Source organism: Lathamus discolor, chromosome Z, assembly GCF_037157495.1.
Source record: "Lathamus discolor isolate bLatDis1 chromosome Z, bLatDis1.hap1, whole genome shotgun sequence".
Lineage (NCBI taxonomy): Eukaryota > Metazoa > Chordata > Aves > Psittaciformes > Psittacidae > Lathamus > Lathamus discolor.
In genome coordinates, this window is record NC_088909.1 from 23810388 (window position 1) to 23951517 (window position 141130).

General features: G+C 48.0%; 6 protein-coding genes across 14 annotated transcripts in view; 1 reads left to right on the plus strand and 5 right to left on the minus strand.

Annotated features, from left to right (window-relative positions):
- Positions 1–477: 477 nt before the first annotated feature.
- On the minus strand, positions 478–2981 carry NRN1L (neuritin 1 like). Its single transcript, XM_065662555.1, has 3 exons — positions 2868–2981; positions 1030–1189; positions 478–914 (listed from the first exon to the last, which is right to left on the minus strand). The coding sequence occupies exons 1-3, from the start codon at positions 2926–2928 to the stop codon at positions 641–643; spliced, it is 495 nt and encodes a 164-aa protein (XP_065518627.1). The 5' UTR covers positions 2929–2981; the 3' UTR covers positions 478–640.
- A 1114-nt stretch (positions 2982–4095) lies between these two features.
- EDC4 (enhancer of mRNA decapping 4) lies at positions 4096–46323 on the minus strand. Its single transcript, XM_065662223.1, has 29 exons — positions 46111–46323; positions 42013–42169; positions 40583–40694; positions 39396–39495; positions 37725–37914; positions 36529–36676; positions 35919–36023; positions 34880–34989; positions 34208–34291; positions 33459–33554; positions 32338–32440; positions 31693–31873; positions 28640–28712; positions 28122–28213; positions 27299–27495; positions 22644–22732; positions 21679–21832; positions 20520–20983; positions 18401–18502; positions 16673–16825; positions 15418–15454; positions 14256–14436; positions 11801–11956; positions 10985–11100; positions 10157–10322; positions 8794–8980; positions 7326–7545; positions 6458–6621; positions 4096–4977 (listed from the first exon to the last, which is right to left on the minus strand). Exons 1-29 carry the CDS (start codon positions 46187–46189, stop codon positions 4782–4784), a joined length of 4212 nt encoding a protein of 1403 aa, XP_065518295.1. The 5' UTR covers positions 46190–46323; the 3' UTR covers positions 4096–4781.
- A 3961-nt stretch (positions 46324–50284) lies between these two features.
- On the minus strand, positions 50285–85456 carry NUTF2 (nuclear transport factor 2). Of its 5 annotated transcripts, none has more exons than XM_065662775.1 (6): positions 85351–85437; positions 84580–84687; positions 72009–72126; positions 69858–69929; positions 66619–66717; positions 50285–50832 (listed from the first exon to the last, which is right to left on the minus strand). In XM_065662775.1, the coding sequence occupies exons 3-6, from the start codon at positions 72105–72107 to the stop codon at positions 50719–50721; spliced, it is 384 nt and encodes a 127-aa protein (XP_065518847.1). In that variant the 5' UTR covers positions 72108–72126; positions 84580–84687; positions 85351–85437; the 3' UTR covers positions 50285–50718. The 5 variants fall into 5 exon arrangements, with proteins under 5 accessions (XP_065518847.1, XP_065518843.1, XP_065518848.1 ...); XM_065662771.1 differs by having other exon boundaries at positions 84533–84687; positions 85351–85436; XM_065662776.1 differs by having other exon boundaries at positions 84580–84642; positions 85351–85429.
- Positions 85457–91047: 5591 nt separating this feature from the next.
- Positions 91048–94019, minus strand: THAP11 (THAP domain containing 11). The gene has a single exon (XM_065661490.1). The coding sequence runs from the start codon at positions 93835–93837 to the stop codon at positions 93103–93105; it is 735 nt and encodes a 244-aa protein (XP_065517562.1). The 5' UTR covers positions 93838–94019; the 3' UTR covers positions 91048–93102.
- Positions 93886–117069, plus strand: CENPT (centromere protein T). 4 transcript variants are annotated; one of them, XM_065661487.1, is made up of 14 exons: positions 93886–94286; positions 94834–94954; positions 101031–101136; positions 103787–103920; positions 105345–105375; positions 107148–107290; positions 107754–108002; positions 109722–109790; positions 110521–110568; positions 110671–110730; positions 113354–113444; positions 114235–114390; positions 115156–115260; positions 116714–117069. In XM_065661487.1, the coding sequence occupies exons 1-14, from the start codon at positions 94110–94112 to the stop codon at positions 116871–116873; spliced, it is 1650 nt and encodes a 549-aa protein (XP_065517559.1). In that variant the 5' UTR covers positions 93886–94109; the 3' UTR covers positions 116874–117069. The 4 variants fall into 4 exon arrangements, with proteins under 4 accessions (XP_065517559.1, XP_065517557.1, XP_065517561.1 ...); XM_065661485.1 differs by having other exon boundaries at positions 110521–110730; XM_065661489.1 differs by lacking the exon at positions 107754–108002 and having other exon boundaries at positions 110521–110730.
- Positions 117070–126326: 9257 nt separating this feature from the next.
- NDRG4 (NDRG family member 4) overlaps positions 126327–141130 on the minus strand; it is an 18504-nt gene continuing 3700 nt past the window's right edge. For both annotated transcript variants that reach the window (XM_065662592.1, XM_065662594.1), the window contains exons 3-16: positions 140676–140720; positions 134442–134547; positions 133059–133179; positions 132735–132797; positions 132479–132539; positions 132131–132217; positions 131996–132052; positions 131513–131616; positions 131013–131069; positions 130866–130917; positions 130212–130259; positions 129952–129987; positions 129817–129868; positions 126327–128591 (exon numbers count right to left, since the gene is read on the minus strand). In XM_065662592.1, the coding sequence (XP_065518664.1) occupies positions 128437–128591; positions 129817–129868; positions 129952–129987; positions 130212–130259; positions 130866–130917; positions 131013–131069; positions 131513–131616; positions 131996–132052; positions 132131–132217; positions 132479–132539; positions 132735–132797; positions 133059–133179; positions 134442–134547; positions 140676–140720 (1044 nt within the window). In that variant the 3' untranslated portion in view covers positions 126327–128436. The remainder of the gene's footprint in view (positions 128592–129816; positions 129869–129951; positions 129988–130211; positions 130260–130865; positions 130918–131012; positions 131070–131512; positions 131617–131995; positions 132053–132130; positions 132218–132478; positions 132540–132734; positions 132798–133058; positions 133180–134441; positions 134548–140675; positions 140721–141130) is intronic.

Genomic DNA, 141130 nt, shown 5'->3' on the forward strand with positions numbered 1-141130 from the left:
AAACCCCTTTTTTCCCCTGCAAATCCCAGTTTCCTTCATGACCATTAATAGGACTGAACACAGACAGACCAAAATAAAGAGAATGGAAAAGAGGATTTCTTTCAGAAAATTGCCTGGTGCTGCTGGAGTTGCCCATCAGAGGACAGGCTAATGTCTGCTGGAAGGAAAAAAGAGATGCAATCTGTGTTTTCCCTTTAAAAAAAGAAAACATTTGACCCAGCTCTAAGGGAATACCCTTTATGCCTGCCCCTGAAAAGCAGCTCTCAGGGAACACGGGGTGGTGGGAATCCCTGGTACACCCCTTCCAAGGCTATCACAGTCCTGTGGGCTCCCAGCATGGGGGGACAGAGCCACAGCCCCGCCATGACCCTCCCTGGGGAGCTGGTCCAGGGAGCATCTCCTCTCCAACCTGCGGAGCAAACCTGGAGTTTGGGAAGGGCATGGGGGGCATCCCTAGCGAGAGGCAAGGAGGAGAAATGTAAAACCATCTTTTAATATAAATATAAATATGTCTGAAGGGCTGCTGGAGAAGCCCATGCCCTGTGAGGGATGCCTGGGGGTAAGGTGGGCTCTGCAGGGACCACAGCCAGCACCAGGAGAACCAACACAGGATGTCCCTGGCACCGGAATGAGCACAGGGCTAGAGCTGGGGTACCAGCAGCAGCAAGACCACCTGGGCCAGGAATGGGGGGCACAAGGTCGTGGCCAAGCCTTGCAGCGTGGCCTGGTTGGTCTCGGCAGCCGGTGAGCTGCGGGCGCTGGCCAGGCGTCCCCGGGCACTGCACAGCTCCTGCAGGTTCCCCTGGAACTGGTTCTTGTGGGATTCCTGGCGCAGAGACTCCCAGATGGCAGCTGCTTCCTCAGGGCAGCTCGACAGCACCTCGCTGGCACAAGCGTGGAAGTCATCCCAGGACCTGGGGAGATGGACAGGAGTGGGGGGCACCTCTGTTGGCCGGTCACCATCTGGGTGACTGGATGATAATGCTGGGTCACCATCCCAGCAGCTCTCACAGGGACGGGGGCACTCACTTGCAGATGGTGTCCAGCTCCTGCACCTCCTCAGCACCCTCATCCTGCTGGCGCTGCACACTCTGGACCATGCTGTCTCCCAGGCTGATGAGGCAGCTGGCAAAGCCCTTGTAGATGGTGTCACACATCCCAGCCTTGCTCAGGGGCTCCTGGCTCACAGCTGCGGGTGAGAGGAAGAGACGGAGATGAGCACCTACAGATCCCCCCACAGTCATCACCTGCTGTGGGTGTCACTGGGCAGCAGTGACACCGTGCTCAGAGTGACCATCGCTCCTGCCCAGCAGCCCAGCAGGGAACAATACGATGACCCCACAAGCGATGCTGCCATTCGCCACAGGGGAAGAGTGGGAGCCAGCTGCTTTGCCCCAGCCTCCCTGGAGCCATCTGTCCCTGCCCTGATCCCCCACCAGTGAAGATTAATTTGTGACTACAGCAGGGAAAAAAAAACAAGGCTCAGCAAGCTGGAGTCCCTGCTTATGCTTGGGTGGGAGAGAAGGGGGACAGGGAAGGATAAAGAGAAGTGGAAGGAGTGGGGAAACAGAGCTAGAGAAGGAGGACAAAGGGAAGAGGCACAGAGGCAGCTCCTTCTGCTTCAATCTGAGAAGCCCCAATTCCCTGCTCTGCTCCACAAAGGATTCACCCCTGGGACTGGACAAACCCCAGTGCCAACAACCTGACAACGCCCGCGAGTGCACCCGCAGGTGGGGGGAGGCCCAAAGAGCGGCGTGGGGCTGGTCCCAACGAAATGCCTGGTGCCAAGTGCCGAGGCCAAGTCACGGGAGTTGTAAAACTCTGGGAAGAGCCACGGGCACGCACCCGGTTGGTCTCTGCATTGAGGGCGCTAAGAAGGGGTGAGGAGTCCCGGAGGAATATCCCGCGGGGAAGGTGACCCAGAAGTGGACAGAGTTGCCCTGCGGCTGCTGAGGCAGCCAGGATGGCTCCAGGGAGCCGCATGCTGAGCCCCGTTGGCATCCCATGAAACAAGGCCCCAGGCTGTGAGCAACACCGGGAGCGAGCCTCAAACCTCAGCCCACCACAGAGTACAGGGGGTGCTCATGATGAGAAACCTGCTGAGGCACAGCTGAGTGTCAGCCTCACACCAGGCACAGGGGTCACACATAGCACAGGTATCGATAGTGGGATCTCTTGCTCCTCTTTCGACCTTTTCTCAGTAAGAAGCTGGGCAGGGCAGGGAAGGCAAGGAAGGAGAAACGAGGAGGACAAACCACCTCTGTTAAACCTCTGCAAAACCTTGTAGGAAACCTGCTCCCAGCTCCGTGAACGAGAGAACCACAAGTGGAACACCCAGGTGGAGTTTTCCTTGGGGTGCTGCAGAGCATCGCTGACTCCCAAGCGAGCACCAGTGCAGCCACCGCGCTTCTGGAGGAAAGAGCTTGCTTGCATAGTCCACTCACCGAGCCCTAAAACCGCTCCGCGACTGGTCCTGGCCCTGATTCTCCGGGCCGGGATCCTCAGAACTCGGCATCCCTCTTCGGAACAGGGCTGCCACCTGGTACCGCCGTGCCCGGAGCCGGAAAGTACCTTCATGGGCTCCGGGAGGAGCGGGAAAGCGCGGCGGGATGCGCTGGAGGTGCAGGATGTGCCGCAAGTCACACGCCGGCTGGAGACGGGCGGGCAGGGAGAGCCCGGCACCGCTGAGCAGAGGGACCCCGGCAGCGCAGCGAAGCCGCTGTCCCCTTTGCCCGGCACCGCGGGACGGGGCGCGGCGGGGCGCGGAGCCTCGGGGTAACCGGTCACCCCGCTCCGCGCAGAGGCGATCCCAACCCCCGCCCCGCTCCCCCCGCTCTGCCCGGTCCGCAGCCGCCGGCGGCACTCACCGAGGGGCAGGAGCAGCAGCGGGCACACGGCCCGCAGCAGCCGCCAGCAGCCGCCGCCCATGATGCGGTCCCCGCCGTGTGCTCCGCGCTCCTCCGCCACCGGCAGCCCCGGCACCGCCTCCCGCCCTCGGCCCCACCCCGCGGCCCTCCCTCGGCGGGGAACCAGAGTCCCGGAGAGAGGAGCCGCGGAAGCCGGGCCAGCGGCGCACGTCCCCCGCGGACCCACCTCCTGGCAACGCCCGCGAGTGCACCCGCAGGCGGGGGGAGGCCCAAAGAGCGGCGTGGGGCTGGTCCCAACGAAATGCCCGGTGCCAGGTGCCGAGGCCAAGTCACGGGAGTTGTAAAACTCTGGGAAGAGCCACGGGCACGCACCCGGTTGGTCTCTGCATTGAGGGCGCTAAGAAGGGGTGAGGAGTCCCGGAGGAATATCCCGCGGGGAAGGTGACCCAGAAGTGGACAGAGTTGCCCTGCGGCTGCTGAGGCAGCCAGGATGGCTCCAGGGAGCCGCATGCTGAGCCCCGTTGGCATCCCATGAAACAAGGCCCCAGGCTGTGAGCAACACCGGGAGCGAGCCTCAAACCTCAGCCCATCACAGAGTACAGGGGGTGCTCATGATGAGAAACCTGCTGAGGCACAGCTGAGTGTCAGCCTCACACCAGGCACACGGGTCACACGTAGCACAGGTATCGATAGTGGGATCTCTTGCTCCTCTTCTGACCCAGTGGGAAAAGCACATCTCCAAACCAGCCCAGGGACACACCAGCTGGTAGTAGCAGCAGATGTGGGCCCTTGGCTGGTTGGTCCCTGCTTGGCCTCCCAGTCTCAAGCCGTCCCCTTTGCCAAGTTTCCCCCGTCAGAAGCTGGGCAGGGCAGGGAAAGCAAGGAAGAAGAAACTGAAGGAGGGCAAAGCACCTCTGCTACTCCTCTGCAAAACCTTGTAGGAAACCTGCTCCTGGCTGCATCAAAGAGAGAGGCGCAAGCAGAACACACAGGTGTTTTCCTTGGGGTGCTGCAGAGTATTGCTGGCTCCCAAGCCACCTCTGACTGATGCACCCCTCAAATTTAACCAGAGACCATGGGGAAGACTTAAGAATAGACTTGCACTGCTGGCAGAAAGAAAGGGTACCACAGCTCCTCAGCTCAGATGCCAGTCCAGGCTCAAGCACATACCTCAGCCCATCCACTCCTCCCTCCAAGGTGCAACAGAAGCAGATCCCCGCTTGACAACTTTTCTTCAAAAAGGTGTTTATTGAACTGTTTTTAATGTTATTTCAAGAAAAAAGAAATCCAAAACTTAGGTAACAAGAAAACCCCTGGTGTATACCCAAAACTGATGAATGTGAACATCTGCTCCAAAACAATAGAAGCCCAGGGACTTGTGCAGCTTCCTGGTGCTGGACTCTCCCAACACAAAGGATCTCCAGCACACACAGATGCAGACCCAGCCCTGCCTGCACTGCAGATATGGAATTAATGAAAGCTGTGTGTGCTCTGCTGCTGTCCTCTCAGCTACAAACCCCACCAGGGAGCAGGAGTTTTGAATCCCCAACTAAAATACAGGTATAAGTTTCTGGTCAATGAGGCACTCAGATCCCCAGCTGTCCCTTCACTCAGGGCTCAGCATGTGCCTCCTTTCTCCTGCACTCATGGGAGCAGATTGCAAACTAAAGGGATAAGAAATCCACCAGCTCCTGCTGAATGCAGCTTACACTGCCAGGCAGGCCGCAGGGACGGATGGATACGTGAAGAACATACTTAACTCTCTTAAAAAGAGGCTATTTAGGAAAAATAAGCCAAGTGAGCTTTCAGCAACTATTTGGAACTATACAGAGATAGCATTTGCCTTAGAGACATCACACATGTTGATAGATTTCCTGGCAAGAGCTCTTAACATAACACATACGTGGTTAGTGACTACTGGACCTGCTCCAGAGCGAGCAGGCCCTGGAGCATCATCGTGAGGCGACGGGCCGGCCTGCTCAGTGTGTTGTGGGGCTCCACCTGCAGGAACTGGAAGAGCTTCTGCTGTACCTGGTTCATGACTGACCCCATGTGGTCTCGGGTGATGGGGTCACTGTGATCCAGGTGCATCACTGCCTCCTCCAAGTAACTGAAGGAAAGAGACCAGGGTGAGAACCAAACCAAGTGCATGATCCCAATCTGATTCGGTTCATTTTAGGGCAGAAGATGCACAATTCTGCTCACCCACCCACCCAAGCTCAGTGCAGCATGTTCACCCATCAGAAAACAAATGTTCCTGACTCACATCACAGTCCACCTATCTCTTCTTCAATTTGTAAGGGCAGCCCATAGCTTCCAGCCTGCAGTATGTGCCAGATAACCTAGCTGCCTGTGCTGAAGCCAGCACACTGACTGGCAAGCCAGAGCTCCCTGCAGTGCAGAGGTGGCACCTGCTCAAAAACCTGTATGCATCTTCTTTGGTGCCTTTTTAGCATAAACAGAACTAGTCCTCATTAATGACATTCTCTGTCGCCCAGAGTGGCTGCCTTATCCCTAGCGATGTTCAAGGCCAGGCTGGATGGGGCTTGGAGCAGCCTGGTGTAGTGGAAGGTGTCCCTGCCCATGGTGTGGGGTCGGAACTAGATGCGCTTTAAGGTCCCTTCCAACCCAAACCAGTCTGGGATTAGAGAGTAAAAATCCTTAGCAGCGAGTCTTGGTTTATATAGGGATACATTTAAGGTCTTCTTCCAATATGCCTATCCAGGAAGGGGTGTGGGAAAAAGAAATTTTACCAACAAGCTGTTCTGAAGTTCCAACAAGCCAAAAACATTCAAACCACAGCCTGAATACAAGGCAATGCAGTCACTTGAACAGGTCTGGGCTAAGAGATCAGCTTGAACTTAACAGCAGCAGCTCATCTGTAACTTAGAGCTCTTTTTCAGTTTTTCTAACTGGCTTTATTCCTATTGTAAATTGAGTTAGAAACTTAAGTCATTTTTTCCATTTTAGCCATGGTCAAAACCCACAGGTAATTTAACAAGTTAGGGTTTTTTAGGTAACAGGGGTTTGACTGATTCACTAAAAATGTTCATGGTAAGGCTCAGCAGAGTCACTGCTTTGTCACACAAGCTTTGTTTGAAGCATATAACAGACATTACTGCCAGTAGCTCCTGCTGCCACCTCCCACTGAACGTGTCCGTCAGTCACGGCAAGAAACTGCCAACACAAAGCTCAGCAACACTGTAAGGATTAAGGACAGAGCAAAGTTGCTCTGGATACGAAACCACCTAGGAAACACAACACCATCCTTCCTTTTGCCTCCACAGTGGAACTGTTCCTTGGTTAAAGTGGATTGTTGCACAGACTGCAGATATTCACAGACTACAATGCAGGAGGTAACAACACCTATAGCTGGGTACCCCTTCCACTAACTATTGGGCAAGCAAAGCTCTCTATGGCAATGCCTCCAGCTTTTCCCAAGTCACTTTTGGTTGTTCACAAGCCAGTAACAAGCTACAGAAGCTCCAGCTTTCATCAAAGCACCACCTTTCCCTTTCAGACAGTGAATTAAAAGCCAGAGCCAGAAAAGGTCTGCACAGGTTTAGACCTGGCACCCTGATCATACTCACTTCAACTTCAGTTCCGTACGAGTACCCAAATCAGAGGAGAGCTGCTGAATGAGAGAGAGCAGCACAGGCTGGGACAGTGGGCATGGATGCTGCCCAAATACTTGCTCAGTATCCACAGTCTCACAGACATACAGAACCAGATTGAGATCAGCTGCTGTTAGAGCCTGCAAGGAAAACACAGGTAGAAATAGAGAGGAAACAGCAGGCACGTGAGAGACACAGGACAGAGCAGAAACAGTCCTCTGCTTTGGGGCAGCTCAAAGGCTTGCCAGCTTCCTTTGGGAGAAGAATTCTCTGCAAACCCTGCTGTACCTGCAAGCAGGAGTGTGTTCAGGCTCTCAGGGGACCCCTGTGTCTGTGCTAAGCAGAGCAGACTACAGCCAGCCAGAGGGGAGCAAGTTACAGCTAGCAGCACGGAACAGGGCCATATTTGCATCCCCTGCCAGCCCATTTTACCACTATTTCCAGAGGAGTTTGTCCACAACAGCTCAAACAGATCTGTGTACATATTCAAAGGCAAAGGCCAGGTCAGGCCTCAGATGGCAGATCTGCCTGGAGAAGCTTATGAAGCTGCTGCTCTTCAGGAGTGCACCATGTGCCACTGCTGATGGAAAACACTCTGGCTTACTGGAGCACTGACACTGTCCTGACAGGGCATGGTCAGGGCAGAAAAACTTAACTGCCACCAAATCATGGAATCTGCATGGCTCTGGCTCAACCTGCATGAGAGTGCAACCGCACCCCTCAAACAGTCTGTTGCCATGGGTCTTTTCAGGCAACTCTTGTATAAGTACACCTCAAGGAATCCTTTCCCCTCACCTCCATTCCCCAGCAAGCAGCAATGCCTACTGCCAGGCAGCCTATGTACCTGCTGGAAGGCTTGGTTGAGGCGTCCCTGCTGGAGCAGCTGTAGGATGTGAGTTTGCTGAGACTGGAAATCCAAGTGACTGGAGGGGACTGGAGTGCCAGCTGCCGAGCGCATTGCCTGGACGATGCTTGAAGTGACTGCTGCTTGCTGCTCCTTCATAGCCAGGCTCACTTCTTCTTTAATGACTCGCTGTACTTGAGACAAAGTAGACTCTTGCATGCTAAAAAATACCCAAAAAAGAAAACCCAAAGGCATTTCTGAAAACAAAGAACTGAGAGACAACACTGCACAAAGCTTGTCCTGGTGAGAAAGCACCGGCTTGCTTATTTATTGTAGCATGGCTCCCAAAGGGTTAATAAAAGTGACTCTGAGGCACAGGCATTGGAACCATGCTGCCAAGGTAGCTCTGTGACCAACAACACAATGGCCCAGGGTGCATGTGGAAGATGCTAGGATTCTGTGTGGGAAAGTGATGTTACAGGGAAATAAGTTTCTCATTATGCAGCCATCTTTAATGGCTCTGAGTTACAAACAAGGCTAAGCTACTAAGTTCACCCCCAAACACGCTCAGTGTTCCACATCAGATCTGTTAGATGCAGCTTCCTCACCTGCAGATGACACCTTTAGAACGAGAACACACTTTCACTGAGCCTGTGACTTCTCCACAGAAGACCAGCTCACAGCACCAGCTTTATTATTGCTATACCTTTTCTCCCCCTAAAGAGCTTGATCCTCCCCTCTTAAAAAGTGTACAAAGCATCAAACCTGTTCTACCACAGGGAAAATAACAGGACTTCTCTGGGAGCAAGCATAGCCAATGCAAGACCAGAATTTCGTCTGGTAGCCTTCCTGGCACGTCTGGTCTGCTTCAAAGATCTCAGTGTGCTCCGACACATGTTAAAGTAGGCAGGGGCATTCTGCCCTGCAGCTGACCATCAGCCAACCTTAATGTCTGGCAACTTTCCATCAGTCTCATGGTGTGAAGGTGGTGAAGGCACCATGGCAATCACACCCTGGAACCAGAATGGCCAAGCATGAATTGCTGCAGAGCAGCTGGGAGGACACAGTAGCCAGCAGAAGCTGTCAGTATGTCTGAGGACAGAGTGCTAAGAAGAAAAGCCTTCAAAAGACCTGTTCTGAAGTGATCTGCAGGAAGTATTTAGACCTGAGTGTGCTTAGGGGCTTCCTTAGGTCCTTCTGTCCTCCATCATGCATGTGGGACCCTGTGAAAAGCAGACCCTGGGCTCCCACATGCAGTATCAATACAGGTATGGTCTTTTTTTTGTGCTCTACAGGACAACAGACACACCAGCCTACGTGCTTTACCCCACTATGCAGAGCCAAGAAGCAGCCCCACAGTACTTGTGGTGAATGGCTTGTTTCCACAACCAAGCAGGGAGAGGTTTTTGTTGTGCACACATGTACCTCTCACTGACATCTCTTTCCACAAGCCCAACTGTCAACTTACTTGCCCATAAGGATACGCAGCTGATGCTCCACCTCAGCATTGACACTGGCTGTAACAGAGGAAGCCAGCTTTTCTGTGGTGCTCTGGAAGCTGCTGGTGAGCTGTCGAATTTGATTCAGCAGCAGGTCCTGGGCCTCCTGTTCTTGTTCATTTTTGCTCTTCAAGTGAGTCTCAAACTGCTGGACATCTGCAACAAGCAGGGAGGAAGACATTTATGCCTGTGGAGATGGTCAGGGTAGAAATCCAGCTACCAGGCTCTACATATTCTCCAGCAGAAACAATTACTGGGCCCCTGTATGAGAACAGGAGAGAGGAGAACACACAAGCCTGGTCTAGGGCTGTGTTACACTAACCAAGAAATCCTGCCTCCAGTTTCCCCATTATGAGACACAGCAACAAAACCGTAAGTTCTCTCATGACAGACCTTTACAGGCGCTCTTTGTTCAGGGCAAGACAAAATACCCTCACTCCCATATTCATTTCATCCACAGTGTGAGCTGAGGTCTACATTAGTGATAGAGTTCAATGTCAATGAAGAAAGAGGAGGAACATTTCTGACCAAAGAAAAATCATGTCTGTAGAGATCAAAAAGCTGTATTTTAAAGTATTTTATGAACTGGTCTGATCAAAAGGGAGAAGATAAGCTCTATGCACTTGTGGGAAATTTGTGAGGAAGAGGAAGGTTGCAAAATAAAGAGCAGATGGAGACATTCTGCAAATCCAGGGGCAATACAAGTTGCCATGCTAGCACTAGCCAACTTCATATGCCCTCAGAAACCAGCTCTGCGGAGTAATACCTGTCAGGCCCCTCAGGCCAAGGAACTGGATCTCAAACATGGTAACAGGAAAGATCTTCAGTACATCAGTGCACAGTTTTCCTTATTTAAGGATATACTTCTCTTTTTTCCAGCCTGGCCATGCCTGACACTGTTCAGCCACTGTTTAACCTCTGATCATCCCCATACCCTTCTCTAAACCTTCCCCAAGCCATTACCCCTCTGAGATGAGGGCTTAGCTGTAGGACTGCTACCCGCTCCACCATCAACTTTCTGATGGCAGGATGTCTCATCCTGACAGCTAGACTTCACTACTCAGTTGATGATGTCATAGATTCACATAATGAAGCCAAGTGTTTTACTGCATGGGCTACAAAGACCAGAGGTGAATCTCTGTCCCAACTGCACCACTCACAAAAATCTCCTCGCTTCCACTTCCCAAGTGTGAAACAGAACACACAGATGGGCTAAGAGTTTAAAGAGTTACCAGAGAAACTCTGAAAGGCAAAGGCATGAGGCCAACTTGTTGTCAGCCACTAATGAAACAATACTGTGCAGAGAAAACTCTGAGAAGGAAATCTACTCACATTCCTGTGTACCCTCCTTGAAGGTGTCATTAATCTGCTGGAACATGGACTGGCAGCTCTTCTCAAAGGCTGGCAACACGACATTCTGAAATGCTTCCCTGTAAGATGACTGGATTTGCCCCTGCAGGGCATCAGTCATTGTCCTCACAACAGCATCTGTAAGGTTCTTAAGCACACAGAAGAGATTCCAGAAAATTAACAGCAGCATGCTGCAGGCTAAACACTAGAGGTCTCTGTAATACACCCACACCAGATAGGGACAGCGAAGTGTCAGAAGCATGTATTCCCTCAGCTCTTCCCACAGGCAGATCTGCTTGCTGAGGGGTTGCCTGAGCACATCATGATACCCCTGTAGTGCAGCTGTACAGCAAGGGAAGGTGGCACAGTCAGGCATAGCTCCTTTCCCCTTCCCCTGCTTCCCTCCCATCAGCCACCATTCTTTGCAAGAGAAGCTAAGTAACAAGCTTCTGCTTCCTACATAATGTAGAAATGGAGAACAGAGGGGAGAGCAGAAGAGCCAGTCACTTCATTTCACCACCTGGCTGATTGAGCTGGCCTGAGAAAGCACTGCTACAGTGAGAAACTCTAGTAAAAAAAAAAAAAAATGAACAGCCTGGTAAATGAAAGAAAGAGCTAATGAGGCAAAGCAAGGAGGGGAGTATACAATAAGCTTGCTCTTCTGATGAGACCAGGAAGGAACTTTGACCCCTGGGCAGCTATACTGACCTTACCTGGAGATACAGGTGAGGGGAAGAGGTATGAGAAGTTGCTATCCAGGCAGGTGACAACTCAGTGTTCCAGGAAAAGCTACACTCTGGTTCTCCTTACCTTTGATTTCACTAGCTTGGTGATATTTTCTTTCAGTGTCCCCTCAACAGCAGCGAACTTGGCAGCAATAGTGTTATTTAGCTGGCCAGCAATAGAGTCCATGCTCCTGGAAATGCCTAAACACAACAAACATGTCACAGTTGCAGCTTTAAGCCTAGAGTCACACTTCAAAACCCAGAAAAAAGAAAATAGAGTCAAACTGTTCTTGGATATGACACAATGAGAGGCAACGGTCACAAGCTCTAGCTTGGGAAGCTAAGGTGGGACATTAGGACAGACTTTTCACAAGGAAGGTGCTACAGCTCTGGGAATCAGAGAGGCTATGAAATCTCCAACCATTAAGGTTTTCAAGACTTGCCCCGACAAAGTCACAGCTGACCTGATCTAGAATAGTGGGTAGCCCTGCTTTAAGCAGGACACTAATGGCTGCAGAAGGTTTTCCCTCCAGCTTTTCTTACATGGATGCTGCTAGCATGTCAAGGAAGGGCAAAGACAAGTTAACTTTCCTCCAGTCAACTCACAGCTTTTCCAAACTCATTACCCTCTTTTGCCTTCCTCCACTGAACAAACTTCAGAAGCTTTATGGATTACAGTGGCAGGCCAGACCCCACTCCCTGGAAAGCCATCCCCCTCTGTCACATTCCTTCCGAACCACAATTCCTTGTCTCACACAACAATGGGGCTCACAACAGTCTGAAGTGCAGTGACTAGTCTTTATGTAACTGAACTCCTACTTCATTTAATGCCAACACATACACAGCATGCTTAGAAACCCTAGGGGGCTTCCACCTTCAAAACCAAAGCAGCAAGACTCACACTGGGGTATGGTCTTCTTCATCTCCTCACGAACGGTCCTCTCCAGACGGTTACACACCATAGTGGAAAGGGATTGAGGGAGCTGCTGAGACAGATGCTCTTGGAGCTGCCCATTGCGCTGCTGTACTTCTGTCAGCAGTCGGTCTAGTCTCCTCTCTATTAAGAATGCATGTTAAGGAGCACAAACAACAGATTTCCTCTCTATCGTCAATACCTCTGTCCAGAGATGGACACTAGCCATACCTCCAGAGGCTCAGCAAGAGCAAATTTACAGCTCTGGTGAAAGAAGTGTCTAATTAAATATTGCTCATTCCAGTAAACAACAGCATGCTCTTAAATAAATTATCAGGGTGAGAGAATAGCTCTGGAAAGCATGACAGAAAAAGCAATACAGCTAAAAGAAGCTCAACAGCAGTGTTCCCTACATACTGTGGGTTAACTTAGCTGCTCCTGCAGGCAGCTCAGTCCCCTGCAGGTAGTTCAGTCCCCTGCAGCCACTCACTCACTCACTCCTCTGCAGTAGGATGGGAGAGACTACAGGAAGGGTAAAAGTAAGAAAGCTCACGAGTTGAGATAAAGACAGTTCAACAGCTAAAGCAAAAGCCACACATGCAAGCCAAGCAAAACAATTAATTCATTTACTGCTACTCATCACAGGCGGGTGTTCAGTCATCCAGCAGTGCTTCAACAGTGACTTGGGAAGAAAATCAGTCCCGTCTTCCTCCTCCTCCCTTCGCAAGCTTTTACTCCTGAGCACAGCGTCGTAGGGTATGGGACACCTCTTTAGTCAGTTCAGGCCAGCCGTGTCTCCTCCCTACTTCTTACCCACCCCCAGCCTGCTCACTAGTGGAGCAACATGAGAAACAGAGGTCTTGAAAGGGATCAGCAATAGCCAAAACATCAGTGCGTTATCAATGTTGTTTTGGTCACAGATCCAAAACATACCATCAGATGAGCTGCTATGAAGAAAATTAACTCCATCCCAGCCAAAGCCAGGACAATCCAGACAGTAAGAAGTCCCATATCCATAAAAAGCAAATTGGTAGAAAGGTTTCTACAGCATGGAATTGGTGGCCATGAGTGACATAGTGCACAGAAGCAATTCAGGCTTAATCACAGGAGGGTTTGGGCTGGAAAGGATCTTAAGATCATCTACTTCCAAACCCCTGCCATGGGCAGGGGCATCTCATACTAGACCATGTCACCCAAGGCTCTGTCCATCCTGGTCTTGAACACTGCCAGAGATGGAGCATTTACCACTTCTTTGGGCAGTCAGTTCCAGTACCTCACAACCCTCACTGTAAAGAACTTCTTTATATTCAACCTGTACTTCCTCTGTTTCACTTTAAGCCCATCACCCCTTGTTCTACTGCTACAGTCCCTGACAAAGAGTCCCACCCCAGCATCCTTTTAGGCCCCCTGCAGATACCGGAAGGCTGCTACGAGGTCTCCATGCAGCTGTCTCTTCTCCAGGCTGAACAGCCCCAACTTTCTCAGTTCATCAATAATAAAAGCTAGTCATACCTCTTGAAGCAACCAAGCTCCCTGAAGGAGCCAACACACAAACACTGAGATGTATGTACATCTTAAACATGAAACAAGAAAAAGAAAAAAAACCTAAAAACAACCCTCCAAAACAAACAGTGAAAAGAATTCAGCTGCTGACAGAATTCAGTGCAGGCAGGGAATCTAATATTACAGTATAACTCTAGACTCCCAACTGCAGTAGAAGGCTATCTGAATTACCTCTGAAAATATCAGCCTAATGGTCAAAAAGGAAAATCCAACACTCATTAATAGAGAAAATAGAGATCATTGTCATGCCGTAGAAGTTAAGAGTGGTTGCAGCCTGGAAACAGGCTAGGGCTTCTTAGTATGGGGAACACAACCACATTCAGTGTAGTACAAGATGTATGGTGAATAGTGAGTTCCTACAACAAAAAGAATTGGGTATCAGGTTTGAAAACACCAAAATAAAGTGCTTTTCAGACAACACATTAGGGACCTGTGGAGCACCATAAGTATATAGGGGTACAGACAAGATAATTCTCTATTCAGCTACGCTATTTCTGGTGCAAGTACTGGCTTGCCTTAAGGAGAAAAGGAAGGAAAGGATCATCCGATAATTACTTTTGTGCAACTGGCCACTGCCTGACATACGCTAACGTATTACATGCACCTCTAGTTTACTCCAGTTTTGCAGCACTTACGGTTCTAATGGTAACAAGAAGATTCAGTAGCATGGAGAAAGTGACAGTTCTTCCCCATTCTGAGTTTCTTGCCCTTTGGAAAGGACTGAGAGGAACTGAAACAGTTACACTGCAGACAGGTAATTTTACTGCACTGATTACCAGTTCTACCAAGACGCTTGAACTCTGAGCCTCCTTCATGCCTCAAGCCGGCCCCACAGTCTTCCACTTCTTATGTGCAACCCAACATCTGCACACAAGGATACGGCTCTGCTCTTGCTGGGAGTTAATCAGCCTCTCCATGTGGCCCATAAGGCTGCTCTGAATAGCACTGATGTGATCCATAACTCTTTGCACCAGCTCCATCTGGTTCTGATGCAGCTGTGAGAGCTCCTGCTGTTGCCTCTTCAATATGCACATCACCTCCTCCTGGAACTCTGGTGTAATCTGTGTGAGAAGAGGACACTGATTCATTTCTAACAGGATCAGAAGGCAGTCAAGCTTTCCACTAGCTAAGTCAACCCCTGTACCAAGGACTGAAGTGCAACACACAAAGCAGAAAACAAGAAAGCAGCTTATTGCCCATTTCTAAGGCTTTTGTCCCAGTAAATAAACTGATAAAGCAAGGTACACAAGGTCCCTGCATGGAATTCATAAATGGTTGCTTAGAATATTAACTGTTTAGATTCAAGACTCGCTTCAAACCTCTGGCAGCTAAAAGAAAACAGAAGGAAACAGATACTATTCACTTTTGGCCACATACTGAGCGCATGTTTAGGCTTCCTAATGTAAATCACATCCTCAAATACTTAGGAAAGTGCTGTGCAATCAGTAGGGTAAGAAGAAAGTTTCCTCGAGCACTTTTTCAGCTCTTTTGCTTATTTATGAATAACCAAACAACTAGAGAAATACACATTTATAGTTTGTCTCTTCACATGCTCAAAACATCTAAAGGAGGCACATGTACCAAGGGCAGTTTAGGAAGCTACACAACTTGCAGAATATTTTCTGCCAGATATGAGGGTATTATCAACAGGGATAAGAAATACCAACAGGCCAGTCCCACTGTAAACCTTATTTTTCTGGGAACAGTTTCTCCTGCTGCCAATGCATGTGAGTCATTTCAGCAAGGAAGACGGAATGAGTGGGAGCATCTTTGATTATACTGGGTATCTCTGTGTTCTCACAAGCTATGCAGAGGTGAGAAGGGAGCCACCTGCCTGCATAGCACTTGGATAGCTCCTTCACTGCCAGAGAGCAGAGCACTGCCAAGTCCTGGCACAGCTCCATCTCAGCCTGCTGGGGCATAGCAGGGGCCCACAGGGCTTCAAGGAACTGGGATGAATTTTCTCTCAGGCTTCTAGTAGGACAGCAAATAGAGCTGAAGTATCAGGCCCTTGGGACAGACTCAGTGCAGCTTTGACTCACCAGGCTGTTAGATGATCTTGGTGACTGGTTCATATCCCTGGAAATAAAAAAAGAGAGAAAGTAGTAATACAATTACATCAATTAACTGCTCTTATTAGCCAAGTCTTCTGACAACATAGATCACACATTTTACAGTTGCTTTAGCTTCTATACTCTAGCTCATACTTTTATACTTCAGTTTGCCTAGTATAACGTGAAGAGTGAGATGAAAGTGATGAAATCCTAGTCCTTACAGCACTGACGCTTCATGATTTACATTAACCACAGGCCCCAAAGTTCCCTATAGACTAGTCCCTTCGCAGGGAGGAGATTTAAACTAAGACTTAATTAAGACTGTTACAACATAAAACGCATGCTGGTTTTTCAATTTTGTTGAAATTCAAAGCCAGGGAAGGCTCTGCCAAACAGCTTTTGAAGGTCTCCTGATATTTTCCAAATTAAAATCAAGTGCCCACTTGTTAAATATAGAATTAATGAGCTTCAAATCATCTAGAACGATTCTAGCTCTCAAGAAGAAACTAGTGATGCACTCCAGCATATACAGCAGAATAAAGAAAAACACTAAACTAATCCACCAATATTGCATGTCTCCATCAAAGTCACACATCTATGAATATTCAAATGCTATCAGAAGCCAAGTAAACATTTATTGTTCCCAGACAGCCTCCATTCAGAAACCTTAAAAAGGAATAAGGCAGGAAAAATGAAAGTAATTTCAGAGGCTGAGTTTCTGGGTGTCACAGCACAGGACCACAGCCAGAGATTAAACGCCATAGCCCATCTTTATTGTTGTAATCTGCACAGCTAGACATCCACACCATGGAACACAATAAAAGGAGAGCACCCTGTGCTGCTTTTCCCACCTTAATGCAGACATCTTGGTTCAAGGGCAGACTTTCCAGTCACCAATTTTCACTTACAAGACATTCATATGGGCATGTTGAGAAATACACGAAAGTAGAAAGCAGGTAACAAACAACAGATATTGCTGAACAAAGGCACTGTGCCAGCGTTCAGAAGGCAATTAAAAGTCGAGGCCATGTTCAGGTATACTCACACCCTGGGTGGTATCCAGTGTCTTACCAGCAACGCCTTCTGTGGCGTTACCGCCATTTGCAAAAAAGGGTGAGAGCTGGGAGCACTTGGGCTTTCATGCCCCAGCCTCAGACCTTGGCCTTGCCACTAATGGCTAACCAGGTTGCGGCCCTGCACAGCTGGTCCCGCAGCCACATGTATACTGGCAAACCCAGTGTACCTGTCATCTTTCTTGCCCTTCCTCTTTAGTTTTGGGGAAGCTTGTGGGGATGTCTTGGCTTTCCAGTCCTTCACAGGCAGCCTCTGCGTAGATGCTTTGGCACCAAATCCACCTGATGTAGAAGCCAAGCTTGCAACTTCATCATCATGGTCACTAGAAAGGAACAGCAGGAGAGAGAACTTCACTTGCAATACTTGACAGCATTAGCCTTCATTAATGGGAGGGGATTTACACTCAGCTCTTAATCCACATGTGGGCAGTCACACAGCTAAGCAGCTCTCCACTACAACCTTTAACAAAGAGATCTCCATAGATCTCAGCATGTGCTGCTCTGTTCTGATTCAGGCCTGCTCAGGCTGAGCTCAAATGCTGCACAACAAGACTTTAATGTGCATTTGGGACAACTGCGGTTGAGTGTGGGGAAATAACACCTGTTCTTACTGCATATGCACAAGGATGTGACACTGGATGAGCACATAGCATATCTTTACAGACGGAAAGCACTTCACACTGCAAGCATTTCAGGAAGAGAGGAGAATCAGGTTGAGCCTACGATGTACATGATCCTCAGTACCTTGGAGGCTTTCAGCTGCTGACCAGCCACCCAGTACAGGCTGGCTGGCTGTGTCAGTCTGAATTTCAGTGTGCCATATGAACAAACTCTCAGCTGTCAAACAGGGTTGAGCTTGCCAGGCACACATAAGGTGTCCACAGAGCTTTACAGTGGCTCATGAGTGAGAAAAGCAAGAAAAGTTTCTTGCCAAAAGCAAGAAACTATCCCCTCTACTCTGCTCTCATGAGACCTCACCTGGAGTACTGTGTTTAGGTCTGGGGCTCCAAACACAAAAAGGATGTGGAGTAAGTCCAAAGAAGGCCATGAGATTATTCAAGGACTGGAGCACCTCTGCTATGGCCAAAGAAGGCCATGAGATTATTCAAGGACTGGAGCACCTCTGCTATGGAGACAGGCTGAGAGCTGGGCTTGTTCAGCCTGGAGAAAAGAAGGATCCAGGGAGACCTTAGAACAGCTGAAGTGCCTAAAGGGGCTACAAGAAACCTGAAGAGGAGCTTTTGACAAAGACCTGTAGGGACAGGACAAGGGGGAATGGTTTTAACCTTTTAAAGCCTTTTTAATGGCTTTAAGAGAGGAGATTGAGAAGAGGTATCAGGAAGAAGTTCTTTCCTGTGAGGGTGGTGAGGCCCTGGCACAGTGTGCCCAGATAAGCTGCAGTTGCCCCATCCCTGGTAGTGTTCAAGGCCAGGTTGGATGGGGCCTAGAGCAACCTGCTCTAGTGAAAGGTGTCCCTGACCATGGCAGGGGGGTGGAACTGAATGAGCTTTAAGGTCCGTTCAAACCCAAACTATCCTATGATTCTATGAAACTAACTCCTGATATACCTTCACCATCGTATCTAAGGTACAGTATTTGGATACCGACCCTTTAATACATTTTCACTGGTAATTAAACCAAACTTGGCATATACTTTTCGAAGCAGCACAGTCATATCTTTCCCTGCAGAGAGTAAACTGGACAGTGTCCAGAGACTGATCTGGTGAGCAGCTGAAGTCATCAGAACATTACAGAAGCTGGACTGCATAGACACATGAAGTCAGGAAACAAAGCAAAGACATTCACCCCACATGTGAAGGCTTGCTGGGGACAGAAGCACAAATGCAGCCTGAACTGACTCCATGCAGGGCGAGAGAGGGGTCTAGGCACTCTGGTACCTTTGTTCTGCACTAGCATCCTGGCTGTCATGCTGCAGCAGGTGGTAGCTGTGTCGATGATAGGAAGAGCTCTTGTGCTTTTCTTCAACCTCATCCCTCGGGCTAGAGGAAGAAAAAACCAAACCATCATGAATGTCTCTTTCAGCTTGGATATTTGCTCACTTCACTTCTCATGAGAGATCATGATAGAATGTCTAAACTAAACAACCCCCCACACCTATATGCACAGATGTAGAAAGCAGCAGGTGTTGTGTAGAGCCACTGAACACTCCAGTTTCTCCAAGTGTTTTCCTGGGGGTCTTAAGAAGGGATAAGCAGCTCAGCTATGCTTCAGGCACTAACCAACAACAACCTCCCAACAGATGTTCATGCGAAACAGGTAAGCCACTACTCAAAGTGGGCAGTACAGTGCACTTCAGTGAACAGCATCTCATCTTGGATTTGCTTTTCCCCATGGAATACTGATCTCTGGGACAAAAAAATCAGTGCTTTCCACTTCTTTCAAGTGTCTGAGGAAGTGTGTGAACTACATGGTTTAGCTTTACCAGACAGAAGAGAATTGCAGCAGTGATTCCAGTCTCAGTTTCATAAAGACTTTGAAAGCAAATGGCATGTTCTTCTATGCTGTAAACTAGGTCTATGTGAATTCAATTGTAGGAAGATCTTTAGACAGAAGTGAGCAGTTGTTACTTTCACAAAGGTGGCTGCCTCATCCCTGGTTCAAGGTTGGAAGGGGCTTGGAGCAACCTGGTCTAGTGGAAAAGTGTCCCTGCCCATGGCAGGGGGTTGGAACTGGATGACTTCAAGGTACCTTCTAACCCAAGCCATTCTAGGGTTTATTCTATGATCCTATGACTTTACTGAGCTACAATGCCAAAACCAACCCCAACCAACCAACCAGAAATCTCTCAAAGATATTCTGATATGAGGAGTCCTGAAAAATTCAAAGACAGACTGTAAACTCCTGTATTTTCTCAACTTTAAATTAAGAGCAAAAGCACTGTGTAGAGACACAGCTCCAGTGCCCTCCCCAGAGCTGTCAGAACTGTTTCCTGAAGCAGAATCCTCAAGTGTGGAGGCACAAAGCAAGGCCTTTCTTTCTGATGCGAGGGAACAGTCACTGATGCTCTCAGCCTGATAGTCCTGTTCAAGAGAGAGCTGCTTGCACACAGCCTTTGCCTAGACACTCCGGAGATACAGGTGCCCCTTGCTGCTCCCATCCCACTACAAGACAGAGACATGAATTCTGTGATGAATCCTAGCACCACTCCAGTGTCATAGAATCATGGAATAGTTAGGGTTGGAAAGGACCTTAAGATCATCTAGTTCCAACCCCCCTGCCACAGGCAGGGACACCTCACACTAAACCATGTCACCCAAGCCTCAGTCCAACCTGCCCTTGAACACTGCCAGGGATGGAGCACTCACAACCTCTCTGGGCAATCCACTCCAGTGCCACAACACCCTCACAGTAAAGAACTCCCTCCCTATATCCAATTTAAACCTCCCCTGTTCAAGTCTGAACCCATTACCCTTTCATAGTTTGCTCCTGGTAAGCAGGCATATGTAATGTTGCACCATTCTGCATGCCTGCTCCACAGAGACTTTGCCATTCATTTCTGACTTTTAAAGTACTTTATTTGTATGCTAGCTGCACAGAGCCAATCCTAGAAGAGAGATGTACGATTAACCTATAATCAAACCTGGCAATCAGTTATGTGCTAATTGATTAAACAAGAGCATGCAGGAATGCATCACCAGGGGCAGAATTTAGCTTGTATTGGGTTTTATTTAAAACAATAAAAAATAAAAAACCCCATCTCATGTCTCTATTCCCAGGTGAACATGAAGGCCAATAAAGTAGACTTTCACCTTGTTAACAGAGTTCCTTTATGTTACAAGGGGTATTGGAGAGGGAAAACTGTTAGAGCTTGCCTGGGAAGTTCAGGGCACAGCATACACAGACCAAGCACACAGGAAAGTTGAATGATCAGATCCCTTAAGGAAAGGAGGGATGGAGAACAACTCTGAATTAAGCTCAACATAAGAGCTTTCACCAAGCGAGCAATTTGTCAAGTGCAAAGAAATTGCTCTAAGCAAGACAAACCCAAGTGATTACCTGTCTGCCATGGTATTCCGGGTTTCTCTGGTTATGTCAGGAGCTGCTGGCCATGGCTGACTCACAACACTGTCGGAAGATGCATTTTCCTGAGTTAAAGCAGTCTCCAGTAGCGATGGAGCATTCAGCCTGTCCACCTCCACTGGAGGCACGTCCAACGAGTGGTGGCTGTGCTCGGAATTGTGCCGGGTGCCTGGAGACAGCAAATGCAAGGCTGAGGCAGCAGATGCCATACTGTCTGCGTGATGGCTGGAATCCAGCACCTCTGCAGGAAGCCCAGAGGGAGCTGTCGCAAAGCTACGTTGCAAGGTCTCAGAAGCAATCTCAGGAATATCCTGGGACATGACAGTGGAAGCAGAGGAAATGACGTCTGGTGAGCGTTCACGGGTGGGAGAAGCCTGGGGCATCACCAAGGGCTCCACCTCCTGCAGTTCCAGTGCTAGAGAAGGGTTTCCCGACGAGACCTGAGCACAGAAATCAAACAAGAGCCTTTAGGATAATGTGGAGACACCCCAAGAGACCCTGGTGACTTACAGCAACCACCCCTGGGAAAAGCCTTTCCTCATATGATCTCTGTGCTCCCATTCTGTTTGCCAGATGGAGAAATGCCCCAAGACTTGTAAGAGGCTCTCAGATTGGCTAACACACTTAACCCATGCTAGTTTGAACACACCTTCAAAAGAAAGTGGAATACCAGTTCTACTTCCCTGCTCTGCTCCAGGATCCCTTCTCTTTGTGGGGAAAAAAGTTAGTTTTAATAATGAGTATCTCCTGGACTAAACAGCTTATTTCAATTTCAAGCTTTGGTCATAACCTGCTTTACATCATACCTGAAAAGAAAGATTTAGGAATAGGAAATGATTGTTTCAGACTTGTCAGGCCAGCAAGGAGGAAGACAGTACTTTCCAGGTAGCACTGTCTCCTAACACAAAGGCTGACGACATTCAACCATTGCAACAGTGACAGCACAAGCTAGAGCTGTCTCTTGTTTTCAGAGAAATGCTGTTTTACATGAGGTCAAGGTCCATTAACACAGGTAAATCTCTGTTCCAGAGGGTAGCCACTGGCCCTCTTAATATCCAAGTAAGTTTAATTTCAGCTTGTATAGGCTCAGAGAGAGAGCTCTCTTGTCCCAGGAGGAGACTAAAGGGAGCCTTACTGGAAGAGGTGCCTTTGGTGTCAGCTTGTCAGAAAGGCCTGGGATAAGAACTGAATGGCTCCTAGGGCTAGTCTGGAGACCGCTGCTACTGCTACTCAGTGTGAGGCTGGTGTCCAGCTGCATCTTGGGGCTCACAGTTAAGTCTTCCGATGGCCTGCAGGAAACAGACACAAACAAATCAAGCAAGCCAACCTAATGATACAGATCTGCAGACACTCAAGGTGAGGAAATGGAACCCACAACTCAATGGAGGAGTCCACCACAAACAGCACTAGTGCTCTCCAAGCCCTTGCTCCTTCCACCATGGTCAGCTACTCCCTCTCAACTAGCACCTGCAGCTCACAGTACCCAGGGAGAGACTAAGTAGAAAGGTCAAAATAAACAAGCAAAGAAAAGAAGAAAAAAAGTAAAATGAGGGAGAGGATTGCATTTCTTAAATTTGAGGTGTCAATAGAAGAAGGGACCAGATAGACAAGATGTATCTTCAGTGCCCACTGTATGGAGTTTAGGGAGAATCAGGCCACTATTGGATAGGTCTTTGTCCTGTTCCCACCCCCCAGAGGTGAAGTTTTCACCTGATATGCAGCCCAACCCATTGCAACACTAGTAAGATTTTCCTAACAGCCCCAGTTATCTCCCTTGTCCTTGGTGGCTGCATGTGCTCTTACCTGTAAAGAGCAGCCCTTTGGGAGAAGCATGTAAAGCAACAAAACTGAGATGCAGTAAGAGAACCCTTCTGAGGCACAAATGAAACACTATTGCTGGTCCCTTGGATGACAACAGGCATGCTCCAAGCTGCACTAGAGATGCAAACAGTTGCCTATACAGGGACACTGGGACTCAAGCCAGTTTCTAACTCAAGTTAGTCTCTTCTACAAGATACACTACAGCTCTGCGCCACCCTGAAGGACTGTATCAGTTCACCTTCACCTGCAAATGTATTATTTAATACACATGCTATTTACCTGGGCATAGAGGCATCTGTGACAGAAGTGCTACTCATGGCTGTGACCGAAGTCAGGGAACTGACACTGCTGCCTGGAGACACAGCAATCTGGAAGAGAACACAGCAGTAGGGGTGTGACAGAAGAGCTCAAGAGAACTTTGCCTGAGGGTGCTGGCTCCAGAACTCCTAAAGAGTCTTTGGTGAAGAGGGAATAGAAAAAATAATAGGTCAAGTGGTACTGCTAGAGTTCTCAGGTGATGGTCGAAGGCAAGCCCTAACACACCAATTACATGAACCATGACTGCTGTTATTGCGGAACTGATCTCCCAAAAAGTGGCATTCTGCAGGGCTCTGCCCCAGATTCCCATTTTGCTCTTTGAGCCTAGGCTGCTATGCCAAGGTTTAGTGAGGCGAGAGTCTGTACAAGGTTTAGGTCCTGCACTGCTGATACACTGAGGCAGAATGCTCTTAACATCTGTGAAGAGCACAGTGGGACATGCTGGCCACAACTGCTGCTTCTGGGTACCAAAACACATAGAGAGCACACAAATACTCAGCTGGGAAAGCTGGAGTGGCCAAGTTTCTTAGGCTTAACAGTACTCATGGCAGAGAGAACAAATTGAGCAAAATTAAAGGCTCTGTCAACCCTACAGTGCTCCTGGGTGCTGTTGCCAGCCAGAAAAAGCCTGCCATGAAACAGGCAGCAGTGAAAAGCCAGGTTTAAACTGAACAGTTACACTGTCCAAACTGAAGACTGAGCTGCTCCTTGCAGCAAAGAGTATGCGCAATCATCACTCCAGCAACAACTTCTCTCCTCCCCTGGGACATTTTTGCATTGGGAAGGATACCCACCCACAGGAATGAAATTAACTCCTGCACTCCGCAACTTTGCCAGGAACAGCAAAACCTTTAAGAGGAGTTTAATTTATTCTTTAGTGCCTAAGTTGTCACCAGTGTGGTCTCTCATTAGTCAGCTCAGCATGACCTCGCTTTCTACATATGTCCATGTGCCATCTGTCCTCATTCAGCCTCCTCAAGCACATATTCCAGCTGTGGTGACAACCATGGTGTCCTCCCTTGGTGGTGGAAGCCCTGCCTTAGGATGTGCACGTGGAGTGCTGCTCACAAGCACTCTCCTGCTTCCCTGTAAGAACCATATCAACACAGCAATTAACTGCTGACAGTTAATTTCTCACAGAAAGGCAGAGAAACCACAAAGAACACAGCTTCTCACCAGTGGAATCCTTGTCCACATCTTGTCATTAAGACGCAGATCACTTTTCTTAAATTAAAAAGTATTTTTCAAAGTTCATCCTTTATGTCTACTCCCATTCTAAAAGCACACAGAGAAAACTCCACAGTCACAAATCCAGTACAGAGGGAGAAAGGCAGGCTACGAAGCAAGAACATCTGAGTGCCTTTAAGACTAACATGACACCTGGATGCAGAATGGTCAACAGCATTTTTCTCAATTCCTTTGCAGCAGAGTGCAGGCCACAGTTTGCTTTTACTTGAAGGGGAGTCCAGTACACTTGGAACTAACTGCCCCAGGGGTGGAAACTCAGCCCTACCATCTGCCATTGACTGATCCAGACTGCACTGGAACAGGGGCAAGCTCCAGAACACCTGCAACACATTGATGACATTATTGTGTGGGGCAATACAGCGGAAGAAATTTTTGAGAAAGAGAGGAAAGTAATCCAAATCCTGCTTAAAGCTGGTTTTGCCATAAAATGGAGTAAGGTCAAGGGACCTGCACAGGAGATTCAATTTTTGGGAATAAAATGGCAAGACGGATGTCGCCAGATCCCCACAGATGTGATCAACAAGATAACAGCAATGTCTCCACCAACTAACAAGAAAGAAACACAAGCTTTCTTGGGTGCTGTGGGGTTCTGGAGAATGCACATCCCAAATTATAGTTTGATTGTAAGCCCCCTCTATAATGTGACACAGAAGAAAAGTGATTTTAAATGGGGCCCTGAGCAACAACAAGCCTTTGAGCAAATTAAACGACAGATAGTTCATGCAGTGGCCCTTGGACCAGTCCGGACCGGGCCAGATGTAAAAAATGTACTGTACACCACAGCCGGGGAGAATGGTCCTACCTGGAGTCTCTGGCAGAAAGCTCCAGGGAAGACTTGAGGTCAACCTCTCAGCTTTTGGAGTCAGGGATACAGAGGATCTGCAGCCAGGTATACCCCAACTGAGAAAGAGATACTGGCAGCCTATGAAAGGGTTCGAGCTGCTTCAGAAGTGATTGGCACTGAAGCACAACTCCTCCTGGCACACCGGTTGCCTGTGCTGGGCTGGATGCTTAAAGGCAGAGTCCCCTCTACACATCATGCAACCAATGCTACAAAGAGTAAGCGGGCTGCACTAATTACACTGAGAACAATGGGTGGTGGGACTTTCAAACATTGGGATACACATTTACCAAAGGCCACCCCTGGCTGGTCAACCCCAGAGGATCTGCCAACAGGGCTGACCCAGCCCAACCAGAACTTTTACATAGTGTAGAAAAGGATAAAGTTCCTGTGGTGCACATAAAGAATTTGCTAGGGAAGACAGTCTGGGTTATTCCTGCTTCAGGTAAAGGCAAACCCTCTCGTGGGATTGCTTTTGCTCAGGGACCCAGACATACTTGGTGGGTAATGCAGGAAGATGAAGAAGTCCAATGTGTACCTGAAGGGGATTGGATTTTAGGGGAAAACAGCCAATGGACTCATTTGTATGCTATTGCCTGCTATATAACACTTTCATAGCCCACCAATTAGATGTATTCAGATCACCAGTGACTGGCCCTGACTTCCCTCTGACCATCATCCCAACAAAGAATGAACTTTGACGAAACCAATCAAGCTCAGCAGTGACAAGTTCCACGGTGTCATCAGCAGGTGACAATCCAACACTGCACACTGTCTCTCCTGCTCTGAAAGACTGTTATCCTGGGCTGCATCAAAAGGAGCGAGACCAGCAGGTCGAAGGAGGTGATCCTGCCCCTCTACTCTGCTCTTGTGAGACCTCACCTGGAGTATTGTGTGCAGTTCTGGTGTCCTTAACATAAAAGGGACATGGAACTGCTGGAACAAGTCCAGAGGAGGGCCACGAGGATCATCAGGGGACTGGAGCACCTCCCGTATGAAGACAGGCTGAGGAAGTTGGGGCTTTTCAGCCTGGAGAAGAGAAGGCTGCGTGGAGACCTCATAGCAGCCTTCCAGTACCTGAACGGGGCCTATAGGGATGCTGGGGAGGGACTCTTTGTCAGGGACTGTAGTGACAGGACAAGGGGTAATGGGTTAAAACTTAAACAGAGGAAGTTTAGATTGGATATAAGGAGGAAATTCTTTCCTGTTAGGGTGGTGAGACACTGGAATCGGTTGCCCAGGGAGGTTGTGAGTGCTCCATCCCTGGCAGTGTTCAAGGCCAGGTTGGATGAAGCCTTGTGTTGGATGGTTTAGTGAGAGGTGTCCCTGTCCATGGCAGGGGGGTTGGAACTAGATGATCTTGAGGTCCTTTCCAACCCTAACCATTCTATGATTCTATGATTTTATGACTGGATGAATTCAGCAGCTTTACAGGGATTGGTCCAGGGACTAAGGAATGGTATCTCTCCCTCTGTGTGTGGGTGTATGGGTGCATATGTGTATATGCATATACATATATATATATATGAGACAAGAGCAATGGTATATATTGAAAAATGTGGTATCTGAGCATGATGTGAATGGTATGGAATAAGGGGTGGATACTGTCCTGGGTTCAGCAGTAGCAGTAATTTTTCTCCTTAGTAGCTGGTGCAGTGCCGTGTTTTTGACTTCCAGCCTGGGAACAATGCTGTAACACCAATGTTTTTAGTTGCTGCCCATTAATGCTTATTCCTACCAAGGACTTTCTGAGTCTCATGCTCTGCCAGGGAGGAGGGGAAGCCAGGAGGAAGCAGAGACAAGACACTTGACCCAAACTGGCCAGGGCACGTTCCATACCACAGCACGTCATGCCCAGTGTATAAACTGGGGGAAATTAATGGGAAAGGCTAGATCACTGCTTGGGTCGGGCTTGGTATCAGTCGGCGGGTGGCAAGAGGTTGTGTTCTCTTCCCTTGTTACTTCCCTTATTCATTATTATTATTGGTGGTAGCAGTAGTAGATTTGCATTATATCTTAGTTACTGGACTGTTCCTATCCCAACCCATGGGAGTTACATTCTTTCAATTCTCCTCCCCATCCCTCTGAGCGCACCGGGAGAAAGAAGGGGGAGGACCGAGTGAGCAGCTGCGTAGTTCTGAGTTAACGGCTGGGCTCAAACCATGATAATTCTTTGTCCATTTTCCTCCATTATATCACAGCTCCAAACAAGACATGTAAACCAGTAAGAACAGTCTGCCAGCTCAGACACAGTTATTTAGCAAACCCATATTTTTACACCACACAGCTACATTAGCAGGTTTGCCGCTGAACACAGCACTTGGAACACAAGCTTAGGCCAGCTTAGCATTTTAGACGTGCCACCATGTCTTTACTTAGTTTGGTTACATGCACAGAGTTTTCTGTGTGCTCTGCATTCAGCTGACATAGCCTATCAGAGTCACTGCAGCCTAGAAAAAGTTCCCAAAAGCATCAAAATCCAAACCCACCCCTTGTACCACCAACAGCAACTCTGATTTCTGGTTACCTGTTGAAGAGATGTACTTGGTGTCATGAAAGCATCTGGAGTCATCAGTTTAGGTTTGGCATCATTTGAGAGAGAAAGAAAGTCTGCTGGTACAGGCAGATCAGCAATGTGCTGCAAGTCTGGTTGAGAGCCATGCACTGATCCTTTTTCTGATCCCAGCTCTTCTGTGCTTAGATCAGCCATGTGGTCTGGAAAGGCTTCCAAGGGAGAAATACAAATCAATTTACAGGATCTTCCCCCAAAAGCTAACGCTTTAATTCCACAAAGTATGAACTTATGTCATTATCAGACATACTTGATTCCAAAAAGAACAAACAAAAAGACCCTGCAACATCCTACTCAGATGCTGTGTTATTCTTACACGAGTAAGCTGAAGAGTGGATTTTATCAGGCTTTGATCATAAGAGATCTAAGATTCCTTTCTTCCCTAAATGTAAGGCCAGTTTAACAGCCACATGCCAGAATGGTGAACGAACTGAAAGACACACTACACACCACCCAGTCCCTTCTGCTCCCAGAGCTCTGGTGTCACTCTAATATCTTCTACCTGACAAGAGACAAACGTCAAGTTGCTGGCACAAGTGCAAAATCACCTAGGAAGGTTCACTCAAGCGTGCACAAAGCATTAGCACTCCTAGCCTAACAGGTCCCTATGCTCCATCCTCACACATTGTTTAATCAAGGACTGTGCTTCACAGCTAGCTCATATTAAAAACCCTTTACGAAATGACAACCACTATCACAAAGAGGCACCTAAGCTGCCTCCCTCCCCCACAACAACCATCTTTAAAGGCTCAAAGATAAATTTAACTCAAATCCTCACCAAATTCTTCTTGAGAGCCATGGGAAGGCATGGATGCACTTGTGTCAGGGCTATGAAGAGGCTGAAATCTAATCTGCACATCCTGTAGGGCCCTGAAAAAGAAACAGGCATCTCCAATTAGTTTATGAACCACCAAGGAAAGTCAAAAGCTTAGAAGATCTCTCTTCATTGAACCGATTCTCCTTGAATATGCTTTTAGTGTTTTCTGCCTCTGAAGTAGTGGAAGCTGATCCTTGTTCAGCTGCGTCACCAAGTTGTTCTGGTGCCCAGGGTATTAGATGTTTCCCAGCACTTACACATGAGCACAACTTTTAAGTCACTGTATACTCATGATGACAAAAAACTAGGTTGCCACAACATCATGCAGGACTACTTCTTGGTAATGCCATGTTAACCACACCACTAGAAGTTTCTACGGGGCCAAGCAGCTTTTGTTATGAACAAAAGGAATTCGTAAGTTAAATTTCTACAGGTCAGTGAACAGTTAGGAGAACCACACAGCTGCTACGCATACTCACTTGGTGTGTACACAGAAGAGTTTTATCAGCACACCTGCTGCTGATTCAACAGCACCAGCTCCCTGAGCACCTTCTGGAAATGAAACAAAAGTTAAACAGGAAGTTGGATGGAAACTGCAGACAAAGTACTAGGAAAACACCATAGCAAGTAGAAGCAGCAGTAGAGCACCAGCACAACAGAGCTTCCTCACTTCACTTCAGAGGTGATTCACCCTGCTAAAGTAAAATATAACCTGCATTCCTGTTACTTTTCAATGTGAGTATTCAAGTTTGCTCTAATTCAGCCAAACAAGCCTCAAGAAAGATAAAAGAAAAAAAGGATGCCTCATTAGTTAAGAGGAGAGGTCTGAAACTGCCAGCAATTTGTTCTGGCTGTTGAAGTAACTGGTTTGACATATATATTTAGAGAGACACACCAGCTTATGTCAAACAGAACTTCAGACTAGGGCTCAGACATCCTTCCTGATGCATCCTTCCTGCAAACAACTCTGGTTATGAAGAGCTCTGCAGTAACTTCACATCAGCCAGCACTGTCAACATCCACTCCACACCAGTATCAGTCTCACTGCTAAGAAAGCTGTGTAGAAAGCTAAACCCTATTAAAAAAAAAAAATTACCTGGCACTCCAACGTATGTTGTCCTCATCATGTAAGCACAAATCAGGGACCTGATATTTTGGTCCCAGGCTACTCTTGACTTACTACTTGTATCAGTAATTTTTACTTCTGCATTTCAGAGCAATATGGCACTAATATTGTCAACAATGTAAATTAACTATTGCATATAATAGTTATTAGCATACACATATAATAGTTATTAGCATATTACATATAGTAACAGGCATAGGGAAGCACACAGAAGCAACTATGTTGGAAAAGACCTTTAAGATCACCAGGGAATTGATTCTCTTGAAACATGCTTTTAGTGTTTAGTGTCCAGCCATTTCCCAGCACTGCCAAGGACACCATGCCACGAAGGGCCTTGTTTATTACATGGTCTGTGAACACTTCCAGGGACGATGACTCCACCCACTGCCCTGGGCAGCCTGTTCCAATGCCTGAACACCCTTTTGGTGAAGAAATTGCTCCTAATCTCCAATCTAAACCGCCCCTGGTGCGGCTTGAGGCTGTTTCATCTTGTCCTGTCACTTGTTGCTTGGGAGCAGAGACCAGAAACCTCCTGGCTCCATCCTTCTGCCAGGCAGTTGTAGAGAGATAAGGTCTCCCTGAGCATCCTCTTCTCCAGACTAAACCCCCCCAGTTTCCTCAGCCTCTCCCCATCACACTTGTGCTCCAGGCCCTTCACCAGCTCTGCTGCCCTTTTCTGGACTTGCTCCAGCACCTCAATGTCTCTCCTGTAGTGAGGGGTCCAGAACTGAATGCATGATTCAAGGTATGGTCAAGGATTCTTTCTAACGGGAAAGACGTTACTCAAAGCATGTTGCCAAATTTTACTAACAGAAAGGTAGGAGACCAAGAGCAAACCAAGAGTTGGAAGAGAGGCACCAATCAAGGAATGGCTGCATGGGACAGTTCTCCAGAAGATTCAGTATCATATTCATTATAGTAACAGCCAGAAGAATGTATCTCCTGTGTGTTTCAGAAACCTCTCCCCTAAAAGTTTTCTTGTTAGTTTCTGTTGCAAGATTTGCGATTTGGAAAAATATCCCTTCCAGATACAACAGAAAAGAATCCCACCCTTTCCATCAGTTCCGACTGTGCACTGTCCTCACATCTGACAGAGCTCAGAGGCAACCAACTGGTTTCTCAGACTATGCGCTCACACCTCTGATGTTTAATAACACAGAGAGAAGCTTGTCTTAATTACTCAGACAAACAGTCACAGACATATCTTGCCAGTTCTTCTAGGAACTCTTTTGCTCCTGTGAGCTTGCAAAGGGTGGTGGAGTGAGGGAGACTCATCCCTGTGTTGCCAGAAGTTGTGCCCTGTGTTCTGCTGGGGGCAATGACTACGAAATACTATGTGATTGTATCATGACTCAGATACTAGACAGCTGATATTGTACCTTAACCAAAGCCTCACTTGCACTCACTTCAGCCTGCACACCTCTGGAATGCTTCTTCAGTAACAAAAAGACATCAGTCAAGTTTCTGAGTGGTAAGCGGCAATGGCTCCAATCTGGGTTCAGACTCCAGGTTCACAGTATTTTCTTTACGAAGGGGTCATCCCTGGCACAGGGCACCAGAGCAGAGTCAGAAGTGTCACATTTAGAGTCCTTGAACATGCAGCCAGGTGAAGCTACAGGTGACCTGATTAGCCACTAGTCCTGCTTCAAGCAGCAGGTTGGACCAGAGACCTCCTGAGGTCCCTTCTACACAGCTCTACTCTGCTTCCCTGAAGTACTGTAGCTGCACAGGGTATATTTCATACAAGAGAATAACCACCATGGATTTGTTTAGGTTGAAAAAATGCTTCTCAGTGGTTCCAGGTGATACGATGAGAGGCAACAGGCATAAATGAAAACATGGGCAGTTTCACCTGAACATGAGAAAGAACTTTTCTGTGGGTGACAGAGCATTGGAACAGGTTGCCCACAGAGATTGTGGAGTCTCCTTCCCTGGAAACATTCAAGAGCTGTTTGGACACAATACTGACTAATGTGCTCTAGGGGACCCTGGCTCAGGGATGGCTGGATTAGATGACCTCCAGTGGTCCCTTCCAGCCTCAGCCATTCTGTGATTCTGTGGGAATGGCCTTAAAATGACCTTAGGTTAGTATCAGAGTCCAACCACTAACACAGCACTGCCAAGGCTACCACTAAACCACATCCCTGAGCACCACATCTACACATCTTCTAAATATCCACAGGGATAGTGACTCCACCACTGCCCTGGCAGCATGTTTCAACACTTGACAACCCTTTTCAGTGAAGAAATTGTTCCTGAGTCTAAGCCTCCCGGTGCAGCTTGAGGCCGTTTCCTCTTGTCCTATCACTTATTAATTGAGAGAAGAGACCAACCTTTCAGGAGAAAGCCAGAACCAGCCAGGAAAAAAATCCTGATATCACAGCAGTCAAATCTCTTCCCACCTACCTACACTCAAATTGTCACTTTCCTCTTCTGGTGGGAGCACCTCAGTGTGCCTTAAACGACAGCGGCTCACTGCCTGTATGCCAAAGCTTAGGACGGGGTGCGTAAGGAGGAACTCTGAGATGGAGCTGAAGTAAGCTTTGCCCTCCTCTTGGTTCTGCATCAGCTCCATCACATACAAAACCTGGAAGAATCAGAAACAGGAAGTCACTGGACTTTCAGAGCAGACCATGCATACATGTGTGTGGACTACAAAGCCCAGCATCTGAACTCAAGTTGGAACAATGGAAATAACATGAAGAATAAAGCCTGTGCCATTTAAACCTGAAACAGAACACCCAAAGGAGCTTCAACAAGCACACTACTGAGCCAGTGCTGATCCGGGACTCAATCCTACTGTGCCAGACACAGATTTCTCCAAGTGAGAGCTTTACTACAAAGTAAGAAATAAACCTGAAGGCTCCTCAGGATTAATCAGCTAGATTGTTACCATTTGCCATCTTACACTGAAATAGCTGAGGCCAACCTCTGCATTTTTAGCTATTAATGTACAATTCCTAGACCTAAGCACCAGAACCAATCACACAGAAGGCAATTTCTCCTTCTGTTGCCATTACCCCCCAGCCAGCAATAGAATGAACCACCTACTTTTCTTTGCACATCACTCAGTATCAGATATTCAGCTGAGAGGTCTAGGCAGACTTTCAGGCTGGGAAGAATACTCATGGAGCTGAAGATATCAGGAGAAAAGCTAGATCCACAAACAAAAGGGGATGGAGGGTGGTGCAGAAAGCAAGGTAGATTAGCACAACCAGAACAACTGCAATTAAACTTTATTAGTTCAAACAAACAAACAAACAAACATCTTAAGTAGTTTACAGCCACATTACAGTGCACCCACCCACTAGAACAAGGCCAACACTCCCAAAATCAGTGCTGACTTCAGCTAAGAGGGAGATCACACAATAGGATCTAGTTAAGGATTTTGAACATTTAAATCAAAAATGACAGTTTGTCTTTACTTAACATGTTCCACAAACCAAAATAACCCATCTACATGCTTTGGACCTTCTGTAGTAAAAGGTGGAAAAAGCAGCAGTCAGCTGAATGCCATATTCTTCTCGCTTTAGAAGGGCAATTCAGAAGTGGCCTTAAGTGTGCCTATGATCCAAGAGGCCACGATCCACCATCAGAAAAGAGAAAGCAGGGAACATAAGTTGAGTGAAAGAATGGACTAAAGCAAAATTTGAACTTCTGGATGTATATGGCTCAGCAAATAAAACTTGTATAATTGCTTAAGGTCTGTCAACACAGCAGCTTCTGATTATTTAAATCAGAAAAAGCAATAATGGGAAAAGATCCTAGATTGGTTATTGAATCTCTATTATTTTTACAGAAGCACTCAAGGTGTGCAATTTTGGCATGCCTCTTCTTATGCTACAGGTGTGTCTGTCCTCTGCAGAACAAAGCAAAAACAACAGCTCTTGGGAACACCAAAGAGACTGCATAGAAGAATCAACTTCTGCGGCCTTGTCAGAGGTCAACCTGACACCACCACCAACCTGATGCTCAACCTGCCACCACCCTGGCTGCCATCTCTCCTATCTGTTGAAAGCTAAGGGGAGGCTCTAACTGGGGCTAAAGAAGACTACACTGGGGATCAAGGATCACCTCTACAGAGTAAATATACCTGGAAATTGAGAGCTTTGTTATGATCCACTGCTCAAAGTAAATCCAACCCTTCAGGGAGTCAGCACATCAACACCTACCGAACAGTTTGCAGACAGGTCCAAGACACAGTGCACCACATCTTCAGCTCCCTATTCTGATCTGCTCCAGTGATGAGAAATCTCCAGAAGGGAACCCTGCAGGCACCAAAGAATTAAATTCTCTTAAAGAAAGTCTGGTCCTTCCCTTAAGGACACTTCACAAAAGAGCTCCTCATAAGCCACCCATAGCTGATTGTGCCCCACCATGTCTTAAAGTTCACAGAAAATTTCTGCGTCTGAGGCACAACCACAGCTCTAAAACATTAAGGCCACAACTGCCTACAGAATAAAAATTAAACAAACACACACACACAAAAAAAAAACCTGACACCCCTCCCAAAAGAAAAAAAAAAAAAACACAACCCCACCACAAAACCAAAAAACAACCCAAACACAAAAAAGCCCTAAAGAAACAAATCCGCAAACCTATTTCTTAATCAACTGCAGTTGAAATTTGGCGGATAATGGACCAGTTTGAACTGACCATATCATAAACCTGAAAGGGCTCATCAATTTACAATTTTTGTTGCTTTTGTGGAACTGACACTCAAATTGTCACTTTAGGCTGTGCTTCACAGCCTTATCTATTTCTCCCTCACCAGAAAACTGATTACAAAGAGGACAGGACTTGCCCTTGACACAAAGCTGAATTTTGATGAGCACAATGCAGTTACAAGGAACCCTCCAAAGGCAGAGTTAGAAGACACTACTAAATTTTAATACTCCAAAGTACAGGATTGGGGACTTACTCTGGGTCTTGTTTTTTATGATTGTCACAAAAGAGCAGGCAGGAAAGAGGCCTACCATCATGGGGTTTCCACTCATGAAGACACCTAGCAGAGAATCAGAGAAAACAGCCAAGTGTGCAGCGATTGGTAAGCAAGGAAGATAGTATGTGGGCACGGAACACACTACTCATTGTCCAAAACCTGCGTTTAAGTCAGCAGCTACCAAGAGTTATCAACTCGTAGGTGTGTACAGCCTTATAAAATAAGAAGACCACAACCCATGCAGGCAGAATTGTGACCAATAAATAAATAAATGTTGCCATTTGGTTTGGTGTCTTAACAAAGGTACAACAGATGAAAGAACTCAACATTGAGAGGAACAGCTCAGAGAACCTTTCTGTGTTTACAGGGACAGTGCAAGAGAGTTTGCCTACAGGCTGTCCAAAGCACAGAATTCCTGTTGCCAGACACAGCTCCTTGCTTATTCCAGAAGCTCACCAAACCCTGTGGGATAATTCATGATACAACTCTTCAGCATCAAAATACTTTACAAACACCCTGTAAAGTAAGTTCACCCTGTATCTTCATAGTCTGCCGAGAATGACCATTGCAAGTGACTCTGTAACAAGGAGATTCTCACAGAAAATGCTGCTCTCTGTTCCAAGATCCTTTATTTTCTAATTCTCCAGTTACCTTGGCTCATCCTGACCCTCAATATAGATCTGCCAGAATTTGACAAAACCATCATGGCTTGCTGTGGCCAGCACCGTTCCATCTGGAGAAAGTGCTCCCTCACTCAGGCACTACACAAGGGAAAAAGAGACACAGAAAATCATGTTATAGCATTTTTATTTCACAGGAAGACACTTAGAGTGTCTCTTCAAACAGGAATCTAACTAACAGTTTAACAATACAGGACAGAGTGATTTCTGACAGACATATCATCAGGCAGCTTAACCCTTCACAGAACTATGAGGACTCCATTGTGCTTTTGTTTTGATAATAATTAATATTCACATTTTCCAGACAGCAGATTTAAGTACAATGGATTGTGCTACTGCTGTTCCCCCTGTTACTCATATTATGAACACTTTGGTTTGGGATCTTCTGGCTTTTCACCACCATTATTTCATAATCATTGTTTTATTTAAGTGATACAATTACTCTGTCATCATCCTGTTTGAGAAGTGAAATTAGGCTCTCTCCAGTTGTATCTTTTATATTCAAAATACCATCTACTGGAGAACCAGCTGCAGTCCTGGTGAGGCACTGTATTCACAGATAGAACTGTAGTCTTTGGGAAATCATAGAAGAATAAAGATGACACTGGGCTTAATTTTCACCTTCTCATCTAGCAGTGAACCACAGCAGTATTAAGTGTTTCATATACTAGGAGGTATGACAAAACAGTTGAAGCACAGCCCAGGTTGTCAAACAGGCCCTTGGAAATACAGATTACTCTTATCAATAGCTATTTTCAAAGCAAATGACTACTCATTCACCTTGGCTCTTTAAACAAAAGCTACATACCTATAGTACGTGTACAGTGTACACAGCTAGCAGGTTGCAGTAAGTATGGATGGGTAAGAAACTGGAGGTTTTTTTTACAGCCAAGTGTCCTAAGAACTGCAGCTCCTGAGACACCATAACCCAGAGAAAACCTGACTGACCGCTACTGATCCGTAGCGGTCATCTACAGGGTGACAGTAAAGAAAACAAAATAGGTTCATACCGTGCTGTGGCCTTTCACTACGATGAAGCCTTCTTTGATATTAGGCACTTCCACTGGCCAAGAGCTGTTGTTCATTCTGATAATGTCCAAATCCCACACCTCTGCCTGGAAAAACAAACATGTAGGCACAGAGGTTTATTTCTACAACTACTGGAGAATTTCTTATATCCTTATTTTATATCCTGATATACCATCCCAATGAAAAGTATGTGACATAAACCTTCCTATTCCCACCTGATTTGGCCATTAGACGCTTCTCTGCCACCTAGCTGTACATACATACAGCTGTAGTTGCTGCTCAGCAAACCCCTCCCCTAGGTACTGGCTCAGCCTGAACAGACGAGTGAGGCCTCTGGCCTTCTGCATTGTTTCTAGTGGTCTTTGCTATCCAATGTCCAGCAGAAGTTACCACTTTCTACCCTCCTGAGGCCCCGAGAAAGAACAGTATGGCCTCTCAGAAGAGAAGAATCCCACATCTCATATTACAGCAGGATCCCCAGTGTGGACTAGACAAGAGCCTTTAAAACTCTAGTCGGATCACCTCTTTCCTTCAACAGATTCTCTCCCTCTAAGGATAATAAGGGATAACATTTCAAGTAGGTTTCCTTACCCTGTCCTCATGCAGCAATGCCAATGTCTGACTTCCCTCTTCACCACTCTCCTCATTATCATCTGGGATGAAAGGGCACCAGATGATTCTTCGAGAGGTGTTCAGTGGGGTATTGTCAGGCCGCTTGATGTTAACCAGGATCTCCTCTCTGATCACCATGGTTAAGGAACATAACGTGCTGGCTGTGTTACTAATGCTCAGCAGTAACCCATTCAGGCTTTGTCCTCTGTTAAATACTATTAAACCTCAAGAGTTTTTTTGATCACTGCGATTCAAAAAGAAAGCAGGCAAAAAGATTCTGCTAAGAAAGCAGAGAAGCTGGTGTTTCTTCACTGGCAGGAGAGGTTAAGCTTACAAAAGTTAACAGGTTCTCATAATTTTCCCTTGCAGGCTGCAGACAGGGACAGGATAAGCACAACAGGCACACAATCTGAACATGCAATCTGCACAACTGCTGATGGACAGAATAAGTGAGTGCAGCCAGCATCACAACACTACCACAGAAAGACAGCAAAGCTTCAACATTGCACAGGCTAAGCACTCTAGTCCACCCCTCCAGATCAGATCTTATACTACAACCACCCTTGCTCCACTTGCTCTTGAAATTATGATACACAATTAAAAATAAGAAGTTATAACCTATGATGAGATACCCCACAGACTGACATGCTTCCCAGAAGGACTGGGCAATCCCTCCTAGCAATGAAATTATTTAGGGCAATGAATCAAACAAAGAAAATAAATTTCACAACCACCAATGAAGGATGAGAGATCTGGAAAGACGACAGTGAGTGGAAAAAGACATACTTAAATACTCTTCCTCTCAAAAGTAACTACGGAGAAGAGCTAGAATTGGATAAACATGAGTAAAAAAAACTCTGTCACAGTTGAGGTGACACTGTTCACGTGTAAGGCCAGCTTGTAACTGATATTTATCACTGACTACTTTTGTCTGGACTAGAAGGAGCACCGAGGTGCACTCCCAGAATTTCAAGTTGAGTGCTATTTCAGATGATGATTGCACCAAATACAGTCACAGGTTGACTGATTCAATACTCTGGAAGGGGCAATGCTACCAACATTTCCTCTACAAGCTGCTCTTCCGGAAAGGCTACAAAAGAAGTTGCAATTTTGATGTTGCATTCACATCTACCCATTACACAAAGACTGAAATGAGGTCTACTTTGACAAGATACTGGATTTTTTCTTTATCCATGGTCAGGCGCCAGACAAAAAGGTTGCCAGCCTCATCCAGGCACCCCAGCTGGTTGGAGTTAAGATGAGCAAAAGCCAGATCAGCCACACCACCTGTGAATCCTTTCAGCAAGGTCCTCTCAGCAGCACTGATGCTCAGGACCCGCACCATAGCGGAGCCATTGCTGGCAGCTGCAGGAAAGAGAGGGAGAAGTCACCATTTATCCATGCAGTTTCCCTCCAGGACTGCCTATACTTTTAGCCCCCATCCTGCCATCAGCTGTGCCTGGCAGCACTCTGATACCCCATAACAATAGGTACCATGTTAACAAGCCCTTTCAAGACAGGCACAAATATTCACTGCACTCTTCCTCTGCGGTGCAGAAGATTGCAGTGGCAGCATCATGAGCGATTTTGCCTGCCTTGCCAGAGGCATCTTAATTCTCCACCTCATCTGTTTCTAAAGCACTGCAAGTTCCAAGTTATTCTACTTAAAAAGAAGGCAACAGGAACGGATTTCTCATGATTCCCAGGATTATTCTCATAAAGATGCCTTCATTAAATGTAAGGCCTAAATCTTGTTTGTGAGCTCAGGATAAAGCTACCAAGCCTCCAAGGCTGACCTCTAGTGGCAGTGAATTAAGTTTAACTGCAATTTCATTTTCAGTAACTGGAAAAAAGGAGTCACTGGGAGGCAGTTATCGCAAATACATGTTCTGTAAGAGGAATTTAAAAGGTGCAAACACTGACCTAGCAAAAAGCATTGTGCTTTAGCTTGCATTACTGAAAAGACCATGCTTTAGAGCATGTACATAGCAAGCAAGGTTTCTAGCTTCCCCATTTCAGACAAACATTACTATAATGCAAGCAGTCCATCCAGCTTTCCATTGTACTACTGCACCCAAACTTTAATGCTTTAAAAAGAAGGTGAAACACCCTAAAACTGATCTAAATTAACCCTAGCTAAAAAAAACCCCACAGCAGCAGAGTAGCAGATTTCACAGAAGGCCACACTAATGGGTGCTAGCACTAAAAGAATATGAAGAGCTGACAGAGCCCCAAATGCTGTGTTTGTACATGAGAGCAGAAAGAGACACTGCAGATGACGAAGTGCTCATTTGCTTCATATATGTTGTGAAACAATCTTCCAAAGCATGGTTCTGCTTTTCTCTCCCTTTCCACTGCAAAATACACTGCATTGCTCTTTGTCTCCTCTAAATTTAGCCTTAACCTCAACTCTAAATTTATGCAAGCAAATCCATCACAAACATTTACCTGCTCAAATTACCACAGGGCTGTTTCTGTGGTTAGCTACTGAGGAGCTTGTTCACTGGAGAAATATTTAATCAGAGGAGTAAGCTGAACAACAGATTACTGTCCAGTGAAACCAATGTAGTTCAACCTTTCCTCCATCCCCACGGAGTCCTTCTCTTTCTTTTATTACTAACTTCACAGAAGGTTTCTCATTGAAAGCTCTCCTACACAACCAACTCTTCATTCCCCTGTAGCTCCAGCTTCACTTATATTCCCACTAGAACAACACCCTGAACTGGGTATCGCAAGATGTGTTTCAATTACTGCAAGTTACCTCCTTATGATGCAAACTTTAACTCTTCTAGAGATATGCAGAGCAAAAGAATACAAATCACACCCAAGACAAGAAGGTATCTCACCTCTAATGGCATAAGCCAGGTAAGAGTTTGAAACTGCTATCAGATTGCCATAATAGTACTTCTGCTCCCAGTCATATCTAGCAACAGGCTGTATCTTCACCTGCTCAGGATAAAAAACAACAAAACACAAAAAATGTCTGGAATTAACTTTTTCCTAAAACAAACCCACCAAATATACATTTTCCTACAGGGAAGATCTGTAATGCTTAATAGGAAACTGTTGGAAGCAGTAGTTGGTAGGAAGAACTGCACACTGAATGGCAGGTAGCACAGCCCTAAACATTCAAAGTTCTGGAAGGAGATGACTATTTCCTTCCATTGCAAAAAGGAACACAGCTCACTGAAGTTGTTATGTTGCAGAACACTACTCTATTCTGCAATTACAACAAAGCAGACTTTACCTCTTTATGAGAACTGGGTCTGGATTCCCAGTTCTTGGAAAGTTTTTTGAAATATGGAAACACATTTGCTGCATGGACACTTCCTCTTTAGCTTTAATACTGCTTTCCAAGAAACAGAGTCCAAGTCTTATTCAATAATTCTTTGCTCACAGAGGCAATGTTTAAGAAATACTATGAGAATTATGGCAGTGATCGTCCCTTTCACCCGTATTATCTATGAAAAATGACACATTTTTCATATGCTAACACGGTACAGTATTCATTTACTGTCTCTGTGGTCCCTTAATTCACTGCACAGTAAATAACAAAATTATATAATACAGAAAAGGGCTGAGAGATCAAGACCAGAGTTTTCTCTCCTAATTCCTAACATTTGTTCTGAGCACATCTTAGTACTCTGCTACAGCACCAACTCTGATCTCAGCAGAACTTGCAGCCCTGAGCTGCCAGGTGGAGCTCTCAGCAGGACTAAGGCTTGTAAACCATCAAAAACAACCCTCCCTTCACAATGAAGATCTGCCAGGATAGAAACAATCAGCAGGGAGAGCTTGTTTGCGAAGGAGCAAGATCAGAGGATAACTTGCCCAGATGCTGGAATAACAGTAACAATCAGCTATGAGATACACCTTCAATTTTTCCCCCTTGTTAAGCTCTTTGACAAACTAACTTAATTACAGATTCCTATAACACAGGAAGGATGATAATTACAGTTTAAAAATATTCAAGCATGAGCTGATGTGACTAAGAAAAAAAATAGAGAGTACCATACTTCCTCTTCCTCCTTACCTTGTTACTCCCTCTGGCCTTACTGGTGATGCTGGAATCACTGCTGGCCACTATTTCTACATCTTTTGCTGTTATCACTATGCAAGTGGAACTGTCATCACCAGAAAGGCAGCTTTAATTAAAACAAAGGAAAAAAAAATAATCAGATAGGACTCACAGGAAGAGAGATCAGAGATTTGCTACTCATAATTTTAACAATAAGGAGTATCTGTGCAACTAGGAAGTCTGAGGAGAACAACTGAAAATAAAAAGAAACTCAGGAGTGTCCCTTCCCCATGTGCCACAGGTTTGAGAGCATCAAACACCTGGTTTGTTCAACTTAAAAACCTCCAGTCTGTTGGACTTGAGCGCAAACCTACATTTGGTTGAGGTAGCCATGAGTACTACCAAACATTAGAAGGTGCAAAGAGACCAAAGCTAAGCAGTTGAACCTCATCAACAGTGCATGCAGCATCCTCTCTCAAAACTGTGAGCAGAGAACCCACGCAAAAGCTACTCACATGAACTCTAATGTTAAAAGTCAGTATGTGAAGCCAAGCATTACACTAATTCATCTGATGTGAATTTGCATTATTACTCCCATGACAAATCCGAAGTATTCTACATGCATATATTCTCTAGCATATAAGCAGTAAAAGCACAGGTACTGTCCAAAACACACTGGATATATCCACGAGTCAGCCAGCAGTTAAGTAAAACCCTAGCTCAAGGTCACTTGTCCTGTTTTAAGTTACATGGAGAGAAATATCTGGACAAGTGCAAGGTCTACCATACTGCAGACTGATAAAAGTAACCCCTGAGGTAACTTGCAGCCCAGGAGTCCAGCTGGAGGTCTACATGAGAATGCCCAGTTTCACCCAGTGCCTGTTAATTAACCTCCATCCTTACTCCTGATGTCCACAACCAGTCCCGTTGCCCTTCTCTCTACACAGCTCTGCCAAAACTCTTCAGTTCCTGAGCTGAAAGGATGGCAGGCTGTGCACATCAGCCTCACAAAAGCTACGAAAGCTCTAACCACCAGCACTGACCCACAACTGTCACCTGAACTCAATGTGAAGCTTGTCAGCTTCCCAGCATGCTTGTCCAGGCTCACCAGAACCAACTTTTCATCATTTTCTAGTCACTCTCAGCCCTTCTTCGATGTAGCAACAGGACAAAGAGTAATAGGTTTAAACTTAAACAGGGAAGTTCAGGTTAGATATAAGAAAGAAGTTCTTCCCTGTGAGGGTGCCAAGGATCTGTCCAGAAAGGATCAAGCCCAGAAAAGCTGTGGCTGCCCCATCCCTGGCAGTGTTCAAGGCCAGGCTGGATGGGGCTTGGAGCAACCTGCTCTAGTGGAAGGTGTCCCTGTCTGTGGCAGGGGGCTGGAACTGGATGACCTTTAAGGACCCTTCCAACACAAACCAGTCTGGGATTCCATGAAAACTTACATGACTTGTTTCTCCTGCAGGGCTCCCAGAGAAATGGTCCTATGCACTGGCTTAGCCAGAGAAGGTACATCTCCAGCCACGACAGGGTCAGGCACCAGAAGTCCATTCAGGTCTCCATTATAAGAATTTGATGGTCTCTGGTTCTCATTCACCGAACCTAGGGAGAAGCATGACCAACTGAGCACAATATCCACTCAAAAGAAATAGCACTGTGTGAGATACATTACCTCCAGATGGTTTTTTGTCAGGTTCTTCTAGTCTATCAGGTAGAATATGCTAAATCTGTTGGGAGAAGTATTCTTCTCTGAAAAGGATGTGTTAAGAGACCTCCTGTGTAGGAAACTTTTCTCTACAGAAAGTGAAGTCGTGGCTCTTTTCTTACACAAGCAATTCCAACAGACCAGAAAAAACACCAAAGAACATGTACAAGGAACTTGCCAGGTTCAAGGAGTAAATAGTCTTGGATGAGAAAGACTAAGCTGGCAATTCAGACTACTGAAACAAGTGCCAGACCAAAATGTTCTTGAAAGGTCACTTCCAACCCTGATGCCTGCAAAGAGATATCCAAAGTCCAGCAGTGAAGTAGTTAGCTGCACCATTTAGGGTTGGCTGGACGTAATATATTTGTCGCTTCCCAAAAATGCCTTCTGACTTGAGACCTGACCTCGAAGTCCAGATGTTTGAGTACCTTACCTATGAAAACGTGCAGCTATGCCTATAGGATTCCTTATACTCTTCCCTTGGTTGACTAGTCACCTGGGAAGTTCACAGCTCTCCAATTCTGTGTTCAACCCCTTGTTCAGCATTTCAGCTGTGCTCTGAAGAGTGCCTGTGCGCTGACCGCAGCCTGGCCCAGCATAAGTTAACTGGTGTCCTCTGTGCCTTCTGAAGGCTTGTAGAAAGGGATAGATGTAACAGGAGGTTAAGGAGACTCTGCTGTTTCACTAGCAAGGTAAACAGTTGATGATTCACACAGAGGAGCCCACTCCATTAACACTTGCACACTTAATTCAAAGCTTCTTGTTTCAGCAAAACCCTGGCTTGAAATTTACACTGGTTTTGAAAAGTACAATTTCGAATACTGTTGCCAGGTAACGACTGCTGTGGAGCTCTTGCAAAATGGCTGCACCAAGACCAGGAGCTCCACTCTGCCCCGCACACTCAACAAACCCCAACATGACTGCAAACAAGAGGCACATCCTCTGAAAGTAAGGCAAGCTTTCAGTTACCAAATAGGCTTTAACATAGCAGACTGAGTGCTGCTGCCTACAAAAGTAACTGCAACCATTACTCATTTGCCAGAAGAATATTTAAAACTTGCCTGTTTATGAACAGAGTCATTATATCACTAACTACTGTGCTAACAAAAAGCCTGTGCAGCAACAGCATATCCCACCGCAGAGTCCATTTGAGTGCTCGCCTCACTGCATGGAGACAACAGCAGAAGCACTCAGAACAAGGAAACTACAGGCCAGGGAACATGAACCTGTAAGCACCTAACATGTTTGTGCTGTGCCTACAAGATTAAGATTTGTCCCTTATTCCTGTAGCATATGGTGGGTGCTTGTCCTGTTGCAGCTACTTCAACCAACTGCAATCTATCCTTTGTTAAAAAAAAGGAAAACATTCACTACAGAAGCAGCATCCAGGCCATCAGAGAAAGATGATGCATTCTTTGTTCTATTTGCAGCAACAGGAATGCCTCACATAAGTATCTCTGCTCTTTTAAGGACAGCAGGGTAGTGACTTTCACTCCATGGGGAAGAGAAGGAGAAAAAAATTCCCCTGAGGCTGATGGGCACAACAACAGTGCACCGAAGTTCAGGAAGGGGCTTAGCCCATCTGTCTTAGTGGGAGCCAGACAAGCACAGGTGCAGCCTGAACACAATCCTGAAGGCATAAAAAAAAAGTGAAGGGGCTCAATGTGTAGTAGGTAGGTAAACAAAATCAAAATGTTAACCTGGTAGATACTAGGCCTTCAAAGGGAAAGAAGTGCAGTTGTGTTCAGTGCCTTTTTAAATTGCAGAAACAGAGGAATAACCAGAGCTGAGATCCTGAATTCCTGCTCTCACCATCACCTGCACCAGGGGACTCTACTTTGCACTAAACAAAACACTTCCCTGATAAACACCACATGAGCAGGGGCAGCCCATGGAACACCTGGTTTTCAGCAGAGATTTCAGCATGCTTGGAAGGATCCAGCAAGGACACTCGTCCACAGCAGACTGGCATCAGCAGCCTGGCATCAGCAGCCTGTATATGTGCCCCAGCTGGGAGCTCCATAGCTTGATCATGCAGCTCCCCCTTGCTTAGGGCACGGCATGGGAAAATGGCAAGGAGCTACCAAAGCAATGGGTGATATTTGCAAAACTGGGAGAAAAACTGCATCAAGAGAGAATGAGCAGTAAATAACACTTTCACAATTGTCAAAACCAGCAGAACTAACAAAGCACTGTGAGAGTTTAAAATCTTTAGAGCAGGGTGTGCTTCTTGTCACGTCTAGAGAGCACCCAGAGTAACATAACACTGTTCACAGGGACCTGCACTGCAAACCTTTCTTCATGGCAAGCAGCTACACTAGCCTCTGCTGGGTATTATATCTGTAAGTGAAATCCAGGCTATAACAGAAACCACAACTAGAGAGAACCTTGATCACAGCAACTTGATGCCAGACAAGACCAGCTCTACCCATGCAATTCATGAGGATGCTTCTATTCTCTTTCATAAGTCTTGAAGGACCACCCAGTTTCCCTTTCCTCTGACATCCTAACGGGATTTTCAGAGGCTTTCAGTTAACACACATGTACCCTTGCTCTTCATCTTCTTATGCCCAGTTCTTTCAAACCTATCTGCTATTACCCAGGTAGTGATTTCTGCTGAGAACAAGCACGGGTTCCTTACCGCCTGACTTACTGTCCAATAGCTCCTTGTCCTCTCTATTGTCTTGGGCACTAGTGATGACAGAGAAGGCAAAATGAGAATCAATAAGAAAGAAGAAAATTTAAAAGAAAGAAGTCACACTCAGTAAATACCTCCTTTCCTTCAACCAGCAAGAGAAGCTGTTTCAGGGAAAGGCAAATCACCTTGTGAGAATAGAAACAACTCCAAGCATTTCACGAACATCATGCATTTTTCAGCTCAGAAACTGCTTGTGAGAATAGGTACTCCCCCTCACTGCTCTGACTTCAGTTTTTCAAGTACAGAGCCCTCCACAGCTGATTCTTGAAGCCTGCTGCTGTTCACCACAAGTGTTTTATAGGCAGAAGGGAGTCCACTGAACTTTGAGCAGAGAAGTAGAATAGCTCAAAGCAAAGGGAGAACAATCACAGCCACTTTAAGAGAGATATTTGTGACCAAAAAGCCTGTGGGAAGTTCTTCCCTGTGAGGGTGCTGAGGCCCTGGCACAGGTTGCCCAGAGAAGCTGCGGCTGCCCCATCCCTGGCAGTGTTCAAGGCCAGGTTGGATGGGGCTTGGAGCAACCTGCTCTACTGGAAGGTGGCCCTGCCAGTGGCAGGGGTTGGAACTGGATGAGCTTTAAGGTCCTTTCCAACCCAAACTATTCCAGGGTTCTATGATTAAGATAGCACTGATCCCAGAGAGGCCTGCCAGCCCCTTCCACTGAGCCCAGCAAGACACCTCGGGAAAACTCAAAGTGCTCTTAATAACGGAAGAAGGCTTAGGTGGAGAAAGTCAGCGCTGTCGGCTTCCAGGGCGACACCTCTCAAAGAACAAGAGCTCAGAGACCAGCAGCAGGAGGAGCGAGGTTTGTGTCCCGACTGCTCCCGCTCTGCTCAGCCACGAGAATCCTCCCGCACCAGTGAAGCCCCTCACACCGGGTATCTGCTCCTCACCTCGCCCGGCTGCGCTCCCCAGGCACACCTCGGGGGCAGCGGCAGGGCCGAGCAGGTCCCTCGCCCTGGGAGAGAGGGGACCAGCGGAGGGCGATGGCCTTTGCACCCTGAAAGGCAACGAGCCCGTGCCTGGCAGAGTACCGCAGGCCCAGGACAAGGCAGCGCGGCCCTGGCGATACGCGACGGCCCCGCCCCGCCCAGGCCCGCCGCAGGCAGCCTCCCGCTCCCGCCGGTGCCGGCCCCTCACCTCCCGGCCGGTCCAGCTTGAGGATGTCCCGTAGATGTTGGGTCGCGTCCTCAATGTCGATGCTGGAGGAGGAGGCCATGGGGCCCGGCCCGCGCGGAGCACCGGAGCAGCACAGCCGTCCCCTGCGCTGCCCGACCCGGACCGGACCGCCCAACTGTTTCCCGCACCACGGCCGCCGGGCTGCCTCTGACCGCCGCCCGCGCTTCCGCCTCCGGCCCGACTCCTAATGCGCCGAGCGGAAACCGCCGCCGGGATAAAGGGTTCCGGCCGCGAGGCGGGAAGAGCCCGAACCCCGCCCCTCCCCTCAGCGCAAGGGGCGCCGGGATCGGCGCCGGGATCGGCACCGGGCGCGGCGCGGGAGCCGGCTGCCGCAGGGCTCAAGGGTCTGTCCCGCATCGCTCGAGGCATCTCGTGGCATCCCAGCCTGATCGGTATTGGAAGGGACCTTAAAGCTCATCCACCCGCGGGCAGGGACACCTTCCACTAGGGCAGGTTGCTCCAAGCCCCGTCCAACCTGGCCTTGAACACTGCCAGGGATGGGGCAGCCACAGCTTCTCTGGGCACCCTGTGCCAGGGCCTCAGCACCCTCATGGTAAAGAATTTCTTTCTCACATCCAGCCTGAATCTCCCTCTTTCAGTTTAAAGCGATCACCCTTGTCCTGTCACACAGAGCCTGTTAAAAAGTTTTTCCCCATCTTTCTTAAAGGCCCCTTTTAAGAACTGATAGGCTGCAATAATGTCTCCCCAGTCTTCTCTGGGCTGAACAAGCCCAACTCTCTCAGCCGTTCCTAACAGCATAGATGCTCCCAACCTCAGACCATTTTTGTTGTCTTTCTCTGGTTCCTCTCCAACGGGTCCATGTCTTTTCTGTACCGAGGACTCCAGAGCTGGACACAGTACTCCAGGTGGGGTCTCACCAGAGCAGAGGGGCAGAATCACTTCCCTTGACCTGTTGGCCACACATCTCTGGATGCAGCCTGAGATAAGACTCACCTTCTGGGCTGCAAGCACACATTACCTGATCATGTCCAGTCTTTCATCCACCAGAATGCCCAAGTCCTTCTCCTCAGGGCAACTCTCAATCCCTTGTTCCCCGAGCATGTATTGATACTGGGATTTGCCCTGACCCATATGCAGGACTGCAGTTGGCCTCATCGAACCTCATGAGGTTTGCATGGGCCTACCTCTCAGGCCTGTCCAAGTCCCTCTTGATGGGATCCTGTCCCTCAGGTTTGTCAACTGCACCACTCAGCTTCATGTCATGTAGATATTAGGTTGTCATTTAGATTGGCTATTAGGAAAACCTTCTTCCCCAAGGGGTGTTTGGGCATTGGAACAGGCTGCCCAGGGCAGTGGTGGAGTCACCGTCCCTGGAAGTGTTCACAGACCATGTAGATGAGGCCCTCAGTGACATGGTTCAGCGGTGGCCTCGGCAGTGCTGGGAACGGTTGGATTTGATGATCTTAAATGTCTTTTCCAACCTGGTTGATCCTATGACTCTATGATCTGCAAACTTGCTGACGACGCACTCAGTCATCACTGATATTAAACAGTATCATAGAATCATTGAATAGAATAGTTAGGGTTGGAAAAGACTACAGACCTAGTTCCAACTCTCCTGCCAGGGGGGTTGCCTAGGGCAGGGACACCTCACACTAAATCTTGTCACCCAAGGCTCTGTCCAACCTGGCCTTGAACACTGCCAGGGATTGAGCATTTACCACTCCTCTGGGCAATCTGTGCCAGTGCCTCTCCACCCTCACAGGGAAGAACTTCTTTATATCCAACCTGAACTTCCCCTCTTTCAGTTTAAACCCATCACCCCTTGTCCTGTCACAACAGTCCCTGATGAAGAGTCCCTCTCTGGCATCCTTGTAGGCCCCCTTCAGATACTGCAAGCTGCTCTGAGGTCTCCATGCATGGACCCCTGAGGGATGCCACTTGTCACTGGTGTCCATCTAGACATTGAGCCATTAACCATGACCCTTTGGATATGACTATCCAGTTCCTCATCCACCAGTCTATCAAATCCGTATCTCTGCAGTTTAGAGAAGGATGTTGTAGGGGACTGTGTCAAAGGCTTTACAGAAATCCAGATAGACAGCATCCATAGCCTTTCCTTTGTCAGGCAACTTTGGCCATGCCTGTGGCAGTACCATCAATACCAACTCCTGCCAGGTCTAGTACCACGAGGGACATGTAAAGCCTCACTTGTGAAGGCTCAGGCAGGCTGGTTTTGGGCTCAGTGATCTCCTGAGGCCTCCTCCACTTTGGCCACCCCCCATCATAGATCAACCAGCTCTGAGGGGACTACCAGGACTCGACCTAATGCTGGCACTAAACACAGGCACCAGAAACAAAAAGAGACAGCAAATACACTGGGCCTCAAAACTGACCTGTAGGTGTCAAGAATATTAACCAATACTGATTTAGAAACAGCAGTGTTTATCTCATCCCAGTAAGGAGCCAGGAGTGACTGTGCGGAGACAGGCAGGAGAAAGAACCCCTGAACGAACTACATGGCCAATTCCAGAGGAAAACTGCTTTGAGCTTTTAATGGCCTAAAAGAATCTCATTTTAGATAGTTCTAAAACTAAAACCTGCCCTGTGTATCATTCCTTGAACCTGACTTCTAAGCAAGCTCTCTCCTGGTTTACTGAGCTTGTTATTTGGAGGAATAACCTTATGTCACAGAGCATTCTGCTCTGTGATCCTTCTGCAAAGCAAGGATCCTTCTGCAAAGCAAGATCCTTCTGCAGAGCAAGGTTCCTAGGTCCTCCCTCCTCTGTCAGCCTTCATTTGGAAATACAGCCCCAGCACAAGGATCCTTGCTTAGCAGTGACCACACAAAAAGCCTCTTTCTACTGAAACAGCTGATCTCTTCAGGTAAGGAATTCTGAACACAACTTTTATAGCTTAGCAGCACTGACAGAAGTTCTGAATTTAAAATTGAGAACATGTAAGAATGCTGCAACAGTGAGCAGGAGGGTCCTAACATCAGCTTCCAAGAAAGCTCTGTTCCAATTCAAAGGCCAAAGCAGGCAGATTTGAATCACAACTGGCTCGAGCATGCCCCTTTCCAGGCTTTCCTCAAAAAAAGGGTAATACCATGGTCATAAACTTTAAAAGCAAGTCCCACAAGGTGTGCTAATTCCTTCTAAAATGGGTCTTAAGAGCTCAGTGAGATCTGAAGGCAAAGTGAAGGCAGTTCTGCTCCTGTGCCACGTCATCTGCTGGACAGAACCTGAAGAAGGCTCCAGGGAGACCTTAGAACAGTTTCCAGTGCCTAAAGGGGCTACAAGAAACCTGGAGAAGGGCTCTGGACATGGGCCTGTAGGGACAGGACAATGGTGAATGGCTTTAACCTGACAGAGGGGAGACTGAGATGAGATCTTGGGAAAAAGTTCTTCCCTGTGAGGGTGCTGAGGCCCTGGCACAGGTTGCCCAGAGAAGCTGTGGCTGCCCCATCCCTGGCAGTGTTCAAAGCTAGTCTGGATGGGGCTTAGAGCAACCTGCTCTAGTGGAAGGTGTCCTTGCCGGTGGCAGGGATTGGAACTGGATGAGCTTTAAGGTCCTTTCCGACCAAGGCCATTCTGTGATTAGTAAATTCCTTCAGTGGTGGAACACCGCCATCTCCAGGATGGAGGACACATGACAGCCGATTATGCCCTGGAAACACGCACAGCAAAGGCTGTACTACCCCAACCGGTTCCATTGACAGTGCAGGGATGCTTAGAAAACCCCGCAGAGCACAGATCTTGTCAGAGCTTCAGAGCTGGATACAAACTGTGGGAAGGCAGTGGTGAAATGATGTCCTGCCTGTAAAGAAAATACCACTGGCCTGTTCCACTTTGAGGGTGAACGTAATGACCATCATGAAGATTAACAGGCTGCTGTGACTGTTGGCATCCTTGAGTGTTATTTGAAATGTCTGTCCTGGTAAAATCCAGCAGCTGACAACTAACCTGTCTAGAAGTCTTGTCATAAAAAGCTGCTGGGAAAGAGGGAGAAAGAAGTTGTACGGCCAAGGGCATATCAGAACTGCCTCTCCTGGTACAACTGTCAAGTGCTCTCCAGCCTGAGTTGTTAAGTTTGTAACACCTCCACACCAGGGAGACCCAGGACATCCACAGCAAGTACCATCACCTCCTCCATATCCAACTCATTAAAACAATTTAAACTGTTAAGAAAATCTCAAGGTTTTATTGTGTAACGTAGCATTGGAACATCTGAACAAATCAGTATCTGGGCTGTACAGGCTGCTGTTCTTTCATGTCTTTGGGTTATAGAGCATCTTGTCAGTACGTAACAACAACCTTTTGCATTATTACTTCTTTCTGAGGCATGCTGGTACAACACAAATTTCTCTTGTCAAATGCAGCTAAGTCTAACTTCCAAACATCATGCACAAGAAACTCATCTCTGACAATGTAAACTCAGCAGAAGGGCAGGTCACAGCTCTTGCTTTGCTCACACTCTGCAGTGCTGCAGGTTTGTGTATGATATTTGGAATGTTCTGTGAGTGTGAATAATACCAGTAAGAGGAGAGAAGGGAAAAAAAACCCCAAACAAACAAAAATAAAGCTGGGGTGCTTCGGGGTTGCCAGCTCAGCCAAAGTTGTGCAGTGCTAGCCTGAACATGTCATTGGTGCAAACCCAGGCATCATTGATGTTCTTTAATAGAAATATCTGGTGGAAGCCCATGATAGGATCTTCATCAGCCTGCAGAGAGAAGAAAAAAAAGTTCAAAAAGCTCTTTTACTGCAAAATATATTCCAAAACTCAGTAAGACAACTGAAAAGCTGATGTTCACAGTGATGTCACATGCTGTAAGATGCAGAATACTGGGAGAGACACTAATACAACCAGAGGTTCTGCTCCAGGGACACCTTGCAGACAAACACTGAGGTCCTAAGGACACAGAACTCCTGCAGTGATCTGAGTTGGGGTTTTCTGGAAGACCCGGGGCCATGTCATTCCTGCAGCTTCACCACACTGATTAGAGAACGCCTGCCTCAGTGCAGAATCACACATCTGTTCTGGGCCTTGCCTGGGAACCAGGCATAAGCCAGGGTGCTTCAAAATCAGATTCTAGCTGCTGTGCTTTGTTGACAAAAGGGAGTTTCTATGGAAGTCAGTATCAATATTGCCTCAATGATCTAGGCACTGATTGAGGATTTTGAAATTCCCAGAGTAGGTTCAGCTGGCCAGCAACACTGTACTTTCCACCTCTGCCATCAGGAACAGCTCAAAGGGAGCAAAGTATCTGCTATAGCTGCAACAAGGTGTTCCAAGCCCAGGGAATCTTTGCAGCAGAGCTTCAACTCCTGCCTTTGACAATTCACCTGCATGCACTAGCATAGAGCCTGTGCTGTATGTGCTATTTACTACAAAGGTAGAACATAAAGTAAGACTAGTTCTCCCACCTAATGCTTACCAGTCTCCTCAGAGACATCATGCAGGAACTGAAGCCTGAAAACAACAGAAATGACTTCCAGAGGAGCCGGAAATCACACAACAGGACATGATCTGAACAGCAAGGGACCAAGCTACAAAACAATCTTCTGATAGTGATCACAGTGTGGTCATTCACATTCACAATTCTATTCAGCATTTTGGGAGATTTTAAGCTCTCTTCTTTCAGCACACGGCCATTTAGCTTCAGAAAAAGGGGAAAATGCATTAAAAAACAAGGCACTGAAAAGCAGCAGCAAGAGGAGCACATGAAACAGCCTGTCAGAGAGCTGACTAGTTATTCACAATGCTCTACTGCTCTCCACCAAGAGCAGCACATAAAAAGCAGACTAAAGAACAAACAAAAATATCTTTACTTTAAAAAGTAATACATAAATAATAAATTTACTGGGAAACAACTCAGCTTTGAGGAGCAACTTGCTAAGGCCATCAGTTACACCACAAACCAGCAGGTCTGCCGAAGCACTGGCAGGATCAAGTGCATGTAAAAGCAGCATTCAGCTCTAAAACCACTGCCAGGATTTCACAGTGACAACTGCCTAGGAAGTGAAGTGGTGTAGATGAAGTGCAGTTTTAGTAAGTGTATGCTAATCCACAGAGGAAAACCAATTAGCTATGACCTCTCAGGAACGTGATGCTGAAATCATGCTGGACAGGTTTTATTTGTTTTTTAAACCAGCTGGGAGCTCAAAAGCTATCAGGGCAAGCATAGGTTAGCAATTATTAGAAAGGAATACCGAACCAAACAGACAACCAAACCAAACTAGTTGCAGTAGGAAAGTGAGTAAGTGCACAAAGAACACCCACATACTAAATCCTGCATGCATTTCTTAATATTAAAAAAAAAAAAAAAAAAAAAGAAAAATTATACAATAAGGAAAGGCCAGAGAAGGACAAGAAAGATGATCCAGCTACAGGACAACTTCCTACCGACAGTCGACAGAGTCTAACTCTCTGGCTTGCAAAACTGTAATCAGGGTGAGGGGAACAGGCAAGATAAATTGCTATAAAACCATAAAGTACAAAGTGAACAAGGAAAATACAGCCAGAATTTAAGAAGGCAACAAGGCCAGAAGTACGAGAGACTCAAGTGTTCAGTAGACAAACAAAAGAAAAGTCCTCAAGCAAGACAAGTGTGAATAAAGTCACTCTTCCACAAGGTGATGAACTGGGCAGCTTTGTGTCACATCAATATACACCTTCCTTTGCATTAGGCAGAGACTCCCTAACAATCAGCACAATATGAACACAAGCAATTATGCTGACTTAAACCCACCATCCATCTTGCTCATTAGCACATGGCAGCAGTTATGCCAACTATTTCAGGGCAAGTATTATCACTGTTACAGCTGCTAAGCACAGATGCTTGCTTATCCATACTGAAGAGCTGGCCTGTGAACCAAAACCTGTATGTTTATGGCTCTTTTAGCTTTACACTAGGGCCTCAATGCTGCTTGATAGTTGGTAGGTTTCTGTCCATGAGGGAATCTTTAAGAAAACTGGTTAGCATTAGAGCTGTACATTAAAGTCTGAGATACTGTCGCACACAGACAGTTGCGGTCAATGGCTCAATGTCCAACTGAAGACTGGTGATGAGTGGTGTCAACAGCTTTGTTGGTGACACAGACATTGCGATAGAGCATCCTCAGTAAGTCTGCTGATGACACTGCGCTGTCTGGTGCGGTCAACATGCTGGAGGGAAGGGACAGGATCCAGAGGGGTGTGGACATGCTGGAGAGGTGGCCAATGCCAACCTCATGAAGTTCAACAAAGCGAAGTTTGTGGAGGATTGGCTTGTTGAAAAAGGTCAAAAGGTCACGTTCCCATCAACGAGCTGAAACAAGACATCTGTGTAGAACATGGTGCAAACCTCTCACGCCAGATAATGAGGAAATGAAGGACACCGGCAAACAGCAACATACTATGACCAATCACAGCCAAGGCCACTAAGTGATAAGTGCATGAGAAGGAGGATGGTGGGGGGGTGCACGGTGTAGCTGCAAAAATGTAGAAGCTATAAACCAATGATCTTGTAACATGTAAAAGCTATGAGCCAATGATCTCTGTATGCAAGGTATATAAGTATCCATCTGCTTAGCAATAAACGAGACTTGTTGGTCATCATCTGATGAGCTCGTCTCCCGGCGATTCCCACAAATGGTGACCCCGACGTGATCCCTCGAACACCACGGTGGGACGACGTAAGTTCTGCTCGGGTCCTGATCAAAGCCACAGGACAGTCAAAGCGCCAAGATCTCCGGATTTTAAGCGCCGGACCCTGGGTGACCGTATAGACGAGCCCGGCCGATACGCGCCTCCGAAACCTGAAGGGGCTGCAACAAGCGCGCTAAGGTATGGAAAGGCAAGCGGCGTATGATTTATTTACTGCCTTCTTACAAAAGCGGCAGGTTAAAGGGATCGACCTGCAGAAAGAGCTGCAGGGACTGTTAGCTTATGGACAGTCTAAGGGATGTTTTGTTAACCCTCACACTGTCCATGAATTAGCAGAAAGGCGAAAATTTGGAGATAAGATTTGGCAAGCTATATATAATACCCTGTTAAAACAAAAGTCTGGGAAGACAGCAGGGATCGGGAAAGCTCCGAAGAACGCAGCCACGGAGGGCAGTGACACTGTGAAACATTTGTTGGTCATTTGGAGAACTATTTTAGAGATGTTAAAGTCAAAAAGTGAGATTGTGGAACCCAGTGTCCCCCCCCAACCCCTGGCCACCTCTGAGCCTCTGCCAGTTGCCGCCGCGTCTGCAAAGTCTGAAGACAGAGATGAAGACAGTCTTTTTGACCCGGACCCTATTGACCCCAAGAAAGAGCCTGTGCGTGCTCATCAGGCTGCTGTTGCTGCTCCTGAAGTTCTGACGCCTGTTAATTCTGATGCTGACCTGGATGATCCTTTTGACATGGAGCCGGAAAAGAAGCCTAATTTATATCCCCCAGAACCTCATGATAAATGGGCAGCTGTAAAGGGAGAAGCGAGATGGGTGTGGGATGCAGATGTATTGTGTGCTTTCCCTGTGATGTATGTGCTGGATCAAGACCTGCGGTGGAAAGGTCTCTCGTATGCCCTTATCAGGGGTATCGAGAGGACTGTGGTGGTCCGTGGACTTGGGGTCCCATATACAACTCATTTGATACAGTCTGTCTGTGATACTCATGTACTAGAAGTTAGCAAATATGTCTTATGATTCTATTGATGCTTGGAAACCTTTATAGATATTGCTGGCCACTTCTTCTGACATAGACTGGCCACCTATGTCAGAATGAGTGTGCATTTTGATCAGTATAAAAGCCCAAGCCTCATGCGATGTGAGGGAGGCAGAGCCTCTGCGGGGACGCTCGCTAGGGCTGAGCCTGCCACCTCACACTGCGATGATGCTTGTTGGAGCTGGTTTCCTGATAGTCTTCACAGAGTCCTTATGCCACACTCTGTACGTGGGACTGTGTAGTGCGAGTAATGATTGTCTGGATTTTGTGTTTCAAACATTGTAGTTGTGTGAAATGTGCTTGTGGGATCCCATATGCATACGTCTGTGTGTGTGTGTGTGTGATGAGAGCAGATGGTGTTCTATGTATTTTTTTTGTTATCGTGTTCATGTAAAAGTTTTTAACAGGTAGTGGTTTAACATTTCAGGCAAGAAAGGGTTAAGGCAAAAGTGTGGTTGCTGACAGGTATTTATGGCTGCTGCTGAAGCAGGCAGGCAGCTGTAGCTGCTGCCGAGCAGGCTGCTGTTTGTAGCCGTGCAAAGCAGAGTGAACAACTTTTGAGAAAAAAAAAAAAAAAAGAGGGGGGAAGAGAAGAAAGGAAGGTAAAGTTGCAGAGCACAGGTAGACAAATGCGAATCCAGGTGACAGATTGCAAATCTATTCAGAGAGAGGCTCTGTCAAACAATGATTTTGATTGTTGCAGGAAAAGATTCTCGCCTTTCCTGTTAAGTACCAGATTAACGCTCAAGGTCAGGCAGTAAATGCTGAAATGTCTCCCTTAAATTGAAATTGCTATCTCAGTTAAGGCAAACTGTTTTTTCTACAGGCATTCAGTTTGAACCCACTAGGCAGATGCTGTCATATATTTGGGGAACAGATTTGCTGTTATATTAAAAGTATTGTGAAATTAATCCTCACCCCTTTGCAGTTGTTGTTATGGAACATGTATTGGCAGAAAACCTGTCAAGAGGCAGTTGCAGTTCAGCGAGGCCAGGGAGATCCCCTGATTGGGGTGCAATTACAACACCTGATGGGAACTGGACAGTTCTCCACTAAGGAGGCTCAAGTCCAGCTAGGTCCAGAATTCTTAAAAGAATCTATGAGACTAGCCTTGCTACTGGGGAGATCATCTGCGTTGAAAGGACTATTCATTGTTCCAGGTGTCATCAATGCTGATTATATGGGTGAAATTACGTTACATTATTTATGCATCTTTGGTGATGAACAAACTCCAGCGGTTATTAAGCACTTTGTACAAACAGAAGATAAAGCCTTCTTTTAAGGCGTACTATCGAGATCCTAATACAGATTTGTGGCAGGGACCGGCAGAAGTAATATATCTGGGCCGTGGTTACACCTGTGTTTGTGCTCCTGCAGGACCCTTGTGGGTACCATCCAAGTGACTAAGACCGGCTGTTGCAGAAGCTCCAGTGACGGCATCTCCGAGCTAGTGTATGGACCCTGACTCGCAGACCCGGGAGGAGCGTTGCTTGCACCAATCGCTACAACCACTAATAGAAGAACTTAACTCCCTAGTCAACACAGAGCTTTCATTGAGCACGGTCGCCCTCCTAGATCCGGTCCATGGCCACAGGCATATAGTGGTACAACTGAGATTGGTGATACAAGTGCTTCAATAACTCTGTAGTTTTTGTCATCAGTGTGACCCTACAGTAGAATTGTATTGTGGTAGTTGTCAGTCTATAAGGCATCTTCGCCAGAGTTAGCTGAAACAAAGACCTTTTGTATAGTCTGTCAAATTATCTTTTATGTAACCCGCTTATAGCGCTTCAGAAATATTTAGCTGACTTTAGAAGTTTCACTTCATAGAGCTGCATATACGTTTGCTTTACAAGCTGCTTCGCTGTTGTAGGTCTCATAATTATAGGGGGTTTGTTACTTTGTTATGCTTTGCAATGTTGTTCTGCTTGTTTACAACGACTGCTGACTCAGTCCTTATTCCTTTATAAAGAAAAAGGGGGAATTGTGGAGGATTGGCTTGTCGAAAAAGGTCAAAAGGTCACGTTCCCATCAACGAGCTGAAACAAGACATCTGTGTAGAACATGGTGCAAACCTCTCATGCCAGATAATGAGGAAATGAAGGACACCGGCAAACAGCAACAAACTATGACCAATCACAGCCAAGACCACTAAGTGATAAGTGCATGAGAAGGAGGATGGTGGGGGGGTGCACGGTGTAGCTGCAAAAATGTAGAAGCTATAAACCAATGATCTTGTAACATGTAAAAGCTATGAGCCAATGATCTCTGTATGCAAGGTATATAAGTATCCATCTGCTTAGCAATAAACGAGACTTGTTGGTCATCATCTGATGAGCTCGTCTCCCGGCGATTCCCACAGAAGTTCAAGGTCCTACTTGGGGCAATCCCAGGCATAGCTACAGGTTGGGCAGAGAAGAGATTCAGAGCAGCCCTGTCGAGAAGGACTTGAGGGAGCTGGCTGATGAGAAACGGAACATGAGCTGGCTCCAGCGTGCGCTTGAGCCCAGAAACCACCAGTGTCCTGGGCTGTATCCCCAGCAGCGTGACCAGCAGGTCAAGGGAGGTGATCCTCCCCCTCTACTCTGCTCTCATGAGACCCCACTTGGAGCACTATGTACAGTTCTGGTGTCCTCAACGTAAGAAGCTCATGGAGCTGCTGGAGCAAATCCAAAGGAGTCTACAAGGATGATCACGGGCAGGAGCACAGCCTGTACTATCAAAGGCTAAGAAAGTTGGGGCTGTTCAGCCTGGAGAAGAGAAGCTGCGTGGAAACCTCATAGCAGCCTTACAGTATCTGAAGGGGGCCTACAAGGATGCCAGAGAGGGACTCTTCATCAGGGACTGTATCAACAGGACAGGGGGTGATGAGTTTAAACTTAAAAGGGGAAATTCAGGTTAGATATGTGATAAAAAACATAAATAGTTTGCTTCAGCAAAAGCTTGCTTTATCTTTGTTTTTGCATTGTATCCTGCTTAAGCACAATCACATAGGTGGATGAGAAAAATGTAAGTTCCTGAAACTGTGAAACAAACAGGAACAAGGGACTTTTACAGCCAGACACAGGATATATGGCACGCATGCTTGATCAAACCAACATCTAGTCTGGAAATAACAGAACAAGTTATAAGGGCTTTAGGCACATGCATGGTGTTAAGTAGGTCAAAAGTCCATATCAAAGAAGACTACTGGCCATTATCAATTTGCTCTTAAAAGACCCTCCTGGATATGTGCAGAAGAAAGAATGAAGATTGCATCAGCCACTGGGAGGTGGGATTCATCTTCCTGAAAGTCCTATGAATACGTAAAAGGCTTGACTATAAGAAACTTTGACTCTGTACTGACAAATGTGCATGCAGGATACGAAGGCATGCACCCAGCACTGTAAATAAACCTTTGCTCCCCTGACTTTATCCCCAGTTAAATTTTTCTAAAGGTGAGCTCATTTCTCACAAACACAAGGCAGAAGTTCTTCCCTGTGAGAGTTCTGAGGCACTGGCACAGGGTGCCCAGAGAAGCTGTGGCTGCCCCATCCCTGGCAGCGTTCAAGGCCAGCTTGGACAGAGCCTTGGGTGACAAGATCTAGAGGGAGGTGTCCCTGCCTGTGAAAGGAAGTTGGAATTGGATGATCTTAAGGTCCTTCCCACCTCAAACCATTCTATGGTTCTATGACATGACTTTGTAAACCATCTTACTAATGCTATCCCTTTTGACTAACCACAAAATCACAGAGTACCAGGTAGGAAGGGACCATGGGGATCATCAGGTGCAACCTTTCTAGGCAAAGCACGATCTAGACTAGATGGGCCCAGCACCCTGTCCAGCCAAATGAACAGTGTCCAGCACTGGGGAGTCCACCACTTCCCTGGGGAGATTATGCCTGTGGCTGCTTGTTCTCAGTATGAAAAATTTTCCTTGTGTCCAGTTGGAATCTCTTCAGGAGTAATTTATACCCATTATCCTTCATCTTGTAGAATCCCAGACTGGCTTGGGCTGGAAGGCACCTTAAAGCTCTTCCAGTTCCAACCCCCTGCCATGGGCAGGGACACCTTCCACTAGACCAAGTTGCTCCAAGCCCCATCCAACCTGGCTTTGAACACTGCCAGGGATGGGGCAGCTACAGCTTCTCTGGGCAATTTCCACGGTTTTAGCTCTCAAGCTAATGCAAAAGACAAAAAAACAAGGTCCTACTTTTCCATGTGACTCCTCATAAAAAGAGAGTGTCTTCTTTGTAGCCATGACCAAGTTGGAATGAATTCATATTCATGTCAGCTCCTTTCTAATGCCTTAGTTCAAAATAGGCAGGCAGAATCATTTCAGCTTGAATTGTTTCTAATCACAGCTATTACTCAGCATTTAGTATACTCTCATTTGCCCCATGGTCTTCTCGGGTCACTGGGGCATCTATTACAAGTTTTTTAAGTAGTCTGCATACCAAATTTGAGCATGTCATTACTGACATGAGTACAGTTTAAAACTATGCCTCTGGAAAAAAGATACCACCACCAGAGTGGTTTTAGCATAGATTTGATTCATTTCTGCTAAGCCCAGCTGCACTGCAGCTCTCAGTGCTTTGGCTCGAGGAGAATTTCCCACTCTCTTGCACAATTCAGGACTGGACACATGAAAAAAAAAATTAAAAGGGAATTCTTCCTCAAATACTTGCTGTTGTTCAGATGGCAAACTCCTCAATACAGACACATTATTGCTTTCTTCATTCCTTTCATGTTATATCTTCACAGCACAGAGGAGCAGTATACTTGTAAAAAACAAGGAAAATCCTAGACTATATTTAAGGTAAATTATTTATAGTCTGTTCCCAAAATTCTGAATATGTCCTATTAACACATAGCAAAGACCCACAGCTGAGTGACTAGAGATGCTCTAGAAGGCATAGACTAATCCTATCCCATTTTAGTTTGGATCTTTACCATAGCTCAGATAATATCACTGAAATTCTTTACCCTTAGTTTCCCATCCAAAATCAGCTATGTCCAACTCAAAACTTACATTCTAGAGGTAAGGCTTGAAACACAGGAGCTTTATTTTTCCCCACGAAGCTTTCCTTTATGTAGTTCTAATTCTTTCATGACATCCTTCAATTAAAACAAAAGCAGAAGCAGATTGGAAGAATCCTCCGGTTTCTAGGCCAGCCTCATGCTCTGCATGATCACAGACTACCAGCAGCAGTGTGTCCAGAACCACAGCAGGGTTGGAAGGGACCTTTAAAGATCATCTATTCCAGCACCCCTGCCATGGGTAGGAACGCTTCCCACTACATCAGGCACAGCTTTGTCTAGCAGGGTCTTCCAAGCCTCCAAGCACAGACACTTCACAAGGTGTACAGGCACCAGGGTTTTTAGCCTTCCAGTGAGAATCTGCCCTGGTGCTCAGTCTGAACTTCCCAAGTTCTGGTTTGCAACCACTGTCCTTTGTTATACTCTCTGGCACCACAAAGAACAATTTGCTTTCAGGTTAAGTACTCAGTTACTTTCCACCTACAGGGCAGATTGCCCTTAGTCCCTCCTCTCCCAGCTCCACAATCCGTGTGTAGAACACTGACAATCTTGGCAGCTTTCTGACTACGTCCAGTTTTAGTACCTCCCTTCTGACCTGCAGGCTCAAACTGTAGAAAGTTCTTGGCTCTGAGAGCCATGGGTCATGTCAGAGTACTAGATGCAACACTACTCTGCAACCCAAGTTTAGCTGCACAGCTCTTCTCTTCTCCGGCAAGAGACAGTTTTACTCTTTCACTAGCACACCACAGCATCTGCTGCTGGAACTGTAGGGCTGCAACTATCCTTATCTCAAAGGAAAGGCTAATTACTTACGATAGCAGTTCTTTCAAATGCTAAGCCTCATTTAACAGGCTTTAAGCACTGCTTTAAGTGTTCAGCATGCATTACAAAACCATCCAGTGATTTTAGTTGCAAACCGCCTTTCCCTTTTAAGGCTAGGAAACACTCCACAACAATTAGTTATTCACAATTAATTCTGCAACAACCACTTCAAAATTCACACTCTGTGGGAGAGCCACAGGTCTGCCAGGCTGCTCTGAGAAGGCACAAGCCACAACCATGCTTCTCAGCCGAGCTCAAGGGACACAAGAGCGAGAAGAGAGCACTTCTTACTCAACCAGGACAGCGAGGACTGCATGGAAGAGTGGTAAGGCAGAGGGTTAGACGTTGTGGAGGGCTAGCCTGAAGACTTCGTTGGTGCACACCCAGGCACCTTGAAAACTTTTCAACAAAAATGATTGGTGGAAGCCTAGAACCTGGTCATCATCTGCCTGAGCATGACAGGAGAAATACGTTACGAGGTGAAACACACTGGGTAACATTCTGGATGAACGCCGGCAAAGTAGGGTCACACCAAATAAAACTCACACCTACAAGTTTAAACTGATGCTTATTCTTCCTACTTGAAGCAAGCAAACATGCACCCAGACAAAGAACAGCAATAAAACATAAGAGAATTACAGTAAGATCCTTGCTAGTAACATGCACCCCATTTAGATGCTCTATTATTCTCCAACATCATCTCCAAGAAGCTGTTGTGCTCAGTCCCCTCAGTGCAGATGATTATTTTGCTGCAAAATATGTTGCTTTAATTTACAGCTCATACTGGCATTAGCATGCTGGGCTGGAACAGATACACATCCTGACCTGGCCACATGGCAGTAATGATTTCAACTGACCCCAGTTAAATCCCCCTCTAACAGGGAAGGCCAAAGGCTTAAAACTCAAACCCGCAGGTTTACCTAAGGCATAGTATTCTGGCAAAACAAACAGGGTCTGAAAGTAATAGTCCTTGGCCCTGTTGTCCTGGGTTTATCAGGAGCCGTTTTGCTCCTTCTTAGTAACTGGTGCAAGCTCTGTGTTTTGACTTCCAGCCTGGGCAGAGAGCTGATAATACCGATTGTTTTTAATTGTTGCTAAGTAATGTTTATTCTGGCCAAGGACTCTGTGAGTCTCATGCTCTGCTGGGGACGAGGGAGGCTGGGAGGAAGCAGAGACAGGACACCAGACCCAAACTAGCCAAAGAGGTATTCCATACCACAGCACGTCATGCCCGGAGAGGTAACTGGGAGTTACCCGGAAGAGGCAGGCTCTCTCTCTCTTCGGGGGGGTCGAACTCGTTCGGCGGTGGTATCGTATTCTCTTGTTATTTTCTCTTATCAGTATTATAATTGGTGGTAGCAGCAGTGATTTGTGTTATACCTTAGTTACTGGGCTGTTCTTATCTCAGCCCGTGGGAGTTACATTCTCCTGATTTTCCTCTCCATCCCTCCGGGAGTGGGGAGGGTCGGGGTGGGGGGGGGGGAGGTGAGTGGACAACCTGTGTGGATTGGTTTAAACTACGACACCTGTGATTTCTTCAGAACTCTTCTTGTGCAGTTAAGAAGAGAGCTGAGGCTTTGTGACAATTTGATAGCAGTTCACCCCACAATATATGCAGGGAGAGTAGAAGGTTCCTCTGTTTTGGTTTGAGTTTTTTCTCCTCCCCCTAAAATCAAACAATATCAAAATATAATGGTTTAATAAAGAAATGCAAGATGTGCCCAGCTGACTTAAGAATGAGTTTCCACTGAATTTTCAGGACTAGGAACTCAAGCAACTAAGGCCTCAGAAAATCCATTTCAATATCATGCCAATAAAGACTTATTAGAAAGGGAATGTCACGGGTATTTTAGCATTATTATTTTCTTAGATTAGTTATTAAAAGCATTCTGCATGCTCCTTCATTACATAAAATGATGCATGTTTTAGAAAACAGCAGAGGATTCAAAAGCATATACATTGATTATACTGGGCTTTGAGGAATCTGGCTCACAGGGCCATGGAAAGGATAACTGTAAGCTTGGTTTTTCCCTTCTGCTACTGGTGGTCTTGGAAGTGCCCTCCCTTGTGCAACTTTCTCTTCAGTTTTTCTCAAGACCAATGGGTGTGAGCTGAACTACCACACCATTAAGAAAGCAACTTTTAAAAAAAGTAAGCATGCAGCTCCATGTTTGTGTGTTGAAGTGCACCCTGTTCAGCTGGAGCTACAGAAGAACCACTCACTACAAGGCACTAACTGAACCCAGTTATTCCCAGTTACAGCATTACATCTAGAATAGCACTACGATGCATTAAAATGGCTGTCAATGTGGATGTAGTCACACAAGTATTGTCTACCTATGACAATGAGGTTCATGCTCATGTCATGAGCATGTCTTGAGCAAAGTGATCACAAAATGACTGACTTCAATGTTTCAAGAAGTCAGGAAGAAGGTCAGCAAAGCCTCCACCTTAGACTTCCACAGGGATGACTACAGTTTGTTTAGGACACTGGTCAGCAGAATTCCTTGGGAAATGCTACTGAAGGACAAAAGAGTTCAGGAAGGCTGGACACTCTTCAAAAATTGAATCTTTAAGGTGCAGAAGCAGGCGGTCCCTATGTGCCAAAAATCAAACCAGCAGGCAAGAGACAAGCCTGGCTGAAAAGGGAGATAGTGCTGGAATGCAGGAAAAAAAAAGAATTTATCACCTATGGAAAAAGGGACAGTTACCCCACTAAAAGTTCAAGGATGTTGTTGGGTTACGTAGAGAGAAAGTTAAAAAGGCAAAGCCACAGCTGGAACTAAATCTGGCCACTACCGTAAAAGATAAATAAAAGTACTTTTTAAAATATATTAGCAACAAAAGCAGAAACTCCATCCTCTCCTGCATACTAGGGGAAACCTAGTGAATGAGGATGAGGGAAAGGCTGAGGTACTTAATGCTGCTTTTGCCTCAGTCTTTAATAGTACACCAGCCATCCTCGGGGTACTCAGTTCCCTGAGCTGGATGGCAGAGATGGGGAGCTGACTGAAGTCCCCATAATCCAGTAGGGAACAAGTTAGTGACCTCCTGCTCCACTTATAAGTTACACAAGTTTATGGGGCCAGATGGGTTACACCCAAGAGTGCTAAAGGAGCTGGGAGAGGAGCTTGCTAAGCCACTCTCCATCATCTATCAGCAGTCCTGGTCTACTGGGCAGGTCCCAGAGGATTGGAGATTGGCCAACATGAAGCCTCTACAAAAAAGGGAAGGAAGGAAGGCCCAGGGAATTACAGGCCTGGCAAGCTGAGCTCAGTGCCAGGGAAGGTCATGGAGCAGATGATTCCAAGGAAGATCAAAAGCAAGTGTGGGAAAATGGAAGGATCAGGCCCACTGAGCACTGAGTTCAACGCCAGGGTACATGAAAGGCAGGTCCTGCCTGACCAACCTGATCTCCTTTTACAATAAGGTGACTCACATGGTTGATGAGGGAAAGGCTGTGGACATTGTCTATTTGGACTTTAGTAAAGCATTTGACACTGTCTCCCACAGCATTCTCTGGGAGAAATTGGCTGCTCACGGCCTGGATAGGTGGATTCTTTACTGGGCTGGAAACTGGTTGGATGACTGAGACCAAAGAGTGGTGGTGAATGGTATCACGTCTAGCTGGTGACTGGTCACTAGTGGTGTTCCTCAGGGCTCGGTGTTAGGGCCAGAGTGTTGTCTAACATCTTCACTGAAGATCTGGATGAGGGGATTGAGTTCAACCTCAGTAAACTTGTGGACGACACCAAGTTGTCAGGGAGTGTTGATCTGCTGGAGGCTCTGCAGAGGGGTCTGGACAGGATGGACCAATGGCTTGTGGCCAGTGGGATGAGGTTCAAAAAGGCAAAGTGCCAGGTCCTGCACATGGGTCACAACAACACCATGCAACACACCAAGCTTGGGGAAGAATGGCTGGAAAGCTGCTTATGGAAAAGGACCTTGGAGTGCTGATTGATGGAGCTGAACATGAGCAGCTTGTGCCCAGGCAACCAAGAAGGCCAAAGGCATCCTGGCCTGTATAAGCACCAGTGTGGCAGCAGGGCCAGGGCAGTGATTGCCCTGTACTGGGCACTGGTGAGGCTGAAAATGTGCTTTCTAAAGCTCAAACTAAAGACACGTAAAAGAGTGGAAAAATGTTGCCTCTCCTACTAAAAACTCACAAACAAATTAGATTTGATCATGACAATGGGAATACTTTCATCCACTATGTTCTTTCCAAATACACAGATGCACTAACACATGATCCCTGAATTATTCTGGATAATATCAAGAAGCTTAAGTTATTCAGAGAATAAAAACAGCACTACTCCAACTCATGGTATTTATGGAAAGCTGCCAGATTGCATCTACAACCCTAATAACCATACTAAAGGATAAGAAAACTCAAAAGGTTTACAGAATCTTTCAGAACTTGGGTATCTTGACACACGATTCAACACAACCACTGTTGCAAGTGGCAATCTGCTCGATGATTTTGCAACAACCTTAGAAACATGACAGTGCAAAACCAGATGCAGATATGAACAACCCAAGACACTGCGTCAAAAAGTCTTGGGCTCATCACTGAGTTTTGAGCACACCCAAGACAGTAACAGATGAGCTCAGCATGTCTGACTTCATGCCTGTCCTGCAATTTAGTGCTCCATGGCCATGTGTGCCTGTCTTTCCTTAAGAGTGTGTGCCTGTGGGACAGAGCAACAAGAAAGCTGGAACCCAACTTCCAGCTAGGAAGAGGAGCAGCTGTGGTGAGAGCCAAAGCTATCTATGTTAGGCTTAGAAATGGATGCAATATACTTGGAACCAGTCCTCTCAACTGCTCAGGCCAAAACAATTAGGAGGAATTCAGACTTTCAGTCCTACATTTGCTTAGTTAACAGTTCAGTCAGTGTAAGTTTGAATATCCTGATACTGAAGGTGCCATTCAGAGTTAACAGGAAAAGGAAACCTAACCAGCCACTTTAAAAGAAACTGGGATCAAGTAACTCTAGAGACTGGATGGCTTTAGGGTCCTGACTTGACTGCATGGCTGGACCAAACCTTGACAAAACTACCTCCGGTAATTTTAACTATTGTTATGTAATTTCACACTTTGTAAATAATCACTGCCCACTGTGAGCAAGTTCTGCCTTCAGCTGACTTCACATACAGGATATTTTTTGCAGATTCCACAACAATTTCTTTCATAAGTAGTCCTATCAATTTACAAATCTGGGACCCTGGTATAAGATGCAACATGTCCTCAAAAGAACAGGACTAGGTCAGCTTACACAGTTCAGCTGTGTAACTGAACAACAATAACTTAAACCACAATGTAATCAAACTACAGCCTGAAAAATAATCTGATTTCTTCAAAGAAACAGCTGTTTAAACAGTGAGTGTTTGATCTCAGAGGCCACACTCCCATAGTTGAACCAGTTTTGACCACAGAGGGACTGCACTGCATTAACACCAGGACTGTGCTCTTGTGTACAGTGATAACAAATAAAAAAGCATGGTCTTGCTGAAGGGTTGACAGCTAACAAAGTGTCTGCAAAGCCACAGCTCAATGCACATGTTACATCAAAGAGCACATCAACCAAGATGTGCTTATATTATCCAAGAACACTGTAATAATGCTTTTAAACACAATAGAAGACACTGAAGCCTCATTGCATCAGAGTAAGGGAAATACTGATGTTTCCAGAGCTCCTGATATTTGCATGCACAGTAAAAACCATGGCACTTTGCTTGGCAGGAACACAGGGCTGTCAAATTACAGGTGGTTTACCTAATAGTAGTTATCTGAAGGGATGGGCAGTTTCTTGACAGTCTGGAAGAGCAGGAGAATGATGCCCCAATACAAGCTTACTGATGTTCCTTCCCCACCCAAGATAGCATTTTAATGTTTTCAGAGCTCAGACTATTTAGAATCCTAAAAATAAAACCTGTGACATAAGCATTTGTTAACCTGTCATGGAAGGAGTTTACCTTAAGCTGTCCCACTACCATACTGAGTATACAGCTGTCAGGTGTAGGTTGGTGGTCTTGTGCTGTGATGCTGTGTTGTATTTTTTGGAAAGGGAGGCTCTGCAATGAAAAGAAAGCAAAATAAGGAAGTGTACAGTCATTGCACGATGACAAAACAGATCAAGCAAATCCAACACTATGAAGCATTTAACTATTTTGGCAGTACTGTTGTAACTCAGCACTACTCAGGCTGGGTTGATCACAACAATTGTGCTTTTCAAATACCGAGACATGAAATAATGTCACCCTATACAGTAAACAGCATCTTTTCCTCGTCTAATTACACTGCCTGAATAGTTTCAGATCAAGTCTAAGCTGAAAGTCCACATGATGAAGGCACAAACGCATTCAGATAATGCTTTGAACAGTGTTCAAAGACTGTATGATCCTGTATTAGGGTTTACCAGACAACTCCCCGTCAGCTATTTTGTTCAAGTGGCTATGAAGAGAAAGGAAACATGGTTGACCCACAACCAGTTTCCAAAACTGGAAATCCACATATCCATCTCTCCCCTTTTTTCTTCCCGTAATGCTCATGTAGCCAGTGCAAGTGTGTCTGGAGTTATGCATGCAAGGAACATACACTGAAAACCACCAGATATTGGGGTGCAATTCCTCTCGTTCAACCAAAACCACTCTCATATTCCAGCCATGGAAGACTCCAAGCTCAGAGTCCTGTCACAAAAATGACATTTTGGCACTGTTCTATCAAAAGCTGCGTTAATGCTGATGTGGCAGTTCAGCACAGTGGAGCTCTGAGAGACCATAAAACCCAGAGTCCATGCACTGCAGAGGACAGCAGCATGTGGTCATTTAAACCTCAGAATGTACTTCAATGCCTTTGCTTCACTTTCCTTGTTTGTTAACAGGCTCAAGCAGACCTAACCACGTTCTTTGACAGGTTCTGCATTTCATTCTAGCAGAAGGAGCCCGAAAGACTTCCTAGAAGGCCTAGGGTAGAAGAATGGGAGACCTGAGTCCTAGTGTCAAGAATGTGAAGTGCAGTTTTGCCTGTACAAGCTGAAGGCGCTAGGAAGAGTACCAGCAAGCTAAATCCTTAGATAAGAGAGAACACAGAAACTGTGGAAGGATGAGGACCTGGGGAAGCAAAGGAAGTGTAGGGAACAGCCCTCTAATCACAGGGACGCTATTCAAGAACACTCACTAAAGCCTGCAGTGTTGGCTGAGAGAAGAATCCCAGCCTACTATGAACTGCAAAGTGAGCCAACTGGTTTGTAATATGGAATAGACATTTAGGAACAAAAAAAAAAAAAAAAATCCAGAGCACTCTTCCCTGAACCACCTGCAGTGTATTTTCCAGGGTCACTATCCCAAACTTGAATGTGCAATGTGCCCATATGGTCTCTACAGACATAGGCTGGAGCATTGCACTCCTTTCCTTTGAGGAAAGAGTACTATGAAGCCTGGTTTCACCTCAGCACAAGAGCTTCTTGTTGAAGATATCCTGCAAGAAGAGTCTGTTGAAAAGGTAGAGGGATGAAGGGAATTAATGTGGTTGTACCCAGAACTAAGCTTTCAGTGTGACAAGATGCAAATGAGAGGTGAGATCGGGGGGGAGAAAACTTTTCAGCTTTGGAATCAAGAGTGCTACAAAATGGTGACAAAGAACCAAAGACAAGGCTGGGTAAGATAGTGACTGTTTCAAGTACCTGACTGTCCCCTTCAGAGAAAAGGACCCCAATGGCTGGCCAGCCAAGTGAGCTACTCAGGTGATGTAGTGGGGAAAATCCCACTGGAAAAAGTAGGGTTACCTGACAGGAGAGATCACCGACTTTTACAACAGAGAGAGGATACCTCAAAAGGATGACTGCTTATGGACATCCATCTGTACTGGAGAGAAGCATTTCTTGATCTGAAGACTACAAAAAAGCAACTAGCATGTGAGAAGCCACACAACAACCAAGGCTTTTGTGTTCTCTGACACTAAAACTTTTCTGTGCTTTTACTACCAAAACTGCTGAAACCTCACTGAAGAAAGAGAAATAAGAGAAATTCTGCAAGAATAAAGTTGAGTGACTGAAACTCACTCCTGGCAACAAAGCTACTTGACCCAGCCTCCTCCTTGGTGCAGGAGGTTAATAGAACTACAGGATAATTACTTGAAATGCTCGATGAAAATCAGGCTGCCCCTGATTAGGACAGGCACTCTATTAGAAACAACTCTGAAGTCCAGCACCAATTGAGAAAGAAGGATCAAGTGTTAATTCCCACTCTGTAGCAAGGTACAAGTGCACCAGCAATGCCCTTCTCAAAGGCAATGCAGGCATCTAAAACACAGACCCAAGGGCAAACCTCAGCCTTCACAGTTCAAGATGTCCTGTATGAAAGCAGCGATTCCAAAACACAGGGGCAGTAGCTGTGCAACAAGACAAGTATCCGAATTAAGGACTTCTCAATCTGCAATAAAAGTGGTGTATCTGCCTGATATACCATGCTCTGAGCGGAATGTCTGACCTAAAGCATGCCCTCCACATCTTGCGAGAGAAAGAAACTTTCATGACAACTTGTAAGTACACCCAGTTTTATAACAGAAGCATGTATTTACTCAAAAAAATAAAACTTGGAGAAGTTTAACTAAACAAACACAGAATTTCAGTCTCTATGGAGTTATGGAACACCTTCCTGTAACTTGCTGAAGAGGAAACACTGCTTTCAAAGTCATAACCATAACTGCTCACATCTGAACAGCTGAGAAATGATGCATTGAGAAGTCAGGCTCTCCACTGTAGAAATTATTTGCAGTTTATGCACCAGAAAGCAAATGGCTCCTTGTAATACCATTTAGCCTGTCACAGGCAGATCCAAATAAGTTTGCTATTGCTACTTCCTTGGTATGCTTTAAAAGAGCATAAACCACCTTTTATTCCTCTAGATCACAGGGTCACTTTATGAACTATACTTTCTTTAAAAGTTAACAATGTCAAATGTAACTACAGTCACAAAACAATCTCGCATACTAAGGGAGTCAGTTAACATTCCACCAATAGAGCCCACAGTGGAACACCACACTACACAGAATTAATCACAGATAACGTTTTTTGAAGACCAGAAGTTGGAAGTACAAGTCCCACATTTGATATTTTTAAACTGCTGAAGTCTAACTCAAATTTTCAGAAGCCATTCACTTAAGAGTCTTCAGAACTGTTTCCCAAAGCATTCAGGAAGGATTACAGACTTACAGAGAGTTTTTCAACAATAGCTGCTTTGCCCTGGAATTGCTGTCCTTCCCACGTAAGGCATGATGCATCAATCTGGGGGGAAAAGAAAAAAAAATTAAACAAAAATCAACAGCCTGCTTGGGTAACCCTTAAACAAGCCTGGTGAGGGACTTGGTTTACTTGGCACAGATCCTTCAGATCCAGCTATTTGAAAACTACTTCCAAGGAAGACAGAAAGAAGCTATAAAGAGCAACTAAAAAAGTCTGGAATAATCAACTAGAAATTAAATAGACTAAATTTTGTTATCATGATTCTACCAGCAAAGAAAGTTCAGCATTTGGATCAAAGTTAGCTCTCAGAAACAAATCTAAAAGGTACAAAAACTAATAATAAACCTATGGACATGAAGTCAAGCATGTAGAAAGACAAAAACATATAAAGAAATCTGGCAAAATGAGTTTCTCAACCAATTTTTTTTCCTCTCAGATACCAATTTGTATATCCTACTCACACCCAGAAACATAGGATGTGCCTCTAAAGGTTTTCTAACAGACTGCCCTCCGTGGCATGAAGTGACTGAGGTGGTTCAGCTCACAGGCACTTCCAGGATATTAGGGAGGGTGTTCTGAGCATGCTCTGTCAGGTGCAACAGCAACAGACAAGAAGCTTTCTGCTCAGCTTAGGATCTTCTGTTTAAACCAGAGTCACAACATCCAATCCCTGACACAGGTCTGCCTTTTCAAATCCAGTCTTAAACCATGGCAAATAGACATTTAAATTGGTTTCCACTGATCTCAAAGTCTGCCTGCTGCCATCTCCAAACAGCATCCTCACCCTATACCTGATAGCCCAAGTTGTTGTGCACCCTATCACAGATGAGAATTCCTTCCACCTTTGTGAGTTTAAATACCTCCAGGAACACAACTCCAAACTCTTTCCCATCCAGTTTTTAACTCTCAGTGAAGCTCTGAATGCCTCAGCAGAAAATGGCAGATTCCTAAGAACTCCACTTGCATGCTCTCTGGTAGACTTTTCAAGGCCTGGTTTTGACTCACACCATATCAAAAAGCCACTTCTTCCAGCCACACTGTGCTGAACCTGCACAACATCACAACCACTTTGAAAAAGCTTCTGGTCCTCCACGTATCATCAGGAGGAACTACACAGTGCAGCAAGAGCCAAAAGAAAAAAGGGAACCAGGGGCCACAGCATGAAGCATTTCAGGGTCACAGATGCAACCAAAAGCAGCATGAAGAGCCCCTGAATACAGCCCCAAGCTCTTGAGTTTGGACATGCTCCTTTTAGGAGAAGATAGATTGTATAACCTGATGTCACACGGCAGATCCCCTGGCTGATGCCACTTACATCTTACATGACATCAACCTGATGCTGACAAGTTGAGAAGTCAGGCCAGGGAATGAGGCCATCCTTTCAAGTATTATTGCGTTCAGGTATAGAAAGCCACAAAAGCAGAGGGGACCCAGAACTTGCCTTACTGAATCCACCTCAGCAATCAGCTGGTGAGCACACAGTGATGCAGGACCTTCCTGATGTTTCAAAGAGCAGCAGACAACAAAAATGAAGCTGATGAGGAAATCTGCTCTTCCTGAAAAACACTCAGCTTCACACCGTACGTAATTAGTGTTCACCTGACTCACTGCTACAGGTTACCTTCACAGCCACTGCTGTATCAAGAATCTGGGAGCAACTGCTTCAAAAATAAAAAGCAACTCCTCCTCTATCCCAAAGCCTTACAGATTAAAAAATTACATAAAAAAATAACAGAGTATTTCATTATAGGTAGTGACACATGCAAAACAGAGGAAAGAAGTAGCTGCAGCATTTTCCTGACAAACAACTGCAGGGGGTAACTGCAGAACAAGTCTTTGGCTTGGTACTTCAATCTGTAATTCAAGCAATTCACAGCAAAAATGACTGGCCCACATCCCTACCTGGAATCTGTGACAAAAGCTCAATTGACTTGGATTACACCACTAAAGCAGAACACTGAACCTTCAGGTGAAGTAGATACAGGAGTGCAAAGTAAATCTAAGAGCTCTCTGCTGCATTCCCACATGCTATAAAATTTGTTTGCTCCCACATGGTCTGTTGAAGGAAAACCTGGACAGATAATGGGAGAGCGCCCAAGCCCCCATTGCGTAGATACTTACATATATTGCTCCTAACTGAGTCCTATCTGCATCAAAAAGCTGGTAGTAATGTTGTACGAAGCTGGACCCAATCTGCTCCCAGATAGGCTTGTCTCCCATTCTGAATCCTCACCAGAGACTATTAAAAAAAAAAAAAAAGAAAAAACAAGCCATCATCAGAAAGGTCACAGAAATAATCATAGCACTTAGCTTCCGTGTTAGGCAGCAATAAACACAGATCCTCTCAAGTGGCCAGAATTTGTCTTTACAAAAGTAGGACAAAACTCACTTGTGTATTCCAGACTTGTAAATAAAAAAATTGGATACCAATTGGTTAAATTCCTTCTTATTCAGAGACTTCTAGAGTTATTTCAGTGTGAAGTCACAACTCGCATACAAAAGTGGAGAATGAAACTGATCAATCGCTACCACCTTATATTCACACATTTCAATAATTACATCAGCTAAAGAAGCTGGCAAGCACTTGCCATTTCAACTTAATCTCATTTACTGTAAACAACTGACATGTTAATATGGATTGTTTGCACGTGCCTTACATCAACTGATTTATCTGTTCAGCTCCTCAGTATTTCACCATCCCCAGGCCACTCTAAGGAAGAGTGTCGTCTCAATGGTACACAATGGGAGTTAATTCACTAGCTCTTTGCTTAACACACTTACTTCCCTCTTCTATCCTGTCACTAAAGGTGAAGTACACTTGGCATTTGTCTATGAGCCTGCAGCAATTTCAAGATGCAAACCATGATTATTTCACAGTGGTGAGAGCCTGCAGGTCCCAGGGTAGGTACTGGAAGCTCAAGGGCATCCCACACTTCCAAACACAAGTCCCTCTATTTTAGAGGGATCAGACATACAGCATGTGCAACAGTCCAGGCAGATGATCATGCAGGATCAGTACAAATGATTGCTTTACCATGTCATTGAGCTTTTCAAGACAGCAATTTTCTTTATCCTGTTCTCTCTCTGAAAGACTGAAGAAATGTGCTAAAATTCAAAACAGAACACTGCACTAAAAAAAATATGACATTACATTTCAAGATCCGAGTTTACTTCAAACAAACTAAATTATAGTTGCTAAACATCAAGATCTGCCAGCCACTAGACCCTCTCTGCAATCTCTGACCAGGAACCCTTGAACCACAGGTGTGTGTTGCACTGTGAATGTGCAAAGGGGTGAAATTCTGGTTTAGGACACAAGACATGACAGCTATTTTGGCTTCCTTTAGATGTCAATTACTTACATACCTAATATTTGACAAATTCTTAAAAGAAGCAAAACACCATTATTACCAAGCTCTCCACATCAAGTATCACCAGGCGTAGCTTTCTGTGCATCAGACAAGAAAGCTCTTTTCATGTTTTAGGCCTCTGGCTGCTTTGAGGTTTACTCATACAAATGGAAACTGAAGTGGATTCAAACCCTAGGCCAGCAGTATTAGGGTTACACAAATTTGGCCAGACTTAACAGAAGAGCAAATATATTTTATTAGACCAATGGTGTAACAGGAGATAGCATACAAGTTTTCAGGGTGGTTAATTCAACTACCAAACTAAAATACAAACCAAGAACCACTAGAGCTTAGATACTCAGAACTACCTGTGGGAGAAAATGGCTGGCATCTGTGGAGCACAGAATGTGACAGCACAGAGAGTGGGCAAGGTGGTTGTCCCTGCTGAGAACAGAATGCTCTATAGCTTTTGAAAGAGGAAAGGTTCAGCAGGAGGAGCTTTGGTGGGACAGTGCACCCCAAAAGCACGCTGTGAGTTTTGACTTTCGACTAATGCTGGCTGCATGCCAGCTCAAGTGCACTTCAGAATCTCAACTTTATTCAAAGGTGAGGCCAAAGATGAGCTAAACATACCTATTCCATTTTAAAATGGGTTGGATGGGGCTTGGAGCAACCTGGTCTAGTGGAAGGTGTCCCTGCCCATGGCAGGGGGTTGGAACTGGATGAGCTTTAAGGTCCCTTCCGACTCAAACCAGTCTAGGATTCTATGATTATCAGCCACCTAATAATCAACAGCAAGCTCAGCAGCCCTGCAAACTGACTAGAAATTCAAAGACTTGTTGCCACATAACTTATATTTGAACTTCTCCAAGGAGATCTATAATCTGGCATCAGTCACCACCACAAGTGCTCCACTAGTACTTGCAACACATGGCTTGGTCTGAAGGAGTTTTACCCAGTGTGGTCACGCCTCTGGGAAAACAGATCACAAATTAAAAAGCCATCCAAGTACAATGGATTTAAAAACCAAAACACAACCACCAAACAACTTAAACCTACTTCTTTACGAAAGAAAAAGTTGAATTGATTGCACATCCACAGTTGTCACATACTAGCCTAACCTAGAGCAGATGCAGAAATCAAATAACTTCCGCTTGTATTACAGGATTTTATAGTGAAAGAATATCACCCTAAAATCATCATACTAACTACCTGGAAACTCTACTGCAGGATGCTCACCCTACTGTCAGGGAAGACTCATGTCTTGTTTGGAAAACCAGCAAGACTTGTATTTAGTCTTGAAGTCTGCTGTTTCCATTCCAGACCTGGAGGTATCTAGAGGTGTGCAGCTTGGAATGGCAGTGGTGGAACCAACAAACAATCAAAGTGAAAAATCACTTATTTTCAGTTTTTATGGATGGTCGTAACTTCAACTCCAACCCATGAACTCACATCACTATCATATACCCTTTCTAAATATTCCAGTGCAAATCTAGTTGACAGCATAAAGGTTAAACCACCACACATCCAATGTTGAGATGAAGTAGTGAACAACAAAAATCCACACCTTATTCTCCTGAAGCTAAAGCAAATTAGCTATTCCTACATTAAACTGCATGCACACAATGTGCATTCCCCCTCAGCAGCTCACTGTACCATCATACCAAGCCAAGATCAAGTTGTATGCTAGCACTGGCCTCGTTTAGACCTGAGGCTTTCAACTCCTGAGGGCACAGCAGTCCCACTCAAGCACTAGATGCATTCTGTTCAATCGTGCAACTGTGAGAAAGCTTTTGAGGCTTCAAGAAATGAAGGAATTAATATTTTAAATACAGAGAGTAGTATTATGGTTTCTAAAACTAAAAGCATGCTAGCTTGCTATCTCCTTCTAAAACATGCATTTGTGCTTTGGCAAGTAAAATATCCTTAAATAAAAATAATCAGCATAAACTTGACCAGTTACAGTGTTGATTTTGCAGAGGAAATCACACACAAAAAAGCTGTTCCTTGGTTTTTTTTTCTGCTTTTGTTACAACCTTGCTCTCTTTCCTGTGCCACTCATATGGTTTTGCTGAATACTCTCGCTCATCGCAGAAGGGTTTTTTTATTTTGCTTTTCTGATTTGCCACCTTTTCCTCCATGCTCTCATGTTTTCTGCCTCCCATCACAGACAAGAAGCTTAGTGATGTACCTAAAGAAAGAACAAGATAGAAATGCTCTTGCATGTCATCAAGCCCAGTCCCTTTCAATAAGACACTATCCATGTAACATCAGATTGATACATTTATTAGGCTGTTTAACAAGATAAGTGTAATATAAAAGGCTTTTAACATCTATTCCAACAGTAGGAAGAATGCAGATGTTCTAATGTTGTCGAACGTGAGGACAACACTGATGTGCCTCAAAGCCATCCAGCCAAATCTATCTGTGGTTCACTCAAAGTTTGGTTACAGAGGCAAGAATATCCAGCTAACATTAAAGCACATAAAAGAAGCTTCAATAAGCTACAAAACACCTAAGACGTGCCATATTTGTCCTTCTAAAGGCACCTGTTGGAAGTTACCACTGTGTAAGTGTATTATTGAATATTCTACTTTAATTCCTTACTGAAAACAAGACATTTTCCTTTAGCCAATAAATTTTCTTTCCTTTGTCACTGCAAAGCTTCCTCATCACATCCACTTCAGAACATCACAGTCAATTTGACTAATAGCTTCTACGCAGAAGTACAGCAGCAAAGCTGAGCTACCATCATGGAGTCTAACACTTCAATTCACATTACTCACTCAATTTCCTGGCATATGCTCACATTAGACCATTTATCTCCCACCTCAAATACCACCCAGCAGTCAGTGCTCGAGCTGAAACCCAATCCAGTGCACAAAAGCTGCAGCTGTCAGCAGCAATCTCTTCAACAGGTACACAGTGACACTGCAGAATTAGGATCGTTACTCCACAGGGGACTATTCCACAATGACATCTAAATCACATTTTCCAGTACCTTTACTAGGCCACACACTGACACATCCTCCAGGGTAAACTCCATCCCTCCACACATCTCTCACCATACTTCCTACAAACCTCAGCATAAAAGGTACCATGGTATCCAGAGCATCTTCATCCCATACCCATCCTTTGGCCTGGCACTGCCACCACTACACAATGCCTTGGGGTACACAGCATCCTTGCACACACAGCAAAGCTCGTGTCCAACATCCCACATTACAGGAATGGGAACTCATGCCCTAACCCACGCAGAACTTCCCGATTTCCCAGCATAATAGGCTTTCCTACACGCAGTCACAAACTTCAAACATTAAATTGATTCCACAACCCCACAATCCCGGCAGCTCTGCCTGCACAGTCTATATTGCCCAGTGCTTCTGTTGCTCCTCAACCTTGCCAAATCATTGCAGGTGACACTACACAACAAAGGCTCTCTCCCCACTTCCCCATAGGTTCCTCCAGGCTGTCCTGTGACACCAGCCACGCTGGGCCAGGAGGGAGACAACTGCCTGAATTAAGCTCCCCCCTCACTTGCTTTTGGCACATGGCAGATGACAACAACAGCATGGGAAGCTGCACGACCCAGAGAGCAGTAGCACCAGGTAGGAAGATGCATCAAGGTATGAAGCAGCAGAAGACAAGAGAATGGAGCCTTCACATGAGTCATGATTGACCTTGATTTAGACCAGGGTTACACTGGCCTCAGGTAGCAGGTTTTCTGTCCACAGAATCTAAAACCACAGAATCTTTTCCATGGCTAGAGACAGCTTTTAAGTTATTACCTACACTCATCCCTCTTCTTTCTCTGTAATAATTCTGGGCATAAGAGATCAGCACAAGCACACCAAGACTGCCCATAACTCCTAAAGGGGAGCACAGCCCTTGTAAGACTAATTTCTGCAAAAAGGTGTGGATGAAACCTCTTTCTATTGCCTCCTTCACAAGTGAGGAACCACAGAACAACCTGGAGATGATTCTCTGTCAGCATACTGCAGCACAAAGTCCAACCTTCTGCTCAAGTGACATAACCGAAGCTACTCAGAGGTGTAACCTATGGAAAAGGTTGCACCTTTTCACCTGACAAAGTATAAAGAGTTGGCTGCCGACAGACAGATGGCTTTCCCTGGAATATGTAAGTACCACTGACATCTGGAGCACATGGGCTATCAGCACATCTCTGCAATACGAAGAAAGACACAATAATTGTTTCAACCAGCAGTTATGTTTGCTGCATTATCAGACCTGGGCACATGCAACCTGACAGCTATCAATCAAAAAAATTAAGTCTTTCTGAATTCAAGCGTGGCAGACCTGCACTTCTAAACAGTCCCTGAAGAAGTCAACAAAAACTAGTATGAGCAATAGTAAAGTATAATGTAAAGTGCTAGAGGAAACGAAGGTGGTCTCCCAGGGATGGCCACATTTAAAAAGCAAGTTGGATTCAAAGAATCAATGAACAACCATCACAGGCAAGTAAGCTCAGTAAAGACTTGCTGATCTGCAGAACACCAAGAAAGAAACAACTGAATTTAAAGAGGAAAAAACCTTAAACCAATACATTCTAACACGCTAATGAAGGGAACAAAAACCCAAAACATTTACTATCCAGTTATGACTACGCTTATTCCATAAGTAGCCAGAGCATAAATATCCCTGGATATAAAAGCTGGCCCTATACATCACTGCATCAAAGTTAAACTCTCTTAACATTGAATTCAAGCTTCTTTTCAGGTTTTAAAGTCAACACCAATGCTCCCCTTAAATCGGTGCTATTGGTCCAGCAATACATGTGAATCCATAGCAAACACAATTTAGACCATCAGTTGCTGCACCCTTCACTACTGATTAAGGAGAGTAAATCATAGAATCATAGAATAGTTAGGGTTGGAAAGGACCTCAAGATCATCTAGTTCCAACCCCCCTGCCATAGGCAGGGACACCTCACACTAAACCATACCACCCAAGGCTTCATCCAACCTGGCCTTGAACACTGCCAGGGATGGAGCATTCACAACAATGAAAAAGCGGCGGGTCGTAGTAATAGGGGACTCTACTTTGAAAGGGGCGAAAGCACTCATCTGTCGGCCTGACCCTGTTTCGAGGGAGGTGTGCTGCCTACCAGGGGCAAGGATCAGGGATGTTACAGAGAGGCTGCCTGCTCTAGTAAGTTCCACGGACTATTACCCACTCCTGGTGATCCATGTGGGTGCTAGGGATATAGACAGTAGTAGAATGGGGACCATAAAGAAAGACTACAGAGCCCTGGGAGAGGTGGTTAGGGGCTCCGGTGCTCAGACAGTCTTTTCGCCAATTCTCCAGGACACAGGGGAGGACCAAGAAAAAGCCAGGAGGATTGGCCAGGTTAATAGATGGTTAAAAGGGTGGTGTCAGTCAGGGGTTTGGGTGTCTTGAACATCGGACTGAAGTTAGTAAGCCAGGTCTACTGGGGGCTGGTGGAGCTGGTCTGGTAAAGAAGGGGAAGAACAGTTTTGGTAGGAGGCTTGCCAGACTGGTCAAGGAGGCTTTAAACTAGATGTGTTGGGGGAGGGGGACATCATTCCATCCCAACACACCCAGTCAGTTGCCAGAACCTATAATAAATGCTTGGAACAATGTATATATATTCCGGCTGCTCCAGCAAACGAGCCGGCTTCAACTGGAGCTCGTCTCAGATGCCTCTATACAAATGCACGTAGCATGGGGAACAAACAAGAGGAATTAGAGATGTGTGCACATCTACGGTGGTATGATATAATAGGCATCACAGAAACATGGTGGGATGGCTCCTATGACTGGAGTGTTGGAATGGAAGGTTACAGGCTCTTTAGAAAAGACAGGCCTGGCAGGGGGGGAGGGGGAGTTGCCCTTTATGTTAGGGATAGGCTGCAGAGTATGGAACTCTGTCTGGGGGCAGGTGAGCAGTTTACAGAGAGTTTGTGGGTCAGGGTTAAAGGGAAAACAGCTGTGGGAGACATTACTGTGGGGATCTGTTACAGGTCGCCTGATCAAGGAGAACCTGTGGATGAAGCACTCTACAGACAGATAGGAAAAGCCTCAAGCTCGCAGGCCCTTGTTCTCACGGGGGACTTCAACCACTCTGACATCTGTTGGAACGATGGCACTGCACGGCACAAGCAATCCAGGAGGTTCCTCGATTGTGTGGAAGACAACTTCCTTCTGCAAGTAATAGAGGAGCTGACAAGGAGAGGTGCCATGCTTGACCTTGTGCTCACCAACAGGGAAGGGCTTGTTGAGAATGTGGTACTCCAGGGCAGCCTTGGATGCAGCGATCACGAGATGGTCGAATTTGAGATCCCCAGGACAGTGAGAAGAGCGTGCAGCAAGCTCACTGCCCTGCACTTCAGGAGAGCAGACTTTGGCCTCTACAGGAACCTGCTTAGTAAGGTTCCATGGGATATAGCTCTGGAGGGCAGGGGGGCCCAAGACTGCTGGTTGATATTCAAGGATCACCTGCTACAAGCTCAGGAGTGTTGCATCCCAACTAGAAGGAAGTGCGGCAGAAGGGCCAGGAGACCTCCTTGGATGGATAAGGAGCTGCTGCGGAAAACTCAAAGGAAAAAAGAGGCTTATAAAAAATGGAAGCAAGGACAGGCGGCCTGGGTAGAGTACAGGGATGTTGTCTGGGAAGCTGGGGACCAGGTTAAGAAGGCTAAGGCCCAGTTAGAATTAAACTTGGCTAGGGATGTTAAGGATAACAGGAAGGGATTCTACAGGTACATAGCAAACAAAAACCAGACTAGGGACAACATAGGCCCCCTGAGGAAGCTTTCGTGAGAACTGGCTACACAGGATTTGGAGAAGGCTGAGGTTCTGAATGACTTCTTTGCCTCAGTCTTCACTGGCTAAGGCTCTGACTGCACCACCCAGGTCTTAGAAGGCAGACGCAGGGACTGCGAGAATGAAGACCTTGGGCCCACTGTAGGAGAGGATCTGGTTCGAGACCATCTTAAAAATCTGAACGCGCACAAGTCCATGGGACCTGATGAAATCCATCCGCGGGTCCTGAAGGAGCTGGTGAATGAAGTTGCTAAGCCACTGGCCATCATATTTGAAAAATCATGGCAGTCAGGTGAAGCTCCCAACGACTGGAAAAAGGGAAATATAACCCCCATTTTCAAGAAGGGGAAAATGGAAGACCCGGGGAATTACAGACCAGTCAGTCTCACCTCTGTGCCTGGTAAAATCTTGGAGCACATTCTCCTGGACAGCATGCTAAGGCACATGAAAAACAACAAGGTGCTTGGTGACAGCCAGCATGGCTTCACTAAGGGGAAATCCTGCCTGACTAATTTGGTGCCCTTCTATGATGAGGCTACAGAATTGATGGACAAGGGTAAAGCAGTTGATGTCATCTACCTGGACTTGTGCAAAGCATTTGACACTGTCCCACATGACATCCTTCTCTCTAAATTGGAGAGATATCAATTTGATGGATGGACCACTCGGTGGATAAAGAACTGGCTGGACGGCCGCACACAGAGTTGTGGTCAATGGCTCGATGTCCGGCTGGAGACCGGTAACGAGTGGTGTCCCTCAGGGATCAGTCTTGTTCAACATCTTCATCGCTGACATGGACAGTGGGATTGAGTGCGCCCTCAGCAAGTTTGCCGATGACACCAAGCTGTGTGGTCCAGTTGATCCCCTGGAGGGAAGGGATGCCATCCAGAGGGACCCTGACACGCTTGTGAGGTGGGCTGATGCCAACCTTATGAAGTTCAACCATGCCAAGTGCAAGGTCCTACACCTGGGTCAGAGCAATCCCAGGCACAGTTACAGATTGGGCAAAGAAGAGATTCAGAGCAGCCCTGCGGAGAATAGGAACAATGAAAGAGCTCTCAAGCTGTTTCAATCCCTGTCATTCGTCAAATTGCTAACACATTTTTGATCGCTCAGATTGAAAATGGTGAGCAGACTTTAGATGGCAATAAAAAACAAAAAAGTAAAACAGCAAACATGTTTTAGACTATTTTTCCTTCAATCTCTTCTCTATTGCCACTAAAACCGAGATATGAGCATCTCCTACGCACACTTCTAGGAACACAATGGGACGAGCATCACAGGACCACTCAATTTGCTCTCAACCAGATCATCCGTTCAACTACACCCAGAATTACCCGATAACAGGTCACCTTCCTGTGCGATAAGGCACACACTCTCAACGGAAGAAACTATGCAAATTACCACAGAATAATTCAGGTTGTACAGGACCTCCTCCAGCTCAAAGCTGAGTCAGCTAAGAGATAAGACAAGCTTGCCCATGCCTTCATCCACACCTTGATCCCCAAAACCTCTTGAAGATAGAGACTACATAACCTCTTTGACAATCTGTTCCAATGCTTGACTGTCCTCATGCAGAGGGCAGCTCTCCCATGTCCCTCCTGTTCCAGTTTATGCCCTTGTCTTCTATCCCTCCACTCAGTATCCCTGTGAAAAGCCTGGCTCCATGTTCCTGATAATGGCCTAACAAGTACTGGAGGTTAGGCCTAAGCCCTGCTCAAGCCTTCTCCTCCCCAGGCTAAGCAAGCCTTGTCCAGGTGGCAGGTACGTTAACACAGGGATGACGGAATATAAGAATTTACTTAGGGACATCATGTACCATAAGTCATTTACCTTAAACACACTGTACTTCTTTCTGATAGATTGATCACTGAACTGGCATTTTTCTCCATTTGAAAACCTCCCACTGAGAGGCAAATTCAGGCAACGAAGGAAAAAAAAAAGTGCTTCCCCTAGGTACCTTCGCTATGATCTTCACAGCAGCTGACTGGTCCACGGAGGTTAACAATCTGAAAATTACTGCTTCGGGACCATTAGAAATTATTGATTCCAACAGAGACCTTCATCAAGTAATTGCTATGGGTTGCACTGTGGAAGGAATTACATTATTCTAATTATGCTTTCAGATCCAAAAGTACTTACGTCTAGATATGTGACCAGTGGAAGGATGGAAAGGGAAAGAGGGGAAGTGCCAACATGCAGCCTGTTTCGTTCAAAAAATATGGAAAATAAATTGACTTCCCCCTTCTCAGTCTTTTCATTCCTGTACTTCAACTTCATTAAAAGAAATTAACGCAGGAATTATGACAACCTGAATTAGATGGGTTTTTTGGTTACAGATGTCAGCATGTACAAGGCCACTAGTAAACAAAATACATGGGGAGGACTCTGGAAAAGCTTTTGTTGTGCCTACAGCTTGATGCTTGTCTTGTCTGCAACCTGACAACCCAGTAGTCACAAAGCATCAGTCACAGTGAATTTTCAAATATAGAGACATCTATTACACATAACTGAAAGGAAAACACAATGTTTTGTTGTTAACACATCTGCCATTTTTTTTATCCACACAGTATTCTTTATGCAAGCCAAAAACTGAATTCAAGTTTCTATTTCTTTTCCCCAGGATGAACCCAAGCCTGCTCAGTTTTAAAGCAACAGAGGAGGCATGGGGGAATTGGAAGGGAGAACTCCTGCACTGTATTTTATAGTTCGCCTCACAAGCATTGCAACATAACATTAAATCTCCAAGAAACCACAGAATATAAGATAGTTCTACCTATCTGTCTTTATCATGACAACCATTTCCAGTTAAGAAAATAACAGAAGCCGATTTTTAAGTTATAGAAGCAAACCCACCAGATTTTAGTTATACATTCTTCTCTGTCAAATCAACCAAACTTAACCAGGTTCATTCATGACCTCAGTAGGAAAATAATATTCAGTGTTAATTTTCATTCTAACTAGAACTTCTACCAACAACTGCAATCTGACCCTTGAAAGTTTTCTTGAGGTTCACAACTGAAGTTTTGGACATTTGAAAACAATCAGTATTGTACGTTTGTCAAAGCAGCCAGTTGTGTAAATAACAGCCCTGAATTAGATGAACCAGATGATCTTTAAAGTCCCTCCCAACCCTAACCATTCTATGATTTTATGAAGACAGCACAAAGTAATCATCCTTGTGCAGTGCTAAATGTCAGAGGACCAAGATAACATTGCTATTTCACATCATATTGCCCCATAATTTTAGATTTACCCCCAGTATTCCTCTACTATTGACTGGCATCATTCCAAACATAGAAAATTTTCTCTAATATGCTTTATGATCCGTAAGCTTTTCACATGTATATGCAAGGCTGCTTGTTCCTCACCTCCATCTGACTGGTATCAGGTCTTCAGTTGAGATCCAAATTTCCAAAAAAACGCTGGGAAAAAAAAGTCACCAGGAGTTGTCTGACAGTGTCTACCTGTCTTACACTTCCAAACCCATGCATTTTCTCTCCTGCTTTGTTTCCTTTCCCCTCCTCGCAACTCACAACACTCCTGCTTCAAGAAACATGGTAAGTACACCACAAATATGAATACCTAAACTGCCTGTGAAGCCACAACAGCTAGGAATTTTAGAACAACTGAAAGTAATCATTACTTACAATGTTACTAGTATATATCATAGTCCTTACACAAAACATACTTTATATCATCACTAACTAGACAACCTCATTATTACAAAGACAAAAGAAATCCCATCAGAGAACTGCAGAAAGTTGTTCCCACTTAGCACTATTCGAAAGAACTGAACAAACACAGGTGTTAAAGCAAACCTATTTCAACTCATCTACCAAATAACTTGCAATCATTTTGAGAAGAACTTGAAGTAATATTTTAGGACCCCAGTGAGAACACTGCTAAATAGTCCAAAACTGAGCTAAAATACCATTGCACTTTATGTGTTTCACTGGTAACAGTAACTATGTGTGGTAAGTACTTCTACATGGAGATCTGCAAAATGCCTGTTTTTGCGGCTGCTAAAAGAAAACTCGAAGTCATGAAATAGAAGGCATTGCTGGAACACCAGAAAAAGAGAAATCAAAAGAGGATCAACTTCAGAAGATAGCTGATTAAGGAACGAGATTCAACTTTCAAGTAGCAGTCCTGCAACCAATTCCTACACAGGCATTTACCTGGGCTTTGTTCCACTTCAACTGCAGCACTGTGTGTGCCATAAATCCAGCTCTAAAAGACATTTACACTGAAAATGTTGGACTTCAAATGAGAACAACCAGCTGAAGTATTATCACAGCCTGCGTTTAACAGGAAGTTAAATGGGAATTGCAAGAACATCTTGGGTACTTAATGTCTTCAGAAATCTGTACCGTATCAACAAAATGCAACATACACTCCTTGCTGCTGTAAATTATTGGAGGTTTAGATTGTTGTTTAAGCTAAAAGGGTGACAATAGCTACAGAGGTAGGAAAAAAAAACAAACCCACCTCTTGTAGAATCACACCGGAAACTGGCAACTCAAAAGAAAACCCACCCAGCTCTAGCAGATCCTCGAGCACATGCACTTTTGGTAGCTCTCCTCCAAGGACGCATGAACCTATGTGACAAAGCGATTCCACCACTTCAGTCCTCGCACAATCTCCTGGCAAGGCAGTAATTCAGAAGAGCATCAAGAACACCCGAAGAGGACTCCAATGCACATTTCGGCTACACAAATCAGCTCTGACAGTTCACCCCCACCCACCAACCAGTCCCCGACAACAAACTATCGCACACCGAGGTGGGAACACCGGCGGGTACCAGGGAGAAGTGCCAGTGCCTCAGACCGCCGCTCTCCCAGGCAGGGCAGGCGCTTCGGCGGGAAGGAGGCGCAGGAGTCACCGTCCGGCAGCCCGGAGCTGCACCCTCAGGGCTGAGACTCCTCGCTTCTCCCGGAGTAGCAGGACCGAGTCTTTCCCCCCGCACCACCGCCCGCCAGCGGGGCCGCACCCGGACCCCTCAGCCCCGAGCAGCAGCGCCGCCGCCTCATCTCTCTCTCAGCCGGTAAGCGAGGGTACCGGGCCCCGACCGCCGCCGCTTCGAGACAGCACTACCGGCGCCTCAAAGACGGGGAAGGTCAGGGCGGCTGCGATCGCCGACTCCAGCCCGGCCCGCTGCGGGGCTGCGGCCGGCTCACGAGGCTGAAGCCGGCAAGCACGGGGGGGGGCTGCACCATGTGCCGATCGGCGGCCGGGCTGAGGGAAGGCCAGAGGCCGGTGGCCGGTCCCCGGCCGTGCCGCTCCGATCTCCCCGTGCCCGCACTCACCCCTCAGCTCCTACTATGGCGGCGGCGGCCCCGTGCGCGGCGCGAGCCCCTTAGCCTCTCTCGCCCGCGCTCCCCGCCCCACCTCGGCCCACCCCGCCCCGGCGGCCCCTGCCCCGAGGCACGCCGGGAGAGTGAGTCACACCGGTGCCAGAACGCGCTGTGGGAGGGGCGCGGAGGACTACAACTCCCGGCGTACCTTGAGGAACAGCCCGTCGTGGCTATTTTAACTGAAAGGACGGGGGCCTCGCGGCGCCAGCTTCGCAAGGCGGTGCCGCGGAGCAGTTTGGGATAGTGGCGGAGCACGGAGCGCGGGGTTGGGCGGGGGGGGAGGGGAGTGGAAGGGAAGGGGAGGCGGGCGGCGTGTTCTTGGTCAACGGTGAGCGCCCAGAGATTTCCGTCGGGCCTCCGGGGCCGCTGTCGGACAAGCCAGCTGCCCGGCCCGGCCCGGCCCGCGCCACACAGGCGTCGCCAGGAGGCCCGGAGGCCCTGTCCTCCCGCGGGCCGGTGGCGGGAAGGTCGCGACCCTGAGAGGTGGCCGCGGTGGTGTGGGTGAGGGCATCCTCAGTCCGCCCTGGCCCTGGGCTCTCACTGCAGCTGTCCCAGGGTTGTAACCGGGACGGGATGTCACCCCGGAGAGGGAGACAGGGAGACAAGGAGAGGTTGCACCCTCGGAGGAGTATGGACCCCGAGCGGGGAAGGAGGTAATGAGCTGCAGCCAGAGCTGCAGATCTCTCTGAATCTGTGATTCTCCCCCTCTGCTAATCTCTGGAGAGACCCCTCTGCTGTTCTGCGTCTAGCTCTGGGGCAACGATATAAGAGGGAGGTGGAGCTGTTAGACCAAGTGCAGAGGAGGCCACAGAGATGCTGCGAGGGCTGGAGCAGCTCTGCTCTGGAGGCAGGCTGAGAGAGCTGGGCTGGTTCAGCCTGGAGAAGAGAAGGCTCCTTAAGGGGAGACCTTAGAGCAGCTCCAGTGCCTGAAGGGGCAGCAAGAAACCTGGAGAGGGGCTTTGGACAAGGGCCTGTAGGGACAGGATAAGGGGGAATGGCTTTAACCTGACAGAGGGGAGACTGAGATGAGCTCTTAGGCAGAAGCTCTTCCCTGTGAGGGTGCTGAGGCCTTGGCACAGGTTGCCCAGAGAAGCTGTGGCTGCCCCATCCCTGGCAGTGTTCAAGTCCACGTTGGACGGGGCTTACAGAATCGTAGAATCATAGAATAGTTAGGGTTGGAAAGGACCTCAAGATCATCTAGTTCCAACCCCCCTGCCATGGGCAGGGACACCTCACACTAAACCATCCCACACAAGGCCTCATCCAACCTGGCCTTGAACACCGCCAGGGATGGAGCACTCACAACCTCCCTGGGCAACCCATTCCAGTGTCTCACCACCCTAACAGGAAAGAATTTCCTCCTTAGATCCAATCTAAACTTCCCCTGTTTAAGTTTTAACCCGTTACCCCTTGTCCTGTCACTACAGTCCCTGACAAAGAGTCCCTCCCCAGCATCCCTATAGGCCCCCTTCAGATACTGGAAGGCTGCTATTAGGTCCCCACGCAGCCTTCTCTTTTCCAGGCTGAACAGCCCCAACTTCCTCAGCCTGTCTTCATACGGGAGGCGCTCCAGTCCCCTGATCATCCTTGTGGCCCTCCTCTGGACTTGTTCCAGCAGTTCCATGTCCTTTTTATGTTGAGGACACCAGAACTGCACACAATACTCCAGGTGAGGTCTCACAAGTGCAGAATAGGCCCATCTTTCTACCTGCAGGACCAATCACACTGAACATTTGGTGGGTGTCTGTGGGTCTTCCCAGGCACCCACAAGCTCCTGGCTGGATCAGAGTGGCACAGTTTGGTGCACACTGGTGTCACCATCAGTTTGATGTCTCTCCAGCTCCCTGGCCACCTCCTGCCACCCCAAAGCAGGACGACAGGGAGCTGGAACTGAGTGAGCTTTAGGGTCCCTTCCAACACAAACTATCATAGATTCATAGAGTGATCCTGACATTAATTTTAGCTCTTTCAAGAAGAGCCAGACAGTGAATATTTGGGGTTTTTTTTAAGTAATTGCTCAGCTTGTTTGCAGTGAAAGAAGTTGGCACAGAAGATACGGAGTGGTACAAAAACACCTTTAAATAAATACTTGCAAACAGATAAGTGGTTTGGCCCACATTATCTCCAGTCAGGTGGCAGCAGAGTGGACCTACGAGGGTGCAGAAATCTTCATCATCAGGTAGTTTAAACCATAGGGCTGAGACTGAAAGACAGCTTGGTGGTGTCCCATCCCAGCTTGACATTTGGGTCAGCTCTGAAGGTTCCCAGGCCTCTGCTGGCAAACCTCTGTGTTACCTTTTTGCTTCCTAGAGAGAGACTACATTGCACAACCATGGAACAGGATGGGTCCACAACATGTGTCTGGGCTTGCTCTTGAGTACTAGGAAAGACATTAAAGATAGCTGATTTGAGCCTCTCTCCTCAGCTCTAATGTTGAACTAACAATGTCTTCAACAGGTTTCTTCCATTTAAAAAAGGGAAACCTGGGTGCTAGTACTGTGTCGGTCATTGTCTCGTGGCTTCTTACCCTGTGTGGCCTGGAAATGGAGACTGCAGGCAGCTAATACTCCACTAAGTTCAGGTGAAGAGTGGCTGAACAATAGAGGTGATTTTCTTCCCCCCTCTCCCCCTTGTTTTCTGACTGAGGTACTTGTTCATGCCTGAGAGAACATGATGAGCTTTTTCATTGCCTTTATCATACAGTTTTCAGATCTCCAGCTGCCAGCCTGAAATGTGTTCATGTTTTCTTCACGTTGTGTCTGCCACTGATGTCTCTTTGCCCTGGGGGAGGGAAAGATGTCAGTGGAAAGACTGGCACCATCCTGATAACAGTTCTTTGTGGTCTCAGCTTAAGGATTTGTGTCATGAACAAAACCTATTTTTGAAATTGTGGAGCCTGTGACACTCTTACACGAGTGAACAGTTTGTGCAAAGTGCCTGACCAGTCAGATTTCTCTAGGGAGGTGTAGGAACTGGGTTGATTACACACCAATGCAAAGCTGTGAATATACAGAAAAAGTGACTTCTCATTTGTTCTTCATGAGGAAAGACAAAAAGGAAGGATTTCCGTGACGCGATCTTCCTGGAGTCCGTCATCTTAGCTGATGTGATGTGGAGTCATTGCCAAGCAGATGCCAAGCCTGGAACTTGCAGACTTTCAGATAAAATGGTGTTAATTATCCTTCTGGTATTCCTCTAGGAGCCGCTGTAGTGGGATAAGGATCTGTTAGGGCGTGACTACCCAGCTAAAATAGTCCCTTTCTGTGAGTGAGAATTTCTGTGTGATTTGGGAGGAAAAGTAGAACTGAGATGGTGAGAGCTGAATGGAGCATCCCGAGACAGAGGGGACTGGGTTTGGGGATGTTTTGCTTGTGTGAGAAACATTCCTAAATCATACTTCACCAGAAAGTCAGAACATACCCAGAGAGGAGTGAAGCAGTGAAGGTCTGTCAGCAGATGGTAACCTCCACATACACGACAGCACACCATTTTTGCTCTTTTCCTGCCTGGTGACTTCCAGATGAGTTGTGGGACCAGCACGTGCTGGCCCAGCATGCCCATCTGAACTGTTCCATTTATGCTGGAAACTGTCAGCCTTTTGAAGTGAGGACTGGACAGCAGCTGAATGATGCTGATCCTTTATCTTTTTAGCAGATATTAAGAAGGGTATCACTGAGGAGCCTAGGCAGCACTGAAGCCCTGCTTTGCTGGGCACTGTGTGCAAGTGGACAAGAGGGACAGTTTTTACACCAGACAATGTGCAATCTAAAAACCAGAGAACAATCAAGGCATTGGAGATGGGACTGCTCTATGGAGGGCCTGTGGTTTGAGTACTGTAACAGATCATCTCCCCCCACACTCACCAAGTGGGATGGGACAGTCAGGAAAAGTCATCTGCTCAGTAACTTAATGGGAGCAGTACTGAGGTGAATTGAGCAAGCCTGGTGTATATGCAGATAAATCAGTGTTTCACATACAGGAGAGAGGGGCTTGCATTGGAGAGCAGCTTCTCTGCCTTTCTCCTGTTTCTGCTTGTTACCTTTAGTCACCATGTACGAGCCACTCTGCCCCTTCCCACCCATAGATTGTGAAGAACTCAGCATAGAGCTCAGGCTCCTTTGGTCTCACAGGGGCTCTGTGGCCAAAGCTCCCTTCTCACAAAGACTAATTTTATCTTATTAAAGCTCAAAAATGTTAGTCTTTGGAAAAGCAAACAGTGGGTAGAAACAAGTGATTAGGTGCACCTCCTTCTGAAAATGATCTTTGTTATTTAACCCAGAGGTGGGGACCACATGGTTTGTGCAGATGCAGAGAGCTGTTAGATGAAGACTGTGCATGTTAGAACGCTGTTTTCACTCAGTCTAGCCTGAGCTTCAGCCAGTCCTAGTGTGGTATTGTCAGCTAGCTTTGGAAACAAGGGAAGGAACAGCCAGAAACATTCTGCAGATGGTGAAAATGCCACCAGCCAGCTGGCAGCCTGGCTAGCAGCAATCTGTTCCGGGCAGGCTGCATTGTCTTCATCCGTGTCATCAGATTTTAAGATTGCATGGCCAAATGTGCCATGGTTGGAGTTTTGTTTCTAGATTTCTTGAGTTACTGGAAAGCTGAGCTGGTGAACTTGCACCACAACACTTAGGGAATACATGAGTTGTTGGTGCTTGAGCTCCACAGCCTGATGCAAGAATGCATCATTTTAAGTAAAATAAAATTATTAACCCTCTGGGTTAAAGGCTACAGAAAAACTTAAAAATAGTTACAGGACCCAGAAACGGAGCCATATTTATCTCCAGGAGTGACTGTTATAAACAAGAAATTAAAAGTTTTCCCTTAGAACCATAAAAGCCATTTCAAATAAACATTATTTTATGTTACATAAATCTTACAAATCTTACAGGGCTAACATTTGATAATAGACACACAGAGGAATGTGGCAAGGCTGGCAGAGGGAACATGGTCATCAGTTAGATACAGGATGCAGAAAGGTGAAGAAGAAAAAGCATTTGCACTGAGCAGTAACAGTTTATGTATTAGCACAGTAAGGTGCCTTTACTCAGAGTTAGCCTCTGAATTCACTGCCAGGACTGCTCCTTTATTTGATTTAGCAGCAAATGGGGAAAGTGTTCAGTTTTGTCATGCTGCTTTGTTCAACATTCCCAGTTCAACTCAAAAATACGATGTTTGAGGTACAACTGATTTTTTTTTTTTTTTTTTTTTCAGCTTATGATGATTTGAGACTTGTAGCTCCAAATCAATCAGACATTAGGAGCTTTGGGAAATAATAGGATTAAAAATCCAAAACTGCTACACACTGTCCCCTGCACTAGGTTACCTCATTGGAGGCTACTGGCACTGTCCCTCCAGCCAAAGCACTGCAGGGAAGCTCTAATCCCTCTTGGCTGTTTAGGGCTCCCCTGCCATTTGCTCAAACTCCAAGCCTTGTGTAGGCAGGCAGTAATGCACTGACAGATTTCAAACTCCTCTTCCTCACCCTACATGAATGTGAAGCTGTTCATGCTGTTGCAGCTGTGGAGTTCATGAGGAATACAAAAACACTGCAAAAGAGAAGACAAGCCACAGTCTTGAGAAATATGTATATATATACACACACACACATATATATACACACATACAGCAGAGAAACAGGAGACATAACAAAACAGAATATGCTTTATTAAAATTAAGCATGTTAGCACCTCAGTGTAACCTGGAGAAGTCCAAGTGTCCAGCAGTTAACCAGTCCAGCAGGGCCGAAGGGCTGAACGTCCTGAAGTGCATTCCAATGGTAGAAAAAGTACCACAAGTGTTGTGCCACACACATTCTCAAGAAGCTAGGACATACAACCAGTCTCATTTATGAGGAGAGAGGTTGTGCTGCCTGCTGTCCTGATGGAAGCATATAGATCTGCTGGACTAATTACGTATGTGAAATCAGATGGTGTATCAGGTATCTTCTTTCCACACAAAACCAACCAAAACAATCCAAACTAACCAATTAATCCAAAACCTCACTGCTTTACTCGACTCACAGGAAAATCAGGATATCAGGGAGTTGAAGTTAAGAGCTACATATCAGATCAGAAAAAATAAATTAAAATGAAATAATGGCAAACACTTAGTACATAAAGAGATGTGTAGTATCCTTACAGGCAACCATCCAACTTGGTACACATTAATAGAAAAAAGAGCCATGCATCACATAGCAGGCTGTGACAACCACCGCCTGTAGCTGACTGGGCTGCATCATCACCAGACCAAATCCCACTGTGCCATTTTCTTCAGTCAGAAAAAAACCCACAGTTGTAAAGCTACGTTAGCCAGGGTTACAAAGCTGACAATATTTTCAAACTAAAGAGAACTTCTTACATTTAGAAAATACTTCTAGAAAATTTTGCAAAACTGGCATCCCGACCTCACAAGTGTAATGTACTCTGGTCATGGGACAAAGATCTCACAGGGGCGGAGGCCCCTGGGCATTCCTCCCTCTAGTGCAATTATGGGCACACTGTGGTGAACTGCACTTGTTCTCAACACCCACCGCTAGCAAAGCCATACCCTCTTACATACACACTGCCACTGAGCTATGGAGGTGCACCAGATAACCCTTCTTCCTTCTCTGAAGTGCTGAGGTACCTGTTCCACCAGCTAACCAGCAGTGTGTATTCAAGCCCAAAGAGTGGCCTTGCTGCCCTCATACCACCCTCTGTCTAGCCAACGTTGATTTGGTTTCCTGTTGCTGAAAGTGAAGGGACTAACGCTGGCTAGAACCAGAAACTACACAATCATTCCACATGGTTTGTTATAATAGTCTTAAATCTCAGTTTAGAATACACAAGCATGTTTCAGTAAGGTCTCGCCTAATGTACAGATTATTAGTCATGCTGACTAGTTTAGGATTAGATAGCAAGGATTTGCAACCACTGCAGATAAATTCGCTTTGCTTCTGTTCCATCCTGAACGAAAGCCAAGGATTTCAATCCCAACATGTTACAAAACCTCCGTTTCATGAGGAGTTCTTAAGCTGATGAGATAAAACTCCAGCTGTCAAATGCCACCACACTCTTTGTACCAGACTGTAATCCTTACTCAGTGTTGAGACATCTGTAACAAATACATGTGCACTGCAGAGAAAGCAGAAACTATATAGGACGAGCACTCTTTAACCTACGGATTCTTTCACTCTAGAAACAGCAGTCTTTTATGGCATCAGTAATTTACTGAAGAAACACATCACCCTGAGAGGGTTTATAAAGCTTTCCTCATGCCTCTGCTATGCAAGGCCAAAGACGACATCCTTGTTCATTTCTATGAAGGGCTCGGTGCCAACCACGCTTCCAGCTGCGCCTTCTCCAGGGTAGTGTTGCTGCTACCTCACTTACCACGGGCGAGTTTATTTGCTGAAAACCGACACCCTGCTTCCACTTGGTGGTCCCATCCGCACTACGAGAAGCGCTTTCTGCCACTGTCGCCACGGAGGGCTAAGCCTGGGGAGAACGGTAACGGGGCTTGGCACTGAGGCGACAGCGGACGCCCCGTCTAGGAAGGAGGATCCCTACGGCGCGGGTATGCTTCAGTGGGGGCAGGAGGAACCGGGCAGAGAGGGCCGGGTCGGGGCCGCAGCCCGCGCAGTCCCCGCTCTGCCAGGGCACCTCCCCGAGGGCGGCGGAGGCTCCGCAGTGCAGAGCCCCGAGCCGGGCGCCAGCAGCCTCAGAGGCCGTGGCGCTTGCGGGTCCCGGCGCTGGCGGCGTGGAGCAGCCGATCCTTCTCGCGGATCTCCTCACGGAGCTGGGCCTCGGCCAGGCGCAGGCGGCGGATGCTGCCCTTCATCTCCTTCATCTTCACCTCCAGCAGCGCGATGATGTCGCGCTGCTCGTTCAGCTTCCTCAGCAGCTCCTCAGACGTGGTGCCCGACGACAGCGAGTACGAGTGGTCCGGGGGACCGCCCTCCAAAGGGCCCTCCTCCCCTGCCGCCAGTAGCCTCCCGGGGCCAGGCCCCACGGTGGCCCCGGGCCCGAGCTCCACCTGCACCGTCAGGTCGATGGGCTTCACGTCCTCTGCCGCGCCCCCTGCCGGGACCGCGACGCCAGCGGCAGCAGCGGGGCCCTGCGCGGCGGCAGTAGCGGCGGCGGCGGCGGCGGCGGCGGCGGGGCGGGGGCGGCGGGCGGCCCGCTGAGCCTTGCGCTCGTTGACGCCGCGCAGCGGGAAGATGGTGGGGACCCGCACTAGGTAGGACTTGCGGCCGCCCTGGAAGTGCTCGCTGCAGACGCGGTGGCCCGTGGTGGGCTGGAAGGTGCTGAAGCAGCCGCTGACGCCCGCCCGGGAGACGTTCTTCAACCAGAGGCGCCGCAGCTCCTCGTCCTTGGGGAAGGTGTAGAAGTGCAGCGCCTTGTCGCGGTGCGAGTTGTTGTAGCAGCCCGGCACGCAGCAGGTGAAGCCCGGCATGGCGGGGCGGGGGGGAACGGCCGCGAGGGGGGGCCCGCCGAACTACAGCTCCCACAAGGCCAACCGCGGCCTCTCGCCGCCGGCCGACACCGCCCGCCGCGGCCGCACCGGAACTACGCGGACCACAATGCACCACGGCGACAGCGCCGAGCCGGAACTACCCGCCCCACACTGCGCTGCTCCCCCGCCCCCGCCGTGGCCCCGCCCGCTCCCGTGAGGCGACGCGCGGGCGCGCTGTTAGACTGTCGTGACGGCCCGCCTTAGTGGTCGCCATGTCTGCCCGCGGCTTCATGACCGGAGCGGCAGCTGTATCCGCCCGCCGCTCATCCTCCCGCCGCTCGTCCGCCGGCGCTACCGGTGTGCGTGCCCGCCGCTCGTCCGCCGGAGAGACCGGTGTGCGTGCCCGCCGCTCATCCTCCCGCCGCTCGACCACCGGAGCAGCAGCCGAGGTGATGTATGGGGCCGGGGAGAGGATACGGGAAGAAGTAAGGGGAGAGAAAGCCGAGGTGGGACCGGCCGGCACGCGCTGCCCGCCCTTCCCGAGAGGAGCTGGGTCCCCGCGGCCTGGCCGGGGAACACAGGGTGCTCCTTGTCCGTTTAATCTGTAAAACGGGCCGAAGACCTGAATTCCGCCCTCGCCGAGTGGCCAGGGCCCTGAGAGCCTCGCATCTCCCTTACGGTTGTGTTCTGTTACCGTTTCTTTTTGCGGCGTTCGCGTGAGCGGCCATGGGCCGTGCCTTCAAGTCTCTCAGGCTTTGGTCCACGATGAGGGATGGTGTGTCACTGTGAACTGTCTCCTGTCCAAAACCGACGTGACAGTAGTGTTAAAAAAGCAAATGTGTTTCCTTGTTCTAACTTGTTTGGGAATTTGGAAGATGTGTTAAGTAGCTTAGCCTGTTACTCGAGGATGCATGATGAATGCTTTTGATGCTAAGGGTCATCTCTGTTGATAAAAATGCAGGTTTTGAGTTGTGTTTGTCTAATGTCTCTCTTTAGACCAGATCTAATCCAGGAAAGAAGAATTTGGGCAGAAGTACTTTGGTGGGGCTGGGACCACAGTTGTCTGATACTACGGATGACACACCACGGACTTTGATCAAGAAAATCATCCACATCTGTAAGTACCCTTTATTTTCAGGAAAGCGGAGAGTGTGGGAATCGCCGGGAGACGAGCTCATTAGATGATGACCGACAAGTCTCGCTTATTGCTAAGCAGATCGATACTTATATACCTTGCTTGCATGTTTATAGTTTGGTTACAGAGAGCTCATTGGCTTACAGCTTTTACATGTTACAAGATCATTGGTTTGTAGCTTCTACATTTTTTGCAGCTACACCGTGCACCCCCCCACCATCCTCCTTCTCATGCACTTATCACTTAGTGGCCTTGGCTGTGATTGGTCATAGTTTGTTGCTGTTTGCCGGTGTCCTTCATTTCCTCATTATCTGGTGTGAGAGGTTTGCACCATCTTCTACATAGATGTCTTGTTTCAGCTCGTTGATGGGAGCATGACCTTTTGACCTTTTTCGACAAGCCAATCCTCCACAATTCCCCCTTTTTCTTTATAAAGGAATAAGGACTGAGTCAGGAGTCGTTGTAAACAAGCAGAACAACATTGCAAAGCATAACAAAGTAACAAACCCCCTATAACTATGAGACCTATAACAGCGAAGCAGCTTGTAAAGCAAACGTATATACAGCTCTATGAAGTGAAACTTCTAAAATCAGCTAAATATTTCTGAAGCGCTATAAGCGGGTTACATAAAAGATAATTTGACAGACTATACAAAAGGTCTTTGTTTCAGCTAACTCTGGCGAAGATGCCTTATAGACTGACAACCACAATACAATTCTACTGTAGGCTCACACTGATGACAAAACTACAGAGTTATCGAAGCACTTGTTGTATCACCAATCTCAGTTGTACCACTGTATGCCTGTGGCCATGGACCGGATCTAGGAGGGCGACCGTGCTCAACGAAAGCTCTGTGTTGATTAAGGAGTTAAGTTCTTCTATTAGTGGCTGTAGCACTCGGCGCAAGCAACGCTCCTCCTGGTCCTGCGACTCAGGGTCCATACACTAGCGCGGAGACGCCGTCACTGGAGCTTCTGCAACAGCCGGTCTTAGTCACTTGGATGGTACCCACAAGGGTCCTGCAGGAGCACAAACACAGGCGTAACCACGGCCCAGATACATTACTTCTGCCGGTCCCTGCCACAGATCTGTATTAGGATCTCGATAGTACACCTTAAAAGAAGGCTTTATCTTCTGTTTGTACAAAGTGCTTAATAACCGCTGGAGTTTGTTCATCACCAAAGATGCATAAATAATTTAACATAATTTCACCCATATAATCAGCATTGATGACACCTGGAACAATGAATAGTCCTTTCAACGCAGATGATGATCTCCCCAGTAGCAAGGCTAGTCTCATAGATTCTTTTAACAATTCTGGACCTAGCTGGACTTGAGCCTCCTTAGTGGAGAACTGTCCAGTTCCCATCAGGTGTTGTAATTGCACCCCAATCAGGGGATCTCCCTGGCCTCGCTGAACTGCAACTTTACCTTCCTTTCTTCTCTCCCCGCCCCTTTTTTTTTTTTTTTTTTTTTTTTTTTTCAAAAGTTGTTCACCCTGCTTTGCACGGCTACAAACAGCAGCCTGCTCGGCAGCAGCTACAGCTGCCTGCCTGCTTCAGCAGCAGCCATAAATACCTGTCAGCAACCACACTTTTGCATTAACTCTTTCTTGCCTGAAATGTTAAACCACTACCTGTTAAAAACTTTTACATGAACACGATAACAAAGAAAATACATAGAACACCATCTGCTCTCATCACACACACACACACACAGACGTATGCATATGGGATCTCACAAGCACATTTCACACAACTACAATATTTGAAACACAAAATCCAGACAATCATTACTCACACTACACAGTTCCACGTACAGAACATGGCATAAGGACTCTGTGAAGACCATCAGGAAACCAGCTCCAACAAGCATCATCCCAGTGTGAGGTGGCAGGCTCAGCCCTAGCGAGCGTCCCCGCAGAGGATCTGCCTCCCTCACATCGCATGAGGTTTGGGCTTTTATACTGATCAAAATGCACACTCATTCTGACACAGGTGGCCAGTCTATGTCAGAAGAAGTGGCCAGCAATATCTATAAAGGTTTCCAAGCATCAATAGAATCATAGACATTTGCTAACTTCTAGTACATGAGTATCACAGAGAGACTGTATCAAATGAGTTGTATATGGGGCCTCAAGTCCACGGTCCGCCACAGTCCGCCACAGTCCTCCCAATACCCCTGATAAGGGCATACGAGAGACCTTCCCACCGCGGGTCTTGATCCAGCACATACATCACAGGGAAAGCACACGATACATCTGCATCCCACACCCATCTCGCTTCTCCCTTTACAGCTGTCCATTTATCATGAGGATCTGGGGGATATAAATTAGGCTTCTTTTCTGGCTCCATGTCAAAAGGATCATCCAGGTCAGCATCAGAATTAACAGGCGTCAGAACTTCAGGAGCAGCAACAGCAGCCTGATGAGCACGCACAGGCTCTTTCTTGGGGTCAATAGGGTCTGGGTCAAAAGAGTGTCTTCATCTCTGTCTTCCTTAATTTCTGTAGGGATCTTTTGAGGTTGTGAAGTTACAAGTGTTTCTACAGAGGTTGCCAGGTCCAAGCCGAGGCTTCCGCTGGTTGCGGGTTGCAAGGGGGTGGAATCATCTGAGCTACAGCGGCAATTTGTTTCTGCATGCGGCCGTTGGTGTACGCGCTCCTGTTGCAGTTTCCCGAACCTCGCCGACACATAGAGGTGTTATGTGAGTTGTTTCGGCATTTCTGACACCACACTCCTGAGACAGTGCATTCTCGGCGGAGATGTCCCATTCCTCCACATCGATAACAGCGTAGAGGGCCGCGGTTACGCTGGCCAAGTGCGGCCGACGCTTGAAGGGGTGCAAGAGCGGCTAACACCTGAGTCTGTGAAGCCTTTGCTTGTTTCTGAATTCCCTCAGCTAGCTGTTTTATGGCATCTACTACCATAGCTTGCGGCCCTGTTGGTTGTGAGGCCATTCTTTCTAATGCTTTCTCTATAGTCCAATTAGCTCCCAAAGTAAGAATAACATTTCGGGTAATGGGGTTGCAGTTTTGTAAAGCACATTGTTTTAACAAGGCTCCCTTCATGTAGTCTGGGACGCCTGCTTTTTCAATAGCTGCAGCAGCTCTGTCTATAAAGGACCCAAATGATTCGTCTCGTCCTTGCTTGATAGCCATATATGAAGGCACACCTCCTGGGTCCTTAACTTGGTTAATAGCTTGCCGTACTAAATTCATAGCTGCTCTACACTTATCAGGTCCTAATAAAGCTTGTGCCTCGGTTCTAAAAAACGGTCCTGTACCCATTAACTCATCCAGGGTTACCCCGTAAAGGGGATCCCCAGGTTGTCTTTGTAAAGCTACGAATCCATGAGCCAGATTTTGCCAATGAGAGTTAAAAAGCAACTGCTGATGTTGTGAGAATATAAGCTTAGCAATACTCTTGCAATCGGATGGTAGCAAGATATGAGCAGTCCAGATATAATCTAACATCTGCTTTACCGGCTCACTGGTGACTCCAAATTGACTGGCCGTCGCTCGTAATTGTGATAACAGTTTCCAATCTAAAGGGGTAACAGTTGCCATCAAACCACCCTGGTGTTGCTGAAAAGTCACCGGGCATGCCAACGAGGTTGCCACCTCATTGTCCCCCTTTTCAAGGCTGTCCTTAGCCACCGCTGCCCAAACCTCCCTTCTTTCTTTAGCTATGGCCTCCACTAGGTCACTTTCTGCCCCAGGGATAGGCTCATTGCTTGAAAGAGGGTTAACAGAGGGCTTTTCTGGTTTTAGAGTCGTAGTGGTGGGGGGAGCTGTTGGTTCCGAAACTGAGGGGCTTGCTCCGGTGTCATCTGCATTTTGTGGAGATGGCAACATTACTTGTGAAAAAGCAGATGGCATTGGAATGGAGGAAGGCCAGTCAATTTCATAACTCCTGTTTTTTGCCTGAGCCGTGAGTGCCTGCTCGGCAGCTTTCTTTTCTGCCTGATATTGTAAAAGTTCATTATGTACCACCCACCATAATTTACCTAACTTTGACTTTAACATCTCTAAAATAGTTCTCCAAATCACCAACAAATGTTTCACAGTGTCACTGCCTTCTGTGGCTGCGTTCTTCGGAGCTTTCCCGATCCCTGCTGTCTTCCCAGCCTTTTGTTTTAACAGGGTATTATATATAGCTTGCCAAATCTTATCTCCAAATTTTCGCCTTTCTGCTAATTTATGGACAGTGTGAGGGTTAACAAAACATCCCTTAGACTGTCCATAAGCTAACAGTCCCTGCAGCTCTTTCTGCAGGTCGATCCCTTTAACCTGCTGCTTTTGTAAGAAGGCAGTAAATAAATCATACGCCGCTTGCCTTTCCATACCTTAGCGCGCTTGTTGCAGCCCCTTCAGGTTTCGGCGGCGCGTATCGGCCGGGCTCGTCTATACGGTCACCCAGGGTCCGGCGCTTAAAATCCTGAGATCTTGGCGCTTTGACCGTCCTGTGGCTGCGATCAGGACCCGAGCAGAACTTACGTCGTCCCACCGTGGTGTTCGAGGGATCGCGTCGGGGTCACCATTTGTGGGAATCGCCGGGAGACGAGCTCATTAGATGATGACCGACAAGTCTCGTTTATTGCTAAGCAGATCGATACTTATATACCTTGCTTGCATGTTTATAGTTTGGTTACAGAGAGCTCATTGGCTTACAGCTTTTACATGTTACAAGATCATTGGTTTGTAGCTTCTACATTTTTTGCAGCTACACCGTGCACCCCCCCACCATCCTCCTTCTCATGCACTTATCACTTAGTGGCCTTGGCTGTGATTGGTCATAGTATGTTGCTGTTTGCCGGTGTCCTTCATTTCCTCATTATCTGGTGTGAGAGGTTTGCACCATCTTCTACATAGATGTCTTGTTTCAGCTCGTTGATGGGAGCATGACCTTTTGACCTTTTTCGACAAGCCAATCCTCCACAGGAGAGGAAAAGGACAATATTTTGGTGGAGTTGGGAACAGATGTTCTTCTGTAGCTTGTTTTTACCTTGTTATGTCAAACAGAAATACAGACCCTTGTGTGGCCAATGTATGTACGTCCTGGGTTTGGCTGTAACAGTTATCTTTCTCCTTCTCAGTAGGTGGTGCAGTGCTGTGTTTAGGCTTTATTCTGAGAGCAATGCTGGTAACACCGATGTTTTAGTTGTTGCTCAGTAGCACTTACCCTGATCAAGGACTTTCCAGTCTCTTGCTTTGCTAGTGATGAGAGGCACAAGAAGCCGTGAGGAAGCAGAGACAGGACACTTGACCCAAACTAGCAAAAGGAGTATTCCATACCATAGCACGTCATGCCCAGTATATAAACTGGGGGAGTCACCCAGAAGTTGGAGATTGCTGCTTGGGTAGGGCTAGATATAGGTCAAGTGCTGAGCAATTGTGTTGGGCATCACTTGTATTTATTGGATTTTTTCCCCTTTCCCTTTTAGTTTCATATTCTTTCCCCTTATGATTTCCCTTATTATTAGTAGCAGTTTAATATTATACTTCAGTTATTAAACTGATGTTATCTCAACCTGTGGGGTTTACATTCTTCAGATTTTCCTCTCCATCCCACCTGGAGGTGGGAGGGGAAAGGGGAGGAGTGAGCGAATGGGTGTGTGGTGCTGAGTTACTAGCTGGGCTTGAACCACAACTGTGTGAAAGCAGAATCACTTCAGTGGCAGCTGAATGAGGACAAGCGATGCAGCTCTGTCTTGAAGACCAGGCCTTACAGTGGCAGTCATATTCTTGAAAATCCTCTTCACTTACTGTAATTGTCCTGGGACCAAGCGCCTAATCCTTGTGCTGCCTTTACCTTTAGGACCATAAGTAAATCACAGAGGTACACATTATCACAAACTCCAGCATATAGGACTCTGTTGGCTTTGTCACTGTACAAGCCATCCTTCTGAGTAGAACCCAAATAGTTTTAACCAGTTCTTTTAACCCATTAATACATGTAACTTACAAAATACAGTGTAGGTTTGTCCACTTTGCTGCATTCTGGCATTCTTGCTGGATTGAACTGTGAAAAATAATAATGTTTTGGTTTGTTGGCAGTTCCACCAGCTTCACCTGTGGTGCCTGACATATCAAAACATGAAGAACCAGAAGTGGCAGCAGAAGAAGCTCAACCAGAACTCTCAACTGGGAGGCTTTCCAACACGTAAGTAATTGTTAAAATTTTTACTTTGATCATTTCTTCTTTTTTTTTTTTTTTTTTTTACACTATAGCTGCAGTTCCGATGATGGGATTGGGGAACAGGATTTCTCTGCTTCTGTTTCAGTGATCAGAATTGTGTTCCATCCAGTGAGGTTTTCATAAATACCTTTCCAGCTTTGAAAGTCATGTAGGAATCACTGGAGCTGAGGGACTGAGAAGCAGGTACTGTGGGCTTGTGCTTAGTCCCCCTACTTAAATACAGACTTCAAATATCTTTTTGCAGTGGAGTTGCTGGTCAGGAGAATCATAGAATCCCAGACTAGTTTGAGTTTGAAGGGACCTTAAAGCTCATCCAGTTCCAACCCCTGCCATGGGCAGGGACACCTTCCACTAGACCAGTTTGCTCCAAGCCCTGTCCAACCTGGCCTTGAACACTGCCAGGGATGGGGCAGGACAGCTTCTCTGGGCAACCTGTGCCAGGGCCTCAGCACCTTCACAGGGAAAGACTTCTGCCAAAGATCTCATCTCAGTCTCCCCTGTGTCAGGTTAAAGCCATTCCCCCTTGTCCTGTCCCTACAGGTCCTTGCCCAAAGCCCCTCTCTAGGTTTCTTGTAGCCCCTTTAGGCACTGGAGCTGCTCTAAGGTCTCCCCTTAAGGAGCCTTCTCTTCTCCAGGCTGAACAAGTCCAGCTCTCTCAGCCTGTCAAGTCTGAATATCAGAAATCTGTAGGTGGGAATGTACTTTCCTCAGTTGTCTGTGACATACTAAAGAAGTTCTTTGATCTCCTCGAGGCTCCAGGCTGCATGCTGACAATTTTGGCTCATAATGAGTGACTGCCGCATCTTATATTCAGAGCACCGGCTGCTGTAGCTTTATACAGTGTTGCTGCTTCTTGATTATCCTTGTTTTGGACTGCTCGGGATAACTTTTTTCCTGTAGAGTGGTTTGGAGCTCAGCTGCTTTTAGTCATTAGCTTCCATTAATATTTTAAGTTACTGGGCCTGGCTGAATTGGGGAGGCTAAAGTATGGTTCATTGACTTCATTATGAAACAGAAGAAAGCCAGTAGTGGTGATAAGTCTTAATTTGCTTTAACCAGTTTTGTCACAATACTGGTGCCCATTTTTGCTTACTGCAAAACAGACTGTTCTGAATGATGTGATTTCCTTTGTAGCTAAACTCTTTACATTGACCACAAGCAGCCTTAAATAAGGTCATGCAGAATACTAAGTGAACTTCTATTGATATTTTCGTAGGGGAAGAAACACCTCAGTTTTCTGTAAGTGTGGCAGCTTGTTGATTTGTATTTTGTTCTTTTTTTTTTTTTTCTTAAATTAAAAAAAGCAATATTATTTTAGTTCTTTCTTGATTTTGCTTATTGGAGTTCTTGAACCTCTTTGTGCTTTTTCTCAGCCTTTCTCAATTGAAAAGCCAAGCCAGCTAATCCGTGCAGGGTTCTGTATTCCATGTGTTAGCTAGTCATTGAATGTAAATAGATGTAGACTTTTTGTTTTAAATCCTTTCTCACAACCTTCCTTTAGTTGATGTGGGCTTTCCTTTGTTTGGACAGGCACTGCCTTCCTTAGCTGTAATAGCGCATTCCAGGAGAGATATGGAAAAAAAAGGCACAATCTTTTCCCTAGTGCTTCAGATCTGTTCCCCATTACAAGCCAGTTAATTCTAACACTTTAGGCTTACATTATAAGAAATGAAACTTAGCTACACTTCTGAGTGGTAGAGAATGTGATTTGTAAGGGGAACAGATTTGTGAACGCGATGGTCTTACCATTCGGTGCGGTGCTGGCACCATCTCACTGCCTGAACGTGAACTTCATGAGAAACAGACTCTTGGAACTTCTCACTAAAGGGGGACAACACTTCCTGATCTTGACCCAGTGCCTGGCTGGGATATGACATGTCCATTCCATGTACTACTGTGCTTTGTTGTACCTACTGTTGTTTCATGATGATGGCTTTTTCATTTCATCCCTCTTTGGATGCAGGAGAGGGACTCTTCATCAGTGACCGTAGTGATAGGACAAGGGGTGACAGGTTGAAACTTAAACAGGGGAAACTGAGATGAGATCTTTGCCAGAAGTTTTTCCCTGTGAGGGTGCTGAGGCCCTGGCACAGGTTGCCCAGAGAAGCTGTGGCTGCCCCATCCCTGGCAGTGTTCAAGGCCATGTTAGACAGGGCTTGGAGCAACCTGCTCTAGTGGAAGGTGTCTCTGCCCGTGATAGGGGGTTGGAACTGGATGAGCTTTAAGGTCCCTTCCAACACAAACAAATTTGGTATTCTATGGTTTACATGGCAATGATTGCCATGCCTAATTACATGGGCAATTAGGAGGGCTGTTAGGAGGAGAGTGCTATGGAGCTTTTTGAAAGTCCACGCTTTTACTCTAGTCTGACCTTTCTGAACCTTGCTGTTTTGAATATACACTCAAGTTTTGATTCTCCTTCTGAAATTTACTTTGATTTAGCAGGAGGGAATGACATGTTCCTGCATTTGCAAAGCTGATCACTTAGTTCCTTAATTCTGCTGCAGCAAGGTCAAATCATTTTAATATGATTTTCAGTGGCATTACAGGGGCCTTTCTGGGCTAGCTAAGTGATGATGTCATCCTCTGTTAAAGGCTTGGTTTGTGTTGGCAGGGAGGAAATGCAGCTGCCAGAGCTTGTTCCTGAGGAGAGAGCTGTCTTCATACCTCGTATAAATAAGGAGACGAAGCAACTCAAAATTTCTGAATTTGAGAGAGCAGTAAGCCAACAACTTGTCCAGAACCAAGGTAAGGCCACAGTGAAAAACTGCCTTGTTCAGCACTACTTTTGCTGTCAGTGGATTTTCATCTGCTACAGTCTAGTTCTTAGTAGCTTCTCAGCTGAGCAGCAATATGTTTGAAAGCAAGATTGCAGCATCTTGTGCAAAGGGCGTAGCAGAGAATGAAAATCCCTTCCTATCAAATTGAAAATAAGCCTTTTTGAGCAAAGTTACAAACTCTGCCTTGAATGTAACGTCTTGACTCTTTTTACAGCTGGGTGTTCTTCGAGGTTTGAAGTATCTCCACACAAAGCAATCCCTGTCTTTCCCTCAGTTCCAGAAACTTGAAAATACAGCAAGCTGCAGACTTGACTGCAGTTACATCAAATAAGTGATACAGTTCTTGTTTGGGAAAAAAGGATCTTGCAGCTTTATGAAAGATACAATGTTTTATGTAGGACTGAATCTTCCATGTAAATACAAATATGCAAAATTTTGTAAATATAATTTTATTTGCAGTTTAACAAAGACAGTTAAAACACCTCCTCTTAGTTTACATATCCTATTGGCACTAGCAACTGGAGTAGAATTCAGGGGTGGGATTCAACTCCAAATTAGAGACCTTAGGGCCAAATTACAGATGCTCTATGTGTGTGTGTACATGAAGTAGCTGGAGTCCTCCTGAAGTTTAGAGGAGGTCTGGTCAGTGGAGTATGGAGGGTGATTTAGCTTACCTTAAAGTAGACACCTACCTTTGATTAATGGTGCTTGGCTGTAATGGGAACATAGACGCCTATGTTTGGATACTTTAATCTGGAGATGAACCCCACCATGACTCACCTGTGGTCAAAAACTCAGCTTGTCTGTCTTTAGCCTGGTACCTCCTCTGAACATGTTCTGGTAAAACGTAGGCAGCTCTGAAAAGCAGACCACTGCATGCTCCAGTATTTTCTAGTATGAGTGTGATTTTTGTCACTGCTTTCCAGGTCTGCTTTCTGCATATTTTGGGGAATTCATGAGTAGAACAAGTTTGTGTTACAGTTTCACAATCTACAATCTGCACAATCTACTTCTGAAGTTTCCAGATGCTTTAGTGTTTGGTTTGTGTTGCTGCAGGGTGGTTATGACTGAGGCCCTAGCCTAGCATCTTGCTATAAATGTAAGATTAATATTATTGAGGGGGAGGGCATGTGCCATATTCAATTTTCTTTGAAATAACTTTTATTACCCTTTTAGAAACTGCTTATTAGAATTCTTATACACAGTTCTGAAATGCAGACTGGAATTTGTAAAGCGAACCCATCATCTAATTCTGTTCTCTCTAAAATGAAACTTCTGAGAATTGTAGCACATAGAAGGAGGACTATTGGGTTGCTCCTGTAGCCTGTGGTGTAGAGAGTAATTTCTCACCTGCTGTGCTTTCTCAACTAACATATCACCAATGTTTTCTAGCTCCATCACTGCTGGACAGCACTGTGGCTGGGTGAGTTTAAACTAAAATGTCTTTACTCGTAGCTGTCCTAACTATAGCTGCCTTGATTCATCATCTCTGTAATTGGGAAGAGCAGTATAGACAGCTGGGTGCGTGATGAAGACCTGTGTCAGTAACAGCACAATCATATACCCTGCCCCCCCTACAGTGATGGCATTTGAATGTGTTACACTACACACCTTGTGATTTTCAGAAATTACGGTTCTGCCCTGTATGCTCAGGTTGGGCTAGCTCGAATTGCTGCTGTCACTCTTCTCTTTACTCAGTAGGATCCCTACTTCTTTCCTTTCATTCTCATGTTCCCAAAAATAAATCAGTACCTAGTAGACCTTAGAATCTTTAATTATCTCTGCCTGTTAATTGTCTCATCACATAAGTTGCATCTATGCAATCTTTAGCCTAACTCCCCTGAACTTTAAAAGCTTCTTAGCAAGTCGGAGAGCTTCTTTTCCTGTGTTACCCATGCACTTTGGTAATGATCCTAGGCATAATTAGCAAATTATTTCACCTTTCTCACTGCAGCCCTTGCCTGTGGCCCCACACAAGGCTATTGCACAGGGCTGCATTCTAAAAACCCATGGGTTGAGATAAGAACAGTTCAGTAATTGAAATAAAAGTAAAATATAATAATACAATAATAATAATGGGAAAGAGAGAGGAAGGAATAAACTTTTCACCCCCAAACCTCAAGTGATGCACAGCACAGTTGCTCACCACCAGATGACCAATCCCCAGCAGCAGTCAGTGCCTCCTGTCAACTCCCCCCAGTTTCTGTCCTAAGCATGATGCTTTGTGCTGTGGAATACCCCTTTGGGTGGTTTGGGGTAGGTGTCCCTCCTGGTTTCTTGTGCCCCTCCTCACTGGCAGTGTATGAGACTGAAAAGTCCTTGACCAGGGCAAGTGCTACTGAGCAATAACTAAACCATCATTATGGTCAGCATTGTTCTCAAACTAAAGCAGAGCTGCACCAGCTACTGGGAAGAGAAATAACTCTGTCCCAGCCAAAACCAGGACAGTACCTACCTACCTACCTATTCCATGCCATTTGTGTCATGGCAGTGCACCAGCACCTTTTCCTGCCTTTCAATGTATGTACCTGTGAATTCTCTGAACCCCCTTTTTCATTAGGCTACCTTGAGAGAGGGAACAAAGGTAGCTGAGCATGGTCAGCTTCTTTAAGATGCAAAACATTTACAATGAGGTACATCTCTTCCAATGCTTTGCAGGTTGCTATCTTAGCTCCTGTCTTAAAAAGTTACAGTGTGTGATAGCTCCACTTCGCTGTGAATACTGATACTAAGCAGCTTCTTAGATTTGGTCTGAAGTCCTCCTACCAACCTGCTGTCATCTAGAGGACAGCTTTAGTCTCAAGCATTTATTTCCCCCCTTTTTTTTTTTTTCTTCTTTTTGTTCTTTAAAACTTATAAAATTCCTGAACCTTTCATCACATGTGTTGTTGCAGCCCTCTCAAGACTGGAGGCTGTAAAGCAGTCTGTTTCCTGGTCTCTGTAATACACATCCTGATGTTATGTCATGGAATTAAACTATTTATTTAAAGTTGGCTGGCATGTAATCTTCAAGTTTTTTGGGGGGAAATTTCTCTTACCTAAGAGATTTGTGATAATAATTGTGATAATGATTGTAATAATTGATAATGATTATGGTAATAATTGTCTTGCTGTTACTGGCACCATGTTTGTAATCTGAGAGTAAAAAGGAGTATGTAAGCTTGGAAAATTATTTTTTCCTTCCTCTTTTGACAGATCTCTTAGCATGTCTCTTGGAAGCTTGGTCAAGCCAGACACTGTCGAAAGGAGACACCTGCACCGGAGGCCAAAGAATCGCAAACCTGTTGACATAAAAGTTTTTGAAGACAAAGTGGAACAGGACATGCTGAGGAGAAAAGGTTTCTTTCATGTTCTTCCTTCTGTTTTGGGAGGGAGTGCCTTCTATAAGGTGGCTTGTAGAAGCAGTTTCTGAAGTGTGGGTCTGTATTTTATGGTTTAAATAGTACTAGCATGCTCACAGAAATCCAGTATAATTTGGGAAGCAGGATTAGAATGAGGCTCTGTATCTGTACTTGCTTTGATTCTGTGTGCTTAAGTATGTGCTCTACCCAGGTTAGTGATTTATACTAGGAATCATTTGATATCATGTTTGTAACTGTGGGTACTGGGGAGACACTTTGGTGGAGAAAGTTTGGGATGCTGAAGTGTGGTGATAACGTTTCAGGTTTTGATCTGTGGAGAATGAATAAAATTTGGTTGAATAATTTCAATTTTGTATTATGCAAGTCCTGCTAATAAATGTGTCTCCTGTGACATTAAACACTTTTTCACATAAAACTTGTTTTAAAACTTTCTAAACAGCACAGAGCTATCTTGTGGACTCAGAAATGTCATCTGGGAGTCAAACAACCATGCTGACAAGTGTAGGTACAGGCAAGAGAAGGACCCAAGGATATTCTCAAGACTTAGTCCTTGATCATGAGCATGTTGACAGTATGACTCCTGTATCTTCAAAATCACCTGAAAACCCACCAGAAAATAAGCAAGATCATTCCCAGTGGACTAACCCAATGGGTCAGCTCTCCGTTTCAGAAGAAGTGGTGGTTGGCAGTGAGTACTATGGGTTAGGACTTGGGGCTTAGCCGGTAATATCTGAAATCACAGGATGGTTAAGATAGGAAGGGACCTCTTGAGGTCATCTTCTCCAACCCCTCTGCTCTAGTAGGGCCACCAAGAGCAGGTTGCCCAGGACTCAGTCACCCTCACAGGGAAAAATTGTTTCCTGATATTCAGACAGAGCCTCCTGTGTTCGAGTCTGTGCCCATTACTTCTTCTGCTGGAACTGGGCACCACTAAAAAGAGCCAGGCTCTATCTGCTTTACACTGTCAGTTGAAGCTCCCTATGCTTTCCATGAAGTATGGACAGCTGATGTTTCATTTAGGGTTTTTTATGATCTTTTATCAAAAGGGCCATGGTATTTAAAAAATGGTTGGTGAATTCAGTACTACTCAAGCCAGGAGAAGAGTTTGTGCTCTGGAAACCTTAGAAATTAATTCCTAGTGGACTGTTGCAACATACTCTGCTTCTGGAGGATTGTCTGTGGCATGCTGGAGGGAAAGGTTGTGTTGAAAGGGCAAGAGAAGAGATCTATAGAAAAAAGTTGGTTGCTTTGAAGAGTCCAGCGGTAGGCACTGTGAGAACAAATAGAGAGATAACATGGAGGTAAGTGTGGAGGACATGGAATAGGGGACTGGATCAAACGAGGGGAAGAGGAGGAGGGTAAGAGTGTATCTGAAAGATGCTGGAGGTTGTAAGGCATTAAGGTCAAATGTGAATGGTTACCTAGTTCTGCTGTTTTACCCAAGGTAGCTGATGCCAGTGTTGCTCCACAGTTTGAGCTTTCAAAATAGTTGCAAGGACTTTTCCAACTGTTTCCTGAGATTCAGTGTGAACTCTGAGCTGTTCCAAGTAAAGAAGGAATGTGTTCTTGTGTGTACTTCTCTCTGCTTGATTTTTTTTTTTTACTTGCCAGGAAAGCGAAAAGAAAATTTAAAAAGAGACTAGGGGCACATTAATGCTCTTAATTACTAGCTGTTAATAGACGGAGCTCCTCTTTGCTGTCCAGAAGTTCAAGTAAATGTTTGGGGTCCCCAGTCACTCAAAAGCCTAAGAGATCTTTCAGCAAGTCTTTGAGAGATGTTGTGGCCTGTACAATTGAGGTCCTAGATGTAAGTGATACAGAAGAAGAGATGGCTAAGACAGTGAACAGAGTGGGTCAGGAAGAGAATTTCAGAGAGGGTAAGTGCTTTCAGTGTTGGAAGGGAATGCAGTGCTTTAATCTGATTAAGAGTTTTTTTCAGGTGACTCACAGAGTGAAATCAAGACTTAATTGTGCAGTAGATGCTGGAGGTAAAGTGATTGAAGTCTCATCAGAGAGAGACTGATGCTGTGAACATTTCCAGACAAGCTTTCTCAAATGAGACTGTGACTTGCTCATGTGTTTTCTTGTCAGTATTTTCTCACTTCACAGTTCTGCAAATGGAACATAGGTTCATATGTTTTGATATGTCCATAGTACTGATCATCTTCCCAAAGGAAAGATGAATAGCTCCCTCCTGGCAAGGAATGTGTCTGGCTAATCATTCTTTTGGTTTGTATACATTCTAATGCTTTACTATAATTATTTAAGCCATGTTGGCTGTTATCTTTCTTCAGTACTAACCAGCATCTTTTTCTCTTTAGACAAGAGCTTGAAGGGTGCCTTCTAGTAAGTAATGAAGATCCAGTTAAGGATCCTTTTTAAGTCTTTTCCATTGTTCCTTTCACAGAAGCAGCCCCTTCAGAAGAAGAGGGAATAGTAGAAGGAGGTATTGAATACCAAGGCTCTCCTGAGGCTGGTGAGGACAACCTCTAATACTGAATCTCTAACGCCAGAGATGTCTCAAGTCGCATTATTGGCATCACTGCTGGGAGAGATACTTGTTAACTCTGTTTGCATTCTGGAATCCAGGCTAAATACTGGGAAAATAGCAAACTAATGTTAAGCATTTTAAACTGAAAGATTGCATTCTGCTCAAGTGGGACTGAAATTGCTTTGGCAATAGTGTTTACAAATACGTAATTGCAGAAGGCATCTTCAGTTAAAATTTACCAGAGGAAGTTCCAGAATCAGGCAGAGATTGATAAAATTTGGAGATCTTCTGAGTGTGTTGGCAAATCAGGATCTCTCAAGTTACTTTCCCTGAATGCTTGAGTCTTCTGTGTTCAACATGCTGCATTAAGGCTTTGATAAGACTTTTTTTGAGATAAAAGTACTTACTAAATGGAGTTCATTTCCAAAGGAGCTCAGATAAAAATTGCACTCAAATCTCACGGTCTACTCCACATTACTAACTGCTGTTTTTTTGTTTTGTTTTGCTTTTTTTGACACCTAGATGTAGCAGAGGGAAAAGCTGAGGGTTTTCAATTTTTTAGCTTGTCTAGTTTAGTGTGCTGACGCTCTATCCTTGAAGATAGGAATATAATTGATGGCAGTGTTGTCAGGAATGGAAAGTTGGGTTTTGTTCTTATGAGTGCTCTGAAATTTTGGCTAAGATACTTGTTTCAGTGATGTATTTTTACTGTTAGGAAATCTAGAGCATGAGATTGCCCAAGATATTGGAGCTGGAAGTCTGAGTAAGCATTCTAATCCTACCTTCTCTGAAAAATCTGGGATGGAGCCCTTGAAGGATGCTGTTGAACAAGCAGATGAACTAGAGGACCCGGCTATTTTGATAGGATTGGATAGTCTAGAAGAAGAGCCTACTGAGGATGAAGCTGGAGACCCTGAGAATAAACGTAAGTAGTACCTTCAGCAGTAGCAGAGGCAGCTGGAGAAATTTTTCCATTATTTCTTGATAGATTAGGTAACAACATAGGATAATAACATTATTAACTGTTTAGTCCATTAAGTAGTCTAGGGGAAGCTTTGGCTGCTGTTTCTAGGGCTAGAGTTTACTGCCTCATCAGGTGCTTCAGGGACCTAGATCATCTTGTACTTTTTAAGCTGAAAGTAATGGAAGTGTACAAATAGATGAAACCGAGTATAAAATGGTTTTATAGAAGTGACATAGGGATATCATAGAATAGTTAGGGTTGGAAAGGACCTTAAGATCATCTAGTTCCAACCCCCCTGCCATGGGGCTGGGACACCTCACACTAAACCATGTCACCCAAGGCTCTGTCCAACCTGGCCTTGGAACACTGCCAAGGATGGAGCATTCACAACTTCCCTGGGCAACCCATTCCAGTGCCTCACCACCCTTACAGTAAAGAACTTCCTCCTTATATCCAGTCTAAACTTCCCCTGTTTAAGTTTTAACCCGTTACCCGTTGTCCTATCACTACAGTCCCTAAAGCATAGTCCATCCCAGCATCCCTATAGCCCCCCTTCAGATACTGAAAGGCTGCTATGAGGTCTCCATGCAGCTTTCTCTTCTCTTTTATTCCTTCTTTCCTGACTCCTAACTTCATACGAACTTCGTAATGTCTTAGCATGGAACTGCTGCTTCCACAGCCATTCATGAGTCTAGACTTGAAACCTAATATAGAACCCCATATTTTATATGTGCAGCTACAGATTTCCTTTCCAATTAACCAAAAGAGTAGGCTGGTTTTCCAGAAAGCTAGAAATGTCTGTTCCTAAACAGTCCTTCAGACACTGCATCAGTCTGTTCTGATGCCCCAAGAGTAGTTGCACCCTTTGGAAGAACTCACACATCAGACTGACTTCTCTTTGATCAAGGCCATTTTTAAGGATGGCCAGAGTGTGTTTTGTGGTGGTTTTGGCACCGGTCTTAAAGTCTTTTGACATACAATATACACCCTGACATAAAACTGAACTGAGGACAACATAAAAGAATCCTATTGCCAGGATTTGAGGCATTGTGGGGAAATTCAGCTGTAATGAGATACCAGACCTGTATACATTTGTGCAATGTGGAAGGCACAAAGATGACTGTTCTGCTGGCACACTTCTGCCACAAGGAAAGCTGTGAGGGTTTTTAGGGTGTCTACAACAGTGTGTCAGTGTGGTTGTCTTTAACACAGCTATAGGAAGGGATGGAAAGGTCTCGATGAAGAGATCGCTGCTGGCAGGCTGAAACAAAAAGAGTAGCATCTCTTCCTGTTTAACATCTTGGTTGGTGACAGAGTGGGATTGAGCACCCTCAGGAAGTTTGCTAATGACACCGAGCTGTGTGGTGCAGTCAACATGCTGGAGGGAAGGGATGGCATCCAGAGGGACCTGGACATACTGGAGTGTTGGCCAATGCCAACCTCAGCACACACGCTACCTGCCAGCGTGTGCACACGCTGTGTGTATTAGCATGTATGTGCAACATCTGCATGCACGTACAATATCTAGCAGTGCGCACTTGCAGTCCAGAACCCTGCCATGTGCTGGTCTGCATCCCCAGAGCAGGAGCACCAGCACGAGGGAGGGGATTCTCCCTCTCTGCTCCTCTCTGGGAAGACCCCACTTGGAGTACTGTGTGCAGTTCTGGTGTTCTCAGTATAAGGAGGACATGGAGCTGTTGGAGCAAGTCCAGAGGAGGCCACAAGGATGATCAGGGGCTGGAGCACCTCCCATATGAAGACAGGCTGAGAAAGTTGGGGCTGTTCAGCCTGGAGAAGGGAAGCTGTGTGGAGACCTCATAGCAGCCTTCCAGTATCTCAAGGGGGCCTACAATGATGCTGGAGAGGGACTCTTCATCAGGGACTCATCATGCAGCGACAGGACAAGGGGTGGTGAGTTTAAACTGGAACAGGGGAGATAAAGGTTAGATATAAGGAAGAAGTTCTTTATTGTGAGGGTGGTGAGGCCCTGGCACAGGTTGCCCAAAGAAGTGGTTGGACAGAGCCTTCGAGCAGCCTGCTCTAGTGGAAGGTGTCCCTGCCTGTGGCAAGGGGTTGGAACTGGGTGAGCTTTAAGGTCCCTTCCAACTCGAACAAGTCTGGGATTCTGTGATACTCATAGACTGGCCCTTGTAATGTGATTTTTGTTGCTGTGTTAATGAGAATTTGACACTGATTTGGCAGGATGGTTGTGTGTTATGAGAGTTTGACACTGATTTAGCAGGATGGTAAGGAGGTAGTTTGCAGACTTTGAAGCTCTCTATGGGAAAAGAGGCAGCAGCTTTGGCAGCCTCAGTCCACTCAGCCAACAGCCCCTGCAGCCTGACCCTGAGCATGTCCAGCACACGAGGGAAGCCACCAGCCGATGTGGCAGCAGGTGGGGTGGCATTGCAGCAGGAGGCAGTTGCTCTGGTTCTGTATGCTGTGGAGCAACAGCCTGGGCAAAGGCAGCGTGGCACCAGAGCTCGTGTGAAAAGCTGGCTGGGCTTCTGTCTGCTGCTACAGCACTGCCTGCTGAGGAGCTCTGAAAGTAGACTCCAGTTCCTTAAGTACATTTTGTCCACAGAGGATTTAATGAAGGCGCCCCCATTTGTCCATGCTGCAGCCTCCAGGCCACCACTGTTAACTCCATCACTTGCAAAACCTGCTGCTCCGGAGTAAGTATGAGGAACCTTCAGTTGTGGCCTGGTAGAGGTGTCTCTGGGAGGTGTGAATGCCAGGGGAAGTGGGTTGAACCCTGCTGCATTGTTTGTCTTGTGCTTTATCAGCTGCAGCAGGGAGTAAAGAGTCCAGCCACTGTTTTAGCAATTGAATAAAGGTCTATCAAGCAAATGTCATCAGAACCACTAACAGCAGGGCCTGGGGAACTTTTCTAGTCCATGACTTTATATTTTTGTTTATTGAAGCAGTAAATGGTAAAACCAAATTCTTGTGCCCTTTCCTGCTGTGAACAGAGATGAATAATTGCTTCCAGAGTTGCTGGATGATTACTCTAATCATGAATAGTAAAATATATTTATAAAATAGAAAAAGGAGTCCTTGATAATCTGCTGAAGTGGAATGATGTTAAAATTATGACAGTGGAATAGAGGTGACCTGTGGATGCCTCAGACTTGTACTCCTGCTACACATCCTACAGGGATGCGATGAAAACTGCACTGGTATACTGGAGAGAACGCTGGTTTGCCAACTATTTGTTATGCTGACATGCTTATCTTGGGAAATTCAAGCTGGATTGCTTCTCCCAAGGTCATGATGCCATGTGAACTGTTCACAAACTGAAATTCATGGGCATGAGGGATTTGAAGAATTGGGAGGGAGAAAAAATTAACAGCTCAAAGTAGTTCCTTCAATTCAGCATAAGGTTTGCCCAAACTCAGCACTGTGATCTCTCCCTCTGCTCTGTGTTTGTTCATTTGATGTGTGCATTTTCGTTTTGCCTCAAAGGCCTCCTCTGCAGCCACAGCAGGCAAAGCCAGTTGTAAAGTGCTCATGGAAAAAACCTTTGGAGCCTAAAATGTCAAGTAGTTCGATAAAGAGCGTATTTAAGGACTACGCAAAAATGCCAGTGGCCACAGAATCGTTCAGAATTGTTGAAAAATGGTAAGTGGCAACAAACTGCTTCCATTCTCACTCATTTTAGTGGCTTTTTTTTTGTTGTTTTTTTTTTTTGTTTGCTTGTTTTGGCGGGGTTTTTTTGTGGGTTTTTTTTTTGTGTGTGTGTTTTGGGTTTTGTTTTGTTTTTTGTTTGGTTTTTTTTTTCCCTTCTGGTCCTCTCCTGAAATAACAAACGCATCAGGAGGGCTGCTGGCAAGCAAAGAGCCCTCCTTCTTCAGGTGGGGAAAGTCACAGGAGCTGTGGTCAACAGGAAGACAGAAACGTGGCAGGTGATGTTGGTCTCCATGTGGCTCTGGAAAACTGTTCTTGTGCTGGGCAAGGTGAAAGTGTCCCACTTGTGCACTGTTACATGGGGATCCCTTTTTCTCAGTTTCTTGAATTCGTGGACCATGTTACCTTCATGAGTAAGACCTGTGGGTTGTTTGAACAGCAATACTGCAAGAGCCAACAGTCTGATCCTCAGTGCTGGTTTTCCCCTGGGGTTAACTGCTGTTCTTGCACATGTGGGCAGTTTGGGAAGGGTTCTGGCTGCAGTCGTGCAACTCATTTGCAGCTGTCTTGGCTGTAAAGGTCCAGGGCACCCAGGCTGAGAAGCCAAACTTTGTTCCAGGGCTGGAGTTTCTTCTCCCACAGTTTTCAGTGACAGGCTGTGACCTACACAGTGAGCAGCTCTGGTGCAGCTTGCCCTACAGAAGTGGGTGCGTAGCTGGTGCTCACACACTCCACAGCCTGACCTCAATCCTCCTTCAGCACCAAGAAATACTTCAAGCAGCTCTGGAGTGATCTGTCAGCTTTCGCCACCCATGCCGGGAGGAAGACAGTGGAAGTGTCTGACATAGAAGTCCTCATGAGAAGGTAATGGGAGGGTTGTCTTTGACTTGTAGTAATCTTATGTGGTGCTTTGATAGCCCAGTAAGGCGGTCATTGCCAGGGTGTGCACTAGCAGTTAAGTATTTTAGCAGTAAGTGTGGTATTGTGTGATCTGCACAATGCCACTTGACCTTCTGTCCCAGGAAGGAATTGGTGGACTTGGGTTATTATACTCCACAGTGGTGGAGGGGCAAGAGTAAGTAGTGAGGGGTTGGGAGCACAAGGAGTCAGCTGAGAAACTAGTAGCAAGAGGAGGGGCATATATGCAAGGGTGAAGCAGTTACAGCTGCAAAATAGGTAGTGTTAGTCGTAAAGCAGAGGTTGGGCTGCATCGTTTGCATCCTTGAGTGACTTCTGTTAAAAGCACTCACAATGGAAACAATGTGAGCATTTCCACGTGTCCTGCTCTCTGGTTTGATCACTTACTCTTACAAGCAACACCCCACTCTCCCTGCTGCTGCAGCTGCTGGTACTTGGGGTTCAACCTGGCAGCTCCTCTGCAGAGCAGAAGGAACTTCTGGCCTGGGAGGCCAGGGCTGGCCTCTCCTGGCAGTGGTGCTCCCTGGCCAGCAGCCTGGAGGGATGGTTCTTAGAGCATCTTCCCCTGCTGCTCTTCTCCTGCTGCCCCATCTCATGCCTGAATTTACTTTGTGCTGTTACCAAAACACAGGAATGTGCTCTTGGCTTGGGAGCCCTCTTCAGTTCAGTGGGACCCAAAACAGTCATCACTCATTTCAAGTCATCACTCTAGGTTATTATTTCTTGTTTTCACTGGGTTTCAGATGGGATGTTAAAGTCATCCGAGGGATTGTGCAGGGCATGCCTGGTTGAGGGCATTGGTTCTGCATGGGCCTGTGTGATGGACCTGGGGCTGTTGGTTAGAAATAATCACCTGTTGCTGTCCTGGAGATTTTCATTTTCCCACCTGACAGGCGTGTGCTGATGTTAGTATGAACAGGCTTTGGTTTTGTTGGCCATGGTTGAAGATTCTGAACATGTATTATTTTACCTTTTTGTAGATGTCTAGGGGTTTTTGACAAGGGCCTGTAGGGACAGGACAAGGGGGAATGGCTTTGACCTGACAGAGGGGAGATTGAGATGAGATTTCAGAAAGAAGCTCTTCCCTGTGAGGGTGGTGAGGCCCTGACAGAGGTGTGCATCCGTGTGCTGGCCCTTGCCATGGTGAGCATGTAGCTCTTTGGGAGCTGCTGCAGTTAGCTGCTGTGTCCCTGTGTGTGCAGATGAGCCTGGGCTCTGCGCTGTGCACAGGACCTGGAGCATTGCCTGCAAGTAGGAGTCTGTATCTGTCACAGCAGCTACAGCATTTCAGCTGTGAAATGCAAAACAGCCGCTGCAAGAAACTTTACAAATTTTACTCTTGAGTAGAAACACTTTTCACTAATAACTGTCTTCTTTGCTCTCCTCTTTCTGAACCAAGACAAAGGCTGGTGACAGATGAGATACCGCTGCATGTGCTGATTGAGCGTCACCTCCCTCTGGATTACAGGAAGCTCCTGATTCCAGTTGCTGTGAGTGGAAATAAAGTGATCCCTGAAATTAAACACAGCAGCAGCCGCAGGCTGTGGAAAGATGCCTGATGGCTGGCACTGCTCTGTGCAATGGTTTTCTACCAGTAATCAGTTGGGCGGTGAGCAGTCGATGTCATCTGGAGATGACGTTGTGCTGTGGCTGTCACCAATTGTTACCACAAATAATTTGACTGTCCTGAATTTGTTGTAACCTTTGAATGTTTGTGCATCATGATAAATAAAGTATGTGTTCTGCACGATGAAATGTTGCTTATGGAAGTGGGCTTAAAGGCTGCTGCATTTAAACTGACAGAGGGAAGACTGAGATGAGATCTTGGAAAGCTCTTCCCTGTGAGAGTGGTGAGGCCCTGGCACAGGTTGCCCAGAGAAGCTGTGGCTGCCCCATCCCTGGCAGTGTTCAAGGCCAGGTTAGACACAGGGGCTTGGAGCAACCTGCTCTAGTGGAAGGTGTCCCTGCCCATGGCAGAGTGTTGGAACTGGATGAGCTTTAAAGGTCCCTTCTAACACAGATCAGTCTGGGGTTCTTTGTGTTGGGATGTGGGAAGAGGAGCCAAGGAGAAAAAAGCTTTGGAATAAAGGCACATGCATGAAAAAATTTTCAGTAGATGTTTCTCCCTGTCCAGCATGTTTGAGCTCCCTTGTCCCAGGCTTCTTGTGTACCTTTGAACTCTGAGTTACTTTGGAATGAACCTGCTTAGGAAAAGAAGCCTTCCTAAACTTTGTACAACATCTATGAGACCTTGGTGGGTCTTAATTTAGATGTGAAAAGAGAGTGAAATAACCACTTAACAGTGTCCACCTGGTAAAATGGGTGTGAATAAGCTGCCCTTTGCTGATCCAAGGCTGATGAAGGAAAGTGGCTGGGAAGCACTGCAGGTCATACCTAATCCTGCTGACCTGACCTCAGAGCTCTTATTTTCTTCTGTCCATTCACAACTGGTTCATCTCTATCCCAACATAGGGAACATGAGGGAAAAATGAATCGGCCCATAGGCCTCAGCATATAACTCCAAAGTCAAAGTATGGTGGGAGGAGTATGAGTGCAGGTTGCTCTCATGCTGAAGGCTCTAGAGCATGATGTGCTGCATATTGAAGTGACTTTATTGCACGTATTCCTGCTTTGTTGCTTGGTCCCTGGAAGAGACTGCTGAGAATGGGACATTCAGCTGTGTACCTTCCCTGTGGCACAAGATCGGCCTTGCCTGTTGCCCAGGAACACTATATGTGTCCTCCCACATGAGGGGGTATTATTGACTGTGGCTCTTCTGAAGTGTAGTTATTTAGGCAGAAGCCTTTTTGTTTGAGAGACAGTGTGGGGAGGATGAAGAGATGATGACCTTTTGGATAGTTATTTCACTTTGCAGTCCTATGGCATTTGCCCAGGGCTCAAAGATTAAGGTGTCCTGAATGGATTCTTAATGAAATACCAGTGATGCTCACTGTAAAGCAGGAATTAATCTCCAGGTATTTGATTTGGAAGGGCTCTGGCTTGCCATCTTATGCAGCTTCATTATTCCATTATGGTCTCATCAACCAATCAGTTCCATTTTCCTCATTGCAGAAGCATCTCTGGCCTTAAAATGAACATGAGGGACTGTAGCAAAACTCAGCAAGCCCTGAACTGCCTTCAGCCCTGTGCTCGGCCCTGCACCAGAGCAGCGGGCAGAGACATTCATGTGGAATGCATCTATTTGAATGGATCACAGGTGTGCACAGTGCTGGAGCTCCTCTGGGAGTGAGTAGAAGGGAGCCTGGGCTTAGAGCAGAGCTTAGAGCTGTCTCTGTTAGACTGTGCTTATCAGGGCTTATTCATGACAGTGCTTTCTTGGGAGTGGCAAGCTTGGTTGTGCTGGTCTGTGCTGAGAGCCCAGCCATAGGCAGGCTGGGAGTTGGGTGATCTGGGTCACCTGTTGTCCAAGGTATGAGCGAGCAGGAAGGAAGAGCAGATAGTCCCTTTTGCAGGCAGTGCTGACACCTCTGGGGTTTGTGTGGAACTTGATGTTTAGGCTTTATTGACAAACTGGGTGTTTCCAGGTGGTGTGTGGTTGTTTCATGCCTAGTTCTGCCCACTAGCTTGGTTTCCTAGACATGGGAGAAACACTTTGGATTCTGCCATGGATTTGTCCAACCACTGCTCTGTTTCAGGAGAGCACACACAGGGATGTGGCTGTTCTGAAGCCGGGAGGATGTGTAGGAGGCAGTTTCACTGCTTGCTGTGGTCACTGTATGCCTTTCTTGAGCTGCTGTTACTGCTTGAGGAAGGGCACTGCTAGCAAGGCACCTTCAGTGCCCATGCTCTCACAAATGTGGGGAAGTGCAGCTGGTTTCTCCTATCCTGGGGCAGCAATAAGTGGGCCTCTGCTGCTGGGGCTTCAGGGCTGCCTCAGCAAGTTTGCAAATTACACCAAGTTGTCAGGGAGTGTTGATCTGCTGGAGGCTCTGCAGAGGGCTCTGGACAGGCTGGATCAATGGGTTGTGGGCAATGGGATGAGGTTTAACAAAGCAAAGTGCCAGGTCCTGCACTTGGGTCACAACAATCCCATGCAACATGCCAGGCTGGAGAGCCACTCATGGAAAAGGACCCAGGAGCGCTCATTGACAGAGCTGAGCATGAGCGGCTTGTACTGATCCAGCCAAGAAGGCCAATGGCTAGGAAGCGATTGCCTCCCTGTACTTGTACTGGGCACTGATAAGGCTGCACCTCAAATCTTGTGTTCAGTTCTGTGCCCCTTGCTACAGGAAAGACATTGAGGTGCTGGAGCTGGTCCAGAGAAGGGCAACGGAGCTGGTGAAGGGCCTGGAGCACAAGTGTGATGAGAAACGGCTGAGCGAACTGGGGGGTTTAGTCTGGAGAAGGCTCAGGGGAGACATTATTGCTACCTGCAAATGCCTGACAGGAGGATGGAGTGAAGTGGGGTGTAGGTTGGGATGTCTGCTCTAAAAACTATTCCCTCCTGCACCAGGATGATCATGTCCTATAAAACAAGTTGGATGTTTTAGCTCTTCTGTAAATGCCCTCTTTTCCCCTGCACAACAGGCTGCACAGGCAATGACCCAGTGCTAGCTTTCTTATTTCAAAAGAGTGAAAAGTCACTACCATGTGCTAAGATACCCATGTCCAGTCATGGGATGGATACTGGGATAAAACAAGAGTGGTGTTTGTTGTGTGTTTTCAGGAGTACACAACCTGAAGCAAGTATAGCTTTTAGTTTCAGATCCAGGCACTGCTTTGTTGGGATTGCAGAGTGAGATTTGTGTCCTGCCATCTGTAGATGTATCAAAAAGGTGTCAGAATGAGAGGAAAAGCCACTCAGGGTTGTTGGTGGAATCTCCATTGGCCATGGCAGTGCCAGGAGGCTCTCTTGAGGGCTGCCAGCTTTCAGAAACCTCTTAGCTTGTCAGTGAGGAGTAAAACTCCCTGCTGCGCTGGGAATAATGGGATCCATGTGGGAGCCTGTGTCTCAGGGTCAGCCCTGTGCTGAGCTGCTGCTCTTCCTCGCCGAGTGCTTTGCTGCTCGTGCACTGACACGACAGGCTTTGCAAATCTGCTGCTTATTCAATTATCTGCTTGGTTCGTCTCTCCCATGGCACAGGCTGCAGAGGCAGGAAGAGGACAAGCTGGTTGATGTTCCTACGGAGCACGGGCTGGTCCTCCCTCTCAGAGAGCACCCTTCCCTTCCCATCTGCAGCTCCCAGAACCAGGGGACAGAGGTGCAGGGAGGCTCCATGCCTTTCTGCAGTGATATTTTCACCATTGTGCCCATGGTAAGTGATGGCTGAGAACCTCCCTTCCTGCTGCTCCTCCTCCTTCTCATCTCTGAAGGAGGTCCCTTGGCAGATCCCACATCAGCTGCTTGATGTGCCAAGAGAGGAGACATCCGGTTTCTGGTGAGGCTAGGGGCACTTGCTGCAAAAAGCATTTCTGAACAGTGGCAAGAGCCGACCCCAGGCTGGGCTCTGCTGCAAGGGCTGTGAATTAAGGGCACTTCATGAGTGTCCTCACAGTGTTCAGAGGTATCAGTTATTCTCTGTAAGGACACATTTCCACGTAGCGCGTGGGGGTGAAGAAAGGGCATTGGTGCACTGTCAGTGTAGGCAGGTGTCTGGGATCCACGGGCACCCAGAATGAGCATGGATATGAGCTTTCCATGGCCCATGTCTGGGGGGCCCCTGTTGTGCCAGCTTACAGGCTGCTCTCTGGTCAGTGCTGTTGGGGCTAAGGCCAGCAGGACTGAGGCAATGGAGCTCATCAGGGACGGCCACCCCCTGCCCACGGCTGTCCCTGCGTGAGCACAGGCTGGCAGGGACATGCCCAGGTGAGTGGGGCCAGTAAGGGAGTGTTGGGATGTGCAGAGCAGCTCTGCTGCAGGGCCTGTGTTTCCTTGCTTTGCCCAGAGATGATGCCTCTGTGTCCTGTAGCTGTGCCGTGTCCTGTGGGCCACGCACCCGCTCACAAGCAGCTCAGAGCAGGTGCGACGCTGGCGTCTGTCTCCTCCTGCGCGGGACAGGGCTGCAGTCACAGCTCTGCCAGCTGGACGTGCTGAAAGCTGCCTCAGTGAGAGCCTCAGGCATGGGACTGTCCAGGGGTGCTCCAGAGCCGACTTGTCCTATTCGTTGTCTGTAGGGCTCCATCTTCTTCCCCCTGCCGGACGGGACAGGCTTACGCTACCAGCTGGAAGGAACTGCTGAAGCCCCCAGGTGTTCAGGGGCCATTTCCCGGCAGGTTCCGTGCAGGAATTCCCACACGGAGCTCATCCCTGTGTCCAACTGGCTGCAGAGACCACAGAGGTGAGTCCAGCCCAGGGAGTCTGGCCTCATGAGCAATCCCTGCAGCAGCACAAGGAAGGAAGCTTCCAGTGCCTGGAAGCTCCCTCCTGAAAGCTTTTCCCTCTCCTTGGCTGTGTCTGGCCATACCCACGTTCTACCTGTGCAGAGCCATCCTGGAGGGCTTTCCTCCAAGGGGGGTGAGAGCTGGTGCCCTGTGCCCGAGGCACTGAGGATGAGAGGGGCTGTATTGTACCCCCGCACAATGGGTATCCTATGGGAGTCCTTCCTGTTGACCTTCACTGCGTCCTTCTCACCCGCAGGTTCCTGGTGGTTATTGACATGCTCAAACCAGAGAACCTGGAAAGCAGTTCTGTGCTGCAGGGGTGTTCATACATCGACGTGCCGAGCTCTGCGAAGGACTACCAGCTCACCTTCTCCTACACAGAAGGAGTCTTCAGGGCAAAGGTAAGTGAGGACACTGGTCTGCAGGGCCCTTCAAGGAGCTGTTGGCTCACCGAGAAGCTACACGCCTGTTTTCATACCTCCACGTGGGATTGGAGGTGTCCCAGGTGGGTACTGAAGACCAGAATCTCGTCACACGCCCACATGTGCAGCAGTGTCTGTGATCACAGGGTCCCACTGGATTTTGCTGAGCACGGGGTGATCTAGGACATTGGTGATCTGGAAGCAATGTGCAGTCGGGAATGTATCAAGTAGAAGGACTTAGGGGTATTGCTGGATGAGACGCTCCCCATGACCCGGCCATGTGTGCTGGAGCCCAGACCCGCCCCCCCCCCCCCCCCCAACTCCGGCATGCTGGGCTGCGCCCTGAGATTATGATCAGGAGGTTGAGGGAGGGGATTCTGCCCCTCTGCTGCTCTCTGGGGAGACCCCCCCTGCAGTCCTGTGTCCAGCTCTGGGGAAACAACGCAAGAGGGACGTGGAGCTGTTGGAACGAGTCCAGAGGAGGCCACAGAGATGCTGCGAGGGCTGGAGCAGCTCTCTTCTGGAGCCAGGCTGAGAGAGCTGGGCTGGTTCAGCCTGGAGAAGAGAAGGCTCCGTAAGGGGAGACCTTAGAGCAGCTCCAGTGCCTGAAGGGGCTACAAGAAACCTGGAGAGGGGCTTTGGGCAAGGGCCTGTAGGGACAGGACAAGGGGGAATGGCTTTAACCTGGCAGAGGGGAGATGGAGATGAGCTCTTAGGCAGAAGTTCTTCCCTGTGAGGGTGCTGAGGCCCTGGCACAGGTTGCCCAGAGAAGCTGTGGCTGCCCCATCCCTGGCAGTGCTCAAGGCCAGGCTGGACGGGGCTTGGAGCAACCTGCTCTAGTGGAAGGTGTCCCTGTCCGTGGCAGGGGGTAGGAACTGGATGAGCTTTGAGGTCCCTTCCAACACAAACCAGGCTGGGATTCTACGGAGCCGCGAGGCTTGGTGGGCCGCAGAGTGAGGCCCGCCGCGCCACTAGGGGGCGCTCTGCAACGTGTGTGTGTGGTCACGTGGGGGGTGCCCAGGCCGTGAGGGCCTTGGCCGGGAGCTGAGGTGCGGTCGGCGGTGCCTGGTGCGGTGCTGGAGCTGGGTGCCGGGTTGTGCGGGGAGAGCAGCGTGGAGGCACTCGGAGTCGAGACGTGAGAGCGGGGAAGGCCGGGACGGGGACGGGCGGGGCAGGTACCTCGGGGAGGCGAGGGCCTTGGCCAGCGGTGCTCGGGGCGCTTCCGCACTGCCCCCCGGAGGGGTTCTGTTAAGGGTCACCCCGTGGCCCAGGGCTCTGCAGGCACGGTGACCGTGAGGGCGCTGTTCTCCCTGCCCCGAAGCTGCTGGTTGTCTCCCATCCCCGCGCCACCCGCCCCTGAAGCTCATCTCGGAGCCCATGGGCGTCTGTGCCGGGGCCCTCGCTAAGGGCCGGTCTGCGGGTGCTTGCCCAGCGCCGCGGCGCAGCGAGGTGAAGCTGTAGCAAGTCGCGGGACACGGTGCTGCGGCTCTCCTAGAAGTGGCCCTTCCGTGTCAGCCCTGGCTGAGGCAGGGGGACACGGGGGTGTCTCTGGGCAGTGGCAGGAGCCGCAGCAGGCCGTGCCCATCGTGCGGGGCCCGTGTCCCCTAAGCCTGGGCTCCTCGGGCCATCCCACCTCTCCCTGAGGTCTCCCAAGCTTATCCCGTGCGCGGTTCCGGCTGTGGGGATGGGAAGCGGCTGCTTCACCCCCGGGCATTGGGTGTGCCTGGGGTTCTTCCTGTATCGCTGCTGTTTGGGCAGAGCTGGGGCTTTCCCAGTCTTTGCCAGGCGAAGGTCTGCAGGAGTCTGCTGGCACGGCCGTGCCCCCTCTAGCGTTGCCTATACGTGCTCCCTGGGCTGTGTCTTGCTCTCACTGTGCTGGGTGCCTTGTGCTGCTCCAGTCCACAGCTTTGCCTGGGAAAGATTGTGTCCTCCCTGGTCACTGCCTGAGAGCTCAGCTCATGGAGCAGAGCCAGAGCATCCCCTCGGGACAGCCCAGCACAGGGCTGACCCAAGCAGGACGATGAGTTTCAGGTGAGAGCTGTGGTTATAGTAAGCCTGGAGAGGAGCAGCTGTTGCCATGGGGATTGAGCTTGCTCTACTGAGGATTCAGTGGGAGATGTGGGAGGGATTTGGGGTGGAAACCACCTGCCTCAAATGCAAAGGATTCTGTGGGGATTGCTGTGCATGGGCAGCAGAGAAAGTGGCTCTTGGGACAGGGTGTGTGTTTGCTCGGGTACACACCCAACCCAGCCAGTCCCTTCTTGTGTGTTTACCTTTCCCTCATCTTCTCTGTTTGTTATACGAATATTTTTTTTTAAGGGTGGGTTGTGGCAAATGTGCTGCACTGCCCTCATAACTCCAGGGATACTTCAGTAGTTGCCACTGTGAGTGGTGATTTTCCTTGTCTTATCCAGCAGCTCTGCTTTGGCTTACTCTGCCCCAGGATTAGGGTTTTGTGGTTGGCTTATACCAACAAAGTTGGATTTGGGGTCAGATGGTTCAGCTGATTGAGCTGGAAACCCAATTTGGGAAGGGTGTGAGGAGGGGGAAGTCAAAGGCCAACCCTTCATACAGATACATAGGTTTAGAGAGCTAAAACCCATCCCAGAACAGCAGCAGGGTCTTGGATGTCTCTGGCATGGAGTGAGGAGGGACTCGTTGCCTCTCAGTTTAGGTGTCTCTTCTTTGAGCAGCTGCTGCTGCTTGAAGACTCTGATGCTGCACATTGCTTTTCACTCCCTTTTACCTTATTAGTTAAATCCTGAGCTGTTTAAGCTCTTGAAAGAAGCCAGTGAAGTTATTCCTGGTCAAACAAAGCTCCATGAGTTAAATATAGACAGCAAAATGATCACCCTGATGGTCCATGCTGCTGGAGCTCAGGGTGTGCCTCCTGCTGGAGCAGGACTGGAGATTGGAGCTGTTTGCTCTAAAGCAGCAGTTTGTGAGAGTGGGTTGGGCTGGAACTGTTGGAGACCTTGGCTTTGGAGTGGGTAGAGCAAGGAGCGGCCTCGTGATGTCCCTATGGAGCACAGTGTACCGTGGGAACACTGGGGAGGCCGGTCTTCAGCTCCATCTCTGGGTGGCCTGAATTGCTGCCACAGAGTTAGAATGCAGGTGGCTAAGGAAGTGCAGATCCCCTTGTTGGGTGTTCCAGAGCTCACTATGTGTAGGTGATGCCCAGCACCAGCTTTCTGTCCTGGGACCTGAGGTGTGGGACCAGGAGCTAGACGCTCTGTTCAGTGTGGGGCTCTGAGAGCGCTCCCAGAGAGGCAGTACACATTACCTTTAGCTTGAGAATAACACTGGTAATGCACTGAGGGTTTAGTTATTGCTCAGTAGCACTTACCTGATCAAGGATTTTTCAGTCTCCTGCTCTGCCAGTGAGGAGGGGCACCTGACCCAAACCACCCAGAGGGGTATTCCACACCGCAGAGCATCATGCTCAGGACAGAAACTGAGGAGAGTTGTCTGGGAGGCACGGACTGCTGCTGAGGGTCAGTCAGCGGGTGGTGGGCAACTGTGCTGTGCATCACTTGGATTTTCTGAGTTTCCATTTCTGTTTTGTTTTGTTTTTTTTTTTTTTGTCACCCATTATTATCATCAACATTGTTATTGTTGATAAAATTTCTGTTATCATTACATTTTACTTTAAATTATTAAACTGTTCTTATCTCAACCTGCAGGTTTCACATTCTGCCAGTTCTTGTCCCCATCCTGCTAGGAGTGGGGAAGGGGTAGCAGTGAGTGTGGTGATTAGCTGCTAGCTGGGGTTAAACCACAACAGAAGGGGATCTTTCCCAAGGAGATCTTCCTGCACTTGGAAAGGGTTGTGGCTTGGGACATTCAAACCTTGATGGGGGCACAGACAGGAGCCTACAATGCTGGAAGAGGACAGGGAGGCTGGATCTCTCAAGGACACTGCTCATCCCCTGCCAGAGTTGTGCAGCCAAAGGTCTTGCCTTCTCCATTGGGCACCACTTGAATCCAATCTCTGTGGGCCACAAGTGGCAGCTTTCTAGTCTCCATACATTCCCAGCATATGCAGCATTCTACCTGTGGCTGCCCTGATGCCAAAGCACCCCATGACTCCCCTCCATGGGCACTCTGGTCTCTCTCCCCCAGCAGTGCAGCCCCTGATAGGGTTTGTGGCCATGGTGTCCCCATTGTCCTCCTTGCCCAGCAGATCTCTGCAGACAGGCCCAGGATGAGCTCAGAACTGTTTCCCTGCAGCATGTTGGAAAGAGCACAGCAGGTTCTTAACATCTTTATTAGCTGCTTGGTTGTTGTTTTCCAACATAGTAAATCCTTTCTACAGCAACAAGTTAGTTAATCTGGTTTACATACTGCTGTCTCGTGAGTGCTGTGGCCTTGATGACAAGCCCAAGTTGCACTCAGGAAAATGCGTTAAATTCCACTGTGACTGGGGAAAATAGGGAAAACCAACAAAACCCAAAAGAACAAACCAACAGGGAAAACCAAACTGACCAACAAAACCAGGGTGAGGAACTGAAGGCAAGCACAGCCAGACCACCTCCAGGGGAACCACACGGCACTGCTGAGACAAGAATGCAAGGGTGGACAAACCCAGGAAGGTCAAGGACTGCACCAACCCTTATATGTATAATGTATATAGGTATCTTTATATATATCATCTGGAAGGACACGCTGAGAAGACGAGATCACAGCAGTATCTACAGTAAAAAGGAGCTACGCAGCTTTCAGAGTCACACTGAGAAGGAAGCGCATGGCAGAACCAAGTGGGGGACAGATGGGGACACTGGTGTTTTGGGGTGGCTATTTGATAGGGGAGGATCAGGGCATGGGTCTTACGGCCAAAAGCTCTCATATGTGTGCTGGGAGCCCCATGCCCTTCTCTGCAGAGTGGGGATGGGGCCTGGGGGCAGTTACTTTGGGGGTTGGTTCTGCTCACCCCAATGGTGGCACCCAGTGAGTCCCTGCAAATCACCAGGAAGGCTTGAGCAGCCATTTGCCACTGTTCCCGGGGAGGGAGGACCCAGGTTCTGCACAGGGGAGGGCAGGGATGGCAACAGAGGCCCGGTGGTTTATGCAGTGACACAACTCTCCATGCCTAGGACAGACTGGATCCACTGGAACCAGTGGCTGGATGGGCCCCACAGCTCGGGGAGAGCCAAGCCCTTGAGAGATGCCCCACTCAGTGCGCAGGCAAGATACTGGAGGGGTGTTGGGGTCAGGGGTAGCCATGATGGGTCTGGCTAGCTCTGTGTGCAAAGCCAGCCACTCACAAGCTCCCCGCATCCATGGTCACACTGCCAGCATCCTGCAGTGATGCACCCTGTGGGGCAGAGAGTGCTGACGGGTCCCAACATTGCAGAGGGGGGTGAGAGTGTCTCATCTTATTGCTCATGGCTCCACTGCAGTGACACGCACAGGCCGTGGTGAAACTGGAGAGGGATTTGCCATGTCGCGTCCCAAAGCTGGTGGCCTCTGACTAAGAGCTGTTAGTGGAAGAGCCACTGTGGCAGGGCCTGAGCTAGTCAGGGCACAGAGCTCCCCTTTATCCCCAACCGCAGGGTGGTGGTGGTGGCAGGCGGCGATTGTCCTTGCAACAAGGAACCAAGGAAGTGCCACCACGGGCAAGAGCATAGGCAGAGGCAGGGGGACCTCCCCCCATGCCACCCTCCTGCCTCTGGAGGAGGTGGGAGGCTTCTGGAGCAGGGCTGAGCCCACTGCTCCAGGGCAACCCTCAGGGTGCATGACCAGGGCACGGGGACAGTTTGGGGTGTGATTTCTCACAATGCCAGGCCAGCTCCAGGGCAGCAGGTCCTGGGTGTGCTGGGGATCCTGTGCCAGCTCTCCTCAGGGAGGACTGGTGAGGAAAATGGGAGCTGCATTCCTGGGAAGGGCCCAGTGGCCTCCCCCAGTGAGCACCACTCCCTCTCCCCATCTTCCTTCTGGCTTGGGCAGATACCAGTTGATATTGGGGCAATAACCTACCTCCTGTGTCCTGTCCATGTCCTGCTGTCCCATCCCATCCTGCCATCCTATCCAAACCTCACCACATCGCCCCTGCTCCCCCCATCCTGTCCCCACTGCCACCCACCCTCCCAAGCCAGGGCCAGGCCAATGCTGGGGAGGGTGAGGACCAATGCAGAACCATGGTGACTGCTGGACGGAGCCAGGAGCTGGAGGCTGGGACGCAAAACCCCTCTCCTTTTCTGATACCAGACAAGGGGATGAGGCCAATGGCCAGGAAGACAAATTGACCCCGAAGGAGCAAGGGCCCTGGTGGAGGATGTTCACAGGGCAGGCAGGTGCTGGTGGGATGCTGATGGATAGGAGATGGCTCTGGAGAAGATGTCTGCAGCAGGCGTGGACCTCAGCAGGATACCTCCATGGTGTGGTTGATCTGCCCCATGGCCTCGGTGCTCTCCGAGTGGGTGCAGACACGCGGACGGGTGCCATCCACTGAGCTGGCGCTGGTGAGGGAGGCCGTGCGGGAACGCGCCAGCCGGGTCATGCTGGCGGATGGCACTGCACGGGCACACAGACATGAATGGGCTGCTCAGTTCCCTCCAAAACCGAGGATCTGAGCCGACAGCGGCTCACACAAGCAAAGCCACAGGTCCCGCTCCCCAGGGCGAATGACACCGGGCACAAGCTTGCAGCATGCGGTGTTACGACAACACAAGCAAGCTCCAGACTGGCAAAGGACAGCAGGGCAGGGACAGGGGTCTCTGGACAGGCTGCACGCTGGGAACGTCTCCTGGGAATGTGACCACTGGGCATGAGGCAGTGGGGACCCTGGTTGCCATGCTCTGGGTAAGGAGTGAGCTGGATGCGCTTTGGGCTCACCAGAGTGTGCAGGGACAGTGCCAACCCTCCTGCAGCCAGGATGCCCAGTGGGCACAGTGGCTGCCTGGCTGGAGGAGGGCACACTGGGCACTGCCAAGACTTGCCCACTTGGTGGGGAGTGTCTCCGAATCTCATTTCTCAGCCCCCAACCCTGGGTCAGGGGGGCTCATCTTGGGCAAAGCGGGGCAAGACAGAGGGCATCTGGCTGGGAAGGGCCATTCCAGCACCCAGGCTGCTCCCAAAGGTGCCCAGGCAGCTTGAGGGCACAGGCCAGGCGGCACCATGCAGCAGCAGGCACTGAGCAGTACCTGAGCCTCCACTCAGCCGCCGATCCTTCAGGTGGGCAACTGGCAGCGGCAGGGTGTGAGAGGGGCAGGGAGGGGAGAGAGATACCATCAGCCAGGAGCCCCCCCAGCCCCACGTGTGCATGCTCACGGACCTGCACGCCTGCACACACACGTGTATACGTGGACCTTCAGCGTATGCACACAGACCTGCGCACACACACGTGCATGAGCACACAGACCTGCACACCGCATACATACACGCGTCTTCATGGACTTACACACACCTGTGTGCACACAGACTTGTGCACATGGACTCTGTGTGTATTTATGTGCACACACATCCCCTTCTTGTGCGTGCTCACACACACTTACGTGTGCATGCATACACAGAGGTGCTGTCCACACACTTACGTACACACAGAGCCCTTGTACACACGTCTGTGTGCGCACAGAGCCTGTACACCCCACATCCCTGTGAACACATGGAAAATACACCACAAACACATGTGCAGCTCTCCCTCAGGACAGATACACCAGGGTACCAGGCTCCTCTACTACAGCCAGGTCAGCACACACACACGGACACACTCCAGCCCCATGCCCAGCCCAGCACTCACTGTAGCCCATGCCCTGGAGGAAGTACTTGAAGGCCTCGGTCAGCTTGCCGGGCTGCAGGAGAGAGCAGAGGTGAGGGACAGCACCAGGGCATGTCTCAGGCCAAGTATACCCAGTCTGGGGACACACGGGCTCACCTGTGTGACCTGGGGCAGCCCACCAGAGTCAGCCATCTGCAGAGAGAAGGTCCTGCTTAGTCTAGGAGCAAGCTTTGCCACCCACCCTGTCCCCTGGTACCCAGGATGGCACTGCTGGGGGCCACCCTGCTCTCCCTACACCCTCCAGCCCCACGGCCAGGATGGACCTGGAATGGGGAGATGGAGACACCTTGCAACTGTGGGGAATGGGTACTTGATGGGCAGCAGTGACTTTCCGGCTGCCCCTGCCACCGGCCTACCTTCAGGAAGGTGGTGTTGGTGGGATCCAGCTTGGAGTTACACTCCACCTGCGGACAAGAGGGGTGGTATCAGCACGCTGGGGTGCCCTGAGCCAGGCAGAAGTTGCCTGTGAGTAGTGCCCCTGGCACATGGCACTGCAGTGGAACATCCCATCGCAGGTAGGTGGAGACAGGGAGGCAAGTCCTGAGCCCGCAGTCATGGGACAGAGGGGACCTTCCTCCTGCCAGGCATCCTGAGTGTCACACGTGTGTACAACAAGCGCAGAGGTACACATGCTGAAGGGGTTGTGCATGCAGTTACACATTACATACAAATGTGGTCACCTGCACAGTACCCGAGGCTGACTGTGCAAGCGTGGACAGCCACATGGGTGTGTGCAAGCACATGCCTGTGCCAGCAGCTCTTTGAGTGACTGTGGCCAAGGGATGTGTGCCAACACATCCACATGTGCATACTGTGAGTGCATCTGGGCACCTGAGGAAGCGAAGGTTTCCAGCTGTGTCACCGGGCAGATGCACACATGAGCAGGTGGGTTTGCACATGAGCATGGTCCTGCACACAGGAGCACGCGCGTGTCTGAGCAGGCAGCACATGTGTGTGCACCCATGTAGTGATGGGCATTACCACCCTGCAGGCGCTATCCCATCACTCACCACCCCTTCTTCAGCAGGTGCGTTGTCTCCGACCACCAGCATCACAGGGCAGCTGGAAATGAGAGGAGGAAAAGTCATGGTCAGGGCTTAGCCTGAAAGGACTCCACTGCCCCGGGACCCCCCATGCCATACTGATGCAACTCCTACCGCAGCGTCTTGGCGTTGGGCACAGTCCCAGGCCGGTTGATGTCCAGATCCCTGCGGCTGATGGAGGAGGAGGGCAAGTGTGAGCCCATGGGCCAGTGCTGCCACTGATGCCATAGCACAAGAGCTGTGGCACTGCCAGCCCTGGGAAGCAGCACCCAGCCCCACTGCCCTGGCATGCTGTGAATGGAGAACCCCACAGCCATCTCCACCATGACCTGAGCAGGATACAGCATCCAGTGCAGTAACATGGCTCCCAACCCCTGCACAATGAGACAGGACCTCTGCCCCCTTCCCCTTCTGCACCGGATGCAGGAGGAGGCCTGAGGGCATGCATCCACAGCTGTGGGCTGTGGGACATGGCAAGGCTCTGGCACAGGTAACATCATTCCCGCATCCCTGGCCAGCACCAGTAGCCAGCTCTGCACCCATCAGGGCCAGGGCTCTCACCAGCACTGCAGCCTCTCACCCTGATGCAGATGGGAGCAGCCCAAGGCACTCACCTGTTGTACATGTTGAGGAAGAGCTGGAGGTTGAACTGGTTCACCACGCTGCCAATCTGCTGCCGGTAGCTCTGGACCAGCTCCGTGTTGTTCATCAGCTCTTCCTGTGCCAGCAGGGATAGGGATCAGGGCAGGGATGGGGATCAGGGCAGGCACAGAGATCAGGGCAGGCACTGCCTGGTGCCACACAGACACCCTTGCTCTCCCCAGCCCGCCCATGCCATGCTAGACAGTGGGGCAGGGAAGGAGGATGCTGGGCCATGCAGCTCGGCATGCTGGAGCTGCAGGCAGGATGCAGACATGAGTGGAACACTTGTCAAGGCTAAGCCCCAGATCAGGCAGGAAGGATAAAGGCAGGGCTTGACTAACCCCATCCCTGTGGATATGGGGCAGGTCCAGTGGCACATGGCAGGGCACAGCCCACAGGGATACAGGGTGAGGGGCTGGTGATGGGATGCATCAGGATGCATCAGGATCCCTTACCTGGCTGAAGAGGTGTGACAGAACAGTGTCTGGCAGCGTGCTGGTGAGGCCAGAGAGCTGTGGAGGGAGCACAGGGAGTTACAGCATCACTTGGCTGGCTCCTTCCCCAGGGAGTGGGGTCAGGGCTCTGCCCACCTTGGCAGCTGCCCAGTCAATCCAGCCTTTGCCGTTGGGATCAATGTTCATGAGGACCAGTCCTTCAACCAGGTCAGGGAAGATGAGCTGCAGTGACCAAGAGGGGCAGCACTCAGCAGGGAGGGGAGATGTGCCCAAGGCAGCCCCCACCAGTGCCACTGCCCACTGCACTGGGGACAATGGAGACCTGTGGCAAGACCCAGCCACCATGGCCATGGCACTGCTGTCGTGGCCCCCCTTTCTCCAGGAACAGCCTGCCCAAGGGTGTCAGCTCCTGCTCTTCCCCATGCCCTGGGCTGACAGCAGCCACGGGCAACACAGGGCCAGCCCAGCTCAGCCTCAGCTCACCGCAAACTTGGCCAGCACGTAGGCTCCTGCCCCAACACCGATCCCAATCACGTACTTGAACCTGGAAAGGGGAGAGGCGCATATGAGGGGCCAGTGGGCTCCAGCACGGGTTCCCTGGGGCACGCCTCCACCCGCAGCACAAGGACACATGCAGGATGGCAGCTTACTGGGACACCTTCCCAGCCTCAAACCACTGCCACTGCCCCTCTCCCTGCCCAGCAACCCCAGCTGGCAGTGTGGGGGGGAGGTGACTTACCCAAAATGCTGCACCACACTGGGGAGCATGGCAGCCAGCTGGTCCATGGATGGGTACTGGTACCTGCAGCACAGGGGGGCATAGTATGATGTTACGGGATGCAGAATGGGAAGGCTGGGACAGGGCTGCCTGCAGTAGGCAAGGAACTGTCACCCACCCACAAACCATGGCGTTTGGCTGCCCTGAGCTTTGACATGGTTTAGAGACCTGCAGGCAGGGCACGACTGCTCAGGCACCAGCAGCCCACGGGCAGGAGGGTGACATCCTGGGGAGCAGGGGGGTGACAATGTGTGGGCAGAGCGAGCCCCTGAAGCTGGCACCTACCCCTGAGGGAACTGCGAGGCTCCTGTCTGCTGGCCTGGCGCGTCCACGTGGCACACCACAAAGTGCTTTGTGATCTCCTGCATGTCCTCATAGTTGAAGAAGGTGTTGAAGCAAAGCTTGTCTGTCAAAGGGCAGGCAGGGATCAGACACTAGACACCCTGGCACAGGGGCCAGAGAGCATGGAGAGATGTTACCTACCCTCCCACTGTCCTTCAACAAGGTGACATGTCACCAAAGTCCTCCAATCCCTTTCCTGTCAGGCTCCTCATCCCCACAGCCACTGCTGCCCAGGCCTGTATCCCTGCTGGTGTTGGGGGGCATGATGATGGATGGACACAGCCAGGAGAATGAGGAGTTTGGGATGAGCCTTGTCAGCTTGGAGAGATGTGACTGGGGGCTGCAAAGCCCTGAGCTGCAAAACCCTGGGTAGCAGGATCAGCAGCCTGGGGTGTTATCAGCCCTATCCAAAATCCTCAGCAGGGCCTCAAGAAAACATGGGATTTGAGAAATGGATGCAAATCTTCCTGCTTGTATCCAGCGGGATACAGCCATTGCTAGGGCTTGGAGGGGTTCTGCCCCATGGCACTGGTGCCAGGACACCCCAATTAAAAGGTCGGGGTGAGGCACGTTGTAAGGGCCATTGCAGCCAACATGATCACTGGAAGTGAGAGTGCTCGTTTCCACCCATGGTGACTCAGCCTCAGCTCCATGGCGCGGGAGGTGCTCCTCCCTACACAGGGCACTGGCCAACCCAGCTCAGCTCAGGGACACAGCCCATGGTCTGGGCTGCAGATCCAATCACAGAATCGCAGAATCAGCCAGGTTGGAAAAGACCTTTAAGATCACCACATCCAACTGTTCCCCAGCACTTAGTGACATGGTTCAGCATGACTGAACCATGCCACTGAGGGCCTCATCTACACTGTGTGTGAATACTTCCAGTGATGGTGACTCCACCGCTGCCCTGGGCAGCCTGTTCCAATGCCTGAGCACCCTTTCGGGGAGAAACTGTTCCTAACATCCAGTCTAAACCAGATAACACAGAATCCCCACATCCAGAGCCCCAGCTCAGGTCCCTCCTTTCCTACTGTTCCCATATCCATTAGCCCTCCAACAGGCATGCGGACCCATCCAGCATCCCCTGTGTCCCATCCCTCCTGGTGTAGCCAGGTGCAGCAGTGTGGCCAAACACTCCTGGCCTGGGCTTTGAGTTGTGCTAAGCATCTGGTGCTTTCAGATACCTGGGGATACACAATGCAGCCTGGGAATTGTTCATGGGAGGAGGCAAAGGAGCCGAGCTGGGGCTATGGCTGATGTCCTGCACTCAGTGCAGCCCCAGGCTTCCTTCCCTTTGCCCCTGTACCCCATGGCCCAAGGACTCACGGTTGAGGCCCACGTCGTGGTATGTCAGGACAGCTGGGCGATTCCCCTTGGGAGAGCCCCGGATGACCACGTGCAGCAGCCCATAGGGGGTCTCAATGTCATGCTCCTGGGGGAAGAGAAGAGATGTGGTGGTGTCTGCCTGCCCCACGACACCCTCACCAGTGCTTCTCTGGGCAGCTGGGTCCCGTGGAAGCACGTGGGAAAGACAAGAAGCCAACCTGAGAAGCCCAGCTTTGGGCATCCCTGCGGTAGCAGAAGGTAGGTAAATCGCAGGGAAGGAAAGGGAGGACTTGGGATAAGATAATGGGATTTAGGAAAATGGTGCATCATGGGATGGGATCATAGGATGGGATCAAGTGATAGAGGTTTGGGGTGGAATGGGGTGGATGGATGATCCAAGGCAGAGATGAGGATCATGGAACGGGACAGGTAGACCACAGCATGGGACAGGAGATCTTCAAGGGCTTCAGACTGAGGGAGTTTCGCAACAGGGTGGAGATGGCAGCACGGCCCAGTTGGCCTGGATTCGTTGTGCCTGGGACAAACAGGCAGAGGTTGGACCCCGGACATTGCCCTGGGAAATGCAGCAGCCCAACCCCAAAATCACAGCTAAAGATAACTTAAATCCTCACCGGTGTGTCGTGGCTGTGCCCCCATAGAGATCAGGGCTGCTCTGTGATTCAGTTTCCCTGGCTGGGAGGCCTCACAGCCATCATCCCTAGCCAGCAAGGGAAACTGAGGCTGCGAGCCCAAATGCTGCCTGGGGATAAGGGACCAGGGTCCCCTCTAGATGCCCATCCTTGCCAGCCAATGACCTTGAAGCTAGAATCTGGTGTGCGCAGGAACATCATGGGCTAGGCAGGGGCTGCTGGCACAGTTCTCACTGCAGGAACTGGCAGCCCCTTGGATGGGCTGGCAGGAGGGGAGCAAGTACATGGATGCTCCCATGGGTTATGTCCTGTCAAGGACTCTGAAGGACACAGGCCTGAGGGGGGAGGAACTCCTGAGGACACGGTCTCCTCACTGCAGTGCCTCCCCTCGCTGAGATCTGCTGTCCTCGAGGGAATGCAGTGCCTGAAGGCAGCACAAGCGCTCTGAAGAGACAACACTCTGCTCCCCAAGGCCACCCAGACTGTAGCCCTCACCCACAGCAGACCCTCCACTTCCAAGGGCTGTATCAGGCAGCAGGCAATGAGCAAGGATATCCCCCTGCACAAATGGGTGGGGAAACTGAGGCAGAGGAAGGGCCTGGCCCAAGGTCACAGAGCAGGAGACATCCATGTAGTCTGATCCTGGGCACAGGGCTGCTGCCTCTTTGCCATCATCATGCTCATGGTCCCTGTCACAGCTCCAATAGCTCAGGCTGCATTCCCACCCCAAAATCATGTGCCCAAGGTGCGGCTCCTTCCCCAGCACCTCACGTTCCCCCTGCCCCAAGCCAGGCACATCCCTGCTCATGATGCAGCCTCTGCAGCATTCCTGGGTACCACAGCCCTGCCCTTTGCCGCAGGGATGCTCACTGGGGCCGGGTGGAGGGGAGGGAAGGACAGGGATGCAGGGGACGCAGGCAGCAAGGAGTGGAGGGCACTGACAACCCATGGCCCTAGCAAAAGTGGGGTGAGATGGAGGGGGGTGTCACAGCACCCATAGGTACCTCAGGCACCCAGCCCTGTCCAGGTCACCCACTTACTGCTGCAGTGCTCAGCCTCCTCTGCACTAGCCTGTTGCCATCACTGCAGAGACCAGAAAGCATCCAAGATGTTGCTTCGAAACAGCAGGAGACCCTCTCCCTCTGCAGATCTGGGGTGGGGAAGGGGCAACGTGCCACCCATCACCCCATCAGCAGCCTCTGCAGCCACACTCAGCCAGGTTGCAGCATCTTGGCTGGGCCTGGGAGGACGTGCTCAAGGACACTGCGTCCCTGAAGCCTGTGGCACAACAGAGATGCGGCAGCGGGGCTGCAAGAAGAAAAAGCTCCCCAGCACCAGGTTCCCACTCGCCAACCCCTGCCTGCCCCACGTCCAGCGCTGCTGGGACCAAAGGTTCAGCCTCAGCAAGGAGGGGAGGTACCCGAGGCAAAACTCAGCGAAGGGAGGGCAGCGAGCACGGAGCGGTGGTACCTACCCCATCCCAGCACTCAGGCATGGTGAGGACCCGAGAGGAAGAGGATGCTCAGGCAGGGTAGACCAAGAGCAGGTCCCGGTGCAGAGCACAGCAGTGCAGTGGGCTGGGTGAAGCAGAGCTCTGTGCTGGCTCAGCCCCTCGCCTGGCTTTATAGTGGAGCCCCAGCCCTGCGCTAAGCCCTGCCTCTGCCTCCCTTCCCCCTCGACACAGGCTGGGCTCCATTGCAGGAGTGCTGCAATGGAGCCAGCACTCAGCCATTGGCTGCCAGTGGAATTATTCATGCTCCAATTGGCCCCAAATATCCTTGTTTATGAAAGAAAAACTGCCTGGCGCCATGCAGAACCTGCTCCATCTTCCCTCTTCGAGCACAGCAGGACAGGCCAGGGTGCCTGGGCACACAGCGCAAGCGTGTGGCTCCAGCCACATGCAAACATGCAGAATCATGCTGCACCTGCAGCCTGCACCAGCGCACACACGTCAGGAATCACCCCCAAAGACACTCACAGACATGGGCACTCGCTAAACACACAGGAGAACATCACATCAGGCATGCGCTGCAGATGCGTGTGACCACGCACACGCACGCACAGGAACAGGCACCAACACAGGACACACTTTGTCATGTCCCCCTCTCATTTCTGTGTATGGAAACTTTGGGAGAATAAAGAGAACGAGCCATGCTGGAGCACACACAACCCCACAAAATGCTTGTGCATACCCACACATGGGGGCTGGCCCCTATGTGTCTGTGTTGGTCCATGTTCCTGTACATGTATGTGCATGGTCATATGCACATAAGGAGCATACCCACTGCATCCTTCTCCTTTGTGCTTCCCATGTATGCCATGGCTATCACTCATGCCCATGAATGCACAATGATCTGCACAGATGAAGAACCTTGTGCACATGAGCACAGGGGGGCACACACATGTGAACACTGCCCAGATACGTGTCTCCTTATCCAGCAGCACAGCCATCCTGCCAGCTGTGGGACACTGGCAAGCAGGGGTTGCACAGGGTTTAGTCCCAGTCTGGCCATCATGAGTGGCAGGTAAATAAAGCAGGAGGAAAGACAACCCAGAAGCTCTGAGGGATCAGATCCTGTCTGACACGTGCTGTGTATGCACACGCACACGTGTGTATTCCTGTGTGCACATGCGTACAGGCAGATATTTTCTGCCCTGATCCCAGTGAGGGTTCCCTGCAGCTCACACCCATGAGTGGCCTCATGCCCCACGATGGGCAGCCTCCAGGTGACATCCCCTTTATCCTGCCTGCTCCTGCCCAGTCCAGCTCAGCACAGCCACCTCCAGAGCCACTCCAGCATGAAGCTGGGCAACCATGGATGGAGAAAGAGTGCCATGGTCCCTCAAAGGGGCTGAAGAGCCCTGGGTGGTGCTGGACCACGACAGCATTCAGTGGGGACCCTCCAGCCTCCCTGCCCACTGCAGGGATGCACCATGCTGGAGCATGTCACCACCTCTGCATCATGCATCATGGCCCATCCTGGCCATGGCTCACTTCCACCATGGCCTGTACACACCACAGCCATGGATCCAGCTGCCACCGCCAGCACGTGTACAGGCCTCTCCCCATGGCAGACCCATGAGCTCAGGTTCACCCAGCAGGCTTGTTCTCATGGAGTCTCCAATGTCTAACAACAGGGATGAGTCCCTTTTCCTTGAGGAGAGCCCTCTCCCTGACCTGGGCAAATGATCACTCAAGAGTTTGTGGGGAGACACCGAATGCGGTGTCCTACAAACAAGTCAGGGGGTCTGGATGCTGGAGAAAGGATGGGCAGATGGGCAGAGGGATGGCATCCACCTTGCCTGCCCCAAAGAAGCTTTCCTCTGCACTGCTTTGTCCTGCAGGTTGCTCAGAGCCAAGTCCAAGCTCCATCTCTGTTAAAGAAGGACCATGCAAGGGGTAAGCCCAGCTTCCAGGGGGTGCTGGCACAGGTACAAAGCTGTTCATGGGTCCAGGTGGAATTTCTGCTGCCTGTGGAGTCAAAGGGTACAAGCAGCCACAGCCTTCAGGGAAAAGCTAGAGCTGCAGAGGGGCATGAGCAGGCAAGAAAAGACAGATGGTAGCAAAATAGAGGCAGAAAGGGTGGAAAAGCTGAGGCAAAGCAAAACATGAATGCAGAAGGGCTGCAGGGACACGGGAGGGCTGAGCAAGGCTGACTCCACTTGAATGGCACTGAATGGCATTGCCACCCCACTGGCTACAAGCCCATCCGCTGGTGGGTGGCCCAGACCTTCCGCATGGGCAGGGCCACCAGGTCCCAGGGCAGGGGCTCCTGCCACCTGCATTCCAACAACTTCGCTTATTCCAGCAGCCCCAAGGGCTTTACTATGGCTGGTGTGGGAATGGGGGACCCCTGCTCTCCCTTAGTGCCCTCATAGGCCAGACCATCTTGGCAAGGGAGCAGTAATGGCTCTGGTGAGGAGCAGAGGGACAGCCAAGAGTTCATCTGGGGCTGGACTAAATACCCCAAGGAGGCAAGGGAAAAGTGCCGGGGTGGGAGGTAAGGGGACGTTGCCCCTGCACAACCTGGGGAGCTCATCCCATCCCACCATGAGGCTCTTGGAGGGGAACCAGGAGGGCTCAGGGCCTGGCTGGCTCAGGAATGCTGCTTTGATCCTTGCCTACATCATTCTCTAGGTACCAAGGTGCACCGCTGGGGTATCTACTGTCTGGTCCCATTACAATAGGCACCAGCAGGGACATGGGTCAGCTGTCACTGTGGGCCACTCCCTGAAATACTGGCATGCAAAGGTTGTCCTGGGGGAGTTGTTGCTCCTTAACATCCCCTGCAGGCCAATCAAGCCCTGCCCTGGCACAGACAAGTGAGGGCCGTACTGGTGCCCATGCTGCGTTCCTCATCTCTTCGCCCTCAAGTCACTGACACCAGCAGGGTTCATTTCCCCTCCAGCAGTCAACAAGAACCCTGAGCAGGCAGAGCAAGGAGCAGCCCAGACCCACACAGCTTGTCACTCCCAGCCCCAGCATCTCCCCAGCTCTAGGGCTGCTGGGAACGCTGGAATTTCTTTTCTGCCAATGCCACCTTTTAATAATTCTGTGGCCTCCAATAGAGACACTGAAGTCTCCCACTCTGCAAATCACTAGCCCAGCACCCTGATGGAATTCCTTGCTCCCCACCCACATGGATGATGGAGACTGAGCAGGTCAGCCCCAAAAGCCTTGGCACCACTTTGAGTGTGTCAAAAGAGGGACCTGTGCTTCCCTGCTCCTCTCCCAGGATGAACGAAATCCTGATTCATTTCAGCCTTGCAAGTGCTGGTGTTCCAGTGCCAGACCTGGCTCAGATGGCACCATTCAAGCCCACCCTTCTGGTGGTCCCAGCCACTGGCAAAGCAGCAACACAGAACCTGAAGCCGGTCACTGGTGCCCCCTGGGAAGGGGACATGCTTTGGGAGAGGGACAGGCAGCTAGCTGTGGTGTGGCAGCCTCACTGCCCTCCCTCCCTATCTACCAGCACCCTGGTCTCTGGAGGAAGCCCAGTGCAGGATGAGCTTGGGTGTGATGGTAAATCCCACCAAAGCAGAAGCCCACACAAGCTGAGCCCCACAAGCCCCGACGCCATCTCATGGGTCTCCTACAGAGAGGTGAAATGGAAATACAAGGTGAGCAGGCTCCAGCCAGGGAGTGGAGGGGCCCTGCTCTCCAAAAGAGGGGGCAATGCTGAAGCCTCCAAAAAAGAAAGGCTTTCAAACATCCTTATGTAAGACAGAGGCTGGCATTGCCTAGGAAACCATTGCCATGGCAATGGTGGAGGGGCTGGAAAAGCAGCTCAGCCCTCCTGAGAAGAAATCGACTCTTTTAAAGAGATTTTGTCCCCGGCCCTTTGCCAAGTGCCCGCAGCCGCATTCAGTGCCAGCACAGAGACGCCTGGCACCATCCCTTCCTGCTGGCATATGCAATAGACGTGCAGCCTCATGTACAGACACTGCCCAGGAACTGTGTCCTCATGGGAAGGGGGGACAGCAGCACCGCTGGCTCTGTTCAGCACCCTGCAGCCTTCCCCAGCCTCAGGCTGCTGTCCCCCACAGGACCCAAGGTGGACACACCCCCTGTGGCTGGTCCTACCTTCCAGTCCGTGTCCTCTGCAGAGAGGAAGACATCCGGGTTGTCCTGGGGAGAGAAGGAGCCATTAGGGACAGAGACATCCTCCCTCCTTCCAACCAACTCATGATGACCCCTAGCTAAATGAGCACCCGCTCCCAGGGAAGCGCTGGCTACAGGGGGACACAATGCACACACGTGTGCACACACACATGCACATCTACGATATACACACACACACGCTACCTGCCAGTGTGTGTATTAGCATGTATGTGCAACATCTGCATGCACGTACAATATCTAGCAGTGTGCACTTGCAGTCCAGAACCCTGCCATGTGCTGGTCTGCATCCCCAGAGCAGGAGCACCAGCACGATGGAGGGGATTCTCCCTCTCTGCTCCTCTCTGGGAAGACCCCACTTGGAGTACTGTGTGCAGTTCTGGTGTTCTCAGTATAAGGAGGACATGGAGCTGTTGGAG

Coding starts and splice junctions, on each gene's coding strand:
- EDC4 (XM_065662223.1), bottom strand. CDS start 46,189: ATGGCCTCCTCCTCCAGCATCGACATTGAGGACGCGACCCAACATCTA. Junction 32,441..33,458: donor ACCTGTCTGCAAACTGTTCG/GTAGGTGTTGAT, acceptor TTGTGGATCTAG/CTTTTCTCCTGATATCTTCA. Junction 28,713..31,692: donor AAGTGACAATTTGAGTGTAG/GTAGGTGGGAAG, acceptor TTTCATTTCCAG/AAGGTGCTCAGGGAGCTGGT.
- NRN1L (XM_065662555.1), bottom strand. CDS start 2,928: ATGGGCGGCGGCTGCTGGCGGCTGCTGCGGGCCGTGTGCCCGCTGCTG. Junction 1,190..2,867: donor GCTGCTGCTCCTGCCCCTCG/GTGAGTGCCGCC, acceptor TCTCACCCGCAG/CTGTGAGCCAGGAGCCCCTG. Junction 915..1,029: donor GAGCTGGACACCATCTGCAA/GTGAGTGCCCCC, acceptor CCATCTCCCCAG/GTCCTGGGATGACTTCCACG.
- NUTF2 (XM_065662774.1), bottom strand. CDS start 72,107: ATGGGAGACAAGCCTATCTGGGAGCAGATTGGGTCCAGCTTCGTACAA. Junction 66,718..69,857: donor CTATTGTTGAAAAACTCTCT/GTAAGTCTGTAA, acceptor TTTTCATTGCAG/AGCCTCCCTTTCCAAAAAAT. Junction 50,833..66,618: donor TGGTAGTGGGACAGCTTAAG/GTAAACTCCTTC, acceptor TTCTCTCTGCAG/GCTGATGAAGATCCTATCAT.
- CENPT (XM_065661485.1), top strand. CDS start 94,110: ATGTCTGCCCGCGGCTTCATGACCGGAGCGGCAGCTGTATCCGCCCGC. Junction 113,445..114,234: donor GCAAAACCTGCTGCTCCGGA/GTAAGTATGAGG, acceptor TTTGCCTCAAAG/GCCTCCTCTGCAGCCACAGC. Junction 114,391..115,155: donor TTCAGAATTGTTGAAAAATG/GTAAGTGGCAAC, acceptor ATCCTCCTTCAG/CACCAAGAAATACTTCAAGC.
- THAP11 (XM_065661490.1), bottom strand. CDS start 93,837: ATGCCGGGCTTCACCTGCTGCGTGCCGGGCTGCTACAACAACTCGCAC.